This window comes from Microtus oregoni, unplaced genomic scaffold (genome assembly GCF_018167655.1).
Source record: "Microtus oregoni isolate MIOR12 unplaced genomic scaffold, Mior012 000052F_004, whole genome shotgun sequence".
Classification (NCBI taxonomy): Eukaryota; Metazoa; Chordata; class Mammalia; order Rodentia; family Cricetidae; genus Microtus; species Microtus oregoni.
In genome coordinates this window covers 363665-507843 of record NW_024543816.1, presented here as the reverse complement: position 1 = coordinate 507843, position 144179 = coordinate 363665, and the positions used below count along the sequence as shown (strand labels likewise).

At 41.1% G+C, this 144179-nt stretch overlaps 1 protein-coding gene and 1 pseudogene across 5 annotated transcripts; one reads left to right on the top strand and one right to left on the bottom strand.

The window, feature by feature from the left end:
* Nucleotides 1-75656: 75656 nt before the first annotated feature.
* On the top strand, nucleotides 75657-117855 carry LOC121437402 (PHD finger protein 6). 5 transcript variants are annotated; one of them, XM_041637290.1, is made up of 11 exons: nucleotides 75657-75814; nucleotides 79938-80121; nucleotides 80344-80445; nucleotides 93923-94056; nucleotides 94309-94352; nucleotides 102581-102747; nucleotides 102892-103035; nucleotides 104917-105021; nucleotides 108276-108409; nucleotides 113690-113816; nucleotides 114142-117855. In XM_041637290.1, the coding sequence occupies exons 2-10, from the start codon at nucleotides 79984-79986 to the stop codon at nucleotides 113814-113816; spliced, it is 1095 nt and encodes a 364-aa protein (XP_041493224.1). In that variant the 5' UTR covers nucleotides 75657-75814; nucleotides 79938-79983; the 3' UTR covers nucleotides 114142-117855. The 5 variants fall into 5 exon arrangements, with proteins under 5 accessions (XP_041493224.1, XP_041493227.1, XP_041493228.1 ...); XM_041637291.1 differs by lacking the exon at nucleotides 75657-75814 and adding an exon at nucleotides 75849-75974; XM_041637292.1 differs by lacking the exon at nucleotides 75657-75814 and adding an exon at nucleotides 77016-77077.
* Nucleotides 117856-142679: 24824 nt separating this feature from the next.
* Nucleotides 142680-144179, bottom strand: part of LOC121437403 — a 6178-nt pseudogene continuing 4678 nt past the window's right edge.

Below are 144179 nucleotides of genomic sequence, written 5' to 3'. Positions count from 1 at the left end.
CTTGCTCGTGCTCCGTCTCCTTCTGCTCCCTAGGCAGTTTGGATGCTCACCTTAGGAGACCTGGATAGAGGTGGGCGGTCCTTGGGCTTCCCACAGGTCAGGGAACCCTGATTGCTCTTTGAGCAGATGAGGGAGGGGGACTTGATTGGGGGAGGGGGAGGGAAATGGGAAGCGGTTGCGGGGAGGAGGCAGAAATCCTTAATAAAGAAAGAAAGAAAGAAAGAAAGAAAGAAAGAAAGAAAGAAAGAAAGAAAGAAAGAAAGAAAGAAAGAAAGAAAGAAAGAAGGAGCAGAGAAGCCGGGCGGTGGTGGCGCACGCCTTTAATCCCAGCACTCGGGAGGTAGAGGCAGGCGGATCTCTGTGAGTTCGAGGCCAGCCTGGTCTACAAGAGCTAGTTCCAGGACAGGCTCCAAAACCACAGAAAAACCCTGTCTCGAAAAATCCACACACAAAAAAAGAAGGAGCAGAAGCATGCTTGAATATTCTGACCACTGGTCAAGGTGGAATGGATCTACCTGTATGGGCCTTCTCAGTGTCCAAAAGACCAAGTAACCACACCCTAGGTCAGGATGTGTAGCCAAACTGGTCAACAACTTTGAACAAGCTAAAACTCTCTGACCTTCAGACAAGGTGGAAATAGGCTCACATTTTTGGGCCTCTACGTGCTCCTCCCTTTTTATTAATTTTATTAAAGTCTGTGCTTCTGCTACAGGAAAGATGATTACATTTGCCTTAGGTGAACACTTTCCCATTTTCCAAATGTACCCAGCTTCGGTACATGCATTCCAATCCTACATGCCTATGTCTGAAACACCTGGGGGGAAAGGATCATGCCGATCTCTGACTGCTGACCTCTGTAAGCAAAAGGTTAAGGAAGAGTATATCTCTGGGCAAGTTTCAGTCAAGAGAGTTCATTCAACAATTAGATAATGGTAAGCAAGCAGATGTTTGTGCTACACATATTTTTATGGCTATAGTATCTCCTAATTAAAGGAGTGGGGGATCTCCAGGGGTGGGAAAGCCCTTTTGAATTGGTCTAGAGTGTTTCTTAATCATATTTAGCTGTATCAAATTCTTAATTTGTCTTATTAAACATGTTAAATCTAAGAACTCATTGGTATTTTTGTCGAAGCTGGTCTCCAACAAAAAGATGGTCAATCCCTCCTTACACTTGAGGTGCCAGCATATCATGCACTTATGTGCACATAACCAGGCACAAACACATATTCATATGCACATGCAAGTAAAAATAAGATAAATATTTTCATGAAAAGAAAGCTGTGTACTCCAGATGTGGTTTAATTATTTATAACCCCAATACTCATGAACCTGAGGCAGGTAGAATGCTGAGTGTAGCTAGCCTGAGCTATATAATGAGCCAAGCCAGCCTTTGCTACAGCATGATACCTGTCTTAAACAATGGCAACAACAAAAGCACCTTTTGCCAGGGTTTCATTTATGGTGGGGAAGGACTCAGTTATCTTTAAGAGACTGGCCACTGTGGGGTTGACCGTTCCTCAGTGAGGATATAGGCAACTCAAATTGGACTTGATGTATTTTTTTTTCTTTTTGGAGGGGCACACAAGGGTTAGAGGGTGGACCTGGTGGGAATGGGAAGTGAGTGTCATCAGGGTGCATTGTATGAAACTCCCAAATAATTAATAAAAATATTGTGTTGAAAAAGAATTCCATGATAATGATCAACTGCCCTGGAAAGAGGTAAAAATACGAAGCATGGAAATAGATCTTATGTAAACATAAGCATACAGGAAGCTCAGTATACATGTCTGTGCATGTATTGAAGTAAATGCCCAATCTACTGAAACCGAGTTTGTATGTGGATGCTGAAACATCATGCAAACATTTATCAGTGCTTTCCAACATGAGCTGTTTCTGACAATGCTGTTCATTTCACCAGCAGCACGTGTTTTTTTTTTTTTTCTGAATTCTTAGCAGATAGCATGCCCTTTTACTTAAAAGAACATACTCTAAGACTGTCCCCTCAGTGATGTGGACCTGAGCAGTGAGGTCGTGGACAGTGATATGAAGCCGTGAGAAAAAAGTGCCTCTGGCAATGCAAGCAGAAGGCTAAGATTTTCACATCCGGTATTTGTCCATATTTGAATATGTGTATCACCCCAAAAGACACTCTGCAAGAAGACTTCCTTTTTCGTCTAGTTTTAATGAATAAAATCATTATCAAAACCTTGCTCTCAATACAGAACCTGCTGTATTATATATGCTCCTAGTCTACTAGACACGTAATTTGGAGTTGTGGGATTTTCTCCCAATATACAGGTTTGATCCTCTGACCAGGGGATGTGGGAAGGGAACCAGTGAAGATTTATTTATTTTATTTTGTGTGGGTTTCCTGCTTGTACATACTAAACTGCATGTGTGCCTGTGGAGGCCAGAAGGGGGCGCCACATCACCCATCACTGGAGTTGTGAGCCACCATGTGGGTACTGGGAACTGAGTCAAGGTCCTTTGAAAGAGCAGCAAGTGCTCCTCACCAAGTCAGTTCTCCAGTCCCCAGCCCCAAATTGATGAAGTAGTTTTAAAAGACAAAATGGAAACTTTTTTTTCTAAATTGATGGTACATTTGTCTTTGCTATATTGAATGTGCTGGTTCTAAGGAATACAGAGCTATTTTAATTTTTGCTCTAGGTTTTCCCTGTTTGGGGATTTTCTATAGAAATTAGTTTGTTTTCTCTTTTTGTGTTATAATTTCCAGTTTGTGTGTGCTACTGTTTATCTGTACATATATATAATGTAGATGTAATATATATCTATATATACATAAATACATACAATATTATGTATGTATCTATGTTTACATCATCACTATATAAGTAAGTGATTTTTTTCTATTTAAATCTGTACAAAGCCATTGTCAATCAATAGAGCCATTAAGGTCACAGAACTTAAATAACCAAAATAAACTTAAAAGATTGCAGTCTTGGACCTGACCTGACCATTCCTCAAAATGAAAAACTAGCAACATCACATCTTGCAAATACAAACAGCATCTGCTAAAAAAATAATCTCATCTCAAGCCGAGTACAAGAACCTCCGTCTCATCTAGTTTGAATGGCAATAGATTTATTAGTCTGTATAATAGTTCACAGCTTGGTGACTTCGGAAACACTCACTGTTTACATAACAGTGCAGAACAATGTGGCCTTTTAGAAATTGGTTTTGCTTTATTATGGAAAATTTCAAGCATGCACACAGAAGTAGAAAGGAAAATATAATGACCTACATATCATTTGGCTTCAATGATCACCAACACATAACTTAGCTAGTCCCAACTATAGACCACCCCACCCCTGCCTACCACACCCAACTCCCAATGAATAGCTTTAAAGCCAAAGCAGCACAGAAAGCAAGCTGAACATAAGCCAGGGAGCGACATTCCTCTGTGGTCTTGGTTTCAACCTCCTGCCTGGAGTTCCTGCCTTAGCTTCTCTTGAAAACGGACTGTAACTTGTAAGTCAAATCAATCCTTTTCTGAACGGGTTGCTTTTAGTCATGGTGTTCATCATGGCAACAGAAAACAAAAGAGAACAGGTCTGTTGGAACACCTCTACTGGCCCAGTCAGCTGGGCTTACCAGTACTTTTGTATCCCCTAAAAATGTTCTCACAAATACTTGAGGTTTCTCTCAGTGGAAATAAGGAGTTCTCTCCTACTAGTGCTGAGTACTTTTGTCTCCTCCAGTCATGTGCCCTACCTTCTAGAAGTAAGCCCAATCCATCCTCAAGTCTGAAAACAGTACTTTTGGAAGGCCCTGAAGGTCCCCAAATTACAATGGCTTGAGTTATCACTTTCTGACTTCGCCACATTGTGAAAGCATTCACATTTGATGGAGGCCGTCCTTCAAATTTCGAACTTTGATCTTTTCCTAGGCTGTTGATGTGTGTTATCACTTGCCTTCATGACGCTTGGCAGTAACAGTAAACTGCAGCTCAGTCAGCCACAGAACTCTGATGGGAAATAGCCCATGTTGAGTCTACACTCTACTGGGTTTGTTGTGTTGCTAAGGCGTTTTTTTTTTTTTGGTTTTTGTTTTTGTTTTTTGTTTTTGGAGGGGGGGGCTTTGATGTAGATACCCCACCGTATCTACAAAAGGTCCATCTGTATCTCTTGCTGTGTATGTTAATTCTGAGTATATGTGCAACCATTGGTTTCTATTTGTAGTAGAGGGTGCAGTAAATTCCAGGGGCAGTCACCGCTTATTAGAAACCAGAGCTTGTGCTAGAGGATTCGTGCAGACTCTTGGCTGGTGCAAGTCTTCTGAACAGGTTCAAAACATGTTAGACTAACCTATGTTATTTGCTATGTTAAATGTATGAAATGTATTTTAAATTTTTAAATTTTTTAAAATTATGTGTATGTGTTTGGGTCTGTGCATGAGTAGAGGTGCCTGTGGAGGCCAGAAAAGGGTATCAGATCTCCTGGAGCCAGAGTTACAAATTGCTGTAAGCTACCCTATGTAGTTGCTAGGAACCAAACTCAGGTGCTCTGACAGAAAAACAGGCATTCTTTTTTTTAAAAAAAAATTTATTTATTTATTATGTATACAATATTCTGTCTGTGTGTAAGCCTGAAGGCCATAAGAGGGCACCAGACCTCTTTACAGATGGTTGTGAGCCACCATGTGGTTGCTGGGAATTGAACTCAGGACCTTTGGAAGAGCAGGCAATGCTTTTAACCACTGAGCCATCTCTCCAGCCCAAAATTACTTTTCTTTTTTTTAAACTTATTTATTTATTTATCATGTATACAATATTCTTTCTGCGTGTATGCCTGAAGGCCGGAAGAGGGCATCAGACCTCATTACAGATGGTTGTGAGCCACCATGTGGTTGCAGGGAATTGAACTCAGGACCTTTGGAAGAGCAGGCAATGCTCTTAACCGCTGAGCCATCTCTCCAGCCCCCAAAAACAGGCATTCTTAACTACAAGTGTACTTTTTTTTTTATTTTTCGAGACAGGGTTTCTTCGTAGCTTTTGGTTCCTGTCCTGGAACTAGCTCTTGTAGACCAGGCTTACCTCGAACTCACAGAGATCTGCCTGCCTCTGCCTCCCGAGTGCTGGGATTAAAGGCGTGCGCCACCACCGCCTACTCTACAAGTGTACTTTTAACTTACGATATTTTCCACTTATGACAAGATGAACGGAAAACAACCCTGCTGTGTGTTAGAAAGCATCAACAAGGTGGTCCCACCTGTAGCCTGTGGAGCATCTGAGACCCAAGAGAACTATGAATTCAACACAAACCCCTAAATTTCCTTCTAACATTATGATCAGTTTGTTTGTTGGCTGGTTTTTGTTTGTTTGCTTTGTAACTTGATTGCGTGATCTCTGAGGATAAACTTTAAGGATGTTAAAAACACAGTATTACAATGTGTAAAAAAGGAGACACACCTGGATCAAGTAGGTCTGACTATGGACGAAGGGTGATTTAATAAAGATCAGAAATCATTAAAAGACTCAAATAGAACTGGAATTATAGCTTAAACATACAGTACTCGCCTAACATCCGCGAGCTCTTGGGTTCAGTCCCCAGCACTGAAACCAAACAATAAACACTGAGGTTGTGATCAAACTGAAGGTCAGGGTTTGTGCCCCAAACCTATCTTCAGTAAGCCAACTAAAAGAACCAAATTAATAATGAGATTTATTCAACGTGAAATTTGTTCACTGTGGCCACATTGGAAAGAAGGACAAAGAGATCCAGCGAACACTCCAAATCCATCCTGGGGTGCCGAAGTCAGACTGAAGTTAAATGGAGGGCTAAAGAGATGCACATCTAAGTGGTCCTAGTCTAGGTGTGGTCCCGCCCACCACAGATCCAATACTGTCTGGGATTCAGTCTCATCTGGTAAGAAGGTCTGACAAGCTGTTAGAACTGTGGGAAAATCTCTTCCCAGGAACCAAGTTCCATCAAAGGCTAAAGCCCTTCCTTCTTTCTCCCAGAATAAGATTCCTTGGGAGAAAATTTCCATTTCTTTGAGATTTCCTGTTTCCATAGTCTGATAGTCAAGCTGAGAGATGCAGCTATCTCTTTAGAATATTTTCATCTCAGCCAGAAGGTAGTAGTGGCACACGCCTTTAATCCCAGCACTCGGGAGGCAGAGGTAGGCGGATCTCTGTGAGTTCGAGACCAGCCTGGTCTACAGAGTGAGTTCCAAGACAGACTCGAAAGCTACACCGAGAAACCCTGTCTCGAAAAACAAAATAAAACAAACAATAACGAAACAAAAACAGAAAGAATATCTTCAGCTCCTCCAGCCCCCTTCTATTGGCTTATCTAGCTGGAGCTATAGATGATCAACATGGAAATTTGAGTGTTTCCCAGCTCCAGCTGAAATACTAGAGACAGTCAAGTATTTGGCCAACTAACTGTGGCTGTGGATCCTTCAAAATCCACGGGGCTTAAAACTAGGAAGCAGAGAGGATGTGAATCCAGCTATCCTGATTTCTAGGAATGTGCAGGAAAGCACCAGATGTCAAGTCATATTTCCCCGGAAGATATTTCAGATAATTATTCAGATAATTTACAACCCTGTATTCTTACTAGATCGCTGCCAATTGGTTTTTTTCTCCTTTTTTTGGTAACAGTTTTATTAAGACATCAATCACATGTTAGGCAACTCAGTCACTTAATATTTATACTTCAATTATTTTCAGCGTATTAAAACACTCAGGCATCCATCACCACTTTCAATTATCAGAATACTTCATTACCCCAACAGGAAATTCCATACCAGTTCTGGCAACCACCAACATGTTTTCCTTCTGCATGGAGTTCCCTATGATAGATAGTTGATGTAAATGGAAGCACATTATATGTGTTCTCTTTGCATGTCTTCTTTCATGTAGAATTGTATTTTCAAGGTTCATCCATGTTTTATCGTTATTAGTAGTGCATCTGGTTTTATGCCCAAATAATATTTGTATGTAAGACACAGCATTTCGCATATCTATCTATGCAGTTTTAGCGTCTGGAAGAGTCAATTTGTTGGCTAATCTGAATAATACCCTTATAAACATTCATGTGTAAGTTTTTGCATGAACACGTTTTCACATCTTTAAGAATAGAACAATCATGTAGAAAATGAGCGTTTAACCCATTTCAGGCATTGGGTGTGTAAAAAAAAAAACCCAGAAAGTCAATTCTTGATTCTCAGAATGTAAATTGTCTACCAGAATTATTCATTATCCATTTCAATACTGTACCTGCATCCCAGTTACTAATATGTCTGCTCAGAGGACAAAATACAAATTATCATTAGCCCTCTCAAGAATAGAACTAAGCCACTGAAGATGCCACAGCTAATCATAAATGTTCACACATAACACCTATGTTACAAGTTTAATAAAGCCAATATTATAAAATTGACTATATTGCCAAAAACAATTGTGAGAGTCAGTAGAATTCACATCAAATTTCCAGATATACAAAAATGAAACCCTCAATTTTTTCCTTTGGTTTTTTGAGCAGGGTTTCTTTGTGTAGCCTTGGCTGTTCTGGACTCAATTTTTTATAGGTTCACAAAAGACAGAAAAGAGGCAAATAGATACTTGACAAACAGACAAAGCATCATTACAGAAACCATAATGCAGGAAATGCTACCTCACCTGATTTTAACTAATATTCCAAAGATATCAGAACTAATCCCACTTTGGTTAATGAAAAACACAAAAATATGTCATATAACTTTATTATATGACATATTTTTAATTTAGAAGGCAAGAAAATGTCACATGGAAAGCCATTAACTATATATAAATTAATAAATTTATGACAACCAACATCAAGGTACCCTTTTCTTTTTTAATGTGTTTTTTACTTTACTGCATCAAGAACACAGAACGTGAGCTCCACATCCTTAACTATTCTCAAGATGTCTGCATACATGACTGTGGACCTGAGGTCAGTGTTATAGAACCTTTTATGGCCATTGATTAGGAGCATGTTGTTTGCCTCCCATCTGATCTCTGTGAAATGCCATACTTTGAGTCTATGGGTTTAAATATTTTTACCTACTTCTTATGAGCAGAGCCGTACCACATTGAGTTTGACTGGCTTACTTTATTTAGCAAACTTTACTGAAGGTTAATCTGTGTTATCACATAGCATTAAATACTCTTCTAAGATTAAACAATCAACGGAGGTTTCAGTTGCTCTCATAGATAGGTTACTGTCATGAACATGGGAGTGTCACTGTCTCTCTCAGATCCTGGTTTCGAATCTCTGGATCAGAAAAAGTTAATTGTATCAATTTTAAGTAATTGATTTATTTTGGCTGATGCTAAGTCACATCAACTCGGTTTATTAATTCTAAAACCAGAGTTTTTAAACTGTAAGTCTCTGCTGTTTGAGCTAGGTGACTGTTTTTCTGCTTCTGCCTCTTGTGTACTTTATTCCTCTTTGTTTGCCTCATTTATTTATTTATTTATTTATTTATTTATTTATTTGTTTGTTTGTTTGTTCTTTTTTTGAGCCAGGGTCTCTCTATGTAGTCCCTCCGTGTAGCCCTAGCTGACCTGGAACTAACTCACTATGCAGACGAGGCTGGCCTTGAACTCATGGAGACCTGTCTGCCTCCAAAGTGTTGGGATTAAAGGCCACCATGCCTGGATCACTTCATTACTCTTAAATTCTGCTCACAATTTGCTACTCCTGCAAAGCAAACACATTCAAAATCGCAAATCATGCCAAATATTTTTATAACATAAAACATCAGTCTCTTGAATGGTTTCCCAGATTTCCCCTCCTCATAGGAAACCATTTCTTGTCCTTTGCATTTTTTAAATAAGTGAGTGTGTTCATGCGATCCAGAAATGAGAACTGTATAAGAAGGCACACATTAGCAAGTCTCACTCTCTTACCTCTTTCTCCCTGTTTTCTCCGTTCTCCGTGTGTTTATGTAAATACATTTTCTTGTTCATTTGTTTCCCAAAAGTAAATCACACTACACAGTGTCCTGCAGATTCCTTTTGCAGTTTTTGATTGGGAGTCACTTCCCACGACGAGTTGCTGCGTGAGAGAATGGTGCCTAAGCTTCAGGCTTAGACCACTTCTGTGGGCTTTTTCCTCTGCATAGGACTTTTCCTCAGCCATGTGCAGTTTTCAGCATTGATAAATATGTGTGCTTTTCTCTTCCCAAATATTTTCATTTATACCATTGTGTTTGTTTATTTATTTATTTGAGATAGGTTGTCACACATCCCAGGGTGACCTTAAACTAGCTATATAGTCCAGGATGACCTTGAACTTTTCTGATCTTCCTACTTCCATATCTTGAGTGCTGACACAGCAGTTTATGCTAGGAATGAAACCCAGGGCTGTATCCATACCCAGCCAGCAAGCATGGGTCAACTGAACTACGACCCTAGCCAGGCTGTTGTGGTCTTTTTCTTTTAACGGATACACAAAGTATTAAAGTTACACATGTTAATGGAGCACCGCGTGATGTTGCAATACATGTATACAGTATACATAGCATAATGTCCAGTTCAGGTGAAACACATCCTCAAATATTTGCCCTGTCTTTATGGTGACAGCATTAAAAATTCATTGTTTAGCTTTTTAAAATATGCAATCTCACCGCAGAGCTCCCTGCTCCCGTCTAACTATAAATTAGTGCCTGTTGACCAACCTTCCTCTAGCTACCCCTTCCTCTGGTCCCTTCTATTAATTGACCCTCAATTTCTGCAGATCAACTTTTTAAGATTCTTCATGGAAGTGTGATCATATAGTATTTATGTCACATAACGGACTCCAATTTCACCCATGTTGTGTGTGACAAATGACAAGATTCCATCATTTTCCCCACTGAATAAGGTCTCACATATACACCATATTTTATGTATACATACATCAGCTAATAGGACTTAGACTCTTTCTATTTCTTCACTCCTTTCTGAGACACAGTGTCACTATGTAGCAGTGGATGTCCTGAAACTTGCTATGCACACTAGGCTGGCCTCAAACTCACGAGTGCTGGGATTAAAGGCATGCACATGCCCCTGTTCCATTTCTTGACTATTGTGATTAGGGCTGGAATAACTGTGGGGACGCAGATGATTTCTCCTTGACTGACTGCTTTTATTCTCTTTGGCTATATTCCCAGGAATGAAATTGCCGGATCATATGGTGATTCTATTTTTGAGTTTTGAGCAACCTCCATACTGTTTTCCATAATGGCTGTGCTAATTTACATTCCCACCCACGGGTGTAAGGGTTCCCTTTCCTCCACATCCTCTCTTCCACTCTTTACTCTTTTTTATCATAACCATTTTTAAAGAAACGAGGTGATACCTCACTGTGATCACTGTCTCCAGACTGTAGATATTGCCAAGAGAAATCAAACCTAGTCCATCTATAGTCTGTATACCTAAAAGATCAAATAAAAATACAGTGTAGAAAATGGAAGGAAATAATTTCAAACTGAATGTCTGGAAAGATCCCTGTATTTGAAACATACAGATCATATTACTGGCCAGTGAGATAGCTCAACTGCTGAAGGTATTTGTTGCCAAACTGCTGCCCTGAGTTCATTCCCTGGGACATGTGTAATGGGAGGAGAGAAATGACCCCCACAGTTGTCCTCTGGCCACCCCACTCCCACGCACAAATAAATTGGTGTAATTAAAAAAAATAAATGAGAGGGGGAGGGAGGGAGGGAAGGAGGGAGCGAATGCACCGGATAAAAGTGTCAGGTTTAGAAAGAATAGCGGCGGGGGCTGGAGAGATGGCTCAGTGGTTAAGAGCATTGCCTGCTCTTCCAAAGGTCCTGAGTTCAATTCTGGGCAACCACATGGTGGCTCACAACCATCTGTAATGAGGTCTGGTGCCCTCTTCTGGCCTGCAGACATACACACAGACAGAACATTGTATACATAATAAATAAATAAATATTAAAAAAAAAAAGAAAGAATAGCGGCTCAGCAGGTAAAAGCGCTTGCTGCTCTCGTAGAGGACCCAGGTTCAGTCCCCACCAACCACATCAGGAGGCTCGCAACCATCTGTAACTCTAGCTCCCGGTGGCCCAACACCCTCTTCTGGCCTCTGTGGGCACCAAACATACATATGGTGCAAGACATACATGCAGAAATGCGTACACATAATATAAAGATAAAAGATAAGTCTTAAAAATGTTTTAGAAGTCAATTGTTTTATAAAGAGTCAGTTTTAGGTTGTTTTTTTTTTTTTTTTTTTGGTTTTTCGAGACAGGGTTTCTCTGTGGCTTTGGAGCCTGTCCTGGAGCTAGCTCGGTAGACCAGGCTGGTCTCGAACTCACAGAGATCCGCCTGCCTCTGCCTCCCGAGTGCTGGGATTAAAGGCGTGCGCCACCATCGCCCGGCTTAAAGAGTCAGTTTTAAAGTAAAGGAGAAAATCAGTAAAGATTTTCTTTAAAGGCATTGGATCTTCTGGAACTGGAGTTACAGACAGTTATGAGTCACTATATGGGTGCTGGAACCAACCCTGGTCCTCTTCAGGAGCAATAAATGCTCTTAACCATTGAGCCATCTCGTCAGCCCCAAGGTCGATAATTTAAAATAAGATTATAACAAGACTCAGTGGTAGAGCACTTACAAACAATATATGAGTCTTGGGTTTGATCAGATATCACAAAAATAAATCAGTATGTGTTTGTGAAGATACAGAGAGACTGAACCCCTCCTATCTTGTTGGTGCAGAAGTGTGATGGCATACTCATTTAGGAAGAAAATTAGAAGTCTCTTAACAATTAAACATAAACCTGATATGTGACTTCGAGAGTTCATTCCTTTGAGTCTATGACATGAAATAAAATATATGACCATCTCAAGAAAAAGATGAGTAAGTGTTTGAAGCAATCGATCATAGCATATCCTGCCTGTGAGTGCCGAAAGCAGCATGACTCATACTATTCAAAATATATAAAAAAATATGTAGCTATCAAATGTTGAGTGAATAAAGAAAACACAGTATTCTGGACAGTGCCCTAAGACTTAGATTTGTTTTTTTTTCCAAGGGCCAGTATGTTATTTAATATCAACGGACCTCCAGAACACTGCAGTCAGCAAAAGAAGCCGCACACAAAATAGCATATATTTTAGAACCTCTTTATTGTTTAATGTCAAAAAAGGGAAGCAGAGAGAAGAACAGGAAGTAGATCTGTAAGCCAGGACGAATGGTACAGACCTGTAATCTCAGCAAGGGAAACTGAGACCAGCCTGTTGTAGAGATTCTCTGTCTCAAGAAAGGAGACTCTGGTCAACTAGGCTTAGTGGCTAAGGTGAATCAGTTAGGTCTATAAATATGTAAAAGATTTTTTAGAACAATAAGATTATCTCAAATCCATTACAATGATGATTATAGAACTTTACACTAAGAACACTGAATTAGATGATTGACATCAAAACATGGCAGAAGAGGTAGGTGGATCTCCAAGTTCGAAGCCCCGTGGTTTATAGAGCAAGGTCTAAGACAGCCAGGGTTACATAGAGGAACCCTGTCTTGAAAATGAGCACAGGCTAAGGAGTTTTGGCAGTAAGGCATCCATTAAGAGGGGCCCAGTGCTTCTCCCTTATGCTAAGAGAAAGTGACTGAAACCTTCCTGTCCAGCTCCTCCCTCGGGAGGCACTGAGCTCTCCAGTTTCTCAAAGGCTGCCTGATTTATCTTTCCATAGAACCTGGACCCATCTCTCACTTTCTTGACAAAACCAGAGCCCCTGCCGCCCCAGCACACCTTGCTGAGCAGAAGTAAGAGCGTAATTAAGCCAGTACTCCAGAAGACCTACAATAAGCATGAGACCACCACAGGGAGCTATAAAACCTGTATTATTTTATGTGTTATGTTGGTCACCTAACATAGTTGTTCTGGAGGGTCACCTGTTTTGTACAATATATTGGGAACTCCAGACAAGCAACAGCTTAAATCGGAAATTTAATCACACAAAAGAGCTGAGGGGTTGGGGGTAGGGAATATCCTGAGAAGTTAAATGCATGAAAAAGGGTTACGAGACTTTCAGAACCTCTATTTAAACTTATTGATAAAAGTACTTTCCAGCCAGGAGGTGGTAGTGCACACTTTAATCCTAGCGCTTAGGAGGCAGAGGCAAGTGGATCCCTGAGTTCAAGGCTGGTCTGGTCTACAGCATGAGTTCCAGAGCAACCAGAGCTTTGTAGAGAAACCCTGTCTCAAAAAAATTAAATAAAAAAATAAAGTTCTTTCCTTTACCATGCCAGTTCATTAATTGGAAAACTCTAATAAACATATGTAAACACTAATTATAAAGAAAAATCAAGAAACATAAAAACATGACACTCAAAAATGACACAAGACTCCAAAAACTAATCTTTTTTTTTTTTTTTGGTTTTTTTTTTTGAGACAGGGTTTCTCTGTGGCTTTGGAGCCTGTTCTGGAACTAGCTCTTGTAGACCAGGCTGGTCTCGAACTCACAGAGATCCGCCTGCCTCTGCCTCCCGAGTGCTGGGATTAAAGGCGTGCGCCACCATCGCCCGGCATTGGTTTTTTGGAGACAGAGTTTCTCTGGGTAACAGCTCTGGCTGTCCTAGAACTCACTCTGTAGATCAGGCTGACCTCGAACTCACAGAGATCTGCCTGCCTCTGCCTCCTGAGCCCTGGGACAAAAACCAATCTTAATGAAGCAGAGATGATGACAATTATAGAACCACTGGATGCATTCAAAGATATTCCAAAGACAGCAAGAAAGGGAAGAAAGTTTATTCAAAGAAACTGCATAAATCTTGGGAATGAAGCAGTCACCAAGACCAAAGAAAGCCAGCAGAACAAAAATGTGATAAATTAAATGGCAGTTTAAGTCAGACTCAAAATCAATGCACAGAGGGTTTTAAAAGCTCCAAGGAAAAATAACTTCTTCATGAACAAAGGGACTCTGTAAGACTATGTGGATTTCTCAGCAGAAATCTTCTGGTCTACAAAGGGGTGGCATTTTGTATTTAAAGTGCTGAAAGAATTCTGGAGGCAGAGGGAAGAGGATTGCCATGAGTTCAAGGCCAACCTGGGTTTCATAGTGAGTAATAAGCCAGCCAGGAAGACACAGCACTATCCTATTACAAAGAAACACGATGAAGGAAGAACGCTGTCACTGGAGAATACTATATCCAGCAACATTGTCGACAGTGAAGGACAAATAAGGGCTAGAGAGATGGCTCAGTGGTTGAGCACTGGATGTTCTTCCAAAGGACACAACTTCAATCACCACCACCCACATGGTAGCTCACAACCACTTGCAACTCCAGTTTCAGGGAGGCCCTCTTCTGACCTCCACGAGGAAGCAAGTACACAAGTAGCGTACAGACATGCAGGCAGGCAGACACCCATACATATATAATAAAATAAAATATGAATATATAAACATATAAAATAAAAGACATATAAAGACTTTCTTTTTTTTTTTTTACTTTTTTTAAAATATTTATTTATTTATTTATTTATTTAGTATACAGTGTTCTGTCTGTGAGTATGTCTGCAGGCCAGAAATGGGCACCAGACCTTATTACAGATGGTTGTGAGCCACCATGTGGTTGCTGGGAATTGAACTCAGGACCTTTGGAAGAGCAGACAATGCTCTTAACCACTGAGCCATCTCTCCAGCCCTAAAGACTTTCCAATATAAGTAAAAACTTGAATTCGTCACCATACTTGCTAATAGCAGTTTGCAATAATAAATTAGTTCTTGAAGTTGGACCAAAGGATAATATACTCAGAGATCTGTCTGCCTCTGCCTCCTGAGTGCTAGGATTTAAGGTGTGTACCACCACTGCCAGGCCTAAATTTAAATTCTTGTAATGGCATAAACAAATGCAGACAGATTGTAAATATATATATATATATATATATATATATATATATATAGCTTTAATGTAGAAATAGATTTATGGGAGACCAGGGAAGCAGAAGCAGCGGCTGGGAGCACGCTCGCCAAATTTATAGGCAGACATTAGCCCGAGGTGAACACGCCCCCCAAGGGGCGGGACCTATCCCTACATCTCCCCTTTTTGTCTAAATAAGACAGAACCAAACCAAATACAACTATATACAATAACAACAAATAATAAATATAACAAACAATATTGAGAACAAAATCTTTGCTAAACATTCTATCTCAAGGAGTCCAAATAATGTAGAGAGTAACTACAATTATATAATCTACAACTCCGTCAAAGATCTGAGAAGGGAATAAACACTACTCAACAAACGAGATATATCCAAAATGTGCAACAATTGACAGAGACAACTGACTACCTGGGCAATCACCCAAAATCTCGTTTGCAATGTTGAGTCAACCAATTTTGGCTAAGGCCTAACATGACTGACATACCATTATTAAAGGCAAGGAACTTTTCAAAACTATCTTACCCTGTCTTGGCAGGATATGACAGTCCTGTTTTATCCATTGATGCACGCTCTGTATCTCTGTCAGTGGTTGAGGTATGGGCATTTCTTTGCCCAAAGGCCAGTTCTGCCAAATAGAAAGGCTCCAGGTGGAGTGTCTTTGGTGCTCAACATTCTCTCGGGAATAGAGCGGTGTTGCCAGGAGCAATTGTGTCTCACTATCACGAAACTCTGAGTTAGATTAAAGGCCATTTTCTACAGCTCTTTGAAGAGGTCGAAGATTATCTATCTATACTGAGTATAATCTCTATATATCTAAAGAACCTGATTAGTCTAATTATAAATGACAAACTTAGATGACTATTTATCTATATAATTCTCAATATCTATCTAACTTAAAGACTAAGACAGTAAACAACTGTGTAACAAATGAGGATAATGACCTCCAAATATAAACACTGTACAAATATACATTGCAATATGGTAAATATATATCAATACACAAACATTATATAAGTTTCTTAATCAGAGGTAGAAATGTACACTGCAATATGGTAAATATATACAATATATATTTATCAATACAATATATGTTAATACATAAAAAATGTTTTAAACAGAGATAGAAACATGCATGCATACAATAGCCAATATAATTTAACTTTGTATCAATATACAAGAATCGATACCAATATATTTGTCTAAAAGCAGTAACTCACAATTATAAATCTATTATCCCATCATTCCCTCCTTTTTTTTTTCAAAATGATCCCTGAGCTTATAAAACTCCTCCCCCAACCTCCCAACCCCTAAATGATGTCCCTAAACCCAGGGGTAAATTTTCCTGGGAGAGGGGACGTTGTCCTCTAGAATTACTTCCAGCTGTCATGGGGGCGACGTTCTTTCTGGGGATCCTGTGAAAGTAAAATGATGGTTAAATTTCAAGATCAATGTCTTTTAAAATTGCAAATAGTCTCTGAGTATTTTGTGGAGGTCTGGCCAGAATGTTGTACAAGATGTATACCATTTCAGCTAACCAAGTTGGGATCGTCTTGTGCAGCTGGTATCCAAAACAGGTCTTGTAGTAGCGTTATCAGTATCATGACATCATATCAACCAGGTAGAGTTGTTGTTGTGGGGCCCCATCTTCTTCCTGGAAACTTCAAATGTCACTTCAGGAAAAACTCATTGTTCATTATGAAAAACTTAAACATTAATCATATAGACATACATATATATATTCAATGAAAGGCATGAGAGATATATTCAATGAAAAGTATGATAGATATGGAGAAAAGCAAAGATGTTTTCTAAACTCATATTTCTTTCTGTCCCATATCATGGCTCTTGACATGAGACAGAAACTCCAGAAACTCTGGGTTTTTCTCTTACTAACAGGCTTGGAATTGGAGAGGGACTGAGCCAGAGTCCAACTTCAAAACCAGCTCTATATATTTATAAAGAAATGTTTAATAAGACATATATATATATATAAATTAATACTTACAAAATGTGTCCGTCCATCAGTAATTAAATATTCAGGGTCCCTCAATTTCTTTGAAGATGAGTATTTTCCTGTGGAGATAAGAAAAGAACCCTGCCTCCAACCTATCTGTATTTCTTACCATCAGTATGTTTGCCATCCTTATGAAAGAATTATTATTTATCTTTTCCAAGTGGCTTCTCTTCTTCAAACCGAACCTTTATTAATTTTGATGGTATCCACAATTTTTCCTCACCTGTGGAGATAAGAGCAAAACCCCTTCCCCAACGTAGCACATCTCCTGGCTTCCATTGTGAGGTCAGCACATCCTTGAAATAAACTGGTTGATTTAGTTCAGTAGACTTTTCCATTATCCAATGTCTTTCTGCAGCCGTTGTTCCCTTCTCATTAGCGTTGAGAAAATTCAAGGTTAACAAAGCATTATGTAACCTATTTCTGGGGGTGTTTTCCACCCCTTTCTGTTTGTTCAACATATCCTTTATAGTTCGATTTGATCTTTCTATGACTGCTTGACCTGTAGGATTGTATGGTATACCTGTAACGTGCTTGATATTGTAATAATCAAAAAACCGTTTCATTTTCCTAGAGACATAAGCAGGACCATTATCCGTCTTTATTTGTGTAGGTATTCCCATGATAGCCATGACTTCTAATAAATGAGTGATTACTGAATCAGCTTTTTCTGAACTTAAAGCAGTTGCCCACTGAAAGCCTGAATAAGTGTCAATGGTGTGATGAACATATTTTAATTTGCCAAATTCTGCAAAGTGGAATACATCCATCTGCCAGATTTCATTCCTTTGGGTGCCCTTTGGATTAGCCCCTGCAGGCAGTGGCGTTTGGTTATAGAAAGAGCAAGTAGGGCATTTCTTTACAATCTCCTTAGCTTGTTGCTATGTAATTGAAAACTCTTTCTTCAAAACTTTGCTATTAACATGATGTTTTTTATGAAATTCAGAGGCTTGTAGCACACTACCAATCAATAATTGATCAATTTCTGCATTACCTTGTGCTAGAGGACCTGGCAGACCCGTATGGGATCGGATGTGTGTTATGTACATAGGGCAAAGCCTGTTCCTGATCAAATCTTGAACCTGGAGAAACAATGAGGTTAGTTCTGTATCATCAGGTATAAATTCAGCAGTTTCAATATGTAAAATAACTCTTTCTGCGTATTGTGAATCAGTGACTATATTAATAGGTTCTTTAAAATCCCTTAGTACCATAAGAATGGCATATAATTCTGCCTTCTGGACAGAATTATGTGGACTTTGTTCCACCTTACCCAAGTCTTCTGATTTGTAACCTGCCTTCCCTGATTTATTGGCATCAGTATAGAATGTACGGGCTCCAGTTATTGGAGCATCACGGACGATTCGAGGAAGAATCCAAGAAGTTCTCTTTATGAAGTTAAGCCTCTTGCTTTTTGGATAGTTGTTATTAATGTCTCCCAAAAAGTTAGCACAAGCTCTTTGCCATGGTTCATTATCTTCCCATAATTTCTTTAGTTCATCAGCAGTGAAAGGCACTATAATTTCTGCTGGGTCTATGCCTGCTAGTTGACGAAGTCTCAGCTTGCCTTTTATAATTAACTCAGAGACTTTTTCCACATAAGTTTTCAGTTTCTTACTTGGTTTATGTGGTAAAAAGATCCATTCCAAAATAATATCATCTCTCTGCATTAAAATTCCTGTAGGAGAAATTTTTGATGGTAGTATGACGAGAATAGAATCGAGCTCTGGATTCACCCTGTCCACATGTGCCTGTTGTAATTTTTCCTCAATCATTGTCAGTTCTTTTTCTGCTTCAGCTGTTAATTCTCTGGGACTGTTTAAATCTTTATCACCATCCAAGGTTTTGTTCAAATGAATTATTAGATCAGGTGTTATTCCAATAGCTGGTCGTAGACTGGAAATGTCTCCTAACAGTCTTTGAAAGTCATTAAGAGTCCGTAGGCGATCTCTCCTAATTTGTGCTTTTTGTGTCTTAATTTTTTGCAAACCTATTTTATAACCTAAATAATTAACAGAATCTCCCTTCTGAATCGTTTCAGGAGCGATTTGCAATCCCCATTTAGGTAAAAGTATCTTTATTTCTTCAAACAGTCTGTTCAAGGTATCCATGTTTGAATCAGATAACAAAATGTCGTCCATGTAATGGTATACTATAGATTTGGGAAATTTCTTGCGTATTATTTGCAATGGTTGGTTCACAAAATATTGGCACAGGGAGGGGCTATTTAACATACCCTGGGGGAGAACAGTCCAGTGGTACCTCCTCGAAGGTTGAGAATTGTTATAAGTAGGCACTATGAAGGCAAATTTTTCTCTATCTTCTTTTTGCAAAGGTATAGTGAAAAAACAATCCTTTAAATCAATAACTATGAGAGGCCATCCTTTTGGTAATAAAGAGGGCAAAGGAATTCCAGATTGCAGAGGGCCCATATAGATTGAATAACCTTGTTGATAGCCCTGAGATCTGTCACCATTCTCCATTTACCTGATTTTTTCTTAACCACAAATACAGGAGAATTCCAAGGGCTGGTAGATTCTTCTATATGTCCAGCATCTAATTGCTCTTGTACCAGCTGTTCTAAAGCCTGTAACTTTTCCTCAGCTAAAGGCCATTGCTTTGTCCATATTGGTTTCTCAGTCAACCATTTTAGAGGCAAGGCTGTTGGTATCTCTGAAGGGACATCAATTGCTTGTTCTTGTACAGCCCGAATGGCCAGTTTTCTCCGTTTGTAATATCTTTTAATATTATTCTCAGAAATATAGGCTCTACACAGGACTGAAATCTCAAGGTCCAAATCAGGAGCAGAAGGAGAGAGAGCACGAGCAAGGAACTCAGGACCGCGAGGGGTGCACCCACACACTGAGACAATGGGGATGTTCTACTGGGAACTCACCAAGACCAGCTGGCCTGGGTCTGGAAAAGCATGGGATAAAACCGGACTCTCTGAACATAGCGGACAATGTGGACTACTGAGAACTCAAGAACAATGGCAATGGGTTTTTGATCCTACTGCACGCACTGGCTTTGTGGGAGCCTAGGCAGTTTGGATGCTCAACTTACTAGACCTGGATGGAGGTGGGGGTTCCTTGGACTTCCCACAGGACAGGGAACCCTGATTGCTTTTTGGGCTGAGTGGGGGGGGACTTAATTGGGGGAGGGGGAGGGAAATGGGAGGCGGTGGCGGGGAAGAGACAGAAATCTTTAATAAATAAATAAATTAATTAAAAAAATATAGGCTCTAGAAGTAGCAGGAATGTTAATTTCGGTATTCCACTGTTGTAATAGGTCACGACCCCATAAATTCATTGCAATATTGGCTACATATGGCTTTAATTTTCCTATTTGTCCCTCTGACCCTATACATTCAACCCATCTCGTGCTCTGCCTTACTCGAGATAGGGTTCCAATTCCCAGGAGCTGAACATTTACATTCTGAAGAGGCCAATATGGATGCCAAGATTCTGGGGTAATGATACTTACATCAGCACCTGTGTCCAGCAGGCCAGTAATAAAAATGCCATTTACACACACTCTCAGTTTAGGTCTTTGATCATTTATAGAAGTTTGCCAAAACACAGGTAACTTATCTTTCTGATCATTATTGCTTGTAACAGTAGGCATGGGGCTTCCTAATTGTCCTGATGAGGCACGTTCTCTGCAGAAACTGGAAATGACTGAACCATGTTTGCCATGGGGGCCTGTGAGGCCCCCCATCTCACGTTTCCCATCTGTATCAGGTTGCCTTGTCTATCTCTTGTAGACCTGCATTCATTCGTCCAATGTCTGCCCTTTCCACATCTTCTACATAAACCTGAAGGCTGAGTCCTCCTATTTCTGTTATTTCTAGAAGATGCATTATTATTATTATTATTATTTCTGAAAGATGCATTATTATTATTATTATTATTATTATTATTTCCGAAAATCCGTTGTCTACAATTCCTTTACATATGACCCATTTTGCCACAATTAAAACATTTGGTATTCTGGTGTCTCCTTTTACCATTGGAAATTGCTTCTTCTACCCATGCTTCAGTGCCATAATCAAATGTGTCAACATTCAGTGTATGCAAGACCCATTCTTCCAAGGGCACTGATCTGAGCTTTAAAGGACCCAAAATCCTTTTGCATTCCACATTTGCATTTTCATAAGCCAAAGACTCAATCATTATACGTCTTGCTTCTGGGTCAGATATCCCTATTTGTACAGCCTTAGTTAATCTTTGTAAAAAGTCACTAAAAGGTTCTCTCTGACCCTGTTTAACTCTGACAAATGATTCCATTCTCTGTCCTGGGTCTTGTACCCTGTCCCAAGCTCTTAAGGCTGCTGTAGTACACATGGAGAGTGTGTTTTTATCCAAATTAGCTTGTTCCTGAGGGTCGGAAAAGGGCCCTTCACCTAGAATTTTATCTAGGGAAATGTCAATTCCCTTTGCTTTTTCCTGCTGTTCTAAGAGTCTAGCCTCTTGCCTGAATAAGCATTTCCATTTCAAATGTGGTCCACTCTTGAGTACCGCAGAGCTCAGCTGGAGCCAGTCCGAGGGGGTTGCTCTGTTTGTCATGGCCCATGATCTTAGCATCTCTTTAACAAAAGAGGCTTGCATCCCAAAAGTCATGACAGCTTGTTTTATTTCCTTGAGATCATTCATACGGACAGGCTCCCATGTATCCTCCTTGATGACCCTAGGGTTTTTGGAACCAATCACCTTCTCTGTTGTTATTACTGGAAAGGCAGGTAGAGCTGTAGGTAGAGCTTTGTGGAAATTGTCCCGGAGAGATTTACCCACAGATGTAGTTAAAATTTGCCTTTCTACCCTTTGCTCTTCTTCATCAGAATTTAGAAATTCCTCAATCTTTTCAATTCTATTCACCATTGCCTTCTGCAATGTCTGAATCTCCTGTCCAGAATTATGTTCCAAAGCCTTCACTGAGGATTCTAAAGTATGAAGTTTGTCTGTTAGAGATAACATCTCATCTTTGGACATAATTTTTATGGCATAAACCGTGCCTTCTTGTATTGACAATCTTTCCGTCAATCTGTCATAAGCTTTAGACAAAATCCGATTGTCACATTCAGCAGTTTTGATTCTCTCAGTTAATGTTTCATTTCCTACAGAAAGGGACTGAAGCTTACCATCCAGATCAGCTGTTCCCTCTTCCATAGTAATGAATTTCTCCTTAACATCAGCCTGGAGAACTTCAAACTGATTCTTGAGAAGATTGTTGTCATTCTCAATTGTTTTTAAGTGTTCAATCTCTGCCTTAAGAATCCTGGATTCGTCTTGTAAAGACTTTATCATATTTCTATTATCAAACCATTTAGTGCCAATGAAAACTACGAATCCCAGAAGGATCTATAGATGTGGGGTGATAGACACCTCTTGTAAAATCTCCCACATGGTACAATTAAAAAAACTGTTAAATTCTTGAATACTAATGTGTTCAGACATTTTATTTATAAAAGAAAAATTTTTACCTGCAATGATCGGTTCCTGCCAGTGGTGGTCTCTGTGTTTTTGGAGCCTGTCCTAGAACTAGCTCTTATAGACCAGGCTGGCCTCGAACTCACAGAGATCGGCCTGTCTCTGCCTCCCGAGGCGTGCACCACTACTGCCTGGCTGGTCTCGAACTCACAGAGATCCGCCTGCCTCTGCCTCCCAAGTGCTGGGATTAAAGGCGTGCGCTACCACTGCCTGGCCGGCCTCAAACTCACAGAGATCCGCCTGCCTCTGCCTCCCAAATGCTGGGATTAAAGACGTGCACTACCATTGCCTGGCCGGCCTCAAACTCACAGAGATCCGCCTGCCTTTGCCTCCCAAGTGCTGGTATCAATGGCTTGCACCACCACTGCCCGGCCAAGTCACTTTGTATCAGACCAAATCTGCGGCTGTGGCAGCTTTTGTTGCAAAACCACGGGTACTTGAGTTTCTGCTAATTCAGGCAGTGGGGTTCTGTTGCAAACTTAGCCAAGGCAGGCACAATGGGCCTGTGTGGCCGAGTATGTCTCGGACTCGGCACTGGGGCCGGAGTCACAGAGTCACGAACTAAAAAACAGCACCCGGGAGGGTGCTGTGTTAGCTAGCGGGCTACCTGCTTGAGTTGGGGGCAAAATAGCCCACGTTGGACGCCAAAATGTAACGGCGTAAACAAATGCAGACAGATTGTAAAAAAATATATATCTATAGCTTTAATGTAGAAATAGACTTACAGAACCACCGTTCCGCGGAGACCAGGAAAGCAGAAGCAGCGGCTGGGAGCACGCTCGCCAAATTTATAGGCAGACATTAGCCCGAGGCGAACACGCCCCCCAAGGGGCGGGACCTATCCCTACAAATTCTTAAATAATAAAAAGCAATTTTCAGTGTATCAGGGACTGTGAGTTTTTTCAGCAGGAAACGACGCTCTTTGCACAAGCCTGCTAGACTAACATAGACCCCTGGAACCTATGCAAAGGTGGAGATAGAGAACCCACCCCACAAACTTATTTTCTGACCTACACACACACTCTGTGGTATGGGCACACACATACACACCATCCATGCACAGTAATGGTAAATTTTAATTGCCAAGGTATCTCAACACAAAAGTAATTAAGGAGGCAAAAGAATATGGTAAAAAAAATGAAAGAGGGCAAAAATACAGGCGAGCTAGGGAGATGGTTTGTCGTTGGTAACTTCAGCCCCTGGGAATCCCTCTTCTGAATTCCAAGGACTCCTGGGTATACACTCACAAATACACATAGTTTTTGAAGCCAGGAAATGGTAAAAATAAGTAAATAAATAAATAAAAAAGTAATGAAATAGCACTTCTTTCCCTATCAATAATGTCTTTAAATGTAAGTGGTTTGATCTGCACAATTAAGAGACATCAAGTAAAACTGAAGGATCGCTCAGTTTCAATAATGTGCTTGTCTTACAAGCACGAGGGGGAGGGGCACGTGCTTGGATCCAAGTGCTGGTGAGGTAGTTAGGAAGGTCTCTGGAGCTTGCTGAGTAATCAAAATACCCTAATTGTGAACTCTGTGGCAGTTAAGAGACTCGATCTTGAAGAAAGTAGACAGCATTCCTGAGGATGACACCAGAGGCTGTCCTCTAGCCTCCATATGCAGTCCCCCACACCTACACACACACACACACACACACACACACACACACACACACACCCCTACATATACACCTCACACACACATATACCTACACACACCTACATACACAAAACTGGAATTCATGAGTTGTTTATATATGTGTGTGTGTATGTTGTACATGTATGTATATATACAAGACACACATTCCGACATACAAACACACATACTTTTTTTTGAGGGGGAATGGAGTGTGGGGGAGGGGGAGAGGGGTAGGGGAGTAGGGGATGGGGGCGATGTGTGCGAGGAGGGGGAGGGAAATGGGAAAAGGGGAGGAGGCGGAAAATTTATTCTAAAAAAGATAGAAAGCAATGGATAAAAAAGCAAAGTTCAAGGATATCTCAACATATGCAAAACAGTAAAAATGACTCTGCATTATAATGGAGGCTAGAACTCATCTGATCTCCTCACTAGATGTGGAGAGGCGTTTGACAAGATCTATGGTCATTTTATGGTAACACTTTCTTTAAATCCAGACTAGAAGGAAAACTTCTCAGCCTAATCCACTACTTTTCTATTCCTGTGATAAAAACACCATGACCAAGGCAGTTAACAGAAGAGTTGATTCAGCTTACAGTAAGGTTAGAGTCTATGATGGTAGAGGGAAGCCGTAGTGCCAAGAGGCTGGAGCATATCTTTGTCCACAAGAAGGAGGCAGAGAGAGAGTGCAATGGGAATGGCCTGAGGTTTTGAAACCTCAAATACACCTCCAGCGACAAGCCCACCTCTAATCCAACCACATCTCCTAACCCTTCCCAAACAGTTCCACCAAGTAGGGACCAACTAATCAAACATAAAAATTAGATCATTCTCATTCAAACAATTACAAGGGTATATATGAAAAGTTCCCAGCCAACATCATGATCAATGGCAGAAACCAGAGCTTTTCTTCTAAGACCAAGAATAAGACCAAGCTAGGCCTGGCGAGATTGCACAGTGGTTAAGAGCAGCTACTCAAGAGTCTTGCAGAGAACCAAAGTTCAGTGCCTACATCAGACAGTTTGCAACCACTGCCTATAGCTCCAGTTCTAGGGGATCCAACACCCTCTTATGTCTTTCATGGGCATTCCCACGAAACACATGTTGCAGATACTCATACAAACACATAAATAAAAACAAGTCTCTTTTTAAAAGGATAAGACCAAATTGATAACTTTACTATGTCTATTCCATATAGTACTAGAAGTCCTATCCAGAGCATTTAGAACAGAACCCCTTGAATTTAGGGTTCACCCTTTGAAGAAGGACTCTGGCACACTACTGAAAATGTATGGCCTTCATCTGTCCTCCTTTTCCAAAGGGGCATACCTATACACATTCTCCAGATTAACTGTACACTGGACGAAAGGAAACAATTAGAATTGGGGGACCAGTAGGCACTTAATCTACATAGACACTAGTTCCATGTGATCTAAAACATCACTGTAGTCCATCAGTCAGAGCACAGGCTTATAGGCATCAGAGGATTGTAATTTCACCCAGTTCCACCTCACAATGAGTTTAAAGAGTGCCTGAATCCATCCTGTAGCTATTTCCCTATAGAATGCATAATTAGAACATCTGGAGAGACTGCTATATGTTTAAGAGTCCTTGCTGCTCTTGCTGAGGACCCAGGTTCAGTTGCCAGCACTAGTGCTGTGTGGCTCGTAACTGCCTATAATTCCAGCTCCAGGGGCATGCAATGCCCTCTTTTGGCCTCCATTATCTTGACTCAGAGTGTACCATTTAATGGGACATTAAATTTTTTTTTAAAAAGAAAGCATTTTTAAAAAATATTTATTTATTTACTTATTATTATTATATTATTATACAGTGTTCTGTCTGTGTGTGTGCTTGCAGGCCAGAAGAGGGCACCAGACCTCATTACAGATGGTTGTGAGCCACCATGTGGTTGCTGGGAATTGAACTCAGGACCTCTGGAAGAGCAGGCAATGCTCTTAACCGCTGAGCCATCTCTCCAGCCCCCTAAAATTGTTATCTAGGGGACGTGAGATGGATCAGATGACCAACATGCTAGCTATGCAAGCCTGGTGACCTGAGTTTAGAACCCATATTTCAAAATAAGAGCTGGATGCAGTGGTGCACATCTGTAATTCCAGGACTTTTGTGGGAAGAAGGGACAGTAGACACACGAGGAAACTTGAGGGCCAGACTGGTGTACGCAATTTAGCAGATATAAAGAGCCTGCTTCAACCAGGTGGAAGGACAGAAGCCACATGTAAAACGTGTCCTCTGAAAGCCAGGCTTGGTGGCACATGCCTTTAATCCCCAGCACTTGGGAGGCAGACACAGGAGGATCTCGTGTGAGTTAAGGCCAGCCTGGTCTACATTAGTGAGTTCCAGGCCAGCCATAACTGTTTCAAAAAAAAAACCAAAACAACAACAAAAAGTGGGTATGGTAAAATATGGCATTAATTTAAGCACTCAGGGGCTAGAGGTAAGCAGATTACTGAGTTCAAGACCAACCGGGTCTACGTATCAATTTCCAGGCCAGCCTGGGATGCATATCTATCTCTCTCTTCTATCTCTCAAAAAAAAATTCAGAATAAGAGCAACAAAATTTTTTTCTTTGACCTCTACTTGTACACCATGGCACATTTACACACACACACACACACACACACACACACACACACACACACAGAGAGAGAGAGAGAGAGAGAGAGAGAGACCAATAATATATATTTTCAAATTTTTAAATTTTATTTCATGTATATGAGTGTTTCGCCTGCATACACCATGTATATCCCCTGGAACTGGAGTTATGAATAGTTCTGAGACACCAGGTAGGTGCTGGATTGAACCTGGATCTTCTGCAAGAGCAAGTGCTCTTAACTACTGAGACAAATTTTTAGTCCCAAAATAATTATTTTAAAAAATTGTTAGCAGCCCTGGTGGTGGTGCCACACCCCTTTAATCTGCCTCCTCTTGGGAGGCAGAGACAGATCTCTGAGTTTGAGGTCAGCCTGGTCTACAAATTGTCAGAATAGCCAAGACTACACAGACAAACCCTGTCTCGGGGAAGAAAAAAAAAGGTTAGCTGCCTACTTGGGGCTCTTCATCCATCTGAGTCAACATGCTAAGGGAGGTGTAGTGGGAAGAAGGCTGCTTGTTCGTCCTGGCTGCCCGGTTAGCTTAGACCTGAAATAATCACACAGAAACTATATTAATTAAATCATTGCTTAGCCCATTAGCTCTAGCTTCTTATTGGATAACTCTTACATCTTAATTTAACCCATCTCCATTAATCTGTGTATTGCCACGTGGCAGTGGCTTACCTGCAAAGTTTCAGCATGTCTGACTCTGGTGGCTCCATGGAATGCCTCTCTCTGTCTTTCTTCTCTGAGCATTCTGATCTGTTTTCCCCCCACCTACCTAAGTTCCGCCCTATCAACAGGCCAAGGCAGTTTTTTTATTTATTAACCGATAAAAAACAACACATAGACAGAAGGACCTCCCACACCGGGGAAGAACTATGGTGTTAGCTGAGGTGACATCACATCATTATTCTGCAGTCAAACCCAAGTGTGCCGGAAGAGTAGGTAGTTCTTTCTACCTGCTTATGTTTCCATGTCCTAGAATTAAGGTAAATGGGGGATTAAGGCAACCAAACCCAGGAAGGACTTCTAAAGAGACCCTTCAGAATGGAGATTCAGGTTACTCCACTAAGCAAAGAATTGTGTGCAGCTGAGGTATCTGCTGAAGTCAAAAGGAACAGAGAACAGTGGGGAGAAGGTAGTCATGGATACTAGCTATAACTGAGAGGTCATTTACAGAAATGAAGACTATTCTGACTGTTAACAGTTAGGAATACATTTATGTCACCTAGTTTATGTATGAGCATCTTTGTTTTCTTTTGTTAATTCTGCATCTTGTAACAAAAATATATTGTAATCTTTTAGTATTGTTTTTAAAAGTGACTTATATTTTTCTTTATTGGTGTGAGTGTGTATGTGTGTATGGGAGAGAGAGAGAAAGAGAGAGAGAGAAAGAGGGAGGGAGGGAGAGAGGTAGGGAGGGAGGGAAGGAGGGAGAGGGAGAGGCAAAGAGAGAGAGCCCAAGGAGGTAAGAAAAGGGTTTTGGATCTGTTGGAACTAGAGTTACAGGCAGACAGATGTACAACACCAAATATGAATTCTGGGAACTAAATGTGAGTCATCTGGAAGACCATCAAGTGCTCTTAACTACTGTGTTATATCTCCAGATCCTGTAATGCTTTTTTTTTTATAGACAGGATTTCTCTGTGTAACAATCCTAGTTGTTCTGCAGCACTCTCTGTAGACCAGGCTGGCCTTGAACTCACAGAGATCCACCTGCCTCTGCCTCCCAAGTGCTGGGATTAAAGGCTTGTGCCACCACCGCTTCCCATTCCTTAGTAATATTGTATTATTTGTATTATTTATATTATTTGAGTTATGGATTATTGAGTTATGAGTTATTGTATTATTTGTATTATTTGAGTTATGGGTTATCAAGAAAAATAAATCTTAGTTGATAATTTTGCCTCCTCTTTTAGGCAAGGAGTCACCATGTTTTAATTGAATATAATGTAGGAAGTGAATTTACAACCTTTTATTTGGAGATCATGACTTAATGGGATACATATGGGTATCAAGCTAGAAAAGGGTGGATTTTAAAGACAATTTTGTAAGATTTATTTATTTACTTTATGTATATGAGTGTTCTATCTCTGAGTCCCTGCTTGGGTTTCCCTTGATGATGACAAATAAGCCCCCAACTTGATTCTGGTTAGTATTTTATGACAGCAGAAAAAAAAAAAAAACCCAACTAGGACAATGATTGTTAAGCATCTTTCCTAGAGAAACAAGCTTGTTGCCATGTCTCGCCTCATACAGATTCTAGTGATCTGAACTCAGGTCCTACTATGTCCATAGCAAGTAATTTATCCACTGGGCTATCGCCTCACTCTGAGATCCTACTTTGATGTACGTACTTAATAATAGAACCTTTGTCGTAAACAGTGTTATGCTCATCCCATAGGTTTTGATATGTTTATATCTCACATTCGTTTGTCTTATTGTTAATTAGGTATTGTTATTTAACCTTTTGAACCTTTTGGTTTTGTTTTGTTTTGTTTTTTATTTGACCCATTGATTGTTCAGGAATACATGGCTTCATTTCTTCTATGAATTTTCCAACATTTCTGCTGTTGATAGATTTCTAGCTCCACTTGCTGTGAATTCAGTCTTCTTAAATCAACTAAGAGTTGTTTTGCGGCTTTAACATATGATCTATTCCGGGGCAATATTTAATGTGTACTTGAGAAGAATGTGGATTGTGCTGCTATCGGATTGAATGTTTTCTATATGTGGTCTTGGTCCATTTGGTCTAAAATATAGCTCAAGTCCATCATTTTCTTATTGGCTTCTTTCTGGAAGATCCATCCATTGTTGAAAGCCCAGTATCAAAGTCTTCTACTATTTTTGCATAGTTGTCAGTATCTCCCTCATTCTTACTAGTGTTTAATATATGTAGATTCTATTGTTTTGTGTGCATATGCATTTATAGCTGCTATGGCCTTCTGGTGAGCCGAACCTTTTAACATTACAGGCTGCCCATCCTTGCCTCTCATGACAATGTTTGAATTAGAGCTCATTTTGTCTAAGTACTGTCACTCAGGTTCTCCTTCGGTTTCCATTTGCATAAATATCCCTTTCCATCATTTTGCTTTCAGTTTCTGCATGCCCTTAAAGGTAACGTAGACTCTTGTAGAGAGCGTGTAGTTGTGTCTTTTTGTTATATACTTTCAATCACTTCACATGTCCCCTGATCAGAGAATTGAATGCATTTACACTCAAGGATATTATTAAGGCCTTGCTGTTGGCATTTTAGTCATTGTCTTTTTATAGATCCTTTGTATCCTTTCATCCTTTTGTGATGTGGTGGTCTTCTGTAGTACTGTGCCCATGCCTTTATCTCTTGTGTATCTAACATTGGTATGTTCCCTTTGTTATCACCATGGGGCTTACATAAATATCACACAGCTATATAAAAAAGCTATTTTGAACGAATAACTTTGATCACATAAAAAACCCTCCTACTCTCTTATTCCCCCACAAAATTTTCTCTTTTCTTTGTCACGATTTAAATCTATTTTATGCAGTGTATCCACTAACAAATTATAACTGAGGATCTTAGGAAAATATGAAGGTACATCCTGTCCCACCATATAATTGAGCTGAGTATGTTCTAGGACCCCGCAGCACAAGCTTTATTAGCATTACTCGGTGAATTAATTTGTCAGTTTCTCCAGAAAATTAGTAGTACATTTTCTCTGATCTTTCTGGGAAAAGCACAATGCTTTCTGTTTTCTGTTGAAAGCAAAGGTTATCAGAGGTATAGGCTGCTCTAAAAGCTGTTTTCCTGTCTAGCTCCAATACTGGAGAGCCTAGGAGCCCATCCTATTATTGGCAAGGAGCTGCATCTCATTTATAAAAATCGCTGCTCTATAGAGAGGATTAACGCAATGTCGTCAGTTCAAATGCTCTAGCTGCTGATTTTAATCTCATAGGCTTGTGATTATGGCATTTATTTTTACACCGAAATGAGAGACTATGAAGACTTAGGTTTCTGTGTAATTATTTCTGCCAACTATTAGGCTAATCAGTAAAAAAAAAAAATCACTACTTCACTTATTTGTTGAGAATATTGATGGGCTTCCTGCCAGGTCAGTAGCAATTATCTCACATTGCCATCTGACAGAGTTCTGTTTATTGTAGCATATGAAGAAGTGTGTGCTGTGTGACGGAGTGATGTGTTTTTCTTTTTCTTAAGTGGTAAAGAACCATAAACAAATACTTTATATCTTGACTCAGTCACCAAGAAATTAGGTCTATCATAATTTGAATGAGAAGTCAGATACCAGGAAGCAGAGGAACAGTGGCATAGCACAAGGTTTTTTGTGTTTTTGTTTTTTTGAGGTTGAATATTTATTCAGGAGGTTGTGGAGGGGGAAGGGGGAAGGGGGAGAGGGAGAGAGAGAAAGAAAAAGAGACAGAGAAGAGGGGAAGCAGAGAAGTGGGGAGAGAGGCAGAAGCGAAGCTGCCTCTCCGAGAGGAAGATGGAAAAGCATAGCACGAGTTTTTATGAATGTGGAATGTCATGAAATGTTCCTAGCCAAGGACAGGGGACATAGGACTCCAGACTCCAAAACCAGGCAATAATGAGGGTTAGATCTTTACAGGTATCCAGGTGGATACTGAAACTCGACTTCCTCCTCAACCGTCTTCTAGCACCACATCGTAAATGCAGATTTCACCTTGGGTTGGAATATAGGTACATGCTTCTAAGAGTCTGTTTCTGTCAATCTTTAGTTACTTAATGTGTATGTATATTTTGCCTGAATGCATGCATGTGCACCGTGTGCACTCCTGGTGCCCATGGAAGTCAGAACATGGCATCAGATCCCCGTGAACTAGAGTCTCAGATGACTGTGAGCTGCTGTGTGAGTGCCAGGAACGGAACCCAGGTCCGTTGCAAAAGCTGTACATGCTCGAACAGTGGGAGAACCCTGCAGGTCCCTAGCTGGCTTTTTATGTAATGCTGAGAACCTGAGCCCCAGTCTTGCGCTTGCTGGGTAAGCATTCCAGCTCCAGTCCTCAGAGTATAGTTTCTCAAGGCCTCAAAGCTTATGGGGGCGGTGGGGGGGGAGGACTACAATAATCCTGATAAAATAGTTTAGGAAATGATCAAAAAAGTTGAATCTTAGCAATCGTAGCAGCTGGACGATCACTTTTTTTAATATTTATTTATTATGTATACAATATTCTGTCTGTCTGTATGCCTGCAGGCCAGAAGAGGGCACCAGACCCCATTACAGATGGTTGTGAGCCACCATGTGGTTGCTGGGAATTGAACTCAGGACCTTTGGAAGAGCAGGCAATGCTCTTGACCTCTGAGCTATCTCTCCAGCCCCTGGATGATCACTTTTAAGCTTGCAAGTTGCTTTTCTTGCCTTTTTGTTGTTTGTTTGTTTTTCAACACAGGGTTTCTGGTGTAACACCCTTGGCTGTCCGGGAACTCACTCTGTAAACCAGGCTGGCCTTGAGCTCATAGAGATCCGCCTGCCTCTGCCTCCCGAGTGCTGGGATTAAAGGCGTGCGCCATCACTGCCTGACATTTTTAATGCTTTTGAGGGTGGTAGTGGCTTGGGTTGCTGAAGTCCTCGCCCTGACCACCTTAGTTTCTAGACATTTTCCGTAGTGCTTTGCTTCCCTTCTTAGGGAGAGTACTGAAAAGACTAGAAACACAAGTGTGGACATTACCCGTACTTGAAACACCAGAGCCTACTCCTGGCAACCCCGCACAGAATTATTTGGTAGTCAAATTCTCTTTGTTGCTGCACTCTTCCTGCTATCTGGATTTGGAGACTCATGTGGATCTTTTTCCCTACTGCACAATGTTGCCTGCTCCTAGTCGCTCAGCTACCAAGTTCTGACATGGCTGCATCTAAGTCCCGTTGTCACTGAGTCTGTTTGCAAGCGCCTTGTTTGTGTCAAAATGAGTGAGAAGCACTCGAGCAGCAAGATTTCTGTGACAACTAACAATCCACACAGGAACTACTCAAGAAATGAAGAGGGAAGAACTGAAGAAGTGGTCGGCGGTTAAGTGCAATTGCTGCCCTGGCAGAGGCCCTGAATGGAGTCACAGTGGTCACCATCAGGCAGCTCCCAACTACCGGTACTCAGAGCTCCACAGGGTCTGATGCTCCTTCCGGGCCTACATGGGCCTCCTCCCCACATGTGCATGTACACACAGACACAGACAGACAGACAGACCCAGAGACAGACCCACAGGATATAAAAATTAAGAGCAATTTTTATTGCATTTTATTTATGACAAGAAGAGTTAAGTGAGTGACAGACATTTCTACCTCATTTTTCTACTTGTTTCTAAGCACAATTCCAACTTGGAAAGTTCCTATAATCATACAACCTAACTGGAATAATAATGATGAAATGGATATCATTCACTGAATGAACACAAGGTGCTTGTCATTTTATATAGGACCATGTATTATTAGTTCCATTTTAATGTTAAAGGACGTGAACACCAAAGAAAGGCAATATTTGTATACCTCTCCTGCAGCACAGCAGGAATTTAAAACCAGTTCTAACTGGATTTGATAGCAAGAAAGCACTATAAAAATTTCTAACAATGTCTCCCGTCAGTAATAAGGACAGCCTATGACATTTGGGTCAAAATACCCTGGAGAAGTTTATAATTTTTTGTGGACTTCTCTGTGTAGCCCTAGCTGTCCTGGAACTCACTCTGTAGATCAGACTGGCCTCCTGAGTTCTGGGATTAAAGGTGTGCACCACCACCGCCTGGCAAGAATCCCATAATCTAATCCCATAATAATCTAATAATCCTAACTGGCATAGGGACTGTGGAGGTGGCTCAGCAGCTAACCTCCACATGTGGGCTGCTCTTCCACAGCACCCGGCTTTGGGTCTCAGCACCCATGTTGCAGATTTCATTCAGAGCTGCCTGTAACTCCAAAGCCAAGGGTCTGTTGGCTCTGGCATTGGAAGGTACCAGCACCATGTATGCACACACACACACACACACACACAGAGTTAAAAAATAAAAAGGAAGCTGCTGTCTCAATAAGCACTAAACATCCAACATCAGTGCATTGGAATGAGTACAAAGGACTATTGTTTCACTTTACGCCCACCATTTCTTCAGATGTGAGGACAGCCAGCTAAGCTATCAAAAATATAAAGAATCAGAGACATATTTTCTTGCCTTTTTGTGCTTCTGTAATAACATAGTGGGCATGGGGTAATTTATGAAGAATACGGCTTTATTTCTTACAATCTGAAAGGCTGGGGAGTACAAAGCTGGGGGTGGACCTCATATCTAATAATGCCATATATACATGCTAGGAAAAGTAGAAGAGTGGGCCCAATTTGCTTTTGTGATTATATTCTGGTATAATAGTATTAATCTATTCAAGGGAGAAGACTTCCCGTCATCTAATCATCTAACTGTATTCACACAGTTGCATTAAGGATGAAGTTTCATACACAGCATTATATTACCAGTGGAACAAAATAAATTAGCTAACATTAAAGAAATTCAAGGGTTGGTGCGATGGCTCAGTGGTTAAGGACACTTGCAGCCAAGGTTGATGACCTTGTCCACTGATGTCCAGGTGTGCACACCAATCCTCCAAAAAGCACATGTGGAAAAAGCTTTTTGGAAAAAAAAGAAATACACTAGTTCCTTTTCTCATCACTGTGATCTAACAAGAAGGAAGTTAATTGGAGAAGGATTTGTTTGGCTCGTGGGTCAGGGGCAAAGTCCATCCTGTCAGGGAAGCTACACTGGCAGGAGTGTGAAGTGGCTGGTCATGGGGCTCGCACAGTCAGACAGAAGGTAACTATGGACGTCAGGATTCCTGGTTCATTCCCTCTTTGGTCACCAGCCCGCGAGATGCTACCACACACACTGAGGGTCTTCCTTAATGTCTTCCATCCCCAGTTAAATGTTTCTGAACATATACCCTCACAGGTGCACTTAGATTCATAGCCATACTTTTTCATCGGGACTGCCAGCCTGCAAAAAATAACATGGAGACTTATTAAGTATAAAACTCAGCCTTAGCGTAAGCTTGTTCCTAAGTCTTTTTTTGTTTTTGTTTTGTTTTGTTTTTTGAGACAGGGTTTCTCTGTAGCTTTGGAACCTCTCCTGGAGCTTGCTCTGTAGACCAAGCTGACCTCGAACTCACAGAGATCTGCCTGCCTCTGTTTCCTGAGTGCTGGGATTAAAGGTGTGTGCCACCACAGCCCGACCTCTAACTAATTCTTATAACTTAAGTCAACCCATATTTATATTAATCTATGTTCTACCACTTAGTGTTACCTCATCTCCATACTGCCCATATTGCTTCCGATGCATCTGGCTGGTAACATCATCGCCACCTTCTTCCCAGAGTCCTCTCTGCCCAGAAGTGTCGCCTACATCCCCTGGCTAGCTATTGGCCATTCAGCTCCTTATTACACCAATCACAGCAATGCATCTTCACACAGTGTACAAATATCCCACTAGAGTCTCCTAGTGATTCCAAATCAGCCAAATTGATAATGAAGCTTACTCCACATGGAGATCTAAGATTGACATGCGGAATAATTTAGAGTAGTTCTATTAAAGAACATTTTTGTCAATTTTCTCCGGGTCTCCATGATGTGCAGTATCCCTGCATCTCAGCAACACACGTGCACAACTAAAGGAGGTCAGCAAGACGAGATGTGAACCACATAAGAACACTAAACAACTTCTAGAGCTGATAATAGAACAAATAAATTGAAAAATTCAGTCCAGAGCCTCTAAAGCGGGCAAGACCAATGAGGAGAAAGAGAAAATTCAAAGGCAGATTATTTAAAAATTATCCAGTCAGAGTAAAAAAAAATAAAAAAGAACAAAGAAAGAAAGTCTACAGCATCTCTAAGAAATAAACTAATACATGTGCACCATGGAAATTCCAGAAAAGGGGGCAAAATGGAGAGAAAGCCTTTTTAAGAAATAACGAGGCAGGAGCTGTCATCAGTACTGTGGCTGATGAGAAGTGTCTGCTGCATGTGTCTCGAGACAAGAGGACCAGAACAAAGAACATGACTGCTAGCCCATAGGAGTGTTTGAGGAAGCGTGCTGGAGGGAGAAGAGACGCCATAGAGACGCTACAGAGCATGAAGGCCCCATGACGACAGGAACAAAGTACACAGCACCTACCGTCCCACAACCCCAGAGAAACTCAATCCTGAACCAAGAGGGACATCACGTGGTTGAGAATGCATAGAAAGGAAGCCCCCAGCATCCCCGCTAAGCCATGGCCATCTGCAAACTGCTGGAGAAGTCTGCAGCTGTCACAGTTGCTGGGCACAGTTTAGGAAGTTGCAGGCAAACCTAAGCCACTGCTTGGAATTTGCTATGATCTCCAGCCCTGTTCCTTTGTAGATCTACCCTACAGTGAGATAGATACCTGGGGCACATGTTAGTATTAATTTCAATTAATTTTGAATAGTGTCCATATCATTTCTAGAAATGCTGTCCCATTATGCGTGCTTACCTGCAGTGTGCAGATTTCAGATTTCTCCACATTTTCAGCAATACTCTCCATGTTTTCTTTTCTGTTGCTTTTTTTCAACCATAGTCATCCTAACAGACTTTTGGGTGCTTGTTTATACATGTCTTCGTGAGTTTGTACATGGTAGGGTACATGCACCTATACATTTGCCTGTACGTGTGCGTGGAGGTCAGAGAGGGCACTGAGCATCCTCCGCTGCTCTCTACCTGTTTCTATGAATCAGTGTCTTTTCTTGAACTTTGAGTTCTCCGTCTCAGCTGGGCTGGATGCTAGCCAACCCCAGCAATCCTCAGAGCTGGAGTTACAGGCATTTGTAGGGACATCTGGCTTATTCCATGGGTGCTAAGATCTGAACTCTGATCCTCATAATTCCAAAGCAAGTATTCTTAACGGCTAAGCCGCCCCCCGATTCCCACTTTAAAACTGTTCTTTAGAGCCAGGTGGTGGTGGCGCACGCCTGTAATCCCAGCACTCGGGAGGCAGAGGCAGGCGGATCTCTGTGAGTTCGAGACCAGCCTGGTCTACAGAGCTAGTTCCAGGACAGGCTCCAAAACCACAGAGAAACCTTGTCTTGAAAAAAAACCAAAAAAACAAAAAACAAAAAAAAAAAAACCTGTTCTTTAGAGGGGAGGGTACTATAGCTGTATTTTTGTTTGCTCTTTGTTTTGTTTTGCCTTAGAGTTGAAATAGCACCTTTTATATTTTTCCCACAAACCTCTCATCAAACACATGGTGGGCAAAATGTCTCCCAATTTATAGGATTTTTCTTTCACTCTGCCTTTTTTTTTCTGTGCCAAAACATATTAGCCTAAAATAGTCCCACTTGTCTGCTCTTCCTTTCATTTCTTGGGTTCTCAATGTCATTATTAAGAAACCAAGACCAATATCAACCACATTTTCTTTCATGTCCTCTGGGACTCCTTTTCCCTACTCCATCAGGTAAGCCTGCTCCTTCCTGGCCCATAGACCTGCTAGGCTCCCTGGACCTTCCCTCCCCTCCTCCTCTGAGGGTCATCAGGTAGGCTCTGCCCCCATAGTCAGTAGCTCTGGGCCACGGGTTAAGCATCATTCTGCCCTATGCCAGTGTCCTCCTGACTCCTCCAGGATCTCTAGTCTCCATACTCACACTGGGATCCCTGCTTCTCATTCTATAAGCCGCTGTCTCCTCTGGGATCTTCCTTCCCAACACTCGCAGGTCTACCCCGCCTGTGGTGACCCTATAATGGGACTACATGCCTAGATTTTCGAGCCCTCCTGCCTCCAGCCCCAGCTTGACCAGCACTTACTTGGGGTACAGCAAGTCACACTAGCAGTCAGCAAAGTAGAGGGTCAGCAAAGCTGGGCTAATCTTTGGAGAGGGCCTGTTCTTGCAGATAGTAGCAGACTCTCCACAGAAGCCTAGGGATAGAATCTTCAGCTCTCAGTGCCAGTTCCACGAAAGGAAACATCTCAGCCGTCTCACAAAGCGGCCACTTCCCAAACATGGCGCATGCCTAAAGAAAGGTGATCTTAGCAAAAAGAAAGGCATGGCTAGCAAAGCAACGTCACATGTACAAGCCCCAGTGCAGAAACAAAAGCAACACCAAAATCCAAGTCAATGAATCTAGAAAAAGCCATATTGAATGAGGTAACTCAGACCCAGAAAGACAAATATGATATGCATTCACTCATAAGTGGCTTCTGGACATAAAGCAAAGAAAAAAAACAGGCTACAGACCACAACCCCAGATAATCTAGAAAACAAAGTGGACCCTAAGAGAGACATACGTGGATCTACATAGGAAGGAGAAAAAGACAAGCTCTCCTGAGTAAATTGGAAGCATGGCGTCACGGGAAATGGTAGAGAGGGGGAGGAAGAGAGGGGGCTGTAGAAAAATGTATAGCTCAATAAAAACAAAATTGAAAAAAACTCCAAGTCAACACGCCCCCTTCCAAAATGATTAATGCCATAGTAATGAACCCTAATGAGAATGACCCGGAAGATCTTCCAGACAGCAAATTCAAAAGAGTGATTATGCCTGTGTCAAATAACTCAAAGAGGATATGAATATACTCAGAAGACCTAAAACAGAAGCTGAATGAACTGCCAATGCCAATCCAAACTATGAGAGCAGAATGCACTGTTTAGAATTGCTAAATGAAAGCCAACTGAAGTGACGCTGGAAATAAATAACTCAATAAGCCAAAAATACAGAAAACTCAGTGGGAAGCCCTACCAACAACAGAATGGACCATGGTGAAAACAGTGTGGGGTGGTTAAAAGATTGGATCATAGCCAAGCGGTGCTGATGCACGCCTTTAATCCCAGCACTCAGGAGGCAGAGGCAGGCGGATCTCTGAGTTCAAGGCCAGCCTGGCCTACGGAGGGAGTTCCAGGACAGCCAGAGTTACACAGAGAATCCTGTCTCAAAGACCAAAACCAAAAGCAAGCAAACAAAAGAAATTGAAGCATTCAGTGAAGGACAATGAGGAATTTGAGAACATGCATAAAGAAACCACAAATGAACTTGGGGATACCATGAAGAGACCTAACTATGTGTCCTAGTGTGCATGCACAGACATATACCCACACAAATAATAATAATAATATTTAATAAATAGATAAATTATTTCTTCTGTTTGATCAATCCTGTTATTGATTCGATCATGTTCTTTATTCGTAGAATCTGTTAGTCAGTTTAAGACTTCCTGTTTAATTTTTCAAGTGTTTCTATTTTCTCTTTGAACTCATTGAGTCTCCTTAAAACAACTGTTTTATCTATTTTAAAACTATTTTACTTGCCTTGCTGGGAACTGAACCCAAAGTCTTGGACATTCTAGCAAGCACTCTATCATTTATTCCTAGTCTCAGTCCCCAAAGAAAGTTCTGCCATGCGCATTCGTGCCTGGTCGGTATCTGGCGCATTGTTTTGCATGATGCTATAGTTTTTCAAAAGACATTCACAATTGTTGACATGTGACATCATCTGGACATTGAAGAATCTAATGTCCTTTTTGTCTTCTCAGAAATTTTAAGCAGACAGCTCTTCTCTGAGACTATAGTCAATTCCACTATTTCAGCACAAGGTGGCGCCAAGGTCCAGATTTGCCTATAGCCGCCTGTTGCCCTGTGGTCACGGTTTCAATGCTAGAAGGTAATCCTGGTCCAGATTTGTCCCCCAGTTCTCTATGGTTGCAAACAGAAAAACACAGGAGAGTGTTTGCAGAATTGTCTTTTCCCATAATCCCTAGGGTCAGGATATGCCCAGACGAGTATCTGCAGTCACCGAATCAGGCTCTGAAAATTTTACCTAGATTTGGGCACTGGAAATAGACTAGTCCAGGCTCCCAAGTCACACTAGTGGCCATCAAACCCAACAAGCAGTATCATATCCTAAGTTTACAGCCTACAAAATCAGTTCAATATTGCATTAGGCTACCATCCATGTAGCCTTTAGCTTCGCGAACAAGCAAGTACCGTATTTCTAAGGGCTGCTTACTACTAAACTGAGAATCTGAGCTCCAGTCCTTGCAAGCAGTCACAAGTGATACTAACTATAACAGAGGTCTGAGAAATTAAAGCAGCATGTCTTGCCCTGGCATTGGAGCTCTGCCAGAGGCTCTGTTCATAGGTAAGCCTGGGAATGAGGGGCTTTGCTTCTCCGCAGTGTGAGTCTTCATTAATCCCAGGAGCAAATTTCAGAACAAAGTCTGGTGATTATGACCTAATCCGATTCCCACGATATGGGGTCTTGAACCATGCTATACTCCCCGAGGTCGGGCTAGCGTGCATGAAAACAGACTTTTGGCCACTGGAGCTGATGCTAAGCGGAACCGTGCCTGGGTCTCGTGGCAGTAAGGACCTTCACTCACACAGTGGAACACTGAAGCCCATGCCCCGGCCAGTGGGAACAGGCTGAGCCATTAATTCTTCCCACTGGAGCTCAGTTCTCTGCCGGGTGCCAGAGCCAGTCTAGAATCCTGTTCGTGAGTGCTGGCCTGCAGTAGCTGAGCTACCTGAGGTTAGGGATGTGCCAGGGACATTAACGTCTTGGCCACAAAGATCAAAGCTAAGCTAGATCACACGAGGATCTTACATTTTAGGGGCCTGCACAGTCTCCGGAGGAGGGCAAAAGTATACAGCCACTTCCAAGGCTGAAAAAGGCAAGTCTGGGACCCTGGCACACAGATCTCAGCCTGATTCTGGAGCCACTTAGACTCCACTTAGACTCTCTGCCAGTGAGCTCTCGTCATACAAAAGGCCTACCCCATTTTTGGCATCTATGTGTGTGCTCTCACCACCGGCGGGCCTGGCACGGGCTCCGCTTCCTGGAGAATGAGGGTAGAAGTGCTCTCCACACCACTTGACCTGACACAGCTCCCAAAGCAATGTCTGCACATTTTGGTACGGCAAGGCTTTGCAGTAATGATCTGGGAGCTTTGTCTGATGCCAGCTTTCCCCAGATACAAGATTTCTTTTAAAATTGTTATATTGACTTATAGATTGCTCTCGAGCAAGCGTGTGTGTGTGTGTGTGTGTGTGTGTGTGTGTGTGTGTGTGTGTGTGTGTGTGTAGACAACATGCAAGACTCTTCCTTTCAGCATGTGAGTGCAGAGAATTGATTTCAGATCATCAGCCTTGCCGGCAAGCTCCTTCACCTGTTGACCATCTCACTGGCCTACTGGTTAGGTTTCACGTCTAAGGCTTGCATCAATTCTCTCTTGTCCCCAAGGGGTGGCACCCCTCCCTGCTCTGCAGTGCTTGGAACTGAGATACAAGGATGATAAGGAAACACTTTTTGGCCTACCTTCTTCAGTATGTATTTTCCTTTTGTAATATTAAAAGCTGGCGCTGTCAGTTGCTCCTGACTCCCTGGGCTTGTTGAAAGAGTCTCTTAGAGTAGCTTAGCCACTATCTTAGTTCTAGGCCAGCTCAATCCTTCTGTGCCCCTCCCCTCCCTTCTCTTCCCTTCTTCTTTTTCCTCCTCCTTCTTCCCCTCCCATCTCCCTCTGTTTTTTGGTACCACCTTATGTATTATTCTTGGTTTAAAAATCCTACCAGCCTCTACCCTGGCAGTGGTGGCAGCACACCCCTTTAATCCCAGCACTCAGAAGTCAGAGGCAGATGGATCTCTGAGTTTGAGGTCAGCCTGGTCTTCAAAGAGAGTTCCAGGACAGTCAGTCTTATATAGTAACAGTGAAACCCTGGAAAATCAAAATGAAGAAGGAGGAGGGGAAAGAGAAGGAGAGGGAGGAGGAGGAAGAAGAGGAGGAGGAGGAGGAGGAGAAGAAGGAGAAGAAGAAGAAGAAGAAGAAGAAGAAGAAGAAGAAGAAGAAGAAGAAGAAGAAGAAGAAGAAGAAGAAGAAGAAGAAGAAGAAATGTTTTATCTGTCTCTGTCTTCCAGAAGAAATTGTGTTAATTCTCTAAATATCTGGACCTTGAAATGTCATTTATGGGCGTTTTAAAATTACAAATTCATAGCCAGGTGATGGTGGCACATGATTTTAACCCCAGCACTCAGAAGCAGAGGCAGGCGGATCTCTGAGTCTGCAGAGCAAGTTTCGGGACAGCCGGAGCTGTTACACAGAGAAAGCCTGTCTCAAAAAACAAAATCAAACAAAACCAGTACAGATTCATGATACTTTTGATTAGTTTATTTTTCCCCGTGGGTTTTTTTCCTACTCAATTTCATTAGTTCATGCTCTTTGCTTTATTATTTCCTTCCTCTTCTGCGTGCTTGAAGTTCATTTCTCTCTTCTTTCCCAGAATCTTGGGAGGGGAACATGGGTGGAGAGCTCTCTTCTGAGTACTTGCTGCTGTGCATTTCCTTCTCAGCCACATCTCAGCTGCCCCCCACAAATGTGGACGTGTCGCATTGCACTGGCTCAGTGAAATGTCTTCGGAACCTTCTCAGAGCTGGAAGCTTTAGATATACACTGGTTAATTGCCAAGGGCTTGGAGATTTTCCTTTTATCTTTCTGCTGATTTTTAGTAGGAAACCAGTACAGACAGGCTTGAAACCCAATACCAGACCCCCCCATGGTGAAAGGTAGTGTGAGGCAAAGTCCTGGTTCTCTCCTGCCAGGACAAAACCATTATGATTGCAACTTTTGAGAGTTTTTAGTGATTTTCATGATTCATTTTCTTGTTGGCTTTGGTCTCTGTTTGCCATGCACTTTTCAGAAGAAAGCGCGCTCTGTTGTTGTCGGGCAATGGCTGTTCAGCGTCTGGGCTAGTTTGCTATGCCTTAGAGAAGAGTTGCTCCAGGCTTGTTGGCTAAAACAATGCAGATTTAACATCTGATATATGGAAGTTCAAAATCCTGCCAGGGTGACAACGGACTAAACCTCTGAAACTGTAAAGCAGCCCCAATTAAATGCCTTCCTTTAGAAGAGCTGCCATGGCCATGGTGTCTCTTCACAGGTGGAGAACACTAAGACAGGTGCAGACACTTAAAATCCAAGCACCAAGGAGGTAGAGCATGGAGGATCCCAGGGCTCACTGGCCAGACAGTCTGTATTACTTTTCTATTGCTGGGATGAACCAACATCACCAAAAACAACTTATGGGAGAGAGAGTATATTTTGGCTCATGGTCCCAGAGGAATCAGAGACTCCATATTGGAAGAGAGGCATGGCAGCAGCCAGCATGCAGGCATGGCCACAGGAACAGAAAGCTGGGGGCTCACATCTTCAAACGTAAACAGGAAGCAGGGAAAGAAAGAGAGGAGGAAGGGGAGGGAGAGCACTGGAAATAGCATAAGGCCCTTAGTTTCAAAACCTACCCCCTGACATACTTCCTCTAGCAAGGTCTTCCCTCCTAAACTACCCCAAACTGGACCACCAACTAGGAAGCAAATGCTCAAATACTAGAAACCGTGGGAGGCATCTTTCACGGAACCACTACATGGTTTATCCAAGCAGATGAGCTCCAGGCGAAGAAGAGATCCTGTTCTCAAAGGCGGATGGGTGGCAGTCCAGAAAATGACCCCTCCACATGCACACACACATACATTGACAAAAAGAAGTCTGAAACAGGTCCTGCCAGGTTGTACAGAACAGGGCTATATTCCATTCGAAAGCTCTTACACTTTCCAGCGTCGAGGCCACCTATGCTCCTTGGCTCATGAACATGACTATCCACAGAGAGATGTCTTCCTGCCGACTGCAGGTATGTTTCTCATGTCTTCTGTGTGTGTGTGCTGAAAGTCGACCCAGTAGTCCTAGCAGTTGTTATAGTTGCCAAGAGAGTTGTTGTAGAGCCCAAGCAGAATCGCAGGTTTATTTCTCCTTTAAGTTTGTCCGTGTTGGCTTCCTGCATTTCAAAGCCCTGCTCTTTGGGGTACCCTGTGGATCACTGTGTCATCTTGGTACGCTGATCCTTTTGTCATTATACAACGTATGTCTTCATCCACGGTAATATTTGAATATCCACCCTGGAGCTGACTTTATCTGATTTTAATATAGCTACTCCTGCTTTGTTTGCTCAGTGACTAGGTGGCATATGACTTCCCTGCCTTCCACTTCCCACCTGCCAATATCAGCATGTTTGAAGTGGGCTTTTGTGAAGAGTCATGTTGATTTACCCACTCTGCTAGTGTGGGGCTTTCAATAGATTCACCCACATTTCCATTTAATAAAAAGCCTATACACGGGAATGGAACTCCTTCCACTGGACTCTTTGTTTTCTTCCATTCTGGTCTCTTTTATTTATTAAGTCAAAGCTCATAGCATTTAAAGTGAACTCTTTCAAAGTGTACACTTCAATAATGTTCTGTACGTTCGCATTGTTCAAGCACACCTCTGTGCCATTCCCACGTATTGGAACAGGAAGGAGCCATGTATCCACTAAGCAGGCCTTCTTTATACCCTGCGCCCACAAACCCATTCTCGCCACTGAGTCACACGAACCTATTTTCTGTCTCTGTGAATTTGCCTAGTTGGAGTATTTCGTAGAAATGAAATTACACTGTGTGTGACCTTTTGAGCCTAGCTTCTTTCTCAGTACACTGTTTTCAAGGTTTATCTTGAAAACATATATAGGTGCAGTCTATATTAATAATTCACCTCTTTTTAATTTTTTATTCATTTTTTGGTGTGTATGAGTGTTTTGTGAGTGTGCAACATGCGTAGTCCTGGTATTCACAGAGATCAGAAGAGTATGTCAAGTACCTGGAACTGGAGTTACAGATTCTGTGAATCAACACGTGGATGCTGAGAGCTGAACCTAGGTCCTCTGAAAGAGCAGCAAGTGCTTTTAACCACTGAGCTATCTCTCTGGGCTTTAAAAAAATTATAATAAACACTGATGGCAAATATATCTAGAGACCAAATAATTCTTATATCATTTGTTTTAAGTTTAGTCAACATCATAAAAGTCTGTTTGTCTTTTTGTGGTGTTTGTGACAGGACCTGGTGCCTTGGGCATGCTGTCTAAGCGCTCTACCAATGCACCCATGAGAGCGATTACCCCAAGTTTATTGGATCCTGTCGCCCTGTGCTACCACTCCTCAAAATTATCTAGTCACTGTCCTGGTGATAAAGTCTTTCCCACTGTTTTGAGCCATGAGCAATTTAATTTGCAAACAATTATATAAATATTTATTGTGTTGTATAAAATATATAGACTATATTATATATAATTACATAATAAATATATAATCAGTTATGTATAAATTATATATGTATTATCTATATAAGAATTACATGGGTTGCAATATGATGTCTTAACATTTTTTATTTTATCATAGAATATGCATATCAAGCTATTAATAAATTTGTTGCCACAGAAACTCTTTTTTTTTGTTTTGTTTTTCAAGACAGAATTTCTCTGTGTAACAGTCCTAACTGTCCTGGAACTCTCTCTAAAGACCAGGCTGACCTCAAACTCACAGAGATCTGCCTGCCTCTGCTTCCTGAGTCTTGGGATTAAAGGCCTTAGCTACCACCACCCAGCACAAAAGTCTTTTTTTTGTAATAAATATATTTAGTATATTTTCTTGGGACAGCTTAAGAATATATAGTATTTTAAGTATGATTAGTATGTTGCCCAAAATTTGCAAAAACTGAGCAGGATGGCCTTGAGGGCGTGGCTCTATTAGACTGCTTGCCTAGCACACACAAAACCCTGAGTTGAATCCCTGCATGAACTCCGTGTGGTGGCACTTAGTAGAAGCAGGAAGAACAAAACAACTTCAAGACCAGTCTTGGCTTCGTAATGGGTCAAGATCAATCTGGGTTACAATAGCCCCTATTTAAACACACACACACACACACACACACACACACACACACACAGAGAGAGAGAGAGAGAGAGAGAGAGAGAGAGAGAGAGAGAGAGAGAGAGGGAGGGAGGGAGGGAGGGAGGGAGGGAGAGAGAGAGAGAGAGAGAGAGAGAGAGAGAGAGAGAGAGAGAGAGAGAGAGAGAGAGAGAACCAACAACAACAAACAACAACACCAGAACCACAAAAAACCTGAAGGATTTTACTATCACTGATTCTTTAAACAAAAAATTGGTTTAGGGGCTGGAAAGAGTGCTTAGCAGCTAAGGCCAGTTATTGCCCTTGGAGAGGATCAGGGATTAGTTCCCAGCACCAACACGACAGTAACTCCAGTTCCAGAAAATGTGATGCCCTTTGTAGGCACTTCATGCATGTGGTGTACCTACATTCATGCGAACCAAACAGGCAAACACAAAAAGGTTTATTTTTTTAAAATCAAAAGAGAGTGTACCAGATCCCTTGGCACTGGAGTTCTAGGCAGTTGTGAGCTACCTGATGTGGATTCTAGGAACTGAACTCTGGTCCTCTGCAACATCAGTAATCACTTTTAACCACTGAATCATCTCTCCAGCTCTCTGAATCTCTTTTATATATCCGTGAAACTAATCTATGTCATAGAAGCATTTAAATTGCCTTGTTACGGGGCCAGGGAAATGGCTCAGCAGGTAAACTGCTTGCCATGCGAGCTTGGCAACCTGAGTTCAACCCTGGGAACCCATGAAAAGAGGAGAGGAGAGAATCAATGCCGCAAAGTTGTCCTCTGACCACCACATGTATCATGGATGAGTGTGCCTGAACTCAAACACAATTGCATGCATATGAACACGAATAATAAATAGCTGGGCGGTGGTGGCACACGCCTTTAATCCTAGCACTCAGGAGGCAGAGGCAGGTGGATCTCTTCAAGGCCATTTTGGTCTATACAGTGAGTTCTAGGACAGCCAGGGATGTTAAACAGAGAAACCCCTTCTTGAGAACCCCTAAAAAAGAATAATAAACAAAACCACAGAGAAACCCTGTCTCGAAAAAAAACCAAAAAAAGAATAATAAATAAAATAATTAAACAAATGAATACATTTCCATATTATATACTGGTTTTGTGAATATGGTTTAAATATCCCATCTAAAAGAGGAATGATGTGAAATGAGGTTTAAGTGGGGGAAAGGGATGGGAGAGTAGTGTGGAGGAGGGGTGTGGAATGTAAAGCTAATGCTAAAGATATCTGAAAAAGTCACATGTAAACTGCTATTTTATAAGCTTCATACTTACACATATATCCATATATATAGTAGGTATCATTCATATTCATACAAGTGAGTTTAATTAGAGTTATCCTACATTGGGGATCATGTTCCTCCTAGAATCCATAGGCTGCCAGATAAAAACCCAGTGCCAGATGTGGGCTACCTTTCTTCAAATTCTTGGTGCAGAGTGTCCTGGAGATCCCCAGACAATACAGGGTATTGTCATTGCTCTTTTCCAGACCTTGATAATACAGCCCTATTGTGGAAGACACCACCCACGCTGGTCACAGAACATGGAAAAGCCACGTTGGTGCTGACCAGGAAGCTTCCTGCATGATGGCTAGCTTTCATGGTACTGGAAGGTGCTGTGTCAGCTGCTGGAGGAGAAAAGTCATCAATAGTTTTACCTGGCTGGGAAACTTGTGAACTCCAATTGTGACCAGTGTGGCATTGATGCCCATTGATGCAGCAGTGGTGTGAATGTTATGGGGTAACTAACAGCTTTCTGATTGGATTTAAGGCTAACTCTACAACAGGAAGTGCTGTGGGCTAATGCTCTTGTACACTGTAAAGATTTGTCACTAGTATTAGTTTAATAAAACACTGACTGTCCAGTAGCAAGGTCAGAAGTATAGGTGGGGCCACCAGGCTAGGAGAATTCTGGGAAGAGGAAAGGCAGAGAGTGAGTCACCAGCCTGTTGCAGAGGAAGCAAGATGAGAATGCCTCACTGAGAAAAGGCACCAAGCCACATGGCTAAACAAAGACAAGAATTATGGGTGAATTTAAGTCATAAGAGCTAGTTAGAAATAAGCCTGAGAAACATGCCTAACAGTTTATAATTTATATAAACCTTTGTGTGTTTATTTGGGAGTGAACAAATGTGGGACTTGGCAGAACAGAAACTTCTGTTTACAAGAAAGCACATGCCTGGTATTGTAAATCTGCCCCAGAACTTATAGTTGAGAACCTCAAAGGACCCAGGTGAATCTATTACTGAGTCTGCTAAATGGACACAAATCCTCTAAATTCTCATCTCTGTGCCCACAGAATACTTGGGTGTTTGGGTATATCTGATTTTTTTCTATGGGGCACCAGCTCACAAATAACAACATGGATACTTATTATTAATTATGAAAGGTCGGCCTTAGCTTAGGTTTGTTCTCAACTGGTGCGGGAGAATTGTCTATATTCTGTCAATCATGTTTTAAATAAATGCTGATTGGCCAGGCAGGAAATACAGGTGAAAAAAAACAGACAAAAAGTAGAAATAATGTAAGGAGAACAGGAAAATTCTGGGAAGGAAGAAGTTGATTCTTCCCACTCCTGCCCAGGCCACCAAAGCAGCAGGATGTGATCTGCCCCACTGAAAAAAGGTACTGAGCCACATGGCTAACATAGATCAGAAAAATGGATTAATCAAGATGTGAGAGTTAGCCAGTGAGAGGCTAGAGCTAATGGGCCAAGCAGCTTATAATTTATGGAGACCTATGTGTGATTTTTTTTGGGGCTTGCTGGCTGTGGGGTACCAGGCAGGACAGAAACACAAACAAGCCAGCATTCATGTTACACCCAACTATCTCTTATAACTTAAATTAACCTATTTATATTAATCTATAGTCTGCAACGTGACATTACCTTTCTTCCATTCCACACTTCCTGTTTCCTCTCTGGGCTTGCTGACAAACCATGTGCCTAGACTCCTCCTCCAGTTTCTCTCTCTCTCTGTCCAGAAGTCTACCTCTTCTCTCCTGCCTACACATTGGACATTTAGCTCTTTATTAAGCCAATCAACAGGCGCCTTAGACAAGGACACATCTTTTCAGTGTAAACAGATATCCCACACCATTTGGGCTAAGACCTCAACAGTGAAGTTTCTTTGTGCAGATCAAGTGGTTCATGTAAAAATTTCATAACTGTTCAAATTTCAAGAATAAGCATCAGTGGAATGCTCAGTCACAAATGGTGTGGGAAGATGGGAAGTGGATCTAGGATGAATTGGAGAGAGGAGTAGAGTATGATTATGATCAAATTACACAGTATGAAATTCTCAAAGAATTTATAAAATAACGTTGTCGTGCTATATATTGGTTTTGTGGTCATGAGCTTAGCACCCCATCAGAAAGATGGAGTCAAGTCATCATCGATTCATTTATTTGTTATATTTACAGAATTTTTTTTTCCTTTGGAGCATTACTCTTTCTAGGAGGAATGAAAATAAAGCACCATACATTTTTCTGTGAAACCATGTGTTTTGGTTCATTGTGCTTCTCACTGTATTTCAAATGACAAAAAGCAGTCTTTGGGTCATTTAGTAAGTCGATATCCCTGCCCACGTTTTCTCCATGTAGCAGTCACAGCTTATGAACTCCTAAGCCACAGTCTATAAAAATCTACGAAACTCAAAAGCTCTCTTCATCATTTTGAACTCTTGAAGAAGACTCGGTGTCACATGACTTTAATCCCAGCACTCAGGAGGCAGAGGCAGGTGGATCTCTGTGAGTTCAAGACCTGCCTGGTGCACAGAGTGAGTTCCAGGACAGGCTCCAAATCTACAGAAAAACCCTGTCTTGAAAAACAAACAAACAAACAAAAAGACTCAACCAAACTTGGCTTTTATTCTCACGAACCACTCCTGAATTTAAGATGGAAATTTTAACCACGTGAAAGTGACACAGGCCTTTAATTCCAGCACTTAGGAAGCAGAGTCAGATGAATCTCTGTGAGTTTGAGGCCAGAGTAAAGTTTCAGAACAACCAGGGCTACACAGAGAAACCCTGTCTCAGAAACCAAAAAATAAAAATAAAAATAAATGAATAGATAGATAGATAGATAGATAGATATGAACATTTTGAGACAATATTTTCCCTCCAAAATTACTCTGGTTTTAAAAAGAACTCAGGAACATTGTGAATGTTTTTGCAATCACTCTTCAGACTTCCCTCAGCCTCTGTAGCACAAGAAGTTGAAACCATCGTTTTGCTCTGAAATTACATACACGAGTAGAGGAGGTAGAGTAGTGGTGGGTGGATTGAAATGATGTAGTTACTTGTAAATAGCTGAGATACAAAGAAAGTTACCTGCATTTGACTTCATTCTATTCAATTCCAAGTACTATTTGATGAAGAAATGTGGGGGCTGTCTCTCGTAGGACACAGCAAAGCATTGCCTATGGACGCTGAGTGACTGTTCACCGCTGTAAGAACTGACTGATCTTAGCCGGGCGGTGGTGGCGCATGCCTTTAATCCCAGCACTCGGGAGGCAGAGGCAGGTGGATCTCTGTGAGTTCGAGACCAGCCTGGTCTACAAGAGCTAGTTCCAGGACAGGCTCCAAAGCTACAGAGAAACCCTGTCTCAAAAAACAAAACAAAAAAAAAAAGAACTGACTGATCTTAAGGGTCTTCGGGATGCATCCATCTTTGCCTACAATGCTCCTTGTGATGTGCTCACTGAATTGTGGTCTAACTAGTGCTGAAATATCTGTAATAACAGTTAGTGAAGCCAGTTCCATTTTCCATACAGAAATCGAAAACATGTAGCTTACATCCATTATTTTTTGCTTTTTTTGGATTGACTTAGTTTTATGTGTTTGGGCATGCTGGGCTGTAGACTGAAAGAAGAGGCATGCTGTTGTTGGAAGGGGAACACTAATCTGGGTCTCAGACACACAGGACCTTGTAGATAGATCCCACTAGTCGCCCATGCAGCCCAGGAAAGGGCTGAATATGGCCTAACACAAGATCGTAAACTTACCTAATATACTTAGAGATTTCTTTGTAATCTTTTTTAGATAGGGTTTCTCTGTGTAACAGCTCTGGTTAACCTGGAACTCATACAGACCAAGTTGGCCTCAAACTCAGAGATCTGCCTGCCTCTGATTCCCGAGTGCGGGGATTAGAGGCCTGTGCCACCACACCACCTGGCTGCAATGTTTGTTGTTTAGCTTGGTGGTGCTGTTCTGCAGTGCAAACTATGTAGATGATGTCCTACTGTTGCAATGTCAGAAGGTTGGACACCTATGCATAAGGTGACCACAGCTCCTCCCAATGCTGTCAGGAAGTGGGCGATTAGCTTCAAGCAGGAGGGCAGGGTGATGGGGCACATGTTTCGTTTTCTAGTTAGTCTGCAAGCAGAATGGAGAATAAGTTAGATGGAGACAGAAAGACGTAGATGATGCTTCAAGAGTGTTGACAGAGGTTTCTGTCCCACCCAGTCCCACAGTCATTCAGCACCCCCCCCCCAAAAAAAAACATAGCGGCCTACATTAATTATAAACTGGTTGGCCTATTAGCTCAGGTTCTCTTATTAACTAACTCTTACATCTTACATTAGCCCATAATTCTTGTCTGTGTTAGCCATTTTGTGAGGCCTTCTCATCTTGCTTCCTCTGCATCTGGGTGATGACTGCAGACTGAACCTTTCCTCTTCCCAGAATTCTCCTGTTCTGGTTGCCCCACGTATACTTCCTGCCTGGCTACTGGTTAATCAGCATTTTATTAAACCAATACAAGTGACAAATCTTTACAGAGCACAAGACCATTGTCCCACAGCCACATGAGAATCTAACAGATAAAACTGAAAATCGTAGCAGTTTTATGGCTACTACCAGGGCCTCAAAGACCGTGAGGACTAGATAGAGGGAGAACTGCAGGAAGCCTTACAGCCCCGAGGAGAGCACTGCTCTGTAACAAGAGGGATCCAAACTGAATCCGAACCTTCCAGAGTTCACATTCTGCCTAGATCTGACTGATCAGACTCACCCATTCCACCTATCTAGTGGAGAAGCATTCTAAAAGTCTGAACCCCTCCTTTTCCTTTTAAATTTTATTACATTGTTATGTAAAATAATTTGCATGCAAACATATCATGTGCTTTCAGCATTTTCTACTCTCATTACACACTCTGCTACTCTGACTTTTTTTCCTACCAACCTCTCTCCACTGGAGCTCTTTGTTCCCTTAGACATTTTATTTGTACTTTCTGTTCATCTGAACATAGATGATTTTGTGCATCATACAATCTAGGACATAAATGAGAAAACACGGCACATTTGTCTTTCTGAAGCTGACTTGATTCCCTTAATGCAATTGTCTTCAAGTAATGTAATCCTCTGAGTTTAAAAATCTTAAGCATAACAAAACAAACAATTAACCAAGTGAAGAGATTGTAAACAGAATGGGAGGAAATCTTTGCAGACTATACATCTGACAGAGGAGTCATACCTAATATGCAAAGAACTCAAAAAACTAAATTGCAGGGCTGGGGGGGATTGGTTCATAGTGACTCACAACCATCTATAACTCCTGTTTCAGTTCCAGGGGATCTGACACTCTCTTCTGATGCCCTTGGACCTCAGGCACACAAGAAATACACAGACATACATGCCTGCAAAATATCCATATACATAAAGGAAACATGAAAATATTTTTAAGACTAAAGCAGTCAAACAACTCAATCAACCAATGGTCTAATGAAATGAGAATACAGTTCTCAAACAAGAAGTAGAAATGGCTAATAAATGAAAATACCTTCAAATTTCTTGCTCTAGAGGAGGTGGAACTTGGGAGAATGGAACCAATAAATGAGGTGGACCAAAGTCTCATGCAATAGCCAACTTTATTTAGAGCATTAGACAATTTATCCTCTGAGGGTTAAGAGGAGTCATATGAATAATGTGTACAGTCAGAAGGACAAGTCACATGCAAAGGTCAAGTTGCACGAGGCCAAAGCATGTTTTCCCATAGAGACAGATAAACAAAAATCTAATAGCCAGTTCTAACAAATAATCTGAAGGAAACTCACTCTTATCTGCTACTTCTGGGAGTGACAGAAAAGCATATTCCAAGAACAGTTCTGTGTTTTTGAAGAAACTGAGGTCACAAGACCCTTGCCTTGGTGTCTTGGAGTTTTCTCACAAGCACTCAGAATTCTCCTTATATGACTCCGTTCTTGGACCATGTTCTGACCCATAGCCATCAAAGAAAGAAATACAAATAAAACCTACATTGTAATTCCATCTCACTCCAGTCAGAATGTCAGCTGTCAATGAAAGGAAAGTCCGTGTAATTACACAATGCTGATGAAAGGAGGGTGTCTCACAAGTTCCCAAGGTCCCGTTCCTAAATGCAGAGCAACAGGCAATCAGTGGTTGCTGAGAGAAGAGTCAGTTATCCAACCCCACATAGTCAGCCCTGAGCATACACACACACAACAGACCTTCACACACAGACACACACACACACACAGACATGCACACAAGTGTGTGCGTGCACACACATGAATCTAGATGTATAAATGAAACATAATAATAATTAAAGAAGAAGTCATAAATTTGAGAGGTGTGGAAGGACCCAGAAGGAGCCAGAGGAGGGAAAGGGGTGGAAATGGTCAAATACACTACTCACGTATGAAATTCTGAAAAAAAAAATATATTTTTGAAGAAATCTTGGCCTGGACAGGCATCTCAGTAGATAAAATGCTTGCTGCACAGTTTGAGGAACTAAATTCAGATTTTCAGCACCCACATAAAATCTGGGTGTGGTTGTGCCTATCTGTTTGTTACCCGGGCCCTGGGGGATGAAGACAGGCAGATCTCAGGGGTTCATTGGCCAACCCATCCAGCTAACAAAACAGCAGTGATCTCCAGCTTCTGAGGGAGACTATCTCAAAAATACCAGGTGGAGAGCAACAGAGGCAAGAACACACTGGTCATTGACTCAGCCTCTGGCCCCTACACATGCTTACATGGGTGAGCACATGCTTACACATGCTTACATGGGTGAGCACATGCACACGTGTATGTATGCAAGAGAGAGAGCATGCACGCGTGTACACACACATAAAGACTTTTTTTCTTTTTTAAAAATTTGACTCAGAGTATCTCTGTGTAACTCAGGCTGGCCTGAACTTTGAAATCCTCCTGCCTCCATCTCCCAAGTCCCACAATAACAGGCAAACACTACCATTCCTTACTTAAAGGCAATCATCATAAGAGTAACTAGAGGGGGGAAAAACGAATTAGCTTCAAAAGCTGCAGCGGGCTAGGTCTTAAAACAAGCACCTGTTCCCTACCTCAAAATCCTTTACAGTCTATTAAGGTTAAAATTGAGGACATATTTCTGGCGATGCCTCCAGTCATTTCATTACGGTTCCCATTTGCTGTCAACACAGCTGGTCTCAGTGCTGCGGCCTTCCACGTGAGGAGCGGGCTCTCCGGGTTGAGGTCTATACTTAGGGGGGAGGCATTAGGGCATGGTGGAAATAGCATGATTCTGCCTCTAGCGAGCTGGGTAACCTTGGGCAAATTAGTTCCCCTCTCTAAAGTGCAGGGATGCTTCTCATCAGTGCAATGTATCCAATTCAGAGGGTTGGTGTGGCAATTACGGGAAAATTGCTTTTGCCGCAATATCTATTATGATAGAAATGTTCTAGAAAACGCAGTCAGTGTCCTCTTTGTGTTTGTTTAGCTTTTTATAAAAAGAATTGAAGACCAATTTTAGGGTTCACAGCAAAATTGAAAGGAAAGGACAGAGATTTCTAACCCGCCACTCCTGCCTTCATCCATACACAGCCTCCCAATAGCTTCCAGTCAGGTGCAATAACCACTCATCTGCAATTCCAGCATTCAAGAGCTACAAGTGGAAAGCCCAGTTCAATTCATCCTCAGCTACATAGTAGGTTCAGTGCCAGCCCGGGGTCTCTGAATTCTTGTCTCACAGCAGTTTTTAAAGGCAGACTAGAAGAATGTCTAAGTCAGTAAAATACTTGACATATCAGTAGAAAGACCTAAGTCTAGACCCCCAGCACCCACCTAAAAGTTGAGCACATGGCCGGGCAATGGTGGCACATGCCTTTAATCCTTGTGCTTGGACGGCAGAGGCAGGAACTCGGTGAGTTTGAGACCAGCCTGGTCTATAGAGCGAGTTCCAGGACAGCCAGGGCTGTTACACAGAGAAACCCTGTCTCAGAAAACAACAAAAGCTGAACACAGAGGTGTTCACTTGTAACCCCAGCCCTGGGAAGCAGAGGCAGGAGAACCCTTGGGCTCTGGGTTTTGCTGGGCAGCACACTAGCAACACTGTGTCAGCACTCAGTTTGGTGAGAGACACGTCTCAAAAACTAAGGTGAAAGGTTGGTGAGGTAGCTTAGCGGGTTAAGGCAATTACTGCCAAGTCTGTCGACCTGAGTTTGATCTCCAGGACCCACATTGTGGGAAGAGACAAGCGACTCCTGACAGCTGTTCTCTTCCTGCCCCCCCCCCAGGTATGCACTCATGAATGCACACATGCACACAAAGAAATGTAACAAAAACGAGGTCAAGAGTGACTGAAGCGGGCATCCAATGCGAATCTCCGGGCTCCCAATGCAGATCTCCGGGCTCCCATGTGCACAAACACAAAATTGGTGTTTTTTGCCTTTTTTAAATTTTTTTAAAAGAAAACTATTTTTTTTTCATTTTTACATACCAATCCTAGTTACCTCTCCTTTCCCTCCTCCCACTCCCTCCATCTCCTCCCCCCATCCATTCCTCAGAGAGGGTAAGGCACATTCCTTTGGGGAAGGTCCAAGGTCTTTGGAGAAGGTTGAAGAAGTTTTTTCTTTTATTGAAGAAAGATTTTATTCTCACATGATGTATCTTGACTATAGCCCCACCTCCTTCCCAGTTCCTCCCCACCTCCCTTTCCATCTGAACCCATCCTCTTTCTGTCTCTCATTAGAAAACCCTTCTAAGGGATAATAATAATATAAAATCAAACATAGTAAGATAAACCAAAACCTAACACATTGGAATAGGACAGAACAAAGAAATGGTAGGAAAAGAGCCCAAGAGAAGACACGAGGGACAGAGAGCTATTTGTTCACATGCTCAGGAATCCCATAAAAATACTAAATTGGAAGTCATAATGTATATATGAAGGACCTGTGGGGGGGGAGGAGAGAATATATATATATATATATGTGTGTGTGTGTGTGTGTGTATGTATAAGTAAATAAAATAAAAAATAATATCATTATATATATATATATATATATTGTTTTGGAGACAAGATTTCTCTTTGTAGACCTGGTTATTCTATAACTAGTTCTGTAGACTAGGCTAGCTTCAAACTTAGAGATCCGCCTGCCTCGTGCTGGGATTAAAGGCATACACCACCAGCAACTATAAAAACATAATTTTTTTTTAAAAAGAAAAGCCCTGATGCGATAGTATGAGCCAAGGACCCTCCCCAGATGCCATTGAGTTCATTTTCTGCTGGCCGTCTACCAGTGGGCATGCAGCCTTTCCTTCAGAGCAGTTTATTTCCTCTGTGAGCCTCCCTCAGAGGAAACTGAATTTTGATTTGCAAGCGGTTATCAATGGGAAATAGCTTCTGGGTTAGGGATGAAGACATGTCTACTCTTCTTTTTAGTTCTAAGTCCCCATCTGGTACAGACCAATGCAGGCTCTGTACACGCTGCCTCAGTCTCTGTGAGTTCATGTGTGTGTCAATCTTGTTGATTTAGAAAGTATCTTAGTGTTTGTTCTATTGCTGTGAGGAGACACCACGACCAAGGCAACTCTCATAAAAGAAAGCATTTAATTGTGGGCATGCTTACAGTTATAGAGTCTTAGTTATAGAGTCTTATCATCGTGGCAGGGAGCATGGCAGTACACACAGTACTGGCACTGGACAAGTAGTTGGGAGCTCCATCCTGGTCCACAGGCAAAGAAAGAGAGAGACTCTGGGTTTAGCCTGGAGTTTGGAGCCTCAAAGCCCACGTCCAGTGACACACTCCTCCAACAAGGTCACTTCGTAATCCTTTCAAATAGTACTGCTCCCTGATGATGAAGCATTGAAATCTATGAGCCTGTGGAGGTCAAGGATTTAAATTAAACATGGAGGAAAATATTGAACACTCAAAAACAAGACGGTCCTAATGCTTTTTAGATAGGTCTATGTTTTTGAAAAAGGAACCGTGCAGCAGGCTGATAAATAAGATTGGGTTAATCCAAGGTCCTGAATCAGAAGAGCAATTTAAGATCTTTTTGAAACGACAAAAGCCTTCCATTGAGAAGCAAGCCTAAGTGCTGTTCATTTAATTCAATGTGAATAGACTAATAATGAAAATTTCTGCAATTTATCCTGCTGATGCACTTGAAGCTCTCAGAGTGCAGGGAAAGATGTTGAACTGTACACTTCCTATGAATCCTGTGATAGCTAAATTCTACCTCACTAAGACTATTTTTAATGTAAATATATTAAACATGCCAATCAAACAATCCAAATTGTCAGGATAAAAATAAAACCCAACTACTCCACACAGCATACAAAAGATCTATTTTAATACAATGTTGAAAGACAAAGACTGGAGAGGGGTACCTTCAGTATACACTAAAGCCTGAAAAAGTTGATGAAACTGCCACGCTATAAAAGCATTGCTGGAGACACAGAGGAATATTTCCTAATGGTAGAAGACTCAATGAACCAGGGAAACATCAAATTCTGGTTTTAAGTTATGCCACAGAGCCAAAGTAAGGTCCAAAGCATTGGATCTCCTAGTGGAAAACACAAGACAGACATGTCAAGTTGCTGATGCAAGAGGAGCTCAGTTGATGGAGTGCTGGCCAAATATGTGTAAAACCCTGAGTCCCTTTTCTAGAACCACATAAAGTTGGCATACTGGTGCACAAATGTACTGTCAGAACTATGGAGGTTGAGGGGAAAGAATCAGAAATTTAAGGCCAACCTTTGCTAGATAATGAGTTTAAAGCAACCATGCGGGGAGGGGGGACTGGAAAGATGTCTCAGGGGTTAAGAACACTGACTGTTCTTCTAGAGGTCCTGAGTTCAATTCCCAGCAACCACAAGGTGGCTCACAACCATCTGTAATGAGATGTGGTGTCCTCTTCTGGCCTGCAGGCCTGTTTACATAATAAACAAACAAATCTTAAAAAAAAGAAAGCAACCCTGGGCTACATGAGACTGTCTCAATTAAAAGCAAAAGATGACTTCCCGGATGGGACACTGCTAGCTCAAGAAATAATGGTAAGAACTGGCAAATGGGGTTGCAGCAAATGAAAAAGCATCTTCTCTGGGCCGCTGAGATAACTCATTGGGTAAAAGAACTTGCTACCAAGCCCAAGGACCCAGTTCAAACCCAAAACTCACACAGTAGAAGGCCAGAATTAATTCCTGACCTTCACATGCTTGCCGATGTGGTGTATGCATCCCACTGCCCCACAAAACATAAATGACTGTTAACTAAACAATTTACATAGGAGAGAATTTTTGTTAGGTATTCACTGAATATGTAAATAAGTTAAAAATTAGGCAGGATTGGAGAGATGGCTCAATAAGTAAGAGCACTTTCTGTGTAATCATGAGGACCAGGGTTTGAATTCCACACCCATGTAACAAGCCGGACATCTGACACACACCTGTAGCCACAAAGCCTGTGAAACCAGAAGACAGAAGGACCTCTAGGGCTTGCTGACTTCCAGCCTAGTTTAGAAAAGCCAAACCCAGATGCAGAGGGAGACCTTGTTCCAAAGGAACAAAGGAACTGGTGGTGAGTGATAGAGGAGGACACCTGTATTCTGCCCTCTGCATGTGCACAGGTGCAGACCTAGTCCCCACGCATGTGCATACACACCTACATAATAAATAAATAAAATAGTTTTTAAAATTAGCCCCAAGAGCATGTAATCCAATCAATAAATGGACAAATAAACTCAACAGACAATTCTCAAAAGTACAAATGGGCAATAAGAATATGAAAAAATTATTCAACATCTTTAGCCTTGGTGTCCCTCAACAAATGAGTAGATAAAGAAAATGTGATGTCTGTACATGATGGAGACTTACTCAACTATTAATAACAACATGTCATTTGCAGGAAAGTGGATAAACTAGAGATTACAATGTTAAATTAAGTTTAATAGACTCCAAAAGGACATTAAATCATATGTTTATTCTCATGTGGCATCTCAAATAAGAAAAAAAAGACATGACAGCAGAAAAGGGATTATTTGGAATGTAGAAGGAAATCAGGGAGGGGGAGATAAGTGAGAACACGATCCAAATATGGATATTTATATATGAAACTATGAAGCAGCCATAATGAATCTCATTATTTTATATATACAGTTAATATATGCCAATTTATAAAAAAATTGGCACATTGATTCTATTATTAATATGAAAATGAAAAGTGCCAAGAGTAACCAACATGATGTCAAAAAAGAACAATATTGGCAAGTGAATTTGATTCAGTGGGACTCTGGGCAAGGCTATGGAGCAAGTGGATGAGCTAAAGGCAAAAAAAGTCCTGGTTGCCAATGACAGTGACCATGCATTACAGTGCTACTCTGAGGCAATTGAACTGGGTTCTCAGAACCACATGCCATGCAGCAATCACCCTGCAGTCGATGCCAAGAAACAGGACTAGCGGAAGCAGTATGGCGGCATCAGCAAAACTGGTGAGCAGAAGTCTGCTGGGGCAAGTGCTACTTGCCAGAAGCAGCAACTCCTGAGTTCTTTCCATCTTTTCCTATGTTACGTGTGCATATGTTGTGAGCGTGCATGCTTGTGGTCATGCATGCCATGGTGCACACTTGGCGATCAAAGGACAAAGGGGAGGTGTTTCCCTCGCCTTCCACCTTGTTTGAGACCGGGACTCTTGTGTGCAGCTGTGTGAGTCAGGGTAATTGACTTGCAAGCTTCTGGAGTCTCCTATCTCTGACTCATATCTTGTTCTAGCCCTGCAAGTCTCTAGAGCATCTCCTATCTCAGACTCCCATCTTGCTCCATCCCTGCAAGTCTCTAGGAAGTCTCCTATCTCAGGCTCCTATCTTGCTCCGGCCCTGCAAGCCTCTAGGGAGCCTCCCATCTCAGACTCCCATCTTGCTCTAGGCATACTACAATTACAGCTGTACTATTACATCGAATTTTACTATTCTTCTCCCTCTTCTCTTCCTCCTCTTTTCTTTGACTTGGGGAGTCTCATTATGTAGCCCTTACTGCCCTGAAACTTGCTATATAGACCAGGTTTGTCTTGAATTCACAGTGACCCAGTGATCTGCCTACATCTGCCTCCCCAGTGCTGGGATTAAACATAAACACCACCACAAGCAGGCCAACTCTTGAGTCCTTAATGTACTGGGTAGAAGCCGAGTGAACCTATGAGGAGAACATATAAGCATGATACGAGCCTCAGGCTAACGAGGCTCTTTAGAGTATGAAGCCCTGTTGACAGAGGGAAAATTCTTGAGCCCTTTCTACATGCGTGATTTATGTGACTCAGTATTTATGTGACTCAGTAGAAAGTGACCCCTGGGATCAGGATGCTTCTTGGTAATCCTGCCTACCTGGAAATGACAGAGGTACTCCGAAACAGGCCATCCCTCATCACGGGCTTGGGAGAACTGGCTCTGACACTCACCTTGGGGGGAGGGGTCGCAGTGACCAGAATGACCAGCTCAGCTACCACCCAAACCCACATCCTGGGTCTTGGGTTGGCCCACCCTAACATCTACCCATCCATGACCTACTGGAGTGTGTAACGAAACTGGTCCTGCAAACTGAGAAGTGCCGGGTCTCCATGACTCAGTAACAGCAGGATATCTGAGAGGAGTTTTCGCGAGGGGTCAGGGACCAAACCAGTGACTCATTGCAATGAACATTTTGCAGGTGGGGCTGATTGGACAAAAGGATATATATAAACTGCATGACACACCGCAGTTCCGGATGCCACTTGGATGAATGAAGAGGTGTTGGAAAGATAGAGGATTGACGTAGCGTTTTGCGTGTGTTTTTAATTGATTTGTGGGGGCGGTGTTTCTTTTGTGGGGTGATGCTGCAGGGATGAAGGAAAATATGGAGGAACTGGGAAGAGAGGGGGATTTGGGTGCATTATGTGAAACTCCCAAAGACTCAATAAAGAAACAAAGCAAAACAAAACAGGCCATTGAACCTAGGCATGGACCCTGCATTCTGGGTTACTTCCTCCGGGTTGATTTGGACAGTACAGATGAGGAGAAAGAAGCTGCAGTACCACTGCTGCTTGCTCCTCCTCCCCAAGAAAGGAAACCAACTTAGAGCTAAGAGATGATGTTCCACCAGAGAACAAGAAGCAGGCATTGAAAGAGATTCAGGAACTGATGCCTACCTGATGGAAGACTTGGTAGCCAAGCACTCTACTAACTGAATTACTCCCAAGGCCACTCACTGCCTTGAAACATTAGAACAGAGTTGAGAAGTAGACTCAACCAGGATGGCTTGCATCACCAATGAAGCAGTGCCGTATTTTAAGGAAGAAGACTATATAGTAAATGCCTAGTGCTGTATGAGAAAGTCCTTGTGCAGAGAAGACCATGGCTAGATTGTTGAGGCGCATGCTCTGATTGGCAGTTCCTAAAACAAAGAAGCAAAGTACAAGGATGCCATCTACTTCTGCCACAAGTCTCTGGCTCTGAACCCCAGACTTTCTCAAGAAATGGCCACAGGGACCTGAAGAAATGGATCAGAGGTTAAGAGCACTAAGTGCTCTTCCAGAGGATGCAGGTTAAATTGCTAACACCCGCAACCACCTTGTAACTCCTGTTCCAGGGAACTGAACCTTGTTCTGGCCTCTGTAGACATTGCATGCACATGATGCTCATTCAGGCAAAACACTTGTATGCATTAAATAAAAATAAATGAATCTAAAGAAATGACATCAGGCAGGAAAAAACGGAAGGAGCAAGAACTGGTGGTCTACCTAAACTCCCACTTTGCTTTGGAGAAGAACAGTGGTGGCCAATACTCTCAGAAAGGGGCTACCCCCAAGGCGCAAGCCACTATATAGAAGCTCTTAACCAGAACCTTGATGTGCCAAACAGCACATGGAGGTGTCTGCTCCACCAAGCTCCTGGTTGTTTCATCACACTCTGAAGAATGGACCCGTCTGGAGCTGACCTGCTTTGTAAACTACACGTGGAAGCAGCTGCCTGAGAAGACATGGAGAGGTAGACAAGAGCTATGGTTATGAACCAGAAGGCGCTGATCTGGACTGCGGCTCTCAAGAGCCAGGAGATGGTTACCAGCACCGTATAATGGTACAGCACAAACCAATACGGCAGCCCTAAAGATGTGAAGACAATGGTCGTGGGCGACCTAAGTTGTGGCTGATAATGAGTCACTAGGTCAGGCAGCGCCCCCTGAAGTAGCTGTCGAAAGATACCTACCTTCATTTCAGGCATTCAGAGAAGACATAAAGAATGCCATGATAGAGCCCGCAAGACGGCTGGGCTGGGAAGAGTGCTTGCAGTTAAGCCTGATGACTTGAGTTCAAACCCTGGAACTTACATGACCAAAGGAAAGAAACAACCCAGACATTTGCTGTGGCATGTACCACCCCCTACACACACACACACACACACACACACACACACACACTAAATAGATGTTAAAAATTAAATTTAAATTTAAAAGGAGTCCCATAATAGCACAGGGAGATCCAGAAATTGATGCCCTGGACCTGATTGTAATTCAGAAAAGCAACTATTCCCTTTTCCCCTAAGGTGATAGAAAGCTGGGTTGGAAGCAAAAGCTCTGGAACAAAGAGAAAGAACGGCTGCTCCCCTGAGCCTCACCTCCAGGCAAGAATGGCTTATCTCTATAATTTATCCAAGCCCGGAGGGGAAAGCAAACTCATTCAGCCAGCATCTTGGGCACTGGCCACACAATTTTTTCTTCACTGTAGCTCTGCCTCTGCCTCCTTCCTCTGTCCCCTGGTCACTATCTGGCCTGCTCCCTAACAGCTGGTTCTTGTTTATTTGGAGACTTGGGCACAGAAGGGGGAGAGAAAATGCCCCTCCCAACCCAGGGCCTCAGCCATCCTCAAACTGTTAACTCCAAGTCCTCTTCTTCAATCATTCAAATCTGTGTGACATCACAAAATAATATTGAAGAGATCCCATTGTAATACATTGAGGGCAATTATAAATCTGGAGCAACTAAACCAGGTTCCACAGAAAGATTAACAGATTAAGAACTCAGGTGAAGGACACACACTTGAACACGTGCACGCATGAGCACACATTGGCATTGGGTTTATAACAAAGGTGTTGATGAAAGAAAATGTGGGGAAATAAATTCAATAGATGATACTCTTACAATTCTAAATAAGTGGATATTTATCCCTTACCTCACATCACACACAAATATCAGTTTCAAATGTATTGTGGATCTAAAATGAGAATAAATAAATAAATAAATAAAACCAAAGAGAATATCTTCATGGCCTTGGCGAAAGGGATACATTCTTTCATTCTCCAGATAGCAACTTTTGTGGTTTCATCTAAGAACAAATAAAACACACACTTGAGCTGTCTACTTTTCCTAGACTGCACAACCTGGCACTGGGATGGGTTACTCTCATGGCAGACTCACCTGCTCAATTCCATGATGGCTTTGTAGTTGTTGGAGGAAACGTGAGCAAACTCAGCACAGTAAGATCTGCTGTACAGCAGCAGTGTTTCCAGCTCCTTGACACGAGGAACTGGGAGCTCCCAAAAGTCACTGCTCTGCATTCTTGGGGCTCCAGGAACTGGTGTTTGACATCAGGATCTGGCCTTTGAGTCATTAATGTATCCCGATTGTCAGTGCTTTGGGGTTTTCATGAATTGCACTTCATTTTGACATATCCATCTGACTGGTGGGGGATGAGTCTCTTGGTCTTTTTTATTGTCTTCAGCTTCACGAAAGATCTGAGAGTAGTGGTGATGTCAAGTTGATGGTGGCCACCTTTGTGGGCAACATAGGCAAAGGGACTTTGTTTAAAAAAAAAAAAAGAGGCATCAGACAAAGCTGATGAAAGAAACTCCATTAAAATAAAAAAATTCCATTTATTCAAAGAGTCTATGGAGAGAATGCAAAACAGCCCAGAAAGTGAGAAACTATACTGTCACTGCGTAGCTGACAAAGGGGCTGCTTGTATCTGAAATACAGAATTCCCACATATAATTAAGAACAGTGTGGATAACCATTTAGAAATATGGTGTGGGATTTGTGCACAGAAAGGCAAATAGATTAACAAAGCAGAACAGGGCCAGAAACGTATTCACATAAGTATGGACGGAAAAAGGTGCTTCCTGTACCCGGCAGCCAAGAGAAAACTGTAGTGGCAGGAGAATGATGCTGCTGTAGAGATGCTGACATCAGATGGATAAGACGCCATGGGAAGCACAGGGTCTGGTGCCTGTGGTCACATCTATGGAGGCTAAGGCAGGACTGCTCCTAAGTACAGGTATTTAGGGCTAGCATGAGCAACAAAAGAAGACATCCCCCCCATCTCAAACAACAGCAACATCAAAAGCCAAAAATATTGTGTATTTTTAACCAGGCTGGCAGGAAGAAGGATGTTCTAAAGAGACACTTATGTCCCTCCCTTGGCTATCAGACTATTGAAACAATGGACCTCAAGAAATTGGAGTTCCCTTGGGAGTCTTAGGCTGAGAGACGGGAAGGGTTGGAAGCCTGGTGCCAGGTAGAGGAGGAACTTGCCTTCCAGTAAAAGTTGTCACAGGGTTCTGAAATCTTGTCCGACCACCCTGCAGAAGAGAAAGAGCCAAGACGATGACAGACTTATGATGGATGAAACTAGACCAGGCAAGAATTCCTAGTTGTGCAAACCCGTGGCTCTCGCCATTAACCTCATTTCAGGTCCCCAGACATGAAATTGAGGAATTACTGGGTCCCTTTGTTTCTCTTCCCAGTGTGACCACATCGAATAAATCTTTTTTTATTGCTTTTCACTATTAATTTGTATCTTTAATAGACTTATTGAGGATGAGTGGCTGAGTCTGGCTTGTTAGGGCTGCCAGGATCCAGGATCTGACCCTGCTAATTCCAGTAACATGTTAATTTAAAAAGTCAATCCACCAAAAACCTCTATTGAATTTAAACATGTGTACGTCCACCACAAGGTACCAAAACACATGAAGTAAATACCAACAGACATGAAGCATTGACAACTTTGATATGTATAACCAATATATGCTAATTAAAAAATAAGACAAGGCCGGGTGGTGGTGGCGCACACCTTTAATCCCAGCACTTGGGAGGCAGAGGCAGGCGGATCTCTGTGAGTTCGAGACCAGCCTGGTCTACAGAGCAAGTTCGAGGACAAGCTCCAAAGCTACAGAGAAACCCTGTCTTGAAAAACCAAAAAAAGCATTTATTTTATATGTATGAATACTTTCCCTGCATGCATACAAGCACGTTACATGTGACTGGTGCCCTCAGAGGCTGGAAGACATTGTTAGATGCCCCGGAACTGGAGATACAGATGATTGTAAACCTCCTGATACTGGTGCTGGGAATCAAACTCAGGACCTCTGCAAAAACAGCAAGTGCTCTTAACTGCTGGAACATCTCTCCAGTCCTTTGCCCCCAGTGTTTTCAGTCTTACTATGCAGCTATATAGACCAGGCTGGCTTTGAGCTCACAATACTCCTGCCTCTGATTCCAAAGGGCTAGAATCCTAAGTGTGTGCCACTATACCCAGATGAAATAGAAACTTTAAACAGTGCGATAAATAAACTAGCAGTTATTGCAGAAAAGCAAAATACACATTTTTTGAAGTACAGATGGAGTGTTCTCCAAGATATACCATATGTTAAGTCTTGAAATAAGCTGTACTTTAAATATATTTAAGAGGATTGAAACCGTGCGGAGTGTGTTCTTTGATCGCAAGGGAATGAAGTTAGAAATTAATAACATAAGGAAATTGGAAAAGACACAAATATGTAGACATTAAACAACATATTCCTAAGTAAACAATGAGACAAAGCAGAAGCCACAAAGGAAATTGTAAAATACTTTCAGATGAATGGAAATGCAGACACAGCCTATTAAAATTTATGGGCTATGGCTAAAGGAAGATTCACAGGCAACTTTATTGGTATAAACACTTACATTCAAAACAAAACAAGATTCAGGGCTGGAGAGATGGCTCAGTGGTTAAGAGTACTGGCTGTTCTTGTAGAGGACCTGGGTTCAGTTCCCAGACCCCACGTGGTGATTCACAACCATCTGTAACTCCAGTTCTGGGGACTCTGACACCTGTTCTGACCTTGGTGGGCACCAGGTGAACACACAGACATGTAAGCACAACACTTATACATATAAAATAAGTACATCTAAAATAAATAAACAAATTTTATTTATTTATTTATTTATTAAATATTTATTTATTTATTATGTATACAATATTCTGTCTGTGTGTATGTCTGCAGGCCAGAAGAGGGCACCAGACCTCATTACAGATGGTTGTGAGCCACCATGTGGTTGCTGGGAATTGAACTCAGGACCTTTGGAAGAGCAGGCAATGCTCTTAACCTCTGAGCCATCTCTCCAGCCCAATAAACAAATTTTAAAAAACAAGATTCGGGGGCCAGATGAGGCAATGCCTACCTTTAATTCTAGAACTCAGGAGGCAGAGGCAGGTGGGTCTCTATGTGTTTGAGGCTAGCCTGGTCTACAAAGTAAGCTCCAGGACAGCCAGGGATATACGTTGAGACTGTGTGAAAACAAAATAAAAACACAACAACAGGTTCTGGAGAGATGGCTTAGTGGGTAAGAGCACCGACTGCTCTTCCAGAGGACTCAGGTTCAATTCCCAGCACTTACATGGCAGCTCACAACTGTCTGTAACTCCAGTTCCATGTGATCTGACATCCTCACACAGACGTACATTCAGGCAAAACACTATGTACATAAAAAATAAAATAAAACCCACCACAACAAAAAGCAAGATTCAGGACTAGCTAGATGGCTCAGGGGGCAAAGGTATCCACCTCCAAATCTAATGCCCTGTGTTAGATTCCCAGAAACACATGGTAGACAGAAACCACCAGCTCCCGTATGTTGTCCTCTGGCCTCCACACATTGCTGCCGTAGCGCATGTGCACCCACGTGGACACACTAAAATAAAAGAATTAGTTGCAATTTGCAAAAAAAAAAAAAAGATTCAAGTGAAAGTGAGGATATAACTCAGTAATAGAGAGTTGACCTGGAATGTGTGATGCCCTTGGTTTGAGCTACAGCAAAAACTAAAACTAGTAAAAATAAAAATGAAAACTCAAACAAACAATCTGGCAACAGGAGTTAACCAAACATAAAGCAAGAAGAAATAGGTAATGTAGACTAAACATTAATGAAATAAAGAATAGAAAAAGAGTACAAACTGACAAAATCGAGAACAGAAAAGTAATTGAGAAAACCCAATAGAGACAAAAATGGTAGGATTTTTTAGGGCAAAGTTCAAGAAAAATGAAAACACTGGAAAAAGTGAGAAAGCTCAGCAACTGAAAACAAGGATGAAAGGGAAGAAATCAGCATAAACCTTGCAGACATACAAAGAAATCTAAGGGTGTAATTCAGACAATCAAAATGTCAACAAATTTGACAATCTAGATGAAAGGGAGAAATTAATAGAAAGTCATGAGCCATAACTGATGGAAGAGAGAACAGAAACAAATCTAAATGCACTCAAGAGTTAGAGATCAAATTCATTCAAAAGTTGCTGCAAAGATGCATTGGTAAGTGTTATCTGTCTTCAGAGAGAATTTCACATATTCCTACAAAAATTAGAAGCTCATACTGCTTTGACACCAAAACCAGACAATGACATATCAGGAAATGAAGACTAAAGACTAATAACCGTGAAAAAATAGAAAAAAAATAGCCCTCAACACGATAATCTTCAAACTGAGCCCAGGAACCTGTTAAACAGAATACACGTAACCAAGTGGAATTTGTTCCAGGATTACCAGGTTGTTTGACACCCAAAGAGCAATTAATACAGAAAATATAAAACTCCCAAGGATTTTTTTTTTTTTTGATTTTTCGAGACAGGTTTTCTCCACAGCTTTTAGTTCCTGTCCTGGAACTAGCTCTTGTAGACCATTCTATGCTTTTCTTAAGTCAGAGTTTCACTATGTAGCTTTGACAGGCCTGCGAGTAATTTAGCTTTGGAATCAGGCTGGACTGGCAAGATGGCCCAGCAGATGGCTCTCCCCTGAAAGCTGAGTGGGATCCCCAGAGCCCACATAATGGAAGGAGAGAACGGAACCCTCACAGGATGCTTTCTCTGATCTACACATGGATGGATAGATAGATAGATAGATAGATAGATAGATAGATAGATAGATAGATGACAGATTGATAGATAAAAAGAATTAACCCACTTATCATAGCCTCTGAATAAATATAAAACCCAGGTGTGTGTACATGATTGTACTATCAGCCCTGTGGAAGTGGAGGCAGAAGAATTAGAAGTTCAAGGTCATCCTGAAGCACATAATTCGTTTGAAGCCATCATGTGCTACATGAAACCCTGCCTCAAAAACTAAGCATAATATTTAATTATATTGGCATAAGTTTCATACATGAATCAATATAATAGCACTGGGAGTACAAAAATCAACTCTCACATTTATGAACAATTAATTTTTACAAATGTTGCCAAATACATTCAGTGAATGAAAAGAAATGGCATTTGCATCAGGTGGTGCTGGGCCAACTGGAAGTGCCCGTGTGAATGAGTTCAACTGGACCCTACCTTCCCCTGTGCCCAAAAAAATTCACCCACAGTTGACCGGTAGACTAAAAGCACTTGAATATGGAATCAAAAGATTTTACAAAGTAAAGCCACCAGGATCTGGGGTGCCTAGGTGTAACTCAGTGGTCATGCATGTGCTCAGTATGTTTAGGGTCCCTGGGTTTGATCCCCGACACTAAAGGTGTCTGATTTGTCGCTGCTGTGACATAATACCTGACCAGACAACTGAAGAAAGTATTCATTTCATTTCAGTTTGAGAGTTCCATGTGTCATAGCGGGAAAGGCATTGTGTCAGGATGCTGATACTGTATTCACAGTCGAGGAGAAAGAGGAGCAAAATAAATACTGATGATACTACTCAGCGCTCTCTCTCTCTCTCTCTCTCTCTCTCTCTCTCTCTCTCTCTCTCTCTCTTTCTCTCTCTCTCTCTTCTTTTCCCTGTGTAGCCCTGGCTAGCCCGGAACTCACTAAGCAGACCAGGCTTGCTTGTAGTCACAGGGAGTCTGCCTCTCCAGAGCTGGAATTAAAAGCATGTGCCACCAAACTTGCTTTCTCCATTTAATTCAGTCCAGGACCTCAGCCTCAGCCCATGAACTAGATCGGCCCTCAGTTATGGCCGGTCTTCCCACCTCAGTCTCAAAACATCCTCATAACTTGACAAGACGTTTATGTCGTCAGGGATTTTAAATTCTGCTAAGCTGACAATCAGTATTGGCCATCACAACAAATGAGTTTTCAGGCTTATAGGAATTCTTTTATACATCTTCAAAAGAGTCTGTTCTTAGGTATCTTCTTATTGCTTTTGGTAGACCAGATATTTGTTCAATAGCTCCTCTGCATCTATAAATTCCATGTCATGTTATTCATATATAGAATCCTATGGTATTTAAAGATCACATTTCACATAAGCGAACTTTCTCTTTCAATTAGAGTAGCCATGCTAAAGTACAGAACTAACATGAAATTGTAAAGTCAAAACTAGATTTCAATTAATTTAGAGTTGTAGTAAAGGATTTTTGAAAGTCCTGTTTAAGTTGACTGCCCTTTCTGGTGACATTTTATTTTCACTTCTAAAACTGTCTGATTTCCAGAATTTACATTTTCACTGTCTGCTAAATATGCAAATAGAGGAGCAAAGTTTAGTTTGTACTTGGACAAGATGTCAACAATCTTTCTTGGCATTATATATTTGGCAGGTTCTTTATGATCTTCAGAGAAATCAGGATCATTTGGAACTTGCTTTTTCAAGATGTAAAAGCACCTAAAAAGGTCAGAGAAACGGTAATTTGACACATAACTTTCCATACAGCCGAGAGCCCGCTCTTCGGCTCTTCGTTAAGATTCTATGGAACCAGCTCTACAATGGAGTAGGGCAGCACATCTAATACCCTGACTTCCCGTTGTTCACCCACGAGAAATTTTGGTTGTGAAGTTTAAGTCAGGAAATGGAACCTTATTCCATGTCCTAAGTAACCCGAGGGGGCGGTGCAACAATGCACGTTTGTTTATGTGGTGTGCATTGGCTGAATATAGTAGCCACCAATTTCCATTACACATCAGTGGTTTTTGAAAAATAACAGACATTTAAATGATTTGTAAATATTTGTCAAACATCATGGAATTTTTATATATGTCCTCTCATCTGCTATTAAGATGATGTGGTCATTTCCTTTTCTAAATGTTTTCTGTGACAGTCTAGAGTGTGTCACAATTACATCCTCTTCTTTATCTGGGCACATGGACCACACAGACATGATATTCACAGGGTTAAAAGAATTAAAGAACTGGGCGTAGTGGCACACACCTTTAATCCCAGTACTAGAGAGCAGGGGCAAGTGGATGTCCATGAGTTTGAGGCCATCCTGGTCTATATAGAGAGCTCCAGGACAGACAGAAACACATAGATGCAGTCTCAAATAAAAAAAACTAATAGGCTAGAGGGGGTCATAGTTGGTTGTTTTTGTTTGTTTGTTTTTGTTTTTCGAGACAGGGTTTCTCTGTAGCTTTGGAGCCTGTCCTGGAACTAGCTCTTGTAGACCAGGCTGGCCTCGAACTCACAGAGAGCCACCTGCCTCTGCTTCTCCAATACTGGAATTAAAGGCGCGTGCCACCACCGCCTGGCTGTAGTTGGTTGTTTTTCACTCTTGACTCTTTACTCTTTGAGGGTCTGCCACCAAACTCCCAAATATATACAAGGAGACTTATTCTTATTTATGAATGTCCGGCTTTAGCTTTTTCTTAATCCCATCTAACTTTTGCCTCTGGGATTTTACCTTTATTTCTATATATCTTTTCTTTCCTTCTTATTTCATGTCTGGAGGCCTCTAGCCTCCTCTTCTCCTCCTTTTCTCAATCCTTGATCTTTTCTTTTTCTCCTATTTATTCTCTCTGCCTGGCAGTCCCACCTATCCCTCCCCTGCCTTGCAACTGGCCATTCAGCTCTAATCAGGAGTTTTAGATAGGCAAAGTAACACAACTTCACAGAGTCAAACCAAAGCAACACACGAGAATGCAACATATCTTTGCATCTTTAAGCAAATGTTCCACAACATTAATGAATATAACACAGCTTTAGCCGATAATCCACAGCAGCATGTAGTTTCAGTGGTAGAGTCCTTGCCTAATATGTATACAGTCCTGGGTTCACTTTCGAGCACAACAAACAGCACCATCTCTACACAAAGCACAGTAGTTCATTCACAGGCAAAGTCAAAGCCAGAGAGTTAAGTTCGTGATTGAGAGATACTTTAACTGAACACTTAAGTTGCAACTCTGGGTGGGATGCAACCAAGGATACCTTATTATCACACTCAACAAACCCTGAATGCCAGCATTAGTAGTCAAGGTCAACAAACAACAACTCAGTCTGGACCACCTAAATCATGTCTCTTGTGCTCAATTGATTTCAGGTTCTGTGTAGGTGGCCATGACATGGATATGCTACCTTTTCTTTACAATTCAACCAACACTTTCTGAAAACTGAGAATTTTTGTACCTAAGCAAGGGTTTCTCGGGACATGGACTTGTAAAACTGAAAGTGGACCAGCGCTGTACTAGTTACCTTTTGTTGCTGTGATAAAACACCATGACCAATGGTGTCTTACGGAAGAAAGTTTTACAGAGGGGTAAGAGTCCGCTGTGGCAGGGAAATGTGGTAGCAGGAATGGCAGGATCAGGAAGCTGAGAGCTGGCATCTTCCCAAGGCAAGTTTGGAGCAGAGAGAGCAAACTGGAAGTGGGTGGAAGCTCAGAACTTTCAAAGGCCACCCCCAGAGACATTCTTCTTCCAGCAGGGCAGTACTTCCTAAGAGTCTGTACCTCCCCTCCCAAACACTGCTACCAGAAAGGGACCAAGCTCTCAATTACACAAGCCAATGGGAGACATTTTCCAGTACAACAAGTACTAAGAAAATCATGCTGACTGATCCTGCTCTTAGAACTTTGGTGACTCCCAGAGCGATGAGGCTCCCAGAGCCCCAAAAGGTGCTTCCTGCATTAACACTGTCTGTCTGGCACAGCTTTGTAGCTGCACTTGGAGATGACAGTTAACTTCACTAATGCTACATGGCAGAAGCCAGCCTCTCATATGTTTTTATTAGCTGTATTCTCTCTCTGCCTCACTAAAATGTAAACTTCATGACAATACGGCTGGTTGAGAGGTTGACATTTCAAGAGGCTCATTAGCAATGTCACTGAACACGGTGGATTCCCAGAGCTAAATCAAGCGCAGCCAAGACAAAAAAGTGCAAGGAGGTCAGGGGAATCTTGGCTAAGGAGTTGCTCTTCCAGGACACAGGAAGGGTAAGGAATTTTGAGGGAGGCCTACACATGTTCATATCAGAGAGGCACTTTGGGGAGAGTATGCATGTTCTTGTACATGCCCAGTTTTCACATAAATTTTAAGCTGAAAACAAAGAAAAGGATATTCCGAAGTTGCATTAGTACAGGCACACATCCCTGAAGGAGCCTACTTTGTTTATTCACTAACAGCGAGTTAGGGGAGTCCCCCACATTAGAGACGATAGAGATGTTCCTAAGCTTGGGAAGTGGCCTTCTGCAGTGCTGCTTAGAAAGAAACCTTGCCTTGTTGAATGATAGAGTAGAGATCTCAAGAAGGCTCTGCGGTCTTGAACTTGCAGACGTGGGTGGATTGAGGTCCCAATCAGGAAGGAAATCATGGAGCAGTACCACTTTCATCAACTTTCAGGCATATTGAGATTGAGATGCCTTTGGGGTGGTTGAAGCAAAAGTTTCAAACAGGCAGTTGAAAAAAAAAATCCAAATGTGGAATTAGATGCATGGTCCTAAAATTCAGAAAAGAGAATGATGGCTTGAGAGGCAGTGGCTGGAGAGATACACAAATGTGCCACCAGTTTCAGCAGATGTTATATAATATGATGGCTGCAGGCCATTACTAAGGAAGAGAGAGGACAGCCTAAGATTCCACCATCACTGCTATTCATTCACACAAATGAAAGGATGTCACTGTAAACTGAACGCTGAGTTAGGACTTGAAATCACAAAGTATAAAGACTTGGAAACACAACAGTTAGAAGAGATTTACTCATTGGATTCACCTGTCCCACCTTAAACCTTTTATTCTTCCAGCTCAAGATACTCCCTTGTATTCCAGAGGGCACCAAGATCAGCCACTCTTTCTCCAGTTCCAGAAAAATAAGTCTCATCACCGTACTCAACTCTCCTGTGCCCAAAACTCCAAATACTCTCCCTCTTCTCTTTCTCCTATCTGCTTTACCAACTTCTCTCTATCTCCAATGTCATGCTTAAATTTTCAGTTAACCACTCAGCTGTTATTACAGGGACCATCACTAAACATAGAGCCAGAGGTACAAGGACCGTCAAAAGCCCAAGTGGTAAGAAACAATGAAGAATTTAGGGACATTCACAGCCCCAAACTCCAAAAACTCACAAAACAGACTTTAACATAACAGCTTTATCACTGACTACAGTAGTGTCTCCTGGATGTTAAGGTAATGCCATGATGCTAAAGAGAACAAGTGGGCTTTTTTGTGTTTTTTTTGTTTTGTTTTGCTTTGCTTCAAGTAAAACATTAAGGAAGCTCAGGAGACCCCCTCAGGAGCAAGAACAAAAGGATTCCACTCAGGTGAAGCTTGTTGAACTAAGGAGTTTTACAGAACCGTGCAGGAACACGGATGACTCAGGCAACTGCATCACTGAGAAGTCCATCCCAGCATGGCTGATGATAGCTCACAAAAGTTATATTTCTGGAAGTCCCTGCCCAATTTGAGAAGTCTCCTTTCCCCAGAACCAACTGTCTAAGTGTGGTCTCTGCCCTACCTTTTTGACCTTCTCCTGCCTAGTAAGTTTTCTTGGAGCTCGAGTCTCCTGAGCTTCCTTTTTCCCCTTCAGGATGGAGGCTTCAGTTCAGAGGAAATAGCTATGGAGCAGCATTTGCTTCTGCTGACTAACAGTAGCTTTCACAGGGCCCTGGGGATTCAGTCAGTAGGCAGAGTTGATTGACAGCTGGGTGTCCCTTACATCTGGACCATCGACTTGCCATTTATATTTAATTTCTTCTCTTAGGGCCTGAAGGAAGACAATATAAGTGGTGGGTTAACATATGAAGCAATTAGAAAATAACATGCAGTGTGCTTACTGTATACAATTAAGTGCTTAATTGCCTTGCGTGACTGTAAGTACCACAGGGAGGTAGAAGACCCAAAGCCCAGAGTACCAGGCAGCAGTCTTAGAATGGGAGAAAGCTTTCCAAACACAATGGCTGTCACATATTTATTTGAGAACATTAGACATTTATCAGGCCAGACGTGTGCTAGGATCTTGGGATATGAAAAGCAATAGGATATGATTTCTTTTCTCAACCTACTGTCTAGTGCAGAAGGAAGCAGAGGTAAGTTCAGTAAAACAAGGACAATTGTAAGATAGAGATCTGGGGTGGGACCAAACTGGAAGGAAGCCTCACCTAGTCAAGGGGTCAGGGATGGCTCCAGGGACTCACAACTGAATCTTGAAGACATCCAGGTGTTAACAGGTGCAAGTCATTTGTAAAAAGGCGCTTTAGGGAGTAAGAAGTGCTGTTGTCTCTTCATTTCACTGCCCAGAAAAGCTGGGGACACTCAGTGACTTGTATATAGAAGAGGAAAAAAATGATCCATTTCGGCAACTCCAAAACTAACTCTTTTACAATTCACTGAGTGTGTGTGCCCACATTGGCTAGGCATGTTCTCCCACACGGAGATCAGAGAACGATCTGATGAAAGGTTGATGAAACACTATGTAAAAAGCATTGGATCCAGAATATAAATCCACTTCCATTGCAAGAACAACAGTCAAGTGAAAGACATCTTTAAAGGCTCACTGGTTTGTGACTTTTTTTTCCTGTTCTTTCTTTTTTAAAAATGGTTTTCCTCTCACAGAGGCCAGAGGATAACAAAAGTAGACCCTCATAGAAGGTATACTATGTCCCCAGGCATTCTTCTCCTGTGCTTTGCATAAATTAACTCATTTCTCACACTCTTTTGAGAAGGATACCGTTATGTTCTCCATTTTAGAACTGACAAGTCTGAGGAACCAGAGGTACTACAACGTGACCAAGGTCATGGAGCTAGAAGTGAGGGCACTGAGATTCAGTCAAGACTATGGCTCCAATATGCCAAAAAAGAGCGCCGGTTTAGGTCTTTGGTTCATCTTTGTGGGTTATAAAGAAAATCACTCGTCTTAATCACTCGTCTTTTTTGACTACGACAACCCCAGCCGGCTATACACGGGAGACGGTAATACATGCTTCAGCCGCATCCTTATTCTTCCTCGCAATAAACTTGGGAGGTTATTTTATCTTCATTTCCAAGACCAAGAAACAAGCAAACAAAAAAATTAAGGTTGAGGAATTAAAACGATTGGCCCGAGGATTGCCGTACGAACGGGAAAATTACACTGGAAGCTCTGTCTTTGCTAGCAGTGAAATCAGGCAAAAGGAGGACCCCACAGGGATGCCAGGAGAGTACAATGAAATAATGGATGTAAAAAGGCCTCGAAGAACAAGTGCAAGGGCTAAGGCCTGTGCATTTGAGTCACTGGAAAACCGGTTCCCCAAGACCTGGTCCCAGGGTTTCTGGCCCCAACCCAGCGCCTTCTCCTCCCAGTGCCCAGCTTTCTCTTCAAATTCCTTTCTCAGTCTCCACTGATCCTGCCCCCAAAGCCTCAGCCGAGCGGCAGAACGGAGAATAGTAAGTACGCGCGCGAGCAGGAGGCGGGGCCGCCGCCCAAGCCTTTGGGGGGGGGGGGGGGGCTGGTCTGCGCGCTTGCGCTGTTCTTCGGCGGCTTCAACCGCCCCGGCTCGGTGGCCAATCAGAGTCCCAGGCGCGCTCGAGACGTCTTAACGTCCTGTGGGTCGTGTGCGTGAGGAGGGAGGTAACGTAAGGGCGCTCGGCGAGCCCATCTCTCCTCGAATGAAAGGAAACAACCCCCGGCGACAGAACCCCGCTCTTCGGCTGTGCCGAAGAACCGACGCCCGCCTTCCTCGTCTTCCCTCGTGGGCGCTGTCCTCCCGTCGCCCGCCCATCGGGCCAGGCTGGTGAGTTCCCCGCTGGAGCTAAGGGGCCCCATTCTCTGTCTGGCGGGAGAAGACAAGAAGGATGGCGGTGGCCAGGCCGCCGCCCCTGCCCGTTGTTACGGGGGTACTCGCGGTGGTCTCCTTCATTGTCAGGGACCCCCAGAGGCGCCGCGCTTTGTCGGTGAGCGCTGCAGAGGCTGGCGACCTAGTGCCTTGGGGGCGCTGAGGGACACGCTAGGCGGCAATCTGGACTTCGGGGGAGTGGGCTTCACACTAGAGGAGGGAAAAACTGGGATGGGGGTTTAAAAAACTCTATACTGTTGCTTAGATCGTTTTAGGGGTAAGGAGGGTGACTCCTAGTTTCGAAGTGTAAGAGAAAAAAATGGTTAGGATGGCTTGAGGCTGAGCCCTATGGAATGAGGGGGAGAAAAAGAAAAACTCCCGGGCGAGGGGAATCGGGTGAAAGTGATGGATAAGGGGATGCTCTGGAGTAAGATCCTTAGAGGACGAAGTCCTGGAGGAGGGAGGGGTGGGAAGAAAGTGCTACGACGCTATTTTCCTGAATTCCAGAGATTTGGCCAAGGACAATCGGTGGGGGGCGGGGACGACCCCCGATTATCTGGTTGAAAGGAACCTGCCGAAGTGTTGGAAAAGAGAATAGTTTTTCGAGTTTATCCAGCGCTTTGGTTAGAGGGAGATCTAGGAGTCTAGTGTGTGATTGGGGAATAAATAACGGAGAGAGTCCGCTCTGTTATGTGCCTGGTCCTTTATTACATGAGCGAACAGCACGGCGTTCTTTTACAATTTCTATTCGTTTCGATATTCTGCATGAAAGTGAAAAACAAATCTTTTGATCTTTGAAAAGCCTTTAATTTTCCTCTGGTTCCTACGTAATATCAGGTCTTCTTCATACAGTTCAATTTTTTTTCACTACCCTTTGGCTTGAAACAACTGGAAAATTCCTTTAGTTTCCTTTTGAATAACCGCAAAAAGCAGTGCGAAGCATGTAATAATATCGTGCAACCAAATTCAGGTGCCTTTCTGGTACATCTCTTATTCATTTATTTCTCTCTTCTGGAACTTTCCTTATAGAAAAGCTGTGTTATCTTTGGAGGATCATGCTTCTGTCTGTACATTTCAACTGGCTTGCATGCGGAAGGGATTTCATCTTCCGGAACTGCAGTTTTTGTTTTGTTTGTTTCTCTGTGGAAAACGTTCTTTTCAGATACCAGCCATTGAACGAGCTCTCGAGCTGGTTCTCGAATGCCCTCCTTGGTTGTCCAGGTGATTTTCTACGTTGGTGCTTCACAGCATCTTGAAAAAACAGCAGAAATGCATTCATTGTTTCAGCTGCGTGTGTTTTTCATGCGTTTAAACAACGTATCCCATAAAGATGTTGTCTCTTTCTGCTTTAGACATTATCTTTCTTCAAAGGGAAAGATCTCATTGTCAGGGGAAAGTATTGAACTTTGAGCTGTGCCTGCTCTTGAAAATATTTAAATTAAAACGAAAGCGCTAAATAGATGCGGATGATTATGAACCCTATAGTAGTGATGCTTTTGAATGGCTGTATTCTGCTTACCCCGAGACCACAAATGTGACAGCAGTAGATAAAAATCTGTATTTTTATGATAGACAGTTTGCTGGGCGTCATTGTTTCCATGATGGTCTCTGCTGCTGCGTGTTTTAAGAAGGCAGATGTGAAAATCGGCAAGCTATGCATACATGCATTATTTGAATTTTAGTGGAAAAATCCAATTAGTCATTGCATAGCAGGGCAAAAATTTAATCGTTTGTTGCACATTTATGTGTTTCTGCTCACTTTACAAATAAAATATAAACTAATTACCAGGAAATAAATGAATATTTTAAAATGCAAAATTAAGCATATGTTCTCCTTTAGATTTTGGAATCATTAATATCTAGAAAAGCAGGTTCTGAAAATGAAGATGAACAATGTACCTGTTTATTAGTGAAACGAGGCAATATTTAATAAGAATAGAATGGGGGTACGATTTCAGAATCAATTTTGGGAATAAAGAGTGATTTTTCCCTCTAGGAATTTTGCTTAAGTCAGTTTTTTTAAAAGCCAGTGCTAGGATTGTATAGGGACGGCACATTAAAGATGTCTATGAAAATTAGATTTATTTATAATGTACCATCCTTTCAGCTGGCCTGGATGACCTGGAGAAATGCTGAATACATCATGGTGACTTCACAGTGCACGGTAGTAGAAGAAACTCATTTAGAACTCCAGGAGTATATCTGGGTGCTATTTATGAATCTTGGATGTTTTTGCATAGCTGTAAAAACTGGAGCAGCTATATTTTTCATAAAGCAACTGGACACATACTTGCCTGAGCAAATGCAAACACACTTCCCCTTTTGTTTCTTTTGTTTCTCTGTTGTCCTTTTTTTTTTTTTTTTTTTTTTTTTTTTGGTTTTTTGAGACAGGGTTTCTCTGTGGTTTTTGGAGCCTGTCCTGGAACTAGCTCTTGTAGACCAGGCTGGTCTTGAACTCACAGAGATCCGCCTGCCTCTGCCTCCCGAGTGCTGGGATTAAAGGCGTGTGGTCCTTTTTTTAATGCTAAAAGATTTAGCTACCTATTCCAGTCTGTTTCTCAGTGTTCTGAAATCAGTACTATTGAGAAGTACCCTGTGGCACTTGGGAGACTGAGGCATTTAAATTAGAGATAGCATTAACAGTTTGTTAGACCATCAAAGCAGAGACTGCAAGACCTTTGAAGTCTTGTTCAAAAGAGAATATTGGATGTAAATTAATGAGAAGAAATGTTTTCTTTGTGGCTTCCCATTACATTACATCGAGATGATCCATGTTGAGCAGAGCGGAGTGGTTGTAGATACTGCATCACCTTGCTGCTGCTTGCCCTGGTGGTGGTGGTGAACAGATGCTTCTCAGCATTAACGACTGAGTTGTTAGTGAGCCAAGTCTCCGAACGCAATGTCATGAAATGTTCAAATCTATATAAGTGGCAATTTAATAAGTTATTTTGAAGACAGAAGTTTGAGATTCTATTGATTGTGATGTATGTTATGGCAACCTGGGCCTAAGCGGCTTACTCCCATTAATTGGGTGAATTATACAGATCAAAACACTGATTTGAAATTTGTTGAGTGGTGGCATTGAATGATCTGTGTTAAGAACGATGATGCAAATCTGTAGACTTCTGTGTTACAGTTTTTCTTCCCCTTTTTGGTTTGACTGTACAACCTATAATTATAATCTGATCAACTGCAAGACTCATTCAGAAGCATTTTCCTTCCACTGCACAGTATTGCTAACTTCTGGTAGAAGTTACTGCATGTAGAAGACTACTGTTGGTTTGGCTTTTAATAAACAGACAGGATAAATCTCAGCCAAATAAAATGGTTTAGTAAACCATTTTAAGGTCCTAACGACTGTATTTTTGGTACAATATTAGAAGCTTTAGTATTTTATTACATGGAAAAGGAACAGAATAGCAAGGATCTGAAGTCATAAACATTTTCTTAAATTTGAACTCGATTTCAAGTGTTAAAAGTAGTTGTTTCAAAGTTATGGTTAATTTTGCTTCTAATACTTTATCATTATGTGAACTGGAAGAAAGTAAGCAATTAAATCGGTTCTCAATATTTTCTAGTTTAATTTGTAGTTTTCAATTGTTCAGAGATCTTTATCATTTTGTTTCCTTGATGGCCATCTACCTATACTTGAAAGAATATTTTTTTATTAATTACTAGTGTGTCGTGGTCCAGTGCCAGCCTGGACCATAAATTATTTCTCAGGACCAGAGGGGAGGCCTCATACTCATGATCTTTTGCCTGAGATTCCTAAATGTTGAGATTCTAGCCACGCACCACTGTATGCAGTAGCTTTGCTATACATTCTTCTCCGCACAAAAGTAGTTTTATCCACATGGCTCCTAATTGGAACTCATTTTGATTTCTCTCACTGTAGACTTGATTGCATTCTCTATTTCCCTCTCATAATACGTATTACATATGGAAGGCATCTTGGGCTTTAGTATTTATACTAATGTTCAAGTAACTTTTAAAATCTAGGTCAGACATTAAATTACTTGCATGGAAATGTATAATGTTTAAATGAGATTAACCATTTTGTTGCCATTCTTATTCTCTGTAGCATTTCTTGAGGCTTAAAGTGGCATTCTAAAAGCAGTTTAAAAATCATGTCAAGCTCAGTTGAACAGAAAAAAGGGTCTACAAGACAGCGCAAATGTGGCTTTTGTAAGTCAAATAGAGACAAGGAGTGTGGACAGTTACTAATATCTGAAAACCAGAAGGTGGCAGCACACCATAAATGCATGGTGAGTATGTTATCAATCAAGAGACTTCAACCCTTCCTGAGAGAGAATCTTAACACATTAGTATTACTGGATATGAAAGCAAAAAAGCTGTTAAATTTTTAAGAAATAGTTTAATACTATGCAATGTCATTTTAATAGAAAATTCATTTTTAAGTTTAATATTTTATTTGTTGTCTTGATGTAATTATATATGAACCTTACTGTTTCCAAATGTATTTATAGCTCTTTTCATCTGCTTTGGTGTCGTCACATTCCGATAATGAGAGTCTTGGTGGATTTTCTATTGAAGATGTCCAAAAGGAAATTAAAAGGGGCACAAAGCTGGTGAGTTGGTATTTCTGCCTCTTGAGCATAAAAAATATTTTAAACTCACAAAGAAGGAAATTGCTTACCTTAAAGTGTACTACTTCGTAAATTTTAGATAAATTTAAACTGTGGATTCTTTTTATTTTCTAGCCAGTAAAATTTAAAGCTTGATTTGTTTATAACTCAAGCAAAAGAAGTGGATCGCTATCTGTACTATTGGAATATTTTTCCTTCAAAGGAAAATCTTCTTAAAGGCTGTGATCACTTACAAAACAGATAGTTCACTTAATTTGCATGTATCATGTTTAGAATCTTCATTCAAATGTATTTTTCATAATTCTGGTATGTCTTTCCTTTTCATCATAAGATTAGTGTGGATCATCACAAACTAAGACGGCAGTGCCTCCTCCGCAGGAAAAGGATAACTTGCTAACAAAATACTATTCTGTGGTTTGGCTGTATGACACAGCATTTATGACTTTGGATAACTTTGGTGAATTTTCCAGGAGTTTTCCGAAGCTGCGCTAGAGTTATGTTCCTGTAGTTATCTTCACCACCAGTAACCAGATTGGCAGAATGGTATATTTCTCCTTGGGAAAAGTAGCATCATCTCCATTGGTATTTACAACACACGACTTACCACACAACATTTAATTGATTGACAGATTGCTTTCTCTTTGGCTGTTTCTCTTGCTTGAGCTCTTTATTGAAATTATATCCATTGTTGTAGTAAGATCTTTTTTTTGTAGTAGTAGTAAGATCTTAACTGTGAACATATCTTATCATTCCAGCCCTAAACTGTATGTAATAATAGAAAAGATCTTTTTTAATGTGATTTTTCTTTGGTGGTTTTGTATTACTTCATAACTGTAGTGTACTGTTGTTTTTTTTAAGAAACAGAACACCAGTGTTTTTATTTCATGGTCCTTAAAACAAATTAAGATGCAACAAGAAAATGCTATTTACTTAAAATTATTGTTGTAAACATTATTGCTTCATTTATTCTTTGTCATTAGTAGTAAAAACCCTTTCTCTTCTTGGTGTTAGAGATTGCACCATTTAACATGCCTCCTGTAGTCAGACAGGTATGGTATTGGCCCTTGATACTGAAATAGAATTAAGAAACTCAGTGCCTTCTTTTTTTTCGCATGTTACATGAAGCAGAAGTACACATCTGTCAGTATTGCTGTAATTAATCTAGATTCAATGCATTTGAACCTGTTTGTAAAGAAAATACCAGAACGTGATACAAGTTTTACTATTAGGAACTATTTTGTTTTGAATGTGGGGTGTTTATCTGTTAATCCCTACCCCCAGGTATAGTGTGCTATAAATAATTTGTTTCTTGATCTATTGAGTGGGATAATATTAAGGGTTAAAAACCCAGAAATAGGAATAAACTTGGGCTTGGATCCCAGCTTTGTCACTAACTGGGTGACCCTGAATATATTATTTACTTCCCTAGCCATGTATCCTTGTTCAAGGGATAATGAACATAGATAGTTGTTCCACAGAGTTATTATTAGGATTAAAAGAGCATATACAGGACTAAGTATGGTGCTCAGCACATAACATAAGTTAAGACTTGGTAAATGCTAGCCACCTCTGTAGTTATTCCTTATAGATAAAAGTAAGATTCTGCTAATATCATTGAAGACTTCCGAAAGCATGCTAGGCATAGAAGTCATGAGATCAAATATTTCTTTGGTGCTTGAGCTAGAACCCACAGTCTTAAAGATGTTAAGCATGTGCTCAACTATTAAGCTACTTCTCCAGCCCTGTAGCCTTCTTCCTGGATAATTCCCACAGACACATTGATGTTACCCGAGACAAGTCATTAACTTACTTGTCTTTTTGCCACCTATCAGTAGATACTGTTTTACCATCACATACTAGACATCAACAATAAATAGTTATAAAAGGTAGAACTATTTCCCATCGGCTGGTGGCATAGCTCATTGGTAGAACGTGTTTAAAACTTGCATGCTGTTGCCAAGCATTAACTCTCTAAGAGCTATGACTTATTTCAAAAGCTATTTGACACCCTGGGCATCTTGAATTGTGGAATAGTTACAAAAGAGGACTGTATTGGAGCCCAGACAGTTCTCTTCTTCTTCCTTCGTCCAAAGTGTTAGAATTTAAATTACTTATGTAGTGAATTGGAGAGCAGCATTTGTTTCACCTTGAAATAACTTCATAAAAATTAAAATTTTTGTTTTTATTTTGTGTGCATGAGTGTTTGCCTACTTGTATGTATGTATATATTATGTATATGCACTATGTGCATGCCTGGGGCCCATGGAATTCAGAAGAGAGTGTCAGATTCATTCAATATTGGTAACTCTTGAGAACCTGGATCCTCTGAAAGAGCAACAAGTACCCTTAACTACTGAACCATCTTGATAGCCCCTTAAAATTTATCCTGATACTTACTTTTATTTTTAATTATGTGTATATCTGCATTTGTATAGCAGTACCCATGGAAGCCAGAAGAAGACATTGGATTTCTTGGAGCAGGAATTATAGGCAGTTAGGAGTTGCCTGATACACATGCCGGTAGTAGAACTTGGGTCTTCCACAAAAGCAGTATATACTCTTAACTACTGGACTCTTTCTCCAGGCTCTGAAGTAACTTTAGCTTTCAGGTTTTTTCCTTGCTTATATTGTTTTCTTTTTTATGAGGTATACTGCCAAGTAACCAAAATTCTTTACTGTTTTCTTTACTTTTCCCAGTGTAGATTGGTCTAGGCAATAAAAGGACTACAAATCAAATAGGAAAGAAGAAAAAATAAAGAGTTCTATATATCTTAAACTACATATAAACCAAGTAACTAGTGTCCCTGGTCAGCTTTTTAAGGCATTTGATTCTGTGAGCCTTTCTGCCCTGGCTCAAGGTCATATGCATTTTGAGATGAAAAGGGTCACAGATACCCACTGAAAACAAAAGCAGGAGCCCAGATTCCTGAGTACATTCATGGCAGATTTTAGTCGGTACCTGGCAATGCTTCCAAAGGTCTCCATTTGCCCCAGGGAAAAGTGGGTGCAGGTGGCTAGATGGGAGTCTTGCAAAGGTGGGAATACAAGCAAGAAGTATGTGTAGGTATGTGATTCCTTGCAGCCACGGGCAGTTCTTCACGATTTCCATATCAACTTCAAGGATCACAGAGGAAAGCTATTTTGTACGAACATGTTCATCTCTTTCCATTATCTTTAATATATAGGCCCTAGATGTATGAAGAGAAAAAGAAAAAAACTTTTTGTAGTTTAGTCATTTATTTTTCCACAATGATTTCCAGTTCTTATTGGAGCCATAAAGACACCACAACTGTACCCTGCGCCAGCTGTGCTTTGTTTTTGAGCTAGAGTCTTCTGTGTCCCAAGCAGGCTTCAAACTTACCATGCAGTTGAGGATAGCTTTGATTCCTAATTCTCCTAACTCCTCTTCTCAGGTGTTGGGATATTATAGATCCTATACTCACCTGTAAAATTTATCCTTAATTGTCTAGCCATATAGAAAAAAATGTGATTTTCAAGTAAAGCTATTAGTTATCATTGCCTTTTTGAATTTCTCATGAGGAGACACTTGAATGTGGTATTTGAAGAATGTATTCTTTCTGAAGCTACTTGGTGAGATCACCAAGATCTACACAGATAGTTACTTTTACTAATTGGTACCTGTGTCAGATAGATCACAGATGTCAAAAGAATCCAGGAGGTCATGTAGTTTACCTTCCTTACTCCTAGGCAAGATTACCTAAGTTCCCCAAGGTGATCTGCCCCTCTGCTCTGTTCTGCTGTTAGGAAATTGTGGTTCTACTCAAGTCATATGAAATAAGAACAGCAATATATTTGAGAAACTCATCCCTTTGTAATTCAAGTATGTTTCTTAATTTCTATGTCTGTCTCCATTAAAGAAATACTTATGCCTTTTTCTCCCTTAAAAAGAATCCTTCCTATACACAGCAACCATCCTCACATGATTCCCAAACTTGCCTATTTTCAGATGAGAATTTTTGCCATACTTCATGAACTCCCCTGAATGTTTTACACTTTTTATAGTAGTAGAACTAGTTGACACTCATTGAGTGCTCAGTATGTGCTAAGGACTAGGCTAAGTATTTTAAATACATGATCCTAATTAAGCCTCACAATCATACTTCAAGAAAGGGTTCATTCTTGCCGTATACGAAAGGAAGCAGGCTCAGAGAAGCAAAGTAACCTGAATGTCTATGGCCATAGAGCTAGTATGTGACAGACCTCAGATTTGAATCCAGGGCCCGCACTCCTAACCACAGGTTATGCCAACTGTCCTTTTAAGCTACTTCATGTCAAATTACATTTTAATAAAGTATGATGATAGTTTTCTAATAAAGATTGCTGATTTTAGGACACACTCAGGCTCCTATTGCTTAATCTATTCTATCAATAGCATTCATTATCTTGTTTACTGTTAGGATAGACCCTTATATACATCCTAGGTAAAAATGGTCTATTATATCGGAGATATTTTTGTAGGCTCCGACCATAAGACAACTCATTCTGTATAGTCTTTATTCAGTAGCAAGGGAGTGTGTGGCACTGCAGAGGTAGGGTGTCTGTATTTATGATCTAAATAGATAACTCCTAATGTGTGTGTTCCTTCTTTTTCAGGGGGACTCTTCCCTACTTAAAATGTTAAGAGTTTTCTAGAGGCAGTCAGGTATAGGAATGAAGTAGACTTGAGTGAGAATGATTACAGGTAGTTTGGTTGGTTGGTTTTTGGTTGTTGTTTTGTGTTTGTTTGTTTTTTTGACACAGGGCTTCTTTGTCTAGCTCTGGCTATCCTGGAACTAGTTCTTGTAGAACAGGGTAGCCTCATCTCAGAGATCTGCCTGCCTCTGCTTCCCGAGTACTGGGATTAAAGGCATGTACCACCATTGCCTGGCCAGATTTCATTTTTTTTAAAATATCAGATAAGAATTTTAACTCAGAATGAGGAAAGGCAAACAGGATTTTTCTGGAAACACGTTACATACAATAGGCACTGTGGAGAATGAAGCATAATGGGAATCGGAAAAGGGGTGGGTGTTCAGACAGGCACATTTGAGCTTTTATAAAATAGGGTCTTACTATATAGTCCAGGCTGGCTTTGAACTTGGAATTCTCCTGTCCCAACCTCCTGAGTGCTAGGAGCACAGGTACCACAAAGCAAACTTTTTCTATAAAAGACCAGATAATTAATTTGTGAAGCTTTCCTCCAGCTATGTGTAATCAAAGACAATACAGAAAAAAATGGTTATGGCTGTGCTCCAATTAAACTTCATTTACAAATTCAAGAAGTAGGCCATGTTGGGCTCACAGGACATCTGCCTTAGGATATTTGAGGAGGAAAAGAAGTAAATTTTCATCATGAAGATTTTTCACTTCTCTGTAACTATATGTACATGCATTATGAATGTATTAATGGTAGTGGGAATTCTTTAAAAAGCCAGTTATGGCATGCAGGTTAATTTTAATTTTGAGATATTTTACCAGAAATTTGTATTAAAGTGAACTTTGCATTTGGGATGATTAAGTAGAATAAGCAGTGATGGAAAAAACTGTCTTTGGCTATTATGGAAATGCATTTATTTAAATGCAGTCTTTTTCTTTGCCTTCATTTAGTATTTTTTATAATTGGGAACACTAACTTTATATCATCTAATTCTCATTTGTGTTTGCTAATGGAGGAGAACCAAAACCAGCAAGATAAACCCAGAGCTTGAGGAGGTGTGCTCAGTGGTAGACTGTTTGCACAGTATGTTCAAGGCCCTGAGTTCCTTCCTCAGAACTGCAAAAACAATTGAGAGCAATGGCACATAATTTCTCTGTGCTTTAGGGGACTGTCTTGGTGCTTGAGTGTGGCTATGTTTTTGGCATTCTTCACAGATTAAATATAGCAAGCAGCCTGGCAGTTCACAGTATTCTCAGCTGCAAAGACCATAACTGAGAAGAATCTAAACAAAAGGTCTGTGCTTACAAAATGGCTGAACTTTTCAGCTGAACAGAGGGAGAAAAGAAACTTCTAATGCTCCAATACAAGAACCTGTTTTTCTTATCAGACATGATTCAGGTAATTGGATAGAATAAAGTCAGAGGGTTAGATTAGGCAAGAACTTCATAGACCGAGTTTGTTGTCCTCCATTTTTTTTTTTTTTTTTTTTTTTTTTTTTGGTTTTTCGAGACAGGGCTTTTCTGTAGCCTTGGAGCTTGACCTGGAACTAGCTCTTATAGACTAGGATGGCCTTGAACTCACAGAGATCTGCCTCCCAAGTGCTGGGATTAAAGGTGTGTGCCACCCCTCAGCTGTCCTCCAATTTCTAAGACTCCCCCCAATTCTTTTGGTTAGTCTATATGTACTCTGGTTAAAAAACAAAAAAAAAAAGTACCCAGTGCTTTTCATTGGCCCTATTTTTTTTAGAGGCACCTGGAAATTTAAAGTCTAAATATGTCTTGTAAGCAAGATTACCTTCTCATTTTTCAAGAATTTGACAATGTTCAGATTTTATTGATTATTTTTAGCTTCTTTTTAGACCTTCTAAGCAAGTTTTTATGTGCTATCGTAATAACACTGGTTTTGGAAACAAGAGTATAGCTATAAGATCACATAGAAACATTTTTGAGTTCATGCTGCACCCTTCCTGGCAGGGACAACAAGTAATTTGGTTATTGTCAACTAACTAGCTAAGCCAGAGACTACTCTTGTCCATTTTGGATATGTGAGGTAGTATTCTAAACTATGATCCTGGGGATAATACAGCATTATTGAGGCATTCCCGACTATTTGCCCTAACTGTACTGTCCTGCTTTCTGGTTTTTATGGAAGATATTGTTATTACTGTCAAAAGAAGGAGTCAGACCACTGTAAGGTGAGCCTGCCTCTTATGAAAATATCCTAGATACAGTGTCCCTTTCTTTAGGTGCTTTTGACAATTTTCGTCTTTGCCTTACAGGCTCAGGACTATGGCTACTTTTCACATCTTCTTTTGCATTTTCTGTATTCCAAGCAGTTTTCTGATGTGAGTATCTCCAGTGCTGTCAACAATATTGCTCAACTGTGACTGTGTGTCTGTGCCGGGTGTTCCTCTGCTACATTGGGCTGCACGGAACTGTGCCAGACAGGTTTCTGTGTAGCTACTGGATTCTAGCTTTTCCACAAACACTTACTTTTTCTGCTTATCCATGAAGTTGGCAAGCTCCTTTTTGTTTTCCTCCCCTTAGCTACTGAGAAAACTGTATTTTCCCTTTGTTCCTTAAGACTTTGTGGAGACTCAGTTTCGCTCTTGACCTTGTTCAGTTGACTGCAGCGCAGGTATGTTCTGCCATCTGCTTCCTCTGGTAACCCAGCTAAGATTTACTTTGAGTTCTTTCTGTGTCTTCTCATGCATGACTTGGTTCCTCTTTCATCTTTGGGTCAGCTCCTTGAGACTTGTTTCTGTGGTACAGCTGAACCCATGTTAACATAGCAGAACTTCTGGCTTGTTACCATGACTTCTGACCATACTGTGGAAAGGGTATGCAGTTACCTATAATAGGACAGGACCTTCTTTCCCAAGTCTCCAACTTTGACTCTGGAGATTCATAGTTGAGGTTTCTCAGGTGTGTCCAGGAGTAAGCTGAAGGGGGTGGGTGAGAGAAGAGCAGTATCAGTGACACGTGTTTGCCTTTTTTACACAAGGGCATGGACTAGGATGTAAGCAGAGGAGCTGGGAATGAGCATTTATACAAACTACAGTGCAGGAAAGAAAACTTGCTCTCAAGAGAATGTTTGATAGGTAGGTCAGCCCTGTTTTTGAGCAGGGAAAGGACACAATTGTTCTTAAAAAAGCCACGTCCCTGTCACATTAGTTTTCATTTTCCCTCATTGGAAGGTGCCAGGGATACAGAGAAAGCTTGATGAAAATGGCAGCTGACAGTCTTCTTCTGGAGGACAAATAGCGAGGATGACTGTGGCAAATTGCAGAGCAAATGTTTTCTGTAAAGGCAGATACTGGGTACCAGTGCTAGCTAGGGTGCTTATGACAAACCTTGCTGTGATGGCGATGGTGGGGATGGGGGCTCTTTTGTTTGTTTTTTGAGAAAGAGTCTTACTTTGTAGCCCTTGCTGGCTTGGAACTCATAGACATCTGCCTGCCCCTTTTTCTCCCTCCTTGGTGCTAAAATTGAAGGCATATGCCACCATGCCCATCCCTCTTTTAAATTATTTTTTCTTTAGTCTTTGAACATTTCATACGTTTATGACATTTATTTTTATCATAGTTACCGACCATGACCTTCCTCCGCCTCCTTCTAATGTCCCTCACCTTGTCATCCTACTAACTTCCTGTCCTTTCTCTTTTGTTACTACTAGCCCCCTGGAGTCCAATTATTGCTGCCCGAAAATGTATGTGTGTGGTGATAGCCACCAGGCTATGGGGAAACATCAGCAGCCAAGTCCCCAGAACAGGACAGTGGCTCTCTCTTCCTTTCTATTTCTTTCTTTTTCTTTTTTTTAAATTAAAAGGCCTTTCAGGCAGATCTTTGTAAGTTCAAAGCCAGTGTGGTTTACAGGGTGAGTTTCAGGACAGTCAGGACTGTTTCACGGTGAAATCATGTCTCAAAAAGATAAAAAAGAAAGAAAAAAGAAAAGGCCTCTTTTTTGTTTCTGTTTGCCATAGCATTTCAGAAATGGTTCTACCTACTTACCTTCTTTCCTAGCTTCTTTAATTGTGATATATATCTTTAAGCTTTCAATCTTGTTTCAAGAAGGGCTAATTTGTTCCTCCCTATACTCTGTATTCTTTCAAACTGAATTGCCCTCAAGTTCACTTTTTCTAGTCCCAGATCAAACCATTTGTAAGCTATTTTGTGTGTTTTGTTTGTTTTAGTGTGTGAGTGTATTGCATGTATTGTGCAGTGCCTTCATGGGTTAGAAGAGAGTTCTGGATCTTCTGAAAGTGGACTTACAGATTGTTGTGACCCACTGTGTGGGTCCTGAGAACTGACCCTGGGTCCTCTGCAAGAGCAACAAGTTCTCTTATCCAGGGAACCATCTCTCTAGCCACTGTTTGTTTCTGAATAAACCCTGAACTCAACTTGCCATCCAACTTGAAATTGCCTCAGTTTCCAGAGTTCTGCTATCAAAGGTATATGCCTACATCCAGTTCATTATTTTTAGAATCATCTAAAGATAAATAGGTAAAGTCTTCAATTTTTAAGTTTTTGTGTGTAAGATATTTCAGTCTTCAATAACAGAATTAACAAATTAATTATGTTGACAAAAATCAGCAAATCTATTGAGCACTCTCTTAGTTTTCAGGGGGAGAGTGCTTGCCTACCATGCACAGAGGCCTGGGGGCCTTCTCTAGTGTTATAAAAAATAATAGAGAAGGGATGGTTAGGTAAAAATCTATCCACTTATAAATACTAGCCAAATAGGGAGGGAAATTGTAAGAACTAAGAGGAAGCTGGTATGTACCCTGTCCTGTAGGAATGGAGGGAAGAGAGTTGCTGCAGGCGTTGGGCTAAAGCGTGGATGATTAGGAGAGCACAGTGAGAGGTGGAAGAGTGAGGGTAGAAATTCCTGACATTTGGAAGGCTGACACAGTTGGGGGTAGACTGGGCTACATACTGGGACCTTATGTCAAAAAATAAAACAAGTGGATGGACAAATTGCTCAGTGGTTAAGAATACTGTATAGTGAGACTGTGGTGATGCAAGCCTTTAATCCCAGCACTCTGGAGGCAGAGGCAAGTGGATCTGTGAGTTCAAGGCCAGCCTGGTCTACAGAGTGAGTTCCCAGACAGCCAGGGCTACACAGAGAAACTCTGTCTCAAAAAACAAAACAGAAACCAAAACACACACACACACACACACACACACACACACACACACACCTGTCTGTTCTTCCAGAAGACCAGGATTCAATTCCTATGGTGGCTCACAGCTGTCTGTAACTTCAGTTCCCAGGGATCTGATCCCTCATCTTGCCTCCATGGACAAACACCCATAGAAAATAAGGAAAAACAAATTTTAAAGTATTACATAAATACCCTCACCCCAAATCCAAAACTCCAAAGAAATTATATTCCTTATCTTGACAAGTATTTTCTACTCTAAAATATTTTGTCCTATTCTTCATTGAATGGAACTGACAACAAAATAAGCTTTTGATTGCTTTAAAAACATGATCTTCCTATGTTGATGTACTTGGTTATTTATGAAATTGATTTCTGTTCCCATAGCAGCTTAAACAACTTACTTTGGATGTATCTGAATTCATAGCTCCCCCCCCCCCAAATACTGGCATATTTTGGTTTCCTTTGCTTTCTCAGCTGATCAACAAACACGAATGCATTGACTAAACTATTTCTGATACTTTAAAAAATAACTTTTATAACAAAATACTTTGAATATTGTAGAGAATATGGAGAATTAAAACCATCTAAAGATAGGAACCCAGCATTTTGCTATATTTACTTCTGCTCTCTTTCTTTCTTTCAGTCCTTTTTTCTTTCTGTATTTTGAGTCAAGGTGTTTCTCTGTGTAGCTCTGCCTGTCTTGGAACTTGCTTAGACCAGGCTGGCTTCAAACTCACAGAGATCTGCTCCCTCTGCCTCCCAAGTGCTGGGATTAAAGGCGTGTACCACCACCACCTGGTTTCTATTCATTTTCAAAGACCATATACTAGAAATATAATTGAGATAGAAATTGACTTAGTTTCATACCCTCTATTGGTGTTTCATTGAACATAAATAGACCCATTACTTTGAAGCTGGGTATGCACTAGGTAGTTTGAGGCTGCAGGTCCCAAATCTGAGTCCAACGTAGCTATAATATGAGATGCTCTCTGAAGGAAAAGTTCTCTAAAGGAGCAGCAATAGAACATTCCTTCATATGGACGTGCTGCAATTTATTTGAACATGTTTCAGTTGTTTTTTTGTAATTAAAACGATTCAGAACAGTTCTGCAATGAATGTGTTTGAACATAATTTTTTATGCCTGATGATATTTGCAGTAAATGTGTAGAAGTGCAATTATTAGAACAAAGGGTATAAACTTTGTAGAAACTAATTCTTCATTTTGGTGGTGCTGGAGGTGAAGGTCAAACCTAAGGCCTCATACATGCTGAGCAAGTGCTCTGTGATCTTGCTGTTCCTCCATGAGCGCAGTGTTTCTTTTTATGGTAATTACTTGGAGTTTCGGTACTCATTTGAAGAAGTGGGTGATTTCTTGTGTATTAATAGTGGATAGTGGCCCTTATGATTTCTGGGAAGTACCTACATTGAGAGTATTTTTGACTTACATGAATATTTTTAAAAATGATAGTTTGAGAGATTTCTTTAGAGAAATGTGGAAAATTTTATTGGAATTTATATTAGCCTCTTAATACATCAGTGTTGCTTAGGGACTAAGTAGTCCAAAAGTTAGGATTATAAGTGGTGTTTGTTTTTTGCTTGTTTGATCTTGGGTTTGGATTTTGGAGGAGAGTCTCAGTAAATGTAGCCCAGGCTGATCTGACACTCCATCCTTGGTCTCCAGAGTACTGAGATGAGAGTTTAGAGCAAGGTATCTGGCAACCAGGAAACAAAGTGAAGGCTCTGTTTTTACCTTATTATGATTCACTTTGCTATGGCATTTATAGCTTAGGAGATGGCACATTAAAAGTCCACAGGGTGCAGTACACTGTGTTTTCTGAACCAAAACCGTTACTAATGATTGTTATGTACTTTTAAAAACAGAATTGTTTTCTAAATATAGAGTATGAGCTGGTTAATTACCATCTAATAAGTTCAGAACGTAAGATAATATCGAATTGAAAGAATCTTCTCTCTGTTGCCTTGAATTCATAATGCAGACGGTAAGTAAAAGTAAATTGAAGCAGGCAGGCCTATTTTCACAGTATAATCAATTAGATATCACAAAATATTCTCAACTCAAGGTATTAAAACTACTTTATAATTCTTTTATCCTCTCTACTGACCTAACTTCCAATTGATTCTACCAGGTTCCCAAATAGTATAGGGGAGTTTTTCTCAACGATTTTCATTTAAATCTTTCTTAATCTTCATTTAAATCTGGTTTGAAAATTGGTTTTGGTGGTAGTACCAGGGACCACTGGTACTAGGGACTGCTGGTAGGTTTTGTGACTGAGGAAGCAGTGTATCACTGAGCTGTATTAACACTCTCTCTGATTTAACTGGAAGTTTTAAGGAAAAAAAAATCTTATGTGGTATTTTTCCTAATTAATTGTATCCAGCAAGTTCTGGATTGCAAAAGAAGTTAATCTTTTTATAGTGGTATTTATATATAGCTCAGATTCATGATTTACAGTATTTCAGGTATTCTCTTGACCATAGAGAAATAACAGACATTTATAATAGCCTATATTTTCCCCCCAGAGGCAGTCAAAGGAAGTATCTTTGTTTTTTTTTTTAATTTTTTTAAATTTATTTATTTATTCAAAATTTCCACCTCCTTTCCTCCTTCCATTTCCCTCCCACTCCTCTCACTCCCACTCCCCCTCCCTCTCCAGTCCTAAGAGAAGTCAGGGTGCCCTGCCCTGTGGCAAGTCCAAGGCCCTCCCCCCTCTATCCAGGTCTAGGAAGGTGAGCATCCAAACAGACTAGGCCCCCAAAAAGCCAGTACATGCAGTAGAATCAAAACCCAGTGCCATTATCATGGACTTCTCGGTCAGCCATCATTGTCAGCCACATTCAGAGAGTCCAGTTTGATCACATACTCTTTAAGTCCCAGTCCAGGTGGATTTGGTGAGCTCCCATTAGATCAGTCCCACTGTTTCCATGGGTGGACACACCCCTCACGGTCCTGACTTCCTTGCTCATGTTCTCCCTCCTTCTGCTCCTCATTTGGACCTTGGGAGCTCAGCCCAGTGTTCCAATGTGGGTCTCTGTCTCTATCTCCATCCATCGCCGGATGAAGTTTCTATGGTGATATGCAAGATATTCATCAGTGTGGCTATGTGATAAGGCCAGTTCAGGCACCCTCTCCTCTGCTGCCCAAGGACCTAGGTGGGGACATCCCCTTGGATACCTGGGAACCCCTAAAATGGCTCCCTTAATTAAGATATATACTTCCCTGATCCCATAACCACCCTTCCTCCATCTCAACCATCCCATTCCCCCAAGTTCTCCCCAATCCTCCCCTTCTCCCTTCTGTCTCCCCATCTCCCCTTTCCCTCACCCCCACCACCATGCTCTCAACTTTTGCCCAGCGATCTTGTCTACTTCCAATATCCAGAAAGATAAATATATGTTTTTCTTTGAGTTCAGCCTATATTTTTTAATCAATGAAAAAAGTACCAACAGAATTATTTTATTCAGATTATTTTTAGGAGACAAAATAAGAAAACTAATATGAATTAGAATTTTTTCAATAACCAACTTGCTTTTTCTGACAGAAATTGGAATGCCCCTCAGCTGTTTGTGACAGTATTAGCAAACTCACATTTGAATATTGTTTTGTTGTTTTTCTTTAGATGTGTTCTTTGTGCCATTGTCCTGGAGCAACAATTGGCTGTGATGTGAAAACCTGCCACAGGACATACCACTACCACTGTGCATTGCATGATAAAGCTCAGATCCGAGAGAAACCTTCACAAGGCATTTACATGTAACTGTTTCATTTTGCTTTATTTTAAAGCAATCATACTTTCCTTCAGCTTTTATAGTTTCTCCTCATTCAAAGCATTTCATTGTCACTATAAAGGCTGTTTTGATATGTAATAGTTAAAGAAATGATTTAGGAAGTGTAACAGTGAGATTTAAAAAATTCAGTTTATGAATGGGGTGGACTGTGCTACTCATTCTTGTAATTTGGAAGCTGAATTTAATTTAGTTCATGATTTTGTATTTTCCCCCTCAGGGTTTATTGTCGAAAACACAAGAAAACGGCACATAACTCTGAAGGTATGTCTCATCAGTCAGTTTCATGTTTCAGGAAGAAATGTAAATAAAATATGAATGGTGATTTGTTAAGGTTTTTCTCAAGATAGTTCACACAGAAACTCTATTAATTAAACACTTCTTGGCCTATTAGCTTATACATATTTCTAGCTAGCTCTTATATCTGTGCATCAGCATGAGGTTATGGCCTACCAGCAAGGTTCCACCATCTATTTCCTCCTGTGGCTACATGGCATCTCACTGACTCCACCTACTTTATATATATCTTCCAGCCTGGCTGTGTTCTGCCCTGCTATAGTCTGAAGCAGCTTCTTTTATTAATCAGTGATATACAGAGGGGAGTCCCACATCAAGGGACATCATTAGAACAAACTAATGTAAATAAGAGCTAATTTTTAAAGAAAATTTTTACCTCAGAGATCTTATAAAGTATACATTGAAAACTTATGTCACATTAGGAAGAAACAGTGGTAACAGTGATGTTTCTGGAAGGGTGCTAATTGGGATTCTTGCTTTCATTAGCTCTTATAGACAATGTGAATGTAGGAATACTAATGTACTTTGGATCAGCATACGTTCTAGGAAAATTTCAACACATTGTGGTAGCTTTATGTGGTAGCCTTATTCATGATTTTGCTTTCCATTGTTTCATTTACTTTTGGGCTCTCATGATCCAGAAATATTAAGTAGAAATTTTCAAAATTAACAAGTTCTAAGTTACTTTTGATTACAATATGTTTATGTTTCGTTAATAGTTATTGTTGTTAATGCTTTATTGTCCTTAATTTATAAGTCAGACTTTATCATAAGTAGGTATATGTAGGGAAAAAAGTTTAGAATTATTCATGATTTTGCATATTGACTGGGAATTTAAAAACACATCCCTCACTGAGAAATATGTGGAGATATATTTTTTTTTCCAGAAGAAAATAGATACTTTACAAGTAACTAAGATTTAAAAATAGAAGCTTATTTTGTTTCCACTTAAATTTATAAAACTAGTTTAATCATGTTTACATATTGTTAGCTAATTTGCATCTGGTCCTTAAAGCACGAGGAAGTTAGTTCTCAAGTTGGATTCTGACTTGGGTCAAACCTTTTATTTTTTCTTTTTCTGTTTTAAGTGTGTGGGTGTTTTGCCTGCAGGTATGTCTGTACACCATGAGCATATCCTGTACCCATGGAGGCTAAAAGAGCATGTCAGGTCCCCTGGAGCTGGAGTTACAGACTCTTGTGAGCTTCCATATGGGTGTTGGCGATCCAACTTAGGTCCTCTAGAAGAGCAGTTAGTGCTCTTAACTGTTGAGCCGCCTCTCCAACCCTGGCTCAAACCTTTTCAAATAGATGGTTTTGATAATGTCTACTAGCAGTATAAAAATGTCTACTAGCAGTATAAAATGGATGAGATTCAATCTCAGATTAATTTTAATTTTTCATTTAACTTGGACTTAAGTCTTTAAATTTTTTTGTTAGCTTCTAAGTCTGTTCTGTTCAAAATTAAAATGGATCAAATACTGGTATTTTAGGAAGTTGATGATCCTTTTGAGACAGGGTCTCTCTATTATGTAGCCAGATTCCCTTGTCCCTGCCTCCCAAAAGTTTTGGGATTAAAGGTGTGTGCCACTATGCTGGACTTGTTGCTGATCTTTTTTAAAGACTTAGCTAGGGCCTGGAGAGATATAAAGCCTTCTTAAAAAGGATCAGAGATGGATTCCTGTGGTGATATTTTGTTTGTAATCTAACAAATAAAACTTGCCTGAAAATCAGAGTGCATAGTTAGCCACTAGTTTTTAGCTGTAGAGGCCAGGCAGTGGTGGCAGAGGTAGACAGACCTCTGTAAATTCAAGGTCACCCTGGGCTACCCGAAATTGATCCAGTCCAAAAGAGAAACAGAGCCAGGCAGTGTTGGCTCATTTCTTTAATTTCAGTACTCGGGACTCACACACCTATAATCCCAAAACTAGGGAAAAATGGAGGCAGGAAGGGATATGGCTGGGCAGAGAGAAAACTATAACGTGGGGGTGGGGAGGTGGGGGGGATCAGTGCTCAAGGCATTCAGTCTGAGGATTCGTGGAGATAGGATCTTGCCCCTTCAGTCTAAGGATTCAATAGAGTTTAAAAGTCTCTCTAGTGGCTGGCTCCTTTACTTCTCTGATCTTTCAGCATTTACCCTGATATCTGACTTTGGGTTTTTATTCTTAAAACCAATTAGAATTCACGAAATTGATTCCCAACTGCCATGCTGGGTAGTTCCTAGGGTCTGATTCCTCTGGCCTCCATGTGCACCTGAACTCATGAACACCTAACTACATACCTCTCTCTCAACATACACATACACTAAAAATAAATCCTTAGAAAATCCACTTACCTGATTACTGGTATAAATAAACTGGTTTCCAGCCGGGCGATGGTGGCGCACGCCTTTAATCCCAGCACTCGGGAGGCAGAGGCTGGCGGATCTCTGTGAGTTCGAGACCAGCCTGGTCTACAGAGCTAGTTCCAGGACAGGCTCCAAAGCCACAGAGAAACCCTGTCTCGAAAAACCAAAAAATAAATAAATAAATAAATAAATAAATAAATAAACTGGTTTCCCTTTCTGATCTCTTATACTTTGCTTTTACAGTAGAAAATCATACTGTTTTCACATCTGAAGTCCATATTAATTCATACTGCTTAAAAATACAGTCATCAGGGCTGGAGAGATGGCTCAGAGGTTAAGAGCATTGCCTGCTCTGCCAAAGGTCCTGAGTTCAATTCCCAGCAACCACATGGTGGCTCACAACCATCTGTAATGAGGTCTGGTGCCCTCTTCTGGCCTGCAGGCACACACAGACAGAATATTGTATACATAATAAATAAAAATAAATATTTAAAAAAAAATACAGTCATCATATGTGCACTGAAATATGCATGATACTTAATGTTAATTAAAATTTGGAACAAATGATTTAATAGCTACACATGCTAACTGATTTGGTCATCATACACTCTATCCATATGTAGAGTTATTATGCTATATTCTACAAATACATACAATTAAAATAATAGTTAAGTATAAATTCATCATTGAATATAGATAAGCAGGCACACATATACATAAGTAAAAATAAATGAATTTTTAACAAACTTTTTTGTGTGCTCTTAAAAAGGAGAATATAGGGCTGGAGACGTGGCTTGTAGTAAAGAGCATTTGATCCTATTCTAGAAGACTAAAGTTTGGTTTCTAGCATCCATATCAGGTAGCACACATCTGCCTGTGACTCCCAACTCCAGGGGATCCAGTGCCCTCTTCTGGCCTCTTTGGAAATGACCGGATAAGCAATAAGAACAAATACTTTTTGAGGTGATGAGTGTGATTGAAAATCCCATACAGCTATTTTTCTATTTTTTTTCACTCAATTCTAGAATTCTTAATTAAAAATCTTTTGTGAAGGGTTCTAAGTAGGGGCTGGCAGTGTATCTCAGTGGAAGGTGGCTTGCTTGTTATGCGCAATGCTGGGTTCCAACCTAAACACCATATGAAAAAGGAAGAAAACCATTGTAAGGAAGCTTTCCCATCATTCACTTCCTTCAGATTTTAACAGTGTATCTATACAGCACCCGTTTATGATTAGTTTAGCCATCTGTGTTAAGAGCTGAGGATTGAGATTCAGTATATGAATATACTGGGACAGAATACTTGATATACTTAAAGATGATTAATATATGCTGATTAATATAGCTGGCTCTTATTTTATTTTCTGGCCTGCTGAAACCAGTAGTACCATCTAGTGGTAAAAAAAAGCCACTGCAGTGCAGGGCATACTAAGAAAGGTTATTAAAAATTGTTTTATTTTTACATTTATTTATTTAGTATGAGCCTTTGTTTGTGTGTGCGTGTATAACAAAAACAATTTTTGGGAGTTGGTTTTCTCCTTCTATCATGTGTAATTCAGGATTGAACTCATGTCTTTAGCCTAAGCAGCAAGTGTCCTTACTGCCTGAATTCTCTCAAAGACCCAACTAGAATGATTTTGAGTTCCTTTTGCTGAGTGAGAGAATTCTAGTTATATTTCATACTTTATGAACAACTTCAAATTGGCTTGAGTTTCTGGGTTCATGGTATACTTCTGTAGACTATCAGGCCCTTTTGTTTTCTTGGTATTTAGTATATGTTTATATTTATATTCTGGAATTTGAGGCATAATCTTATCTTTAGTTTTAGTTGTATTTTTTTGTTTGGCTTTGGTTTTTTGTGACAGAGTTTCTCTGTGTAGCTTTGGGGCCTGTCCTGGAACTTGCTTTGTAGACCAGGTTGGGCTCAAGCTCACAAAGATCTGCCTGCCTCTGCTTCCCGAGTGCTGGGATTAAAAGCTCACGCCACCACTGACTGACCTTAGATGTATTTTTATCTTAGGTGCCTACATGTATGTCTGTGCACCATATGCATGCCTAATGTCCATGGAGGCCAGAAGGCAGCTCTGGATAGTTGCAAGCCACCATATGGGTGCTGGGAAAGCAAACAAGTATTTCCCAAAGTTACACAAAGGGAAGCATTTTAGGTGATACTGAGGTATCAGGGTCTGACTTTAGGAATTGGGTACTTGATGGAGGACATCATTGAAGGTAATGTAATTGAGTGGCTAGCTTGCCCATATGGTCAGTTGAAATTAGCCAGAATGAGGACTGTTGGAACAGAGAAGAGCTGTGTGCTAAAGAAAGCCTGTTGTGTTAGGTAACATGAGCAGGAGAGTTCGTAGTTGTTAGCAACTGGGAGAGGAAGAAGTGAGTGTCATAGATCCTTTTTACCCAGAGTGTAGTCTATAGGTCAGCAGGATGAGCAACATCTATGAGTTTATTAAAAGTGTCTAATCTTAAGCCTTACATTGACTTTCTAAAAAGGACTGTCTTTTAACAAGATCAAGCTTGAGAAGTTCTGGCTTAGCTAAGTGGTGTGGATGGAAAGATACCTGGCTTTTTACAAAGCAATAGAGATCAAGCTTTGAGAGATGAATGACTTGTCAACATCAGTAGAATTTTGCTTGATGTTCCTTCTTTGCATCATCTAGTGTGGTAGCTATGTGTGATATTGACTAGTGTTCTTAAACTTTTCTATTCTTAGTGGGAAGTTTATGCATTAAATATGGGCAAGAATATACAGAATTAAATCCTATGTAATTCGTCTAGTTGTGCTGTTTTGAAACAGGGTCTTATTATGTAGCCCATGCTGGCCTCCAGCTCAAGATCCTGCTGCTTACAGCCTGAGTGTTAGTTTTATGGATATATTTTACCATGCTTAGCTAAGCACTATATCTTTACATGTTTTTCTTGTATGTATCTGAGTAGGAACTATATTGTTTATTCCCCTTTTTTTCAAGACAGGGTTTCTCTAAGTAACAGTGTAGGCTGTTCTAGAACTTGCTTTGTAGATCAAATTGGCCTTGAATTCCAGGAGATCCTCCTGCCTCTGGCTCCTGAGTGCTAGGATTAAAGGCATGCACCATCTCTACCCAGCAGCCTTTAAATTTTTTTTAACTTGATTTTATGTGCATTGGTCTGAAAGTGTCAGATCTCCTGGCCCTGGAATTACAGATGGTTGTGAGCCACCATATGGGTGCTGGGAATTGAACTCAGGACCTCTGGAAGAGCAATCAGTGCTCTTAACCGCTGAGCCATCTCTCCAGCCCAGCCTTTAAATTTTTTAAATTATTTTTCTTTATTTTTGTGCGTTTGTGTTTGTGCATGCATGTGTATGTATGTACATGCAAGGACTGAACTCAGATTGTCAGGCACAGTGGCAAACATCTTTACCCACCGAACCTGAGCTATTTCTCTGAACCCTCTTTAAAGCAGCATTTTAAAAGCAGTAAGTACAGGGCTAGAGAGATGGCTCCGCAATTCAGAGATCTAGGTACTCTTATAGAGGACCTTGGTTTAGTTCCCAGCACCCACATGGCAACTAACAACTGTCCGTAACTCCAATTCCAGAGGGTCTGACACTTTCTTCTAGCTTCTGGAGACACTGATACACTTGGTGCACAGACATATCTTCAGGCAAAACACGCATACACATACAACAAAAAGAGATACAACTTCAAAAAATTTTAAATTAATCAATTTGGGGCTGAAGAAAGGATCAGTGGTTAGGAGCACTTGCTGCTCTTTCAGAGGACCCGAGTTCAGTCCCCAGTACTCACATCAGGTGGTTACTCCTCTTACTCCAGCTCCTGTGGGTCCAACATTTTCTTTAGGCCTTTGCAGAAACCAGCATGAATGTGCACATCCATACACAAATACAAAAAGAAATCTTTTAAAAGCTGAGTATTGATAATAGCAACTAGCTCTAGCTTATTGCTACTAGTCTATGTTCGTAAAACTACATTAATAGACAGTTTATAATCCCTAAACATTTGATTATCTATAAGGAGCTATGAATTATGAGTGGTGGTTTGTTTAAGATCATTTTTAGGCTATGGATATGGTCACTCAAACCTATAATCCCAGCACTCAGGAAGTCAAGGAATTCGGGCAGTTGCCATAAGTTCAAGGCCACCTTAGACTACAAAGTAAAAACCTATCTCAAAACAGGTTAAAGGGGGTTTGGAGAAGTGCTGCTTTTGAGAGAGCCTGAGTTTCTTCCTAGCACCTACATGGTGGCTCGTAACAGTTTACCACTCTAGTTCTGGGGCACCAGGCACACAGGTAGAAAACTCATTACATGCTGGCAAAACATCCGAACACATAAAATAAAAATAAATCTTTTTTTAAAGGTAAAAAAGTGAAGTAGAATCAAAATTGTGCTAACTTACATTCTCATAAGTGATGGAAAAAGAATCCTCATTCTTATGATTAGAAAAGCAGCACATTGCTTATTTAAAACACTAAAGAGTACAAAGGTGCAATTAAAATTACCTTAAAACTTGCTACATTTGTGTGTATGTGTGTATGTCGGGGGCCATATGCATACCACAGTGTGCATATGGATGGAGGTCACAGGACAACTTGTCATTTCTCTCCTTCCATCATGTGAATCCTAGGGATCGAACTTAGGTTGTCAGGCTTGGCACCAAGCACTTTTACTTGCTGAGCCACCATTTCTCTGGACCTAAAATTGGTTTCAAAAATTCTCTCACCTCACTCTCTGGGACTAATTGGTATAACTACCTTATAATCTAATATTAGTGTTATCCCTGAGTTTATATGTATTCAAACATACTGAGTTGTTCTTTTCCCCTATCACGAATCATGAATGTATATCCTAAGAAAGATATTGGCATCTGAGAATAGAGCTGATAGAATTTCTCATTGAGAAATTAGTTCGTAGAATTACAGTCAGTAACATACTAAAGGAAAACCAATGAATGTATTAGAAGGTTTTGTCTAAAACTTATAGGTTGGCCCCAAGGCAAATTAATGTTTGGTTTTTGTACCATTCTTAATACTAAATACATTATCTTATAAGTACTTATATTAAAAATGTTTACTAAAACTATGTCTATGTATGATGCATGTATGTGCCAGACAGCAGATGAGGATAACAACTTTGTGGTGTTTCTTTCCTTCTGTCTTTATGTCAATTCTGGGGCTTGAACTTAGGTTGCCAAGCTTGGCAGCAAGTACCTTCACCCACCAAGCCATCGCATATCCTCAAATATTGGGCCTTTAATAAATAAATATTTATGGTGAATAATTGAATGAAATACTTTCTGTTAATTGTAGAATTCTTTTCTCATTTATGGGTAAAGTAGTTGTAAAATTCCTAAGAGTTTAATGAAAGTACATGCAGCTAACTCACTAATGGCTTTTTATTGCTTGTGATAGAGCTTCTTTTTGTACTTAAGATATGTTTAACTATTTATCAATTAGGTCAGTCATAAATGGCTTTAAAGTTGGAGTTGTTTGTTCAGTTATCACAATGGATGAACCATATATATCAGTGCTGTCCATAGAACTGCAGTGATGGAAATTAAGGTCTCTGCTAATGCTGTTGCCATTTGCCCAGTGTGTCTAATAAGTTCTTGAGATGTGATCAGTATGTCTGAGATTATTTTATTATAATTGTAATGATGCTGAAAAGCCACACAGCCAGTATCACAACACTTATTTTTAATATGCCCCAGACCAGTCCTCTGCATTTCCAGGGCCCATTTCATGCTAATGAGAAGCATAGCTCCCAGACCTAGCAGACCTCATGGACCTAGTGCTGGTTGTTAAAGTAGATCCATGTAAAGCTTTGCTTTCTTTCTGAGCAGCTGATTTAGAAGAAAGTTTTAATGAGCATGAACTGGAGCCCTCATCTCCAAAGACTAAGAAGAAAAGTCGCAAAGGAAGACCAAGGAAAACTAATTTTAAAGGGCTGACAGAAGACACCCGATCTACATCTTCCCATGGAACAGACGAAATTGAAAGTAGTTCCTATGTAAGTAGAAAACTAGTGAATTCCTCCCGTTTGTTGGAACATGAATAGTTCCATTTAAACTGTGTCTACAGGTAAGATATATTGTTTGAAGTGTTAATAAGCTTTGAATCCATTTTAACTGTCTTTTTCCTTTTATATTTACAGCGGGATAGATCTCCACACAGGAGCAGTCCTAATGACACTAGGCCTAAATGTGGATTTTGCCATGTAGGGGAGGAAGAAAATGAAGCAAGAGGGAAGTTGCATATATTTAATGCCAAGAAGGCAGCTGCACACTATAAATGCATGGTAGGCATGGTTCTTAAGGTTTTTTTAAAAAATCTTTTAGCTGGTAATCAAATCTAGTGCTTTTGTTTCAAATATTGTTTTAGATCCTTGCATAGTGAAGTATTAGTTACTTTCCTCATTGCTTTGACAAAATACCCGAGCAAAGCAACTTAAGAAAGGAAGAATTTGGGCTGATGTAGTGGTGCATGCCTTTAATTCCAGCACTAGGGAGGCAGAATCAGACACTTATTTGAGTTCTAAACCAGAGAGCTACATATTGAGACCCTGCCTCAAAAGACAAAAAGAAAAGGAGAGAAGACAAAAAGAAAAAGAGGAAGGGTTTGTTCAGTTTGGATTGTGTAGGGAAGTGGTGGTATGGCTGGGGCATGAGGCAGCTGGTCACATTGAATCCACAGTCAAGAAGCAGAGAACAGTAAATGTTTGCTTCTCGTTTATTCAGTTTGGAGCCTCAGCCCATGCAATGATGCCACCCACCTCAGCCTAATCTAGAAATTGTCTCACAGACATGCCCAGAGATTTGTCTACACGGTGATTAATAGATTGTGTCAAGATGACAATTAGTACAAAGCATCACAAATAATATGTTATGCTCCCAAATCTTTTAGTTTTTTGAGACAGGGTTTCTCTGGGTAGCCCTGGATTTCTTGGAATTTGCTCTGCAGACCAGGCTGGCCTTGAGCCCAGAGAGCTCTGCCTCTGCCTCCCAAATGCTGGGATTAAAGGGTATGTGCCCCAAATGTTAGTATACTTCAGATTTTTTTTAAAAAAACAAACAAACCCATATTTGAAGTAATACTAATTATAGTTACCATATCAAAATACTCTGTAAGTCTAAGAATTTCATCTTTATAATCATTTATTAAATACAAATGTTTATAAATGCCTTGGGCTTCACATATAACTTAATAAATATCACTGTTGTAGTACTTAGCACTCTGTATTGCAGTTGTTTATGAATGTACCTTTCCTAATAGACTCTAAAATTCCTTGGAGAGATTCTCTTCTTGCATCCTTATATCCTGGCCTTATTTATCTTTTGAGCTAGGTTGTATTGAACTAGTCATCTCACTTAAAATTAATTCTGAAAAGTTATTTATATAATAAGTTGTTAATAGATGTGAAATCACAAGCCTATCAGCCCAGCACTTGGGAAGCTGAAACGGAGAAAACATCTTAAGTTTGAGTTCAAGGCCAGCCTAAAATACATAGTCAGACACTGTCTCAAAATCTAACTAACTGGGCCTAGGAAATGGCACAGCAGATAAAGGTACTTGTGCTCCCAGGACTTGTGTGACAGAAAGAGAGAACTGATTCCTGCAAGTTCTTTTACCTCCACCCACATGCTGTGGCACATATAGAAATATATAGTGTAATAAAAAAAATTAAGACCATATCGCCCCAAATAAACAGAATTCTGGATTATAGTACACACTAGATTTACCCAAAATTTTCTTTTTCAAAATATGTTCTCTCCAAGGACCCTCATGGAGTAGATTTTAGATATATATCTGTTTTGAAAACACAATATCAAAAAGGATTCTAATCTATATTGCTAGTTGAAGTTTGCCAATTTAATATATTTTTCAAAGCTTTCTGGAAATATTAATAGTTGGGCAAACAGGGTAATGGTATTATTGAAATCTGTTATTTAAAGCAGGTTATAATCTGAGCTCCAATTGGCAATCTTCGTTGGGTTTTTATTTCCATTTTGGTTTATATTGCAATGAGACATGAAAATATTTAAAATACTTGAGTTGATATTGATTATTTAGGTAAAATCTTGCTCTGGGAGTTATAGAAATTAATGACTTGTTACTGCACTGCTTAAATTTTTCTTATAAGAACTGCTAAGTGGTTATGTTCTGCATTTTTCTTTTATAGTTGTTTTCTTCTGGCACTGTCCAGCTCACAACAACATCAAGAGCAGAATTTGGAGATTTTGATATTAAAACTGTACTTCAGGAGATTAAACGAGGAAAAAGGATGGTCTGTGATTTTTATATATATACATATACACATATACATATTGCATTAGATTCTGCTTTAAATTTAAGGCAAATCTCATATTTATCTAGTTATCAGAAATTTAATATGAAGTACTTCATAATTTTAAATATAACCTGATTACTGGTCAGTAGCTTTAAGAAGCACAACGTTAGAGCTGATGAATGTGGAGGGCCAGTGGAATGCAAACCTCTTTCAAGTTTTATTGTGAAAATTTCCTCTATTCCAATTCATCAGTCACTGAGAATTTATAGCACTTATTTCACCTGTGCTTTTTATTCTTACTGCTTGAAGTCTTTCATTGGGGTGGGGGTGGGGGGTGGGTTGCTCATGCCTATGTGAGTACATTTGGAAAAAAGAGTCATGTCATATGTCCTACCCTGCCCCTCTCCACCTTGTGCCTTTGAGATACAGTATTTCTCTAAACCTGAAGCTAGGCTGGTGGACAGTGAATCCCAGTGGTCTTCCTATGAATTGTCACATTTGATTCTTTCCCCTTTTTAGATTTTATCTTTGTGTGTGTGTGTGTGTGTGTGTGTGTCTGTGTGTGTGTGTCTGTATATACATGTTTCTGCATGTTCCTGTAGAGGCCAGAAAGAGACATTAGATTCCCTACAGCTGGAGTTAAGGAAGGTTGTGAGCCACAATGTGGATGCTAGAACCAAACCTGGATTCCCTGCAAAAGTGGCCATCTCTCCGGCCCCTACATTTGCTTCATATATCCCTTACATAACACAGGCCAGTGCCTCCTCTTCCAATCTCTTTTGTCTTTTAATTTTATGTATATAGATGTTTTGTCTACATGTATTCATGCACATTTGTGCCCAGGAGGGCAAAAGATGGTATTGGGTACTCTGGAACTGGAGCTAAAGACAGTTAATTGTGAAGCACCATGTGGTTGCTGGGAATTGAACCTGGTTCATCTGGAAGAGCAACTAGTACTCTTAACTGCTTAGCCATCTCTCCAGCCCCCTCTGTCTCACTTTCTCTGACTTGTTGAAAAACACAAACTATACATTTGTTTGCTTTTTAAACTTGTTTGTCTATCCTCCATATTGCTATCTAAAGTGGGAATTACAGAGACTGGAGAGATGGCTCAAGGGTAAAGAGAATGTACTAGTGTTTGAGTTTTGTAACTCTAGCTCCAGGGAATCCAACACCCTCTTTTGATTTCCATAGGTGTCTGCACTCACATGTGTATGTTTCTGCACACATATACATGATTAAAAATAAATCTTTTAAAAAGTAAGTGGCTGGAGAGAGGACTCGGTGCTTAAGAGCCCTTGCCACTCTTCCAGAGAAGCTGGGTTCAATGTTTAGTGCCCACATGATGGTCCGCAGCCATCTTTAAGTACCATTCCATGATCCCTCCACCCTCTTCTGGCCTTCGCAGACACTACAAGCATATGGTGCATAGAAAGACATGCAGACAAAACACCCATACACATAAAATAAAAGACTGGGCAGTGGTGGCACACTCCTTTAATCCCAGTACTCTGGAGGCAGAGGTAGGCTGATCTCTGAGTTCAAGGCCAGCCTGGTCTACAGAGAGAGTTCCAGGATAGTCAAAGCTACACAGAGAAACCCTGTTTCAAATAAATGAACAAAACAAAATAAATATATAAATATTAAAAAGATCTAAAAAATAAAGTGAGTCATTTGAAAAATTAAATAAGGGACTGGAGTGTTGGTCAGCAGTTAAGTCCTCTGCTCTTACAGAGGACCTAAGTTCAATCCTCAGCACCTGCATGATACTCAACTGTAACTCCAGTTCCAAGATCTAGGCATGCATGTGGTGCACATACATGCATACATATATACATACAGGCAAAACACTCATAACACAGAAAGTAATTTTTAAAAAGAAACTGGGAATTACACATAAGGGTATGAATAGATTCAGTTTCAACACTTGGGGCCATATTAGTATTGTACAAGAAGGACTCTATCTTCCCCTGGGTTACCTATCGAGTACATTATGGCTGGTCCTGGATGGGGTGATCAGTTTGTTGTGAAGTTCTCCTTCACTCTTTCATGTGGTAGCTTCAGATATTTAGGGTCCTTGTCCAGCTCCACTAGAAATGACTTTTTCTTTGTGGAACTTATTTTCAAATGTGACAATTGTCTGTTCTTTAGATTCAGCTCATTTGGTTGTTAAATGTGATTACTTTGAAGCTGAAATCCTTAGTACCAAACATATAGGAAAGTCACCTTATCCTCCTGTGTGGTGGTGCTGTGTTATCTAGACAGAAGTCTAAATAAGTGAGTGGGACAAAAATTCAGTTCTCTTGATGAATTTATTGTATGACTCTGTTAAAGGTTAGGGTAAATGCTAGTCCCCTGTGTCTACTCCAGTAGAAATTAGTGCATCATGGTCCTTTCCTACCAGTCTAAACATAAAAGGCTAACTGCAGTGGAATAAGTGTGTAGGCTATTTACTATGCCCCTATCCTGGAGAAGGGCTATGAAACATTCTGGGGAAAGACAATCTGCCTACCTCTTGTTTGTCAGACTTACTGCACTGTGAGACCTCTTTTGCAGTGGGCACCTGTTAATCTCACAGTATTATTTAGGAGAAGCTGAGAAGTTTTGAAAAGATTTCAGCCCCATAAGTCTCCCTTTGCCATTCTGGAAACTTAGTAGTGAGCCTCCTAATGGAGGGATTGCTTTCCTGTTTTTCTCATTTTTTCCAATCATAATAAGAAAGGATATGATTTCAGGAAGGAAAAGGTGTCAAACCACTAAAATACCTAATGTTATTTTTGTGCTTGGCAAAATTAAGGAGTGTCATCTGTATTTATAGTCCAACCATATATGTTGTCACAGCTTTGATTATATGCTATATAACTGTGCTTTTTTGGTGTATTTTTTAGTAGAAAATATCAGCTGTTTTTTATTTTTAATATTTATTTTTGTTTGTGTGCATGTGTGTGTGCTTTATGCACACATGGATGATTTTATGCACACATGGATGAGGGTACCCATGGAGGCCAGACGTAGGCATCTGGTACCTGGAGTTACAGGCATTTGTGAGCTGTGCAACATGGTTGTTGGGAACTGGACTCTAGTTCTCTGCAAGAGCAGCAAATACTCGTAATCACTGAGTCATTTCACCAGCTCCTGTCTGCTGTTTCTATAGAAATGGAAGTAGTTGGCTAAAATATACTTAAAATAGAATAAATAAGATTGCCTACACCTTGAAGTACTGCTTCTAACTGTTCTTTTTCTTTAAACAGAAATGCACACTTTGCAGTCAGCCTGGTGCAACTATTGGATGCGAAATAAAAGCCTGTGTTAAAACCTACCATTATCACTGTGGAGTACAAGACAAAGCAAAATACATTGAAAATATGTCACGAGGAATTTACAAGTAAGATAACAACTGTCTGTTTCTTTAACATGCCAGGAAGTTAGTGCCCTTAGAAAGATGCACTACTTTCTTCATCTCTATGCTTCAACAGTGTTTCAGGCAATTTTAGAACACTGATGCTATTGTATCAGGAATGAGGACTACAGTTAGCATTTTTCTCTGACTGTATGCGCTGGTCATTCACTAGTGATCACTCAGGCACAAGACTGTCGTTAGGAAACTTAAAGTTTGTTAAGCTCTCCCAACAGCTCTACCATTTAATTAAATGACAGACAAGTCATTGCTCAATTATACATTATGTAAGCATCTAGATGAAAAAGCTAACCTAACCTGTGGTAAGAAGTGTTTGAGATTTTGCTAAAAACAGAAAACAGAATTGCTGGAGCTGAGATGTAGAAGACAAAGGTAAACACAGCACAGGTGTTCTGCTGTACACATGCCAAGTAAGCACTCTAGCACTGAGACAAATTCTAGGGTTGCTTTTGTTTTTTTTTTTTTCTAAAACAAGGTTGTCCTTGCTGGTCTTGAAATCACACATATCTGCCCCCTTAGTGCTGGGATTAAAGGTATGTACATCTTGTCTAGCCTTCCAGTCTTGCCAAGACGTCTTTTGGCTTTATCTTCACAACTGCACCCTAGTTGAGATTATCCACCATTTTCACCTGCTTCATCAGCGATAGCATGGTAGTTCATCTTGTCTCCTTTCTGCTTCTGCTTGACATACTTGGATTAAAGTACTTTCTTGGTGTGTATGAAATTCAGTCCTCGCACAAGACAGGAAGACAGAATATCTTCTGAAATTTGGGATTGCATATCACTTTTTGTAATTGGTCTTCCACTTACTTGTGTGTCTATAGTAGTTCCATTCCTTTCATCAGATGGAGAATGAATTTGATAGGAATCCCTGGAACTTGATTTGCCCTTGAGAGTTGTGAAACACTTCCATGGACTTAATATTTAGTAAAACAATAACTAATATGCAATTAAACATACTTCTGGGTCTCTTGTTTGTAGAAAAAGCAGTTGTATGTTGAGTCATCAAGCCCTTTGGGGGCACATATAACATGCTAATGCTCTCAGGCCGCTAAGCAACAGATAATGCAAATATTATATAGAGAGCTAACAAGAGATGGGAGACTTCTGTTTTATTGTGTAAGACTTGCTTAACTGTAATAGCAAACCATTCAAATCAAGCTGTACCTGTCTCATCAGTGCATATGTTTGCATAGTCAATATAAACTGTAAACATAAACCCAGCTCTGTAATCAGATGTTTAAAATTGGAAAATAAGTGTTCATGTGGTCTATTGTAAATTAGTAAAGAAAAACCATGTCATCACCTTCCAGGTAAATGGATGAAAGACCACTTTATAACTTTGAGTGTCAGTTTCAGAACCTTAGAGTATCATCTCAATGATACCTTTGCTAAGTTAAGAATCATGATAGGGTGTCCAGGAGAAAACAACAAATAGTTTATTTAGCATTGAAGGGAAAGAGCAATGACCCCTGATGCAAGGTGGGCCTCAGAATTACAGATGCAGATTGGGTCTTTTTGGAAATGTCCATGTCTGTAACCTACCAGACATGTTTCAGTTCAGTAGGGCTGCAATGAGGATCAAACTTAAGGTGATTCTTGCTCATGCTCATCTCTAATGGAACAATTAGACTGAGCATATGTATTTATTCCGATTAGGAACAAGACAAAGGTGCCAGCTACCAGCATTACCTTCAATTGCTCTAGAGGTTAGCTCTTGCAACAAGAAAAGGGGCTACAGCATAGCTCAGTGGTAGTAGCACAGTTGACGGAGGCCCCAAGTTTCATTCCCAGCACCACACACACACACACACACACACACCAACCCAGATGTACAGTGCAAAGGAATCAAGTTTAAACTCAGGAAAATAAATGAAAGCACAGTAAGATTGCACTACATGAGATGCCTTTTAAAAGGCAATTTCAGTAATAATTGGTTTAAAAATGTGAAGGAAAAATGTCCCCCCTCGGTCCCGCTCCTCAACTTTAACCAATTTTAAAAACAGTTGCATTTTGCTAAGCACTCAGATGAAGCATATTACATTTCTTAATAGATGGACTTGGCATTAAAAGATACCTAGTCAACCAAATTAATCTAGACACCAATATAAAGTTAAGCAAATCCAAAAATGTTGACAGTTTTCTCTTAGTAGTAATCAGAGCATAGTTTTTTTCTCTAGTAAATTGGTGTGCTCTGTGTAGCAAAATTGCAGCTTAAATAAGATTGATATTCTTCATCTATAAGGCACACAGAGGGAAGATGTCAGATGTGGTTGGCAGTTGCTTACAATCTGTTTTCCATTTATTCTATCTGAGACACTAAACAACTCACAACAATTTTAATGGTTGTGTGGTTTTCCACTGTATGGGTTAATTGGCTTTTTATTGGTTCCTGGTTTAGACATTTAGATTAATTTTTTATCTGTCAGAAAAGTATTTCAGTGCCGGGTTGGCTTAGCTGGTGGAGACCTTGCCTAGCATGCATAAAGCCCTTTGTCTGAGTTCAGTCCCTATCATATCATAAAAACAGTTGTGTATACAGTACTTGGGATGTGGAGGCAGGAGTTCAACAGTTCAACGTCATGCACTACTACATAGCAAGTTCAAGATCAGAATATGGAGGCTGGAGGCTCAGGAGTGCTAGGGCAGCCGCAGCCACAGTGTGTTTGAGGTCAACTTGGGCTTTATAAAACTGCCTCAGTGAAACAGAACAAAAAAAATCCCAAATTGGTATCACTTGTACCATAAGTTTGAGGCTCAACTAGGCTACATTTGAGTTCTAGGTCTGTCTGTAGGACTGCTTGTTCTCATTGGCTACATAATGAGACTCTGTCCCCCCAAAAACCCCACATAGCTTGTATTCAATTATAGTACTCCAAGTCCATCCTTACCATCTGTTCTATTCAAATGTTGCTTTTAAACCTTGTGAGAAATAAATCTTCACTGATTCTTTGTGGATTGCACATCCTGCATCCTGATCCCATTCATTTCCCTGTTCCTTCGTATCCTGTCCTCTGCCCCCGACCACCCCAAAATAAAACTTAAAAGAAAAGAAAGGGAGAAAAGTGGGGGAAATCTCATCATGGAAGCCACAACACGTCACAGTGAGTCACACAGTGTGCCCTTTAGTTCATGCGTCTTTACTTGAAAGTATTCATTTGCTGCAATGAGTCATTCATTGGTCTGGTTCCAGGTCTCTGGCTTCTGCTGGGCCCTCTCTCCACTACTGACCACAAGAGGGCACTGTTCCATCATTGCTGTAAAAATTACCTAAAACCGAGTTTGATTCAGCCCACCACCATCATCTTCTCCCCAGTCTTTCTTTTCTCTTCTCTTTTTTTCTTGTTACAATATACTAACTGTATAAAGGGGTTTTGTTCGTTATAGCATGCATGTAACATACTTTAATCACATTTAGCCCTTCAATCCCCATCCTTAATGTCCTTTTTTGTTGCATGGTCTTTCTACCCCCTAGCTTCCACACACTTGTCTTTGTGAAGCTGATCTTAATTAACAGAATGATCTCCACTTTCATCCATTTTCCTTTACCAATACCTACCAATGCATTTTTTTCTGGCTAGGTAAAAGTCTATTGAGTGCATGTACCATCAGATCACCTTTTCTATGATTGTGTCTGTGTGTGCATGCGTGTGTCATGTGTGTTTCTTGGAATTGAATATGTACATGCTAAGTAGATACTCTAGCACTGAGCTATATTCTTAGCTTTCTCTTCTTTCCTTGTTTCTTTTCTTTACTTTTTTTTTTTTTTTTTTTTTTTTCTTTTTTGAGCCAGGGTCTTACTAGGTTGTCTGCTCGGGCCTTGAACTTGCATTCTCCCTTCCACAACTAATTATCAAAAGCTACCTACATCATTTTCCCTTAAAAACTTCATGTCTTTCAAATATACAGTCTAAGAAAAAAAATCACTCCAGCAAGCACTTGCTTGTTTTCAAGGGAAAGCTACATATACAAGGACTAACTCTGCCTTGGGCACTGCTGCCTTAATCATATAATTTAAGTATAGCACCATTAGGGGACAATTGGAAATCACATGACCCTAGAAGTGGACAGGATCAGTTGTAGAGCATCCTGATTTACAGACTGAAGCTGATCAAACTCAGCTTTATTCCTGGTTTGTATGAAATGGAGTGAGAGAGAACCAAATAAAGTGGTAGTAGACAAATCCAGTTTGCAGCTGACAAGCTGTTCCAATGCCGTCTTTTTTTTTTTTTTTTTTTTGGTTTTTAGAGACAGGGTTTCTCTGTAGCTTTGGAGCCTGTCCTGGTACTAGCTCTGTAGACCAGGCTGGTCTCGAACTCACAGAGATCCGCCTGCCTCTGCCTCCCGAGTGCTGGGATTACAGCCAATGCCGTCTTAAAAGGGTCGGTGTTCTGAAATGAAAGGAAATTGGCAGGGCCAGTGTAGATGAAGGGACAGCCAAGTACAATGCAGGGAAATGACAGATTCCTAAAGAAGGCAAGGAGGACGCTCATGATGCAGAGGCACTGGAGGACCTTGAGGAAGGCTCTGTCATGAAATACAAGCAGAAAGTCACAGGGTGTAGAAAATGGATCTCTCTGTCTGTCTGCTCATTTTTCTTCTTTCACCATGTGGGTCCTGGGTATTAAACAAGGGCATCTGGAGGTCGAGGCAAGCACCTTTAATTATTCTTTGGCCAGAGAGATGGCTCAGTGGCTAAGAACACTTTTTTCTCTTTGAGGGAGGGGATCCAGTGTCTTTTTCTGGTTTCTGGATGCACATACATACAAAAAACACAAAGTAAATATTTTTTAAAGGTATAGTTCTCAAAATGTGAATGTAAATTATGTAACTGAAGTAAATTTGTAACATTTCGTTAGTTCATTTGTTTACCTGAAAGTTGATTTTTGGGTTGTTTTAAAACAGGGTGTCACTCCGGAGCAGACCTCACAGTTGAATAGCCCTCCAGAGTGTCTAGAAAAGTTGTTTTTTTAAAGAAATTTATTGCTTTTCTTCTATTTATTTGTTGGAAGCACGTGTGTGGCATTGTCTATGCAAGTGGAGACCTTTGGGGAGGCCGTTGTCTCCTTCCAGCATGGGGCTTATCCTCAGGTGCCCTTCCCTGATGATGATGGATCTCATGGTACTAAGTGTGAATGAGGAAGCCCATAGTTTATAGGGGAACCAACCTCTGCTAGTGATGATTTCATTATACTCTCATCAACATTCGACAAAGGACTGTGAGATGTTTGTCTTTTGTCATTGTAGACTATATTGTAAAAACCATAGTGGAAATGATGAGCGAGATGAAGAAGATGAGGAGCGAGAGAGTAAAAGCCGGGGAAGATTAGCGATTGATCAGCAACTAACCCAGCAGCAGCTTAATGGAAACTAGGTATGGAAGTGGATTTGACGAGCTCTCTTGTGAGAATACCATGTACACTGAAACAGAAAGACAATGTGCAGCAAGAATTTTAATCCTATTATATTGAGTTACGAGTGTAGTGCCAGAATGCTGAGGATTGTCTAGGCCTGCACAATTGTGTTTTTTTTTTTAAGCTGGTCAGTTTTAGAAGCATAAACACAAGCTATCTACTTTATCAGTAAATATAGTCAGAATGTGAAATCAATAAGCTATCCCTATTTATTCCTCAATAATGTTATATTCGTTATATCACCGTAAGCATCATATTTTACATGTTTTATCATCTTTTAAACAGGTTCCTGGGACAGAGAGAGTTAGAAAACTGAGAATAAGACATCTGTAACTCCTATGCTTTTTTGCTTTTCACTCTTTTCTAAATTAAAAAAAAAAAGGGTTTGTAACTTTTTACTGCCCCACTCTTAGATCCTTTATTGAACTGCCGGAAAAACCCCTTGTTTGTTTTCTGAGCCTCACTAGATGGCCGAATTTGACATATTGATATTATGTAGCTGTAGTTTGCAGTTTCTGGGAAGCAATCGAAACACTATTAACCATGTGTATACTGTCAGCAGTTAAAACAGACATCGGATGAAGTAAACTGTATGTCTGGACTGAACAAAGTTCTGCTACTTAGGATGTTTAAGTTTGTAGTGGATCCATGCTCAAAGGAAACCGGAAGCAAGTTGTACTTCACCATGCAAGCACGCCTCTGGTGGCGACACCTGGTAACTTGTGAACCTTTTTTTTCATACTCAAGCAATGGAAACTACAAATGAAAAGAACCTTCTTTTTATCTTGGCTTCCACAGCAAATGTTAAACGTTTCTTCCAAGAAGTGTGCTGAAGCCTTCCTTTTTAGAGTCGTTCTCACTGATCAGGCATGGACTCTGGGCAACTGGGGATGAGAAGCTCTGAGCTCTAGCGCATCTTCCAAAATTCTCTTGTCAGTACACCTTTCTGTGCTGTACAGAGAACTTCTGGCAAAATAATCTTTGACAGCAGCCAATTAAACCTCTGTGAGATTAAAGAGGTTACCAATGCGCTAAGGACTTTGGACACCATGTCCAAAATGAGTTCCTGTCAAGTGCCCTGTTGTGTGGAACACTTCACATCCTGGTCCAAAGTATATCAGGAGGTCTCCTGTGCTAACAGATTATAAAGAAAAAGAAAAAAGGCTTTGAGGAAAACAGTATTTATTTTTGGTTTTGTGACCACTATTTTAGAAACTTTATTTAATGCTTTCAGTCATTGGTTTGCTTACATATTGAATAGGCTTTTGTGCCCTGCTTTCTTCTAGGGCTCGGAAGTGTTTCTTAATCACCAGGTTTTTAGAAAGGATTTCCACTGGCGTCTCTCGCTAGTGGCGCTCTTCCACTTACCTGCTGAAGCACATTTATATATTTCTTTATGGCAAAGCCAAAAAAAATAGTTGTGGTCTGCCTAATATTACCATAGCACCTCAGTATGAAAGGTAGGGATTCTGAGCTCTGAATTATTAGTTAACCTACCACAATGACCAGATTTGCAAATAACAACATACTAACTTGACTGTACATTGATCTTTTCTGCAGCTGGTTGAACAGCATTTTTAAATGTAACAGGTGGAAAATTACACTGTGCTTATTGACTGAATTTTTAAACTGCTAGTCCCTTAAGATCATGTTTGTTAAAATGTGTACTTACACATTTACTTAAATCAAGGGACTCGATGCTTGCTTTATTTTAACCATCTTTTATTGTTATTTTAGAAGGAAACTAGCTTTAGTAGTGGATTGCCTTGTACGTCTTCTCCTTTTGCTCTTAATATGCCATGATGTGTATGTGATTAATTTTCAAGGTTCATCATGACTTGAAGTGCAAGGACAGATCTCAGTTTGTTTACCAAGCGATGTGACTTTTTCCAAAGGATCTGTACTTTATTTCCTTATAACAGCTTGAAAACATTATTTTTTAAATCTTTAAATCACTGTGTCTAGGTAATTTTTACATTGTGTGCCATAGAACTTACCCATGGAGAAATAGAGCTCCTTCATTTTTGGACAACTACTGTAATGAATTTTTTAAGAAAAATGGAAGGTGCCAGGGGTAATTATGGCCAGTCAATAATTATATACAGGACTTCAAATACTATAGCTGTCAGTTGATGGATTTGATATGTAGTAAATGTATGACTTTGTATGGGTTTTTTAGCCCTTTCTCTGCCACTAGCAACCAGAAAAGCACTTTACCTTTTGGTTGGTTAGATAAGTGGCTGACTACCTGTTTTTCTCACTGTGGTGTGATTGGCTAAATAACCTTCATTTAAAACTGAAGTCACATTAAAAACTCATGTTTGGGTGTAAACTTCCAATATTTTGATTCTTTGTTTCTGTTTTCATTCTATGCTGAGTAAAAGTGCCTTACAATGTAAAAATTGTACAGTACTTGTGTTCCCAAGTAGCATCTTCATCACCTGGCTAGTAATTACATTGTGGTATTAATATTTAGATAAATGGACCTCAGCAGTGTATTTACTGTACATCTCTTAAGTCCTTAACTGTAGTTTTAATAAGCATGACATTATTTGGTAAATATATGGCATTTACATCATTTCCAAAAATACTGCCATGGCTGTCTTATGCGTATTTTAGCCTGAAATTTTGATGCGTCTTTTTTCTCCTGTTTTTTCTTTGTTTTATTCTTTTTTTGTCATTATTAATATTAAAACGTGTAATCTTTGCAAGCGTATATTGAAGATTATTCTGGTGCGTTTATTGCCTTACCAGAAACGTTAGTAGGAAATGTTCTTTAGAGTAGAAGGGTAGACTTGAGTTTCTATACTTTAATAAGTTCCTGGGGGGAGGGGGTGTTTTACTTTCATCTCATTGTTTAAAAACCCACACCTGAAGTAAATTTCATTTCAAGGATCAGCAGTTTCAAACTTGAGGTGGTACTTGTTCAGTATATACTACTCAAGATACTAACAGAACGTGATCTATATACATCTGCTATTGAATCGAATCTATGTACTTGAACAAATGTGTGAATCTCAAATATCTCAAAGCAAAAGTGTTGTAGAATGTTGTTGCTTTTTGAAAAAGCACTGAAGTTAGACCAAGGCACAGTTTTGTTTTAACAGACATTTAAGTTAATTGTAAAGATAAGGAATGCTTCATGGGTCAAAAATCAAACATTCCTCACATGTTATGTATATTTTGTTCCTGTTATATTGGCTTTATTTTCAAAATTGTAGTTCGTAGTATTAGTTTCCTTTTATTGGTATTCTTGCATATCCGTTCAATAAATAAGTTCTGAATTTCAGATCTGTGTGTTTTTTTGTAAGAGCGTGTATCCACGGTTGTTTGGTAATAACAGTAGTGCTTTCTTTGTTTGTTCACTCTCTCTTTACTCCAAGTGAAATACAAAAATGTAGTATGTTTAATCGTTTGAAGATAAACCAATATAGGAGGAGGGCTAGAGAGGGAGTTCAGTGGTCGGGATCGGCCAGCATACTCTCGGCCCTGAGTTCAGTCCCCTGGTGTGATGCATACCTCAAAAGCAGTTGGACTAGAAGAGTCTGGTTGAAAACGAATGTGAACAGTTTGGAGTTTGACAATATAAAGATGGCATCATGCAGAGGAACAGCAACCTTTTAAAGACAATAGAGTCGCATTCTGTCTTGGTCCTTCTAATACATGGTTCAGATCCCCAATACAAGTCCGCTGCCACCAAGTCAGTTTGTAAACTCTGCAAATGAACACATCAAAACACCCAGTACAGATTAGCTGACAAGTAATGGTCATTCAGCTATTCTACCTGCTTACTACTGGAACTTTGCTCGTGTGTTGAGCTTGATCCTACCCAGGTCAGGAATCAAAACTTCAATTCATGGACTGTATGTCTCCCATATGTAGTTTCTAACCCTGCATTCTTATGGAGGGATAGCTGAAACGTACAATGATGTGCTTTTCTACAAATGCTACCTACTGGTTCCTGGCACAAGTTTGTCTCTATGTATTTAAAATCCATGATTAAGTCTCATCTAAATGACTAATAAAATATGGAAATGAAGAGCTATATGGGGTTTTTTTTGCTAATACAACTGTTGACAACTTGCTTATTGTTTCCATCTGCAGTTCCTAGCAATTACTAAAGGTCATATTGAAGCCCTAGTACTATTTCCTAGGAAAATTCAATAACCAGGCCATTTATTTAGAGAGAAGGTATCATATAGCACAGGTTGACCTGTGATCTCATTCTTCTGCCTCCACTTCCCAAGTGCTAGTATTACAGGTGTGCACAGTCATGCCTAGTATACCTACCAGGTCTACCAGGCCCATCTTTTTTATAAAGGATGTGTGTGTATGTGTGTGTGCGCGCACGCGTTTGTGTGCACGCACATACACACGTGGGAGAAAAAAAAGAGATGTTCCACTCCTTAAGAAGACCAGAAAACAATTTTGTCATGTGCTGGGGACCAGGTCTACCCTTTATTAAAGATGCCAAAACAAAACCTCCTATTTGTATATTAAGTGTCTAGTTGTGAAGGCAAGTGCTAGTTTCTGTATCACCTAACTGCCTTGTTTGGATGAGGATTCAAGTGGACATTAACAATAGACAACACAAATATATGGTTGACTTTATTTAGAAGATGGAAACTGTCAAGTAACTATCGCTTGGGAAAAGTTACATTTGAAAATGTTACTATGGGAGGTGTGTTGCCCATTAGGTCAGCGTGGTGAAGCCAGTCAGGCCTGACATTTTGTGAAGACAGCAGAGAGCCACGCATGGTGTCACACACCTTTAATCCCAGCAGTAGCAGTTGGGAGGCAGAGACAGGAGGGCCTTGTGGACTGTGAATTCAAGGCCAGCCTGGTCTACAAAGCTACATAGTGAGATGTAGCCTCCTATAGAGAGGGAGAGAGGCAGAGGGCAAAGTGGCTCATAAACATAATCCCAGCACTGGGGGTGGGGGCAGGATGATCACACATTTTAGGGCCAACTTGAACTACCTGGTGAGACCCAGTCTCAAAAATAAACAGTGGTGCACATCTGTAATTCCAGCACTTGGGGGATCAGGAGTGTAAGACCACCCTCATCTACCTAGCAAGTTCAATACTTGCCTGGGCTACTTAAGAATTTGGCTCAGAAAAGAGAACACATCACAAACTTCCAAATTATGCCTTTGCCTTCTTCTGTGACTGTGTTATGATGCTAGCGGGGAGATAGGGAAAATGAAAGCCAGATGGACAAGGCGCTAGCTAGGTGTATTGTATGACTGATAATACTTGAATAAAGCGATGTGAGAACAGTAGGACTGTTTAAGGAGCCTGTTAGAACCTGTCTTGAGAGAGAGAAGAGAGAGAGAGAGAGAGAGAGAGAGGACTGTGATGTGGTGGGTAATCTTGGAAACAAGACCTGTTACTAGGTATTAAGAGTTAGGAATATCGAGGCAGAAATAATGTAACATGGATGCTGAGTTTCAAGATGTTCTTTTGTTTTCCTGTAGAGTGATTTCTCCAGAAGGGTGAAGTGCTTCCACATATTTTAGAAATCAGAACCACTTAGGATTTTGAAATTATTTATAAGAGTAATCTAAGGACTGGAGAGATGGCTCAGCAGTTGAATTTATACATTGAACAGCTCAACCACCTCAAATCCTAGTTCTAGGGGACCCAGCACCCTCTTCTGGCCTTCTTGGGCACCTGTACTCATACACACATACCCACATATAGATGCACACATATGCATATAATCAAAAATAGAAGTAAATCTTATGGAACATTAGTTGAAGATGTGTTACATTTGTTTATGCTGTGGAACATTTGTTTAATGATGTAAAGATGTGTTGCATTCTTTTATGTTGCATTTGTGAAGCTGTGTTACTTTGCCTTGCCTATCTAAAGCACCCGATTGGCCTACTAAAGAGCTGATTGGCCAATAGCTAGGCAGGAGAAAGCAAAGATGGGGCTGGCAGAGAAAATAGGAGAAATCTGGGAAGAGGAGATAGGAAGAGCAACAAAGGGAAGAGAGGACGACAAGGGCCAGCAACACAGCCAGCCGAACGGAATAAGAAGGAAAGAAAAGATATACAGGAATAGAAAAAGGTAAAAGCCCAGAGGCAAAAGGTAGAGGGGATAATTTAAGAAAAACTGGCGAGAAATGAGCCAAGGTAAGGCTGGGCATTCATAAGTAAGAATAAGCCTCTGTGTATTTGGGAACTGTGTGGCAGCCCCCTCAAAAGAACAAAGAGTTTTTTTTTTTTTAAAAAAAAGAACAAAACAAAACAAAAAAAACTAACCACCAACAACATCTTTTGGTTTGATTTTTGAGACAGGGTTTCTCTGTGTAACAGTTCTGGCTGTCCTGGAACTCACTCTGTAGACCAGGCTGACCTGGAACTCACAGAGATCCCTGGGTGCTGGGATTAAAGGCGTATGTCACAACCACCAGATAGAAATAAATCTTTTGTAACAGTTATCTGTAGAGACTGGAGAAATGGCTCAGGAGATAATGCTTGCTGCCCTTACAGAGGACCCAAGTTCAGTTCTCAGCACCCATGTTGGACAGCTAACAACCACCTGTAAAGTCCAGCTCCAAGAAATTCCACCCCTCTTCTGGACTCCTCAGACACTTGCAGCCATGCGTGTACACACACACACACACACACACACACACACACACACACACACAATTTTTTAAAAGTAATCTAGGGTCTGGAGAGATGGCTTGCAGAGGGACTGGGATCAGTTCTGAGAATCCATACCCTATGGCTCACAATCTTCTGTAAATCCAGCTCCAGGGAATCCAATGGTTTCTTATGGCCTCTGCAGGCGCCCACAAGCGCGTGCATGCACGTACCCACATAATTAAAAACAGAAAAAGTAATCTATAGCCTTAAAATGGAGCAAATTCTTGATATATGCTTAGTGGTGATGAACCATGAAAACATGCTTAAAGAAGCCAGATACCAGCCGGGCAGTGATGGCACACACCTTTAATCCCAGCACTCAGGAGGCAGAGGCAGGTGGATCTCTTGAGTTCGAAGCCAGTCTAGTGTACAGAGTTTCAGCACAGCCAGAGCTACACAGAGAAACCCTGTCTCAACAACAAAAAGAAGCCAGACACAATAGGTCACATTCACAAATGGTATGATTCAATTTATATGAAGTTCTCAGAAAGTCAAAGGTAAAAGGTAGATTATTATTGGTTGCCGGTGGCTACAGAGATGGGGCAGTTGAGGGACTATTAATATAGGTGGTTATCTTTTGGCAGTGACGAGTGTCTTAAATAAGATAATAATTGGTGATTGTATGACCTTACAAATATGCTGAAGTTATGAATAACACACTTTATATTTTTCAATTAATTTCTTTTTCAGATTATAATAATTTTATCATTTTCCCCTTTCCTTTCCTCCCTTATAATCCTCTTTGTTCCCTTTCAAATTCATGGCGTCTTTTTTCATTAATTGTTACATGCATATGTGTGTCTCCTTCTGTATGTTAGCCATATGGATATTTCAGGGCTGAGCACTGGGTAACCAGTTGGCACTCTTCCCTGAGGAAGACTGTTTCTCCTGCTCTCAGCACTCCTGAGTTGCCTATGGTTCTCTGGGTAGCGTTGAGGCCTACTGGGCTTTCCCCCTTCCATGTTAGCAGGTTATTGGCATTGTCCTTGTTTAGCTGATGTTCCTACTGGTGAGACTTCAAGTGTAGCTTCTGACATTACTAGAAGACACACTCACATAGCACACTCCCCGATCCTCTGGCTCTTAGAACCTTTCCAGCCCTCTTCTGAAGTCATCTCTGAACCTTAGCGGTGAGTGAATGAACACACTTTTCAAAAGGAATTTTATGTTGTCTGCCTTTTATTTAAGCATTTTACAAAACTAAAGCTGGGAATGATATCACGTGAGTATAGTCCCTAGCACTTGCCTTACCCAGGAGGACAATTTGGGCTACCTGAGACCTCTCTTTTTTTTAAATATTTATATATTTATTTATTATGTATACAATATTCTGTCTATGTGTATGCCTGCAGGCCAGAAGAGGGCACCAGACCCATTACAGATGGCTGTGAGCCACCATGTGGTTGCTGGGAATTGAACTCAGGACCTTTGGAAGAGCAGACAATGCTCTTAACCACTGAGCCATCTCTCCAGCCCCCTACCTGAGACACCTCTCCCTCTCTCTCCTTCTCTCTCTCTCTCTCTCTCTCTCTCTCTCTCTCTCTCTCTCTCTCTCAAATAACAACATAACCAAATTTAATGTGTTGTCATTATACACATTTAAAATACAGAAAGGTATCTGAAGCCGAATTTGAAATCTCCCGTTTCTGCTCAACTGAGTCTCCAAAATTATTGCATACCTTGTACATGCTTTTATACAGATACAAGATATACCCCCACTCACTCTCTCTGTCTATCTTGGGGTTTTTATTGACTGGCAACTCTTATAAAGAAAAACATTTAATTGGGTAGCTTGCAGTTTCAGAGGTTTAGTTCATTATCATGGCAGAACATGGTGACATGCAGGCAGACCTGGTGCTGGAGAAGAAGCTGACAGTCTTGATCCACAGGCAACAGGAAATGAACTGTGACACTGGGCATAGCTTGAGCATAGGAGACCTCAACGTTCACCCTGACAGTGACACACTTCCTCCACCAAGGCCACGCCTCTTAACAGTGCCACTCCCTTTAGGGGCCATTTTCTTTCAAAGCACCCCTAACCACCACCCCCCATGTGTGTCTAAAGACCTTTAGGTGCATGGGAAGGCCAGAGATCAACATGAAGTGTACTCTTCAATTGTCATTTACCTTACTTTTTGGAGATGGGGTGTTCCACTGAACTTGGAGTCCACTGACTCTGTTGTAATAGGAGCACAGGGCTGCGTCCCCAGCACCCCGGCTGCCTGGCTAGCTTATGCTCCGAAATAACAACACACAAACTGTATTCATTTAATCACTGCTTGGCCCATCTCTATCTAGCCTCTTCTAGGCTAATTCTCACATATTAATTTAGCCCATTTCTAATCATGTGTGTAGCACTGCTAGGTGCACTTACCGGGAAGATTCTAGCCTATGTCCATCCTGTGTCGGAGCTTCATTGCGTGTGCCTCAGAGAGCAGAGCTATCACGTCTACCCGGGAGAGGGGAGCATGGCGTCTCTGAGCTTACTTCCTCTTCCTCCCAGCATTCTGTTCTGTTTACTCCTCCCACCTATGTTCTAACCTATCAGGGCCAATCAGTTTCTTTATTGCTTAACCAATGAAATCAACAGATTGATATATGACACTCCCACATCATGACTCGGCTGCTTTGGCTGGCCACAGAGCTCAGGGATCTGCCTGGCTGCCTCCTCATGTTAGGATTACAGCTGTGCACCATGCCTGCCATTTTGTGTGGGTTTGGGGAATCTTAACTCTGCCTCACACATGTGCACACAGCAAGTGTTTTGTCAGCTGAGCCATCTCCCCAGCCCCAGTTTTCTTTGAACATGAATAGGATCACACTTATTAATGTTGAAATGCTACTCAATTCTGTACCTTGCCTTCTGCACTTCAGCACATACAATGTCAGCACATGTAGTTTCTCATGTTCTTCTTAGTGGCCCTATTTGAAGGTGTGGATGAACTAGATTTTTTCTACCTAGTCTTACATGCACCTTTACATTTTTAGGCAAGTAATGTCTTAAGCTGAGTTTCCAGATGTGGAGCTATGTATGTCTTGTGGTGTGATAAGAATTGCTATCCAAAAATTCCATGCCATTTAAAAGGTTAAGTTTACCTGCTTCTCCACTTTAGAAGGATACAGGCAGCCATAATGGCTCAAACCTATAAGGTGAGACAGGAGGATTGTCATCAGTTTGAGGCTAGCCCTGGCTACCTAGTGAGTTCTAGCCAGCCATGACTATAATATGAGACACTGTCTCAAAAAAAAGGGGGGGGTGCTAAAATTGGGGGAAAAGCATGGTATAGTTCTTTTTTCAAAAATACATTACATGGGTTTTAGATTTTACTGTGAAGGCCAAAGAGACAGTATCTCAGTAATACATGAATATGAATTGTCCTTGGGAAACCTGGCACTGTTTCATTTACAAAAGAATTCAAAGGTTTTATCCTGGCTGGGAATGATGACTCACCCCAGAAATTTCAGCATTTGGGAGGTGGAAGCAAGGAGAATCAGGAGTTCAAGGTCAGCTATAGAGCTTGTTCAAGGGCAGCCTAGGCTACTGTGGGACCTTGTCCCCACTCCCCCCTAACCCCAACACACATTGATTTTCTGCTTACTAACTGCTGGTGAGTCGTTTCCCTTTCACTGGATTTCTGAAGAGTCTAGTGTTTCCAGTTAGGCCTGCTTCTCCACTCAGGGTCATATTTGCTTTAGTTCCATGGCTTGACAAGGCCATACTCGTTTATTGAAGAACTCCCATAGCCTTTCTTCCTGTTGTGTGGTGGCTCTTATCCCCACAGTTATGACTGCGTCTAACAGCTGGTCAGCTTTGTGAAAAAAGAAAAGCATCATCTGAACTTCTAACTTCAGCTGCTTGTTTTGGCTTTGCATAAATACAGTCTAAGACTAGCCAGGAAATGAGCTTTTGTTTTGTTTGCTAAAAATGATTTTTTATGTAGCAGGAGCAAGCAATTTCAATTTAGCAATGTTTACATGGCTGAAAAGAAATTATTAGTTAAAAGAAAACCCAGACAAACAGGGACCCATTATGCTGGCTAGCCAGCATGGAAGTGTCTAAATGAATACAGTCAAGGGTGAATCAACACGGCTTTTTTTTTTCTAATTCCTCATTGCATTTTATGCTAATTGGTACTATAACATTAGTGAAACATGAAATTTTTTTCAAATGTTTAAACATTATAAAAATAAGGTTTGGTGCCAGGCAGTGGTGGCGCACGCCTTTAATCCCAGCACTTGGGAGGCAGAGACAGGTGGATCTCTGAGTTCGAGGCCAGCCTGGTCTACAAAGTGAGTTCCAGGACAGGCTCCAAAGCTACAGCAAAACCCTGTCTCAAAAAACATAAATAAATAAATAGGTTTGTTGTTTTACTAGTAAGCCAGCCTTTGATCATGCTTCTGCTTAGTTGATCTTTGCCAGTTTGTTAAATAAGGGAGGCAACAAAATCAAATGACTTCTTGAGAGCACTTTTTGTAACCTAGAACTTCAGTAGTTGTGGGGCCAGCAACCATTTACCTTCCAGAGGTAAGCCAGACAATTGAATACAAAGACTTATTCTCAAATGTTCCTGATCCTTAAACCCCAATAAGCTTATGTTCTCTAGTTAATGTTGATTTATTAGCACCTAGAAGCAGTGGTCCATTGGAACCTGGTTTCATGTGGTTTTGGTTACAGAGCACACACACAGGAAGATACATGGTTTAGAAAAATACTAATCAGAGAGTTGGAGTATGTGTGATAGAGAGAGAGAATTGGAAGTGTATGTATGGGCACGCACACACATGCACGTGCACACACACTTTCCAAGACAACATATATGGAGGTCAGAGAACAACCTTGGGTGTTAGTCTTTGCCTTGTGCCTTCTTTGCTGCTGGATACCCCAGGATAGCTGGCCTGTGGGTTTCCAGACCACCTCTTATCTCTACTTCATAGCTCATTGTTGAAACACTGGAAATACAGGCTTGTATTCCAGACTTTACGTAGGTTCCTGGAATTTAAACTCTGGTTCTTGTGCTTGCACGCACGTGATTTATCCACTGAGTCATCTCCCCAGGCCTCCAAAGTGGCCTTTTGTTTTTTTTTTTTTTTTTGAGACAGAGTCTCACTATTACAGTCCTGGCTGTCCTGGAATATGCTCTGTAGACCAGACAGGCCTCAAACTCATAGAGATCTGCTTGCTTCTGCCTCCCAAGTACTGGGATTAAAGGTGTGTATCCCTATGTCAGGCTTAATGTTATTTTTAAATACAACATTCTTTGTAGGCATGTCTTAAAAGAATTGTTCTTAAGCATTTCAACCTATCATATGTACCCTAATAACTTAGGAGAGCTATTGTGTGGCATTTTCCTCTTTTTGGTTTTGTGAGGGGCCTACCACCCAGCTCCCAAATAAATCACACACAGAGACTTAGTCTTAATTATAAATAACCAGCTTCTTTCCAGCCAGCTTTTCTTATCTTAAATTATACTGACTACCTATTCCCTCTGGACTTTTATCTTTCTTACTTCTGTATATCTTACTTTCCTTCTTACTCCATGGCTGACTAGGTGGCTGAGTGGCTGGCCCCTGCTCATTGCTCTCTTAATTCTCGGGTCTCCTTCTATTTTTTCTCTCTTCCTGCTAGCCCCACCTATCCTTGCTCCTGCCTCACTATTGGCTGTTCATCTCTTTATGAGGCCCATCCGGCATTTATAGACAGGCACAGTAACACAGCTTCACAGAGTTAAACAAATGCAGCGTAAACAAAAGTCACACACTTGAACATAATATTCCCCAACAACGAGCTAACCAGAATATTGGGGGTATGAGGATAAAATGTCGAACAAGACAGTTTGTGTTTAAAGCTAATGACAGAGCTCAATTGGTAGGGTGCTTGCATATGCATGAACTCTCAGGTTTCATTCCCAGGACTTCATAAACCAGGCATGGTGCTGCGCTGCCTACCTATAATCCCAGCATGGAGGAGGTGCATGCAGGAGGGTCAGAAGTTCAAGATTATCCTCTGCTACAGTTCCATGACTGTGATGGAGATGGCAAGTTGCCACAAAATAGTAGTGGCAGGATTTATTTATTTATTTATTTATTTTATTTAGGCTTATTAGTTTTTTTTTTTTTTGAGACAGGGTTTCTCACTTTATCCCTGGCTGTCCTGGGACTAAAGCAGTTTTGTATACAAAGCACAATGCTGGGGGCTGAGAGATGACTCAGGTTAAAAAGTACTTGGTGCTCTTAGAGAAGACCTGGATTCAGTTCCAAAACCCACATCAGGCAGCTCAGAACCACCTATAACTTGGGTTCCAGGGGAGCTGTCTCCCTCTTCTGCCCATTGTGGGCACCTGCACACACCTGGCACACATGCAGACAAGCAGACATATGCACACATAAAGATAAATCTTATTTGAAAAGCGTGTTGCTTAGGAAGAAGGCCCGACATATTTCCTTTCTCCCTGAGGAACAGGCAGATAGGAGGGTGAGTCTACAGACTGCCTCTGCTGTGAACTTTGGAACACTTCAATAACAATTCCAATCCAGAAATTGGAAATGTAGCCAGGAGCTCATAGATCACCTCCTAGAAAGATCAACACAAAACCTGAAATAGTCACTTTGTTATCCATTTATTTGAGTTTTTCCTGGAAACTCTCACTTTGATTTTCATTCCTTTAAGACAGCTCCACTCCTTTTCTGACCTTTTTACTTCCCCTACCCTAATGTCCCATGATTGTGTCGTTTAGTCTTCTGCCACTATAAGACACTACTTAGCTTGGCATGATAGTGCACACCTGTGTAAGCTTAGCGTTTGCCAGTGTTGGAAGGCAGAGGGAAGATGATCAGGCCTTAAAGGTCATCCTCGGCTACATAGTGAGTTGGAGGCCAACCTGCGCTATATAACCCTTTATCTAAAGAAACAAGGGAGGTGGAGGAGGAAGTCTGGGGAGATCAGTGGGTAAAGTGCCTGATGCGTAAGAATGGCGATTCAAGTTTGGATTCCCCAGCACACATGTCAAAGGTAGCTAGATATAGATGTGCATGCATCTAATCCCAATGCTGGGGCATGGAGCTACAGACTGAGTCAGCAACTCCGTCTCAAATAAGGTGGAGAGCATTAAGTAAAGATGCTGGACATGGATTCATCTCTAGGCTCAATGCACATATGCATGAGTGAGTATACACAAACATACCATGTAACACACACACACACACACACACACACACGCGCGCGCGCGCGCGCACGTGAAAGAAAAAGGAGGGGCAGGAAAGATGGCTCAGTTGGTAAAGTGCTGCTCGTGAAAGCAGGAGGTCCTGAGTTTTTTTTTCCCGGCACCCACATAGAAAGCTATGTATGGTTGTCATGTGCTTGCAATCTCAGCTCTGGAAAAGCAAGACAGGAGAATCTCTAGGGCTTGCTAGTTGAATCAGTAAGCTCCAGGTCCAGTGAGGCACCCTGTTTCAAGAAACCAGCTGGAGAATGACAGGGGGAGACCCCCAACACTGACCTCTGGCCTTCCCGTGCACATGCACACACATGAACATCTATGCATGCATGTGCCCCTTCCCCAAACACACACCATGAAAAAGGAGTTATTTGTGCTGTCAGATTTGGAACTTCCAGGGCAAGATGGGTGGTGCATTCCTTTGGGTCTCTAATGAGGCCTTCCATGACAAGAGCACATAAAACTGCTCCTGTCATACACTGGCACACTCCAATAACCTCTAGCCCACTCCTTAAAGGTTCCACAGCCTCCTAATGGTACTATCTGGTGAACGAGCTTCAACCAGCAAGTTCTAGAAAGTCTTCTCCCATGCTTCTGACCATACCTAGTTTTTACATGTGCCTCTGGGAGACACTAGCTCAGACTATAGCACTGAGGTTCCAGTCTCTGCCATGCTATATTCTCAGCATCACCTGTGTGCTCCACACAGATATCCTCAGCTCCTCTAATGGATATTTCTAGCCAAGGTGATATCTACTCAAGCATGAGTTCCAAACTAAATGCTCCTGACCTGAGCTCTTGCTGTCTGCTAGCTGATTGTTTCCATCTCCAACTCCATCTGCTCCTAAGTTTCTCAGACTCTGTCCCTCTGTCTTTTAGATCCATCCTCTCTTCTTTTTTATATCCATCCATCCAATCTATTTATTTATTACATGTGTGTTAATATGTGGGCTTGCATGTGCCATGGCATGTGTTCAGAGGTCAAAGTGTTATAGGAGGCTACTTGATTGTTCTCTGCTGCTCAACCCCAAAATAACCACACAGAAACTGTATTAATTAAATCACTGCTTGGCCCATTAGCTCTAGCTTTTTATTGGCTAGGTCTTACATCTTAATTTAACCCATTTTTATTAATCTGTGTATTGCCACGTGGCTGTGGCTTACCAGCAAGGTTCCATCTGGCTTATGTCTTTGATGGGGCTACATGGCTTCGCCTTGACTCTGCCTACTCTCTCTATATCTCTTTCAACGTGACTTTACTCTGTTAAACCATTAGCCAATAGCAGCTTCTTTATTAACCAATGGCAATAAAACATATTCACAGCATACATCGCCTCCCACATCACCTACCCTTTTCTGTCTAAATAAAAAGGGAGATTTAACTTTAACATAGCAAGATTACATATAACAAAACAGGTATCAAGCAAGAATTAAGGTTACAATAGTTATATCTACTTTATCTTTTATCATAACTAAGGAAAACCATAATTATAACTATCCAATCTTCAATTCCATCAAATATAATATTACATAAGTAAACAGGAAGTGCATTGTAAGCAACTTCCAAAATTCTAGAATTGACAGAGACATCTTCTGCCTGGACAGTCACCCAAAGTTCTTCTGTAATGTTGGATCATTCATCTTCAGCCTGCAGGCCCATAGTATCTGGTAGACTTCTCCATAAAGCAGAAAAATTTCAAAGACAGTTCTGCCTATACTGGCAGTTTGTCAATTACTTTCTTCTGTGCCCTGCAGAATGTCTGGCAGTCTCTTACATGAAGCAGGAACCCCAAAGGATGGTCTCACCTTTAGGCAAGTTCATCAGTAATTTCTCTGTGGGTCCTGCATGTCCAGTTCATACAGCAACAGCATAACATCAAGCAGTCTAGGCAAGAGCAGTTTCTTACCCAAATGGCTAGCAAACTCCATAAGGAGCCTCTTCAATGCCCATCTTCCTCTTGAAGTAATTGGTGCTACCAGGATCAGACATGTCTCATTGTCATGAAAAGTCTTAAGTTAATAATTTAAACATTTTAAATGCCATATTCTGAAGGTCTCTGAAAAATTTGAAGAATACCTATCTAACTGAAATATATCTATCTATCTATATCTATATATATCTAGAAAACCTAGCTAACATGACTACAAGCAAAAAATCCTTAGACCCAAATTCTGAAGTCAAGATAACTTTAAAACATATATGCCGGATTAGCTTAGCAGCCTATACAATGAAATGTCTCTTTGTACTTTGCTCCTTTACAGTCAAAATATTCAAAGAAAACACAATAATATACATAACCCAGGCTCTCTGTGTTTATTCCATCTTTACGTGGCTTATTTTTCTTTACTCCTTTTATTTATGGCTGTCTGTCTCTTTAAAGACTTTACCTTTTTAAAAACCACTTCCTTTTATAACTGTCTATATTTTTCTTTTCTTTCCCAAGCCTATGTACATTTATCCAACACTGACCCATTTAGAGGTGTTTTTTTTTCTTTTTTTTAAATTAATGTATTTATTTATTAAAGATTTCTGCCTCCTCCCCGCCACCGCCTCCCATTTCCCTCCCCCTCCCCCGATCAAGTCCCCCTCCCTCATCAGCTCTAAGAGCAATCACGGTTCCCTGACGTGTGGGAAGTCCAAGGACCACCCACCTCCCTCCAGGTCTAGTAAGGTGAGCATCCAAACTGCCTAGGCTCACACAAAGCCAGTACGTGCAGTAGGATCAAAAACCCATTGCCATTGTTCTTGAGTTCTCAGTAGTCCTCATTGTCTGCTATGTTCAGCAAGTCCGGTTTTATCCCAGGCTTTTTCAGACCCAGGCTAGCTGGCCTTAGTGGGTTCCCGATAGAACATCCCCATTGTCTCAGTGTGTGGGTGCACCCCTCGCGGTCCTGAGTTCCTTGCTCGTACTCTCCTTCTGCTCCTGATTTGGACCTTGAGACTTCAGTCTCCAATGTGGGTCTCTGTTAGAGGTGTTTTTTTTATCTGAATCTATTTTACTATGTATCTGAAATCCTTTTCTGTCCAGGAACACTTCTTAAAATGCTAAGTGGCCTCGCTACCACTGATGCTGTTTTGCCTTTTGGCTCCACCCAATCTAACATGGCAGAGGTTTGTTCGGGGTGCGCCATGTTCATAGTCCCGTTTTCAGGCACACAGCAGGCCTATGTTGCCATTAAGCAAGTTTATAGCAGTCTTTTCACAAACTCCATTTAAATGTTTGGTCTTCTGAAAAAGTCAGAGTTCATGCTGGCAGCATGGACCAGAAAACCGCCATTTAGAAAACACACTTTTTTTTGTTTGTTTTGCTTTAGCTACTGCTGAATCAGAAAGATTTTTCTTAAAGGAGCTGCAGCATGCTGCCAGAAAGCAAAGTCCATCCAAACAAAACAAAACAAAACAAAACAAAACAAAACAAAACAAAACAAAACAAAACAAAACAAAACAAAACAAAACAAAAAAAAACAAAACAAAACAAAACATGCAGCTGAGCTTTGTTTTTAATGTCTAGAATTCCTTTCCAAGCCCTCTCAGGTTTTATGTGGATTTAGCTAGCACAGGTTGGAGTGCCAATTTATTGTAGGAGCCTGCTTGTTTGTTTCTAGCTGCTCAGCCCCCAAATAACCACATCAAAGAACAACTTGCAGGAGTCACTTCTGTTCTTCTTCAAACACAGGGTCCTGGGAATAGAATTCAGTTCATCAGTTTGGTGGCAAACACCTTGACTGACTGGGTCATGTCACCGGCAGTATCCTCTCTGTTCTTCCTGCTTACACCTCCTGTCAATCCCACTTTTATTTTTTAACCATTTTCAGAATTTCCTCCCTTCTACTCTGTCCATGTTCATTAGATGTTAGTCTTTTTTTGGAAGAAGTTCTTGTCCTTTCTCTGTCAACTTGATGTGAAGGTGATTGCTTTGTGATGGTGCCAGGCTCACTTCCACTCCCCCCCCATTTTTCTTTGTTCCTGTATACCACATGTCCAGTTGTACCATTTCCTCCGTCTCTGCTTGTGGAGTTTTCTCGAAAGTTCACTCACACATCCCATTTTTATTTAGTTTTATTTTTTATACACTTACCCACTCCAGCAAAGTTTGCAGTGCCTGTTGCAAAACCAGTGTTCCTTTCTAATTAACTTATTTATTACCTCTAAATTATATTCCCAATAGTTCAAATGCTGTTTCTTGGTCCTTAGCTAATCTGCTTTTGCAAATGACCCCCAAAAAGACGTCTGTGTTAATGACAGTAGGATCAAGATAAAAAAGCCAGAGACTCCACACATTCTTCCTTGCTGGCAAAGATGTAATAGGAATCTACCCCAAAGCTGGTAGTTCATTAGCAAAGGGAAGGCAGCCCTGCCCAGATATAAGGCTGTGTAAACTATATGCACCGAGAAGATAAAGGGGCAGGAGAGAAATAAGAGTAACGGAAGCTGAAGCATGGAGTGCCAATAGAAATAGAGTGCTTCTTTCTTTCTTTTTTCTTTCTTTCTTTCTTTTTTTTTTAAAAAACTGATTTGCTTATGAAAAATGCTACATGGTAAAGGTATCTCAAAACTTGAAGCACACATGCCAGGTGAGGTGCCTCCTACCCATAATGCCAACTCTTAGGAAGCCAAGAAAGGACTGTCATGAGTTTGAGGCCAGTCTGAGATAGATAATGCGTTCCAGCCCATTCTGGTCTACTGTATGAAACCTTGACTCAAAAGCAAACAAAACCCAAAGCTGAAGTCCGTGTGAGGTAGGCAAGTTACAGGGATAGCTTATCAATCTGGAGTGCCACTTGGTTTGGTTCATACATGCACCCCTCCTTTAACAATTAGCCTGGCACCCTAAGATGCCCACCTTTATCAAGCTGCAGCTACACCATACTCCAAACAGTGGAATAAGTTTCTCTTCCCTTATCTTCTAAAATACCCATTTTGTGGTCAGTTTCTACTCAAGCATGTTCCCAGGGTTATGTGAGATTGACAGGCAGAGGGCTGATGTGAACTATTTTTGAGGAACACACACAGTTAGGTAAACTGTCCTAAAGTGACCTTTTAGGGAAAACTTCTTTTTTACCAGCCTGTACTTATGCATATTTGGGTGTGTATATGATTAAAATCAGATGCATCATGGGAACAGAACCACCTGTGGTATGCACCCCTTAGCAACCATACACCACCTCCTCTTCTTCCACCATCCCATAAAGAAAGGGCCCAGACAATAACCAGGTAAAAAAACAATAACAGTAAGGTTTCAAGTGGGGGGGGGGGGTATGTCCAAAAAGCCTGGGACTGAATTTGAATGTTACCAGTTAATCTGGGCAGGGTTATCCTTCCTTTGCTCTCAGCTTCCTGGATCTCTGGGAGCTGGAGGCCAGCCTGGTCTACATAGTGAGTTACAGGCCAGCTAAGGCAACAACTTTTATACAAAGCTCTCTTAAACCTATTAAGATTTTTTATTTAGAAACCACAGATATTTTCCTAGGTTGGAAAATATCCTCTTGTCATTTTTCCTGGCTGCCTACTAGTCAAGTCTGTGGTTGCATCACGGTTTGTATCATGAGACATTTGAGGACTTCTCAGCTTTCATTGATGCTATTCCATGGTTTCAAGCAGAGCTTCTCAAATCACAAACAACATGCAGAGACCCCAAATTGGAAGATATTCTATATACTCATTGGCCTGAACACCTCAGAAAAGTCTTGAAAACCAAAGAAAGACTAAGGATGCATTTCAAATAGAAGGTGACTAAAAGAGCAGGATAACTAAAATGAATACTCAATCCTGAATTATACCTCAATTTTAAAAAATAACCTTTTCACTGTTAGGGCATTTAAAGGAAGTATAGGCTGAATGTAGTTATGGACTGAATGTTATATAATATTGTATCAATGGTAATTTTTTGATTGCAGTCCTTGTTCTGTAGTCATGTAAGAGAATATCCTTGGTCTGGGGCTGTAGCTCAGTAGTAGAACTCTTGCCTAGCATGCATGGAAAGTCCCTGGGTTCCATCTCTAGCACTGTAAAAATTAAAAATACTGGGGCTGGCAGATTGACCGGAAGGTAAAGGGGCTTGCTGCCAAGGCTGTCTACCTGAGTTTGATTCTTAAAACCCACACGCTCCCACATGCTGGAAGGAGAAAGCTGACTCCAAGTAGCTGTCCTCTGACTTCATACATTGTGACCTCATAAATGTATTGTGTTTCTTTCTCTCTCTCTCTCTTTCCCTCCCTCCCTCCCTCCCTTCTGTCCTCCTCCCTACCTCTCCCTCTTTCTCTCTCCTTTCTCATGAGCTCTCACGCTACCTTGTGTTCTGGCTCTCTCTGTCTCACTCATCCTTTTTGTTGTTTGTAACATGAGGGCCTGCTTGTTGGGGTTTCTGTCCTGCCCAGTTCCTATAATCAAGCTCCAAAGAAAATCACACAAAGGTCTACATAAGTTATAAACTGATTGGCCCATTAGCTCAGGCTTCTTATTAACTCTTGTAACTTATATAGCCCATTATTCTTATCTACGTTAGCCACATGGCTTGGAACCTTTTTCAGCGGGGCACATCCTGCTTCTTCAGTGGTCTGGGCAGGATTGGGGAAAGAACTTCCTTTTTCCCAGAATACTCCTGTTCTCATTGCCCCACCTCTACTTCCTGTCTTGTTTTCCTGCCTATACTTCCTGCCTGGCTACTGGCCAATCAGTGTTTATTTAAAACATAATTGACAGAATTGCCCTGTACCAGCTGTTGTTTTTGAGACAGGGTTTCTCTGTGTAACAGTCACGGCTGTCCTGGAACTCATTCTGCAGACCAGGCTGGCCTCAATCTCACAGAGATCTGCCTGCCTCTGTCTCCCGAGTGCTGAGATTAAAGCTGTGTGCTCTCTTACACACACAACGTCACACATGGGGCAGGGAATAAAAAATATTTGAAAGAGAATATTGTCCTTAGAAAGCACATATTCAGTGTTTAGGAACAACTTTTACAATTTTTTGTCCTTTTTAAATTGTTCAAAAACTTGAGCATAGCAGCCAAAACTGCAACTCTCCTTCAGGGAGTCCAAAGAGGATGAAACCTCAGGACAGCAAATTCCAGAAACAGGAGGAATCCTGAGATGGCCATCAGAATATTTAACTGAGAAACCACATCTGAGTTGGACTTGGTGGCTCACACCCTGGTTCCTGCTTCGCAGTAGTGGCTAATGCTGTTTTCCCCTCCTGTGACTCGGGACAAGGCTAAAGTTTGTTAATAGAACTCTGTCGGGATTCTGTTCTGCTTTCTCTCCCAGATGTTCTCTTTAAGCTGCCAGTGGTTGCTGGGACTATAGCTCAGTGGTAGAGTGCTTCCCTGGCATTTCCCGGGCCGTGGATTCCATCCCAGATATCTAGCCAGATGTTTCATGAGTTTTGCCAGGAAAAGTGGTTCATGCCTATGACCCCAGTATTTGGGAGGTGGAGGCAGCAAGATTGCTATGACTTCTAGATAGGCTTGGGCTTCATTTTGAGTTACAGGCCAGCTTGGGCTACAGTGCCAGTCCTTGTTTCAAAACACAACTTAAATTGGGCAGTGGTGGTGCACGCCTTTAATCCCAGCACTCAAGGCAGAGGCAGGTGGATCTCTGTGAGTTCAAAGCCAGCCTGGTTTACAGAGCAAGTTTCAGGACAGTCAGGGCTACTCAGAGAAGCCCTGTCTTAGAAAATAAAAACAAAAACAACAAACAAACAAACCACACACACATAATTTAGGCGGGCATGTTGGATATCCTGTTTCACTTTTAATGACAACTTGACACCACCTAGGGTCACTTGAGAGCAGGGAACCTGTGACTGAAGAATCGCCCCAGTCTGTTTGGTCTGTGACCATGTCTATGCTTGTCGTGTGGGAGAGACCAGCCTACAGTGAGCAGCCCCATCCCTGGGCAGGCGGGCCTGGGCTATATAAGAAAGCTAGCCTTGGCTGGACATGACGGCACATGCCTTTAAATCCAGCATTCAAAGGGAGGGGCAGACAGATCTCTGAGTTTGAAGCCAGCCTGGTCTACATAGTGAGTTCCAGGATATCCAGAGCTACATAGTTAAAACCTGTCTCAAAAACCAAAAATCAAAGAAAGCTAGCATTAGGGACGGAGAAATGGCTCAGTAGTCAAGAGTATGGGCTGTATTTCTAGAGGACCTGGGTTCTAATCCCAGCACATGGCAGCTCGTAACCATCTGTAACTCCAGTTACCCTCTTCTGACATCCATGGACGTGTGGTATACAGACATACATGCAGGCAAAACACTCCTGCACATTTAAAAAGTAAAAAACAAAGTTTCAAAAAAGACGGTTAGTTGTAGTGTTCTAAAAACAAAACAAAACAAACAAAAAACGAAAAGCAATCAAGCCAGTGAGCAGGTCCCTGCCTTGAGTTCCTGCTCTGACTTCCCTTCATGATCAGTTGTGGCCTGCGAGTGAAAGCCGAAGAAACCCTTCCTCCAGGTGTTGTGTTGCGTTTGGTCAGAGTATTTTAGCAAAGCAACAGAAAGCAAGTTACAGCAGTGGGTTGCACTTGTAATGCCAGCACTTGAGAAGCCTAAGGCAGAAGTGTCCCCACAAGGTCGAGGCCAGCCTTAGCGAGCTGCTCAGTTCCAAAGCAGCCTGGACTGCACTGAGGCCATTTTCCAAAAAGTTACATTTGGGGCCAGCAACACAGCTCAGAGAGGAAAGCTGCCTGCTGCCAAGCCTGACAACTTGAGCTCCGGGACCCACGTGGAAGGAAAGAATCAATTTCTGCAAATTGTCCTCTGCCTTTCATAGGCAAGTCATAAGACACACGTACCACACACATGTGTACACATATACACACAGACACACAATAGGTGTCTGTTAAAAATTCCTTTTTACAAGTGAAAAGCAAACAGAAAATGATGTTTCAAATGTGCATGGGTGTAATGTTGGCGATAATCCTGGCATTGAGGAAGCAAAGATAAAAGGATTTTGAGTTTTAAGCTATCCTGAGATGCATGACAAGATCCTGACACAAAAGTGAAATGAAGCAAGGAAATGCTTTCTTTAAGAACATCCCACCCACAAATCAGATAGCTGGAATAACTCACCAACCAGGGAAGAAGTAATGCTTTGCTTTTGAGATTTCAGTTTAGATGAGTTGCCCATTGGTAATGAATTTTTGAGAGAATGTGGTCATCACAATGGTATTGAGAGGCTGTGGGTGTAGCTCATGGGTAGAAGGCTTTCATGGCACATACAAGATTCAGGACTTACTCCCCAACAGCATGAAAACAAAATATGATCAATAGTAACCTTGACAGATAGTATTGAACTGAGCGTTGGAGACAAAACAGCTTGTCTATCCCTACTGGAAAAAACAAAACAAACAGACAAACAAACATACAAATGGGCTGGAAAGATGGCTCAGAGGTTAAGAACACTAGCTGATCTTCCAGAGGTCCTGAGTTCAATTCCCAGCAACCACACGGTGTCTCACAACCATCTACAAAGAGATCTGGTGCTCTCTTCTGGTGTGTAGGTATGCAGGCAGAATGCTGTATACATAATATTAAATAAATATTTAAAAAACAATTTCCATTACGATTCTTAAAAAACTCTACACTAGATTCTTCTAGTCCATGTTACTTGTTCATATTTTGTTTTTATATTTATTTATTATGTATACACTATTCTGTCTGCATGTATGTCTGCAGGCCAGAAGAGATTACATCATTACAGGTGGTTGTGAGCCATCATGTGGTTGCTGGGAATTGAACTCAGGACCTTTGGAAGGGCAGGCAATGCTCTTAACTGCTGAGCCATCTCTCCAGCCCCTCATATTTTGTTTTTTATCTACATGGCAGTCTGTCTTCACAAAGCCTCTGAGCTAAAATAGTCTTGGAAATTCCTAGTCCTGAGGCCCTGAAATCCTCTTGTACGCCAGCTTACCCTGAGAAGGTCGTTCTACGACAGTCTTCTGGCGAGTCTGAGACCGTTCTGTCATTCCTTCTAGAAGACCTACTTTCTAGCCCAGGGAGGTGTGGTGGAACATACCTGTAATCCCAGGCGGCCAGGATACTTTTTGATAGTCACCCTATAAACCATTTACATGTGAATTTGAATTTGGCACTGCTTGGCAGGAAAAGAAAAGTTTATTACAAAAACACCACCTATATAAAAGTAACCTAAGAGCTGGGTGGTGGTGGCACAAGCCTTTAATCCCAGCACTCAGAAGGCAGAGGCAGGCGGATCTCTGTGAGTTTGAGGCCAGCCTGGTCTACAAGAGCTAGTTCCAGGAAAGGCTCCAAAGCTACAGAGAAACTCTATCTCGAAAACAAACAAACAAACAAACAAATTAATAACTTAATGTAAGCCACGCTTATTTCTCATTTTAATAAATTTGGCGGGGAGCTGGAGGGATAGCTCAGCAATTAAAAGCACAGTCTGCTCTTCCAGAGGACCTGGGCTCAATTTCCAGTGCCCACATGGTAGCACACAATTGTCTATGACTCCAGTTCAGGGAATCTGATGCCTTCTTCTGGCCTCTGTGTGCATCCACATGATACACAGATATACATGTCAGCAAAACACACATGCACATAAAATAATAATAAAATAAACTTTGTTAGATTTAGTGTGTTTGGCGTGGGTGTGCATGTGCCACCATACATGAGTTAAGATCAGAAAATAATTTATGGGCTGGGTGGTGGTAGTGCTCACCTTTAATTGCAGCACTAAGGAGGCAGAGACAGGTAGATCTCTGTGAGTTTGAGGCTAGCCTGGTCTACAAAATAAAGTCCCAGGACAGCCAGAGCTACACAGAGAAACCCTGTCTCAAAAAGAAATGAAGGAAGGAAGGAAGGAAGGAAGGAAGGAAGGAAGGAAGAAGGGAGGGAGGGAGGGAGGAAGGGAGGGAAGGATGGAGGAAGGAAGGAAGGAAAGGAAGGAAGGAAGGAAGGAAGGAAGGAAAGGAAAGGAAGGAAGACACATACATACAGAGAGAGAGAGAGAGAGAGAGAGAGAGAGAGAGAGAAAGAGAAACAAAGAGAGAGAACAATTTGTGGGAGTTGTTTCTCTCCGTCACTGCATGGATCCTGAGGATCAAACTCAGATTACCAGGCTTTGTAGCACATTCACTTACCAGATGAGTGATGACTCATGTTAGCCCTTCTTTCACTTTTATTTAAACTTTTATTCATTTTTCTTTATGTTAGTATCTCTCATCTGTAGACAGAAGTTTCTGTCCCACCCAGTCCCAGCCATTCAGTCCCAAAGAAACACATAGAGACTTATATTAATATTAAACTCTTTGGCCTATTAGCTCAGGCTTATTATTAACTAGCTCTTACAACTTAAATTAACACATAATTCTTGTCTATGTCTAGCCACGTGTATTGATACCTTTTCTATTGTATACAAATTTTGTATATTGATACAAATTTGAGATTTTTTTAAAACAGACTGTACATATGTTTCTAATCTTGTTCAAGGTATTGTACCTATATAGCTCATTTAACAATGTAATGCAAATTTCTAATCCTTGAAAGTTATTATTATCAACTGTTTAGGATAATAAGGAAATGCAAGTTAGTAATTAATCACCTATTATAATCAAACTTGTAGTCACATTAGGTATGTTTTCAAGGTCAATCAGAGATATATTTCAAATAGACAGGTCATCTTCAAATACTTCAGAGATCTATAGAATATGGCATTTGAGATGTTTTAATAATACCAGTTCTTTATTCTTTTTTTTAATGACAATGAGTCATGTCTGTTCCTGGCAGCACCAATCTGTTTCAAACATGATGGGCATTAAAGGAACTCCACATAAAGTTTTCTTTCTTTGTGGCAAAAGTAAAGCACTAGGCAAGAAAATACCTTTGCCTCAACTGACAGTATGCTGTCCTAATGGGATTAGCATAACACAAAAGAGAGTGACTGCCAACCCTTGCCCAGACAAGACAGGACCTGCTTCATAAAAAAGTCTGTCAGATATTCTAGGCAAGAAAATACTTTTGCCTCAACTGACAGTATGCTGTCCTAATGGGATAAGCAAAACACAAAAGAAAATGACTGCCAACCCTTGCCCAGACAAGACAAAAACCCTGCTTCAGAGAAAAGTCTGTCAGATATTCTTGGCCTATAGGCCAAAGACGGATGCGCCAATGTTGCAGAGGAACTTCGGGTGACTTTCCAGGCAGTCAGCTGTTTCTGTCATTACTCACATTTTTTTTGGAAGTCACTTGCTTGTACTTATTGCTTATTCAGTTAATATTATTTCCTTCTTGGGTCTTAGGGAATTGAAGACTAGATAGTTATAATTATAGTTTCCTTGTTTACCACATGCAGAATATAAGTTATGATAGAAAGTAAAATAGGTACAAGACTTTGGTCTCACAAGATAGGATAGATAAAGAGTATTTTCTCTGAATTTGTCAAATACAAATGGACTAGACATTATTGATATATTTATTGCCTGTATATATTGTATATAGTTTTTATTTTATTAGTTATAGCCTTCTTTTTTATTTTAGACAAAAAGGGGAAATATAGTGATATTTTATTTATGTTTTAATAAATAAAGCTGTGTGAAGGTCAGAAGGTAAAACTAAGCTGCTAGAGGTCAGGCAGTGGTGTCATAGACCTTTAATCCCAGAATTTGGGAGACAGAGACAGAGGCAGATGGATCTCTGTGAGTTCATGGCCACCCTGGCCTAGGCTATATAAGTTCAATTCAGAAACAGTCCAGGTGGTAGTGACTCATACCTTTAATTGCAGCACTAGGGAGTCATGCCTTTAATCCCAGCACTAAAGGGGAATATAAGACGATAGGAGTTCAGGGCTCAGTCAGCAGTTAACCAGCCTTGGTAGAGGTAGGACTCTAGTGGCTTGGCTCTTTTGCTTTTCTGATCTTCAGCTTGAACCCCAATAAATGTCTCTGGGTTTTTATTGTTCATGCTACAATCACCCTGCACAAAAATCTATTCAAAATGGATAAAGGACCTTAATATAAAACCTAAATCACTGAAATTACTTGAGGAAAACATTAGGGAACACTTTAAGATATGGACATAGGAAAGAACTTTCTGGAAAGGATTCAATAGCATGTGATAAGTATTGCCCAGTAACTGATAAATAAGCTTCTATGAAATGTAAAATCCTCTGCATTGAATGGGAAACTACCAGCAGAGAAGAGACAACCTATAGAATGGGTAGAAAGCTCTGTCAGCTACACCCCAGAGGGCTAATACTGAAAACACAAATAATGCTTCTCTCTTTGTATTCACAGATTTCTCTGATGGAGGAAGGTCATTGGCTAATAAAGAAACTGCTCTTGCCTGGACTATTGCATAAACTGGACACAGAGAACCCGCAGAGAGAGGACTACTGAACTTGCCGAAGGTGAGGTGATCTTTCGGGGTTCCTGATTCATGAAAGAGTCTGCGAGACATTCTGCAGGACACAACAGATAGTGACTGAACTGACTTTGAATTTTCCTGCTTTATGGAAATGTCTGCTGGATACCATGGGCCTGAAGGCTGAAGATGGATGCCCCAACGGTACAAAAGAACTTTGGGTGACTGTCCAGGCAGTGAGATGTCTTTGTCATTTCTAGAGTTTGAAGTTTCTTAGTTCTTGTTTACTTAGGTAATATTATATCTTTCTGGAGTCTTTGATGGAGTTAAGAATAGTTAGTTATAGTTATAGTTTTCCTTAGTTATGATAAAGATTATTGTAACTTTTACTTGATAACTGTTTTGTTATATGTAATTTTGCTATGTTAAAGCCTTTTTTTTTTTTGTTTAAACCGAAAAAGGGGAAATGATGGAGGAAGGTCATTGGCTAATAAAGGAACTGCCCTGGCCCATTTTATTGGTTAGAGGATAGGTGGGAGGAGTAAACAGAACAGAACGCTGGGAGGAAGAGGAAGTGAGCTCAGAGACTACACAGCTCTCTCGGGAGCAGACGCCTCAGAGAGAGACGCCATGCCCGGCTCCCGGGATGAAGCTCCGACCCAGGATGGACTAGGCTAGAATCTCCCCGGTAAGCGCACATTGGGGTGCTACACACAGATGATTAGAAATGGGCTAAATTAATATGTGAGAATTAGCCTAGAAGAGAATGGGCCAAGCAGTGATTAAATGAATACAGTTTGTGTGTTGTTATTTCGGAGCATAAGCTAGCCGGGCAGGCGGCCGGGGTGCTGGGAACGCAGCCCCGCCGCCCTTATTACTACATTTCTCTATACTGTGAGTTTAAAACCCAAAAGTCTGCTAGTACATACACTAAGAATATATGATATAGGGCTGGAGAGATAGCTCAGAGGTTAAGAGCACAACCTGTTCTTTTTTTAAAAACTTCATCCCCTTCTTTTATTGTCTAGTTCAACTGATAAGTATAACTTGCCCCTTGGAATGGGGAGAAGAGGGATGAGAACAAAACCAAAACACTCTTAAAAAAATGAAGAAGATCCATTTCTTTGTCCTTTCTGTAACCTGACCTTTAAAGTAGGTCACGTCTGCAAACCCCCCTGACTGCTTCACGAAAAGTACCTTTTCCTCAACAGTCCTGGCCACACCAACCTCCTCAACTATGGAATACAATGCACACAGCACACTTCCCCTTGGTGAATAACAGCAGACAGGGGTACCATTCTCTACCCTGCCCAGTGTGTGTCCATTCACCTAACAAGGCACCTTTCCCTGGAAGAAAGCAGGAGAAAAGGAGGCTTTCTCCTCTTCTGGCTTAGCAGGGCTTGCTGGAAGAGGGCTGGATACAGGGCTTGAGAGCCTACTGCCAACAGAAAGAATCCAGTCACCAAGTCCAGAGATGAGATGCATAGATGGAACTGGGCCAGGAGGATGCTTAGGGTTGGTTGCACTGGACAAACATTGTGGGAGCTCTCATGCAGGTTTTAGGGGCTGAGGGACCATCTGAGAAGAGGAGGTCCATCCTTTTCCTGAGGAGCAGGACCAAGCCAGGCTTCACCTGAGAATGGGTGGTAGAGGTAGGGCTCCACAGGCAGCTCGGTTTGTTTTGCTGGGGTATACTCTTTGAAGATGCATATATTCTCCTGAAGCAGGAAAGTCCTCCACTGGGTGGAAGGAGTACTTGGACTCAAAAATCATCCAAGAAGGGACGGACAGTGGTGATGGAGTCTCTATGGCCATTCCTCAGGGGTGGTGGTGGATGAGAGGGTGGCCCAGCTGGCGTCCTTAAGGGTGGAGCTGGGGGTTTTCCTCTGCTCGGAGGTTCTGACTCATGCATTTGGTAAGGTGGTGGGGGGAGCATCCCTGGCACCATTTCGGACCATGGGTAGTGGAAGTGGAGGAGCTGCTCCCCTACTAGGAGGGTCTCAGGCTGGGGGAGGTGGCCTGTTACTCAACAAGAAGGGGGAGGCAGAGGTGAGTGGAGGAGGTGCAAGGCCTCTGACTGGCCCTGGTGTCTTCCTATGCAAAGAATTGTGTCTTTGTGGCAGCTCAGGGGCTGACTCAGTGGGGCTTGAGGGTCCATTGAGGACCCCAGGAGGCTGCCGGTAAGGCGGTGGGGGAGGGGCCGGAGACTGGCCGCTTGGTCCGGTTCTGATATTCACAGAGGAAGGAGGTGGTTTTACAGTGGGTGGAGCAGGATGTCCTTCTCGACTGGGTGCCGCCTTTGTCCAGGTGTTGGAGATAAGGGTTTCTCCCGGTTGTAGGCCTGAGCTTTGCTATTGTGCACAGGCAGAGGAGTAGGGGGCGCACTGGCACGGTGCCCTGGAGGTGGTGGGGGAGGAGCAGATGAGCTGTGTTTCATGTCTGTACCGCTAGTGGTAGTGGGACGATATGGGTCGGGTGAAGAGGGTCTCTGCATCCGGGAAGTTCTGGGAGGGAGGCTCGGCTGCTCTCGGTATCATCTTGAGGACGCCCACTGGCTGTAGACACTGGAGGCCTCGGAGCAGCAGCTCGAGAACTGGGGACTTGTAGGGCTGGCTTACCAGCTCGAGTATCTGAAGCATCCTTGGCTCGCACAGGTCGCAGCTTGGGCACTCCTCCTTGAAAGAGACCTCCCTTGGGTGCAAAGCAGCAGCTCCAGGGCCATAGCCACCACCACCACTCCCTTTAGGCTTCTCCATGACAGGAGCACTCTGATCTTTAATGTTGGTCACCTTCTTCAGTTTGGTCCCTCTGCAAATGTCTTGTAAGCAGACTCCTCGATTCTGCTGCTCATCTCTACTGAGTTTGGGCTGCTCTGTGTTTGCCTGATTAAAAGTGGGAGGTGGAGGACCAGGTGGGGAGGAGGAGGAATTGACATCCTTGCCCTGCTCCCAGTTGGCACCGTTCTCTCTCAGTCTTTATTTGTAGCTTTAAGTCATTCATATACCTCACCCAACCCTTCAGGATCTCTAATTTCCTGTCTCTTCTACCCGTTTGCCCGGTCCGCACTGGCCACTCACCACCGCCCACAAACTGCTCTTGAAGAAGCCCCAATTTTAGTTCTCAGGGCCC

Coding starts and splice junctions, on each gene's coding strand:
- LOC121437402 (XM_041637290.1), top strand. CDS start 79,984: ATGTCAAGCTCAGTTGAACAGAAAAAAGGGTCTACAAGACAGCGCAAA. Junction 80,122..80,343: donor CAGCACACCATAAATGCATG/GTGAGTATGTTA, acceptor ATGTATTTATAG/CTCTTTTCATCTGCTTTGGT. Junction 108,410..113,689: donor ATGTCACGAGGAATTTACAA/GTAAGATAACAA, acceptor TTGTCATTGTAG/ACTATATTGTAAAAACCATA.